Genomic DNA, 144,179 nt, shown 5'->3' with positions numbered 1-144,179 from the left:
CATTTGCAGTCCCACTCAGCCCCCAGAGGATACTGCAGAGTGTATAACAATAGCGAAATTTGTGATGTATAATCAAAATCTACAGCTTTCAAGGAAAAGCATCCTTTAAAATTTGCCATGCTGCCTGCTGCACTGAGCCACACACTTTATACAATGGAGACCAGCATGTATATTTGAGAACAGCTACAAGTAAATATAGAACCACATCCTACCTGTAGATATTTGCTCTATGATTTTTCCTCTTTTGCAGGCCCCTTTGTCCACAAATTACAGGCTAAGATGTGGTCCAAAGCCAGGAGAGTACTTCAGAGCTTTGTTACTCTCTTTACTTTCTTTTACTTTATTTTCTCTTGAAGCACAGCAGTCTAACTGTGAGCTCAACAAGATGTTCAAATTTCAATCCTGTGAAGCTGACAGACCAAGAAAGAGGAGGACAAACCACGCAAGAATGAAAATTTCAGCATGTGCCAATGTATAAATGAAAAGGTGTCGTGATCCCTTCTCTAGACCGTGATCTCTGTAACCCCCTGACTTTGCCAGCCTGAGCTCAGGCTCCAGCATTCCATCTTTCCCAGCAGCATCTTTGCATGACACCCAGTGATCCTGCTGGAGGATTTTCATTAAATTCAGATGTTTTCATCTGCTGCTTTTTCATCTGTGGCACCAGGTTGCCAGGTGCATCAGAGTGGCTTTTATCAGCTCACAGCCTTGTTTGTCACGAGAGGAGACGCGGCTCAGATGCACTGAGGAAAAATCTGCGCAGAAATGTTTGTCAGGAAATGTCTGTGCTTGGAACAAAAGTGTCTGAGCCAAGATGGAGGGCCTAGGGCTCTTTCTGATTATGGATTTTGTGAAATTTTTAAGGTTAAATTTACATTATATGTCTATCCCAAATCAGCAGTTGTTGTTTTAGTTCCTGGTGCATCCATGCACATTTAATTGTTCATTTCAAGGAACTTTTTGCAGAATTTAACCTATAATTTCCATACTTGCACCTTGTGATAGTACTATATGTTCCAGATCACCTATAGATTTCAACATTTCAACACCCAGCTGTGAGATGGGGTGCTGCAAATTAGGATATTTATGATCCAAGTGGATGCTTTGCACAGCTGCTGCTCCACAGACTGAATTTACCAGAATAGCAACATCCTTCCCAGCAAAGTTTGCTATTACCCTCAGCAATCAAGGCACTTCAATCAAATCCTTGAAGCTATTAATGTCATCATGTTAATTAAAATACATTAATGTTTATGCACTGAACCTAGAAGCAGATAAAGAAGAATTGCATATATTAAATTCACTTAGAAAATGAAAATTTCTTTCAAAATGAGTTTGAAAGGAGAGAACAGAGCTACTCACCAATTTGGTTTGACACAGAAAAATGTTTTCAATTAAACAAAGAAAAAAGATGTTTCTGAAAATTTTTCAATCTTTAGTTCTAGTGTTTTTCTTTAAAATGGAATGCATTTCACTTTGTTCTTCTCATGTTTCATTTTGTCATTTCTAGCTGATACTCCTTCATTTTCTATTTCAAGATTACTTTTTTTTTTTTCTGTAAAATTTAATGATTTGTTTTGATTAAACAGCCTGAAGATAAAAATACACTGCTTTGGGCAAACTGGTTATTTCAGATGAAGCCAAAATCACTTTCTTTCTGGCTTTTTCTTCCCAGAAAACAAAACAACAATAAAAACTAAACAGTGTTTTCTACCTCAGCCACCCTGTCCTTCAGCCTGGCTGGCACTTCCCAAGGGTCCAGGTGAGATGAGCACAAGCAGGGAACTGAGACCTGGAACCCATGAACTTGGATCTTGCAGGACATTTATGAAATATGACGCAACAGTTCTACCCGTGAAACCTTCCAGTTCAGATTGGTGACATTAAAATTGCAGCAGGCCCAGCTCAGACCAATATTTCTTTTTATTGCATCTCCAGCTGCCTCTTTACTTCAGCTTTAAAGGGCAAGAATGTCTGACCTGCAGGTGAGACACTTCACTTCAGAAACCTCTCCCCATTATTCTTCCTCTGCTATTCCCTGGTACCTGTCCCTGACAATCCCTGAATTTCCTGATTTTCAGCCCATGGCCCCTTAGGCACAGCCAGCTGTTTCCTGCCAATGCCAGAGCAGGTATGACAGGCAGAACATGATATTAAACACATTTTATCCATGGGCTCTTCTGGGCTATGTCTCCTGTGCCTGGGCTCCTTGCCAAACCTGCTGGCACATCCCTGCCTTTTGCAGCATCCAGGATGAATTGATGCCTGAGAGAACTTATATGATGGAGTAAAGTGCCCTTACTGGAAGTGACAACTGTGTTCAGGTCTAAAAACTGGTGAGTTAGTTAAAAATCAATTTTCCCTATTAGCCAATCAATAACCTAAAGGCACCTTAGAGGTCACTGGAGCAAAAATGTGTCCCCTGAGTCGTGAGCTGGGATCACAAACAGCCCAGAAACCAAAGCTCTGCACCCTCACAGTGCTGAAAACACCCTTTTTGTCTATAAAAATGCAGCAGACATGGCAACAGTGCCCTGGGATTCCAAGTGAACAATCCTGAAAAGAATTCCACTTGAAATATTTTTATCCCTTTTTTTGCTCTCCTGAATTGCTTTCCATTTTGCTTAAAATGATCTTTACCTGGTGCCTTCTTTCCATGATAATCCTGGTTTTAGCCATGTCAGGTATAACTGATGATAACATGATAGAAAAAAAGAAAAAATCAGGGGAGGGATAAACCCAGGGACATCCTGAGCAGAGCAGTGGGTGGGGTCCATGTAAAACACAGAAATCTCTGCACAAAGTTGAATTGGAGGATTTTTAAACCAAGTGTAGGCTTTAAAACCCTTGCAGCCATGAGAAAGGTGCTGAATAAGTGCACAGAAAAGCCACAAAGACACAATTTCTACTGACATGCTGTGTTACTGCACATAGAAAATTTTCAACATACACCACAGTGCAATTCATTTGCTTTTTTAAACATATTTTTACAATATACAGACTAAATATCAAAGTATTTAATGAATGGGAAGCAAGCCTAAGCTTCTGACCCACATGGGGGCTTCTAGAGATTTTCTTGGTTGGATTTTGTCTGTTCCTTGAGTATCTCACAATCTCAGAATCCCAGAATTTACAGCTTCAGAATAGCTGTAAAATCATGAAAGATCCACTTAACCTCATTTAGAGGAGCAAATCTTTGTAAGGCACAGGAATAAAAAGTGATAACCCTTGAAAAAAGGCACTCCTGTCACAGCTCCCTTCACTGGTTATGGAATATTTTTTTCCTCTTTTGTTTTGGATACCCACAGAATAACTGAGGGGAAAATGGTCCCAAGGGAATTGGTCTTGAACATTGCTAAAAAATTATCCCAACTGCACAGCCAGCACTCGAGCTGCATGAGGATGAATGGAGGGGCAAAAATCTCTAATATTCCCTGAAAGTTTTCTGAGGTTTTTATGGAGAAATTCAAGCCCATGTGTCTGCTAAAAAATCCATTGTTGTGAGCAGTTTACCTGACAGAGAAGTTCAAATGCTCTTTTTATTTTGTGACAGGGCAGAAGTATTCACACCCATCAGGTTTACACACAGACAAAATCAATTTCTGCTTTTCTGACAAAACTCCATCACTGTAAAAATGCTCCATTAAATGCCTGGTAATAACATTCTATAGATGTTTTATTGAAAAAACAAGTTTCTCTAAGCCAAACTGCACACAGCATACTGGTAAAAATGGGAAATAAAATGTTCATGCAATGGAAATATGTCCAAACCAGAAAACGCTGGTGTAGAAAACACAGAGAAGAGCTCAGTAAATAAGTTTGCTCCAGACTATAAAATTCTAGTGGTAATAAAAAAAAAAAAAAACAACAAACTGGTTCAGGTGGTTGGCTGGAATGATATCAGGGAGATTGGCACCAGGAAAATGACCTCTGCTGCTCTTTCTCCTTGAAAGCTGTGCTCCCTTCTCATATTTTCTCTGCCAGTAGCTCAGCTCCCAGAGGATCTGTGTCAATATTTTTTGATAAATGTTTGTTAAGAAAAGTCATAAAAAAAATGTTATCTCAAACCTGCCAGATTTCTTCCACTGAAAGCACACTAGAAATATTTTGTCTCCTTTTAATTGCAAAAATATTTTGGTTTTGGAGAAAAAGCTCCATGGTTTGCACAGGGGAAAACAAACCTATTTTTGAGAGAGCTGTCCCCCATCAGCTGTCTCTCACCCTCCTGGGAACTGAGCTATAGGAGCACATCAAAGCAGACAGACCCTTCTCTCCAGTTGTAGGAATTGGTTTGGGTATTTTCTCTTACTCTGCTGACAATTTTCAAGCTTCTATTTTAGTTTCTTTCTTTATCAGTCTTCAGTTTTTAGTATAAATTGTCCTTGGTCTCCTGGTTTGTATTTCATTCACTTTTCCCCATGGTAGTTATATTGTTGTCTCCTGTGCTGGTCACTGAACCTTGGCTCCTGCATTATTTCTGACCTTCCTGCTGTAGTAAATTCCCACACAACCTTTGGATCCTTGAGACAGAAAACCACAGTGTCTTTGAGGAGACTGTCCAGGCTGTCACATTTTGGATTTAGGAATGTGGCTGTCTGGTGATTAAATCCCTGCTCTTGTCCAAGGTCTTCATCTTTGCCACACTTACCTCTGGGACCCAATTTTAACATTAAGTTACAAAACTCTGAATTATCTCACCACCTAGGGGTTATCATTATCCCACTCCAAATCATCTATATATTTTTTCTTTTCTGGAAAGCCTTTCCTATTCAATTTATCCCAGGAAAACAGGGCAATTCCTTATAATCAGGCTGGATGCACTGAGTAGCACTGAGAACCTAAAGATTGAGTTCCAGGGGACTGAGCTGGTACTGGTGGCTCTTGAAATCCTGGACTTGGAGCAACAACTCAGACTCATTCCAAGGTTGTGGAGATTATTCCTCTGGATATTTCACAATGCAGCAGACTGTGCTCCAAGGTCCTGTTTATTCAGAGTATAAAATTTACCTCTGGGGGCCCCAGCTGAAGAACAGACAAAACAATCTTCCCCATAAAGTTTTACAGCTGCTCCAAGGGTCCTCCACTAAAAGCCTCCACACTTATGAAAAGGAGAAGAAAAGGAAAATACATATCAGTTCCCAGTTTTGAAATGGGAGTAATCACATTTATTTTCTTTCCTTTTATTAAAGACTAATGCTATTTAGAATAGAGACCACGGTGCCAGGGAAGTCCCTCATGATGTGCACAAGGGATTGCTATGAAAATTTGGACTAGAGGTGTGTTTAGGATGAGAGAACCAACCCTTGAGTGCAACCACCACTGTGCACACCTTGGAATTTGCTCTGGCTGTGGAGGAATTGGCTCTGCCATGCTCAGGAGAATGGGATGGCCCAAGAATTGGGCTGTGGAGCTCTGCCTGGTCCTCATCAGCCTGAAAGATGATGGTATTAACCCCTGTGGGTTAATATAACTGATAATGATGATGATATTAAAGGTGATGATATTAACCCACAGGGGTTAATATAACTGATAATGATGATGATATTAAAGATGATGATATTAACCCACAGGGGTTAATATAACTGATAAGAATGATGATATTAACCCCTGTGGGTTAATATAATTGATAATGATGATGATGATGATATTAACGATGATGATATTAACCCCTGTGGGTTAATATAATTGATAATGATGATGATGATGATATTAACAATGATGATATTAACCCCTGTGGGTTAATATAACTGATAATGATGATTATATTAACAATGATGATTTTAACCCCTGTGGGTTAATATAACTGATAATGATGATGATATTAACCCCTGTGGGTTAATATAACTGGCATGGCCACTCCCCTGCTGTGCCCAACATTCAGCATCACTTTACTGCTCCTAAACACTCATTCAGCTCAGGGTGCTTGCAGGGGTTTTATTCAAGTGGCTGCTCCAGGAAATAAAAGCAAATCTGCAAAATCACAGTGTATAATATATTAGAAATGGAATACAATTCTCAGGGGGATCCTCACTGAGACCAGTGGGATGATTCAGGGGAATATAATGAATGGGTACTGCCTTTTCCTTCTTCCAAATAAACATTTTTGTCCCTCTCCACTGGAGCTGGGCAGCAGATGCAAAATTACAGCACAGAAAAAGAGCATAATTTGGCCATAAAAACGTTGCAATAAGTTGTTATATAACTGAAATGCCACCACCTTTAGTGCATCCACCCACTCATTTTACAACCAGTTAATATTTTTCTGAACTTACATGTTGTATTCTATCCTGCCGCCTCTGCAATCTTTTTTGCCTATTTTTCTGCCAAATCCACAAGAATAAAGCTGTCAACATTGCAACTAAGCCATCTTTCTTGTCTGGCAAATTGTCTAGTGGAGACTATAACCTCCTGGCTGCTCCACTGCATAATGTAAGTACCCTGTCTTAACAAAACAGAATTTAAATATTCTTTAGATACAGGATATCTGCAGGCTTCTGTGCAGAATCAAGTTAAATATATTTCCCTGACATTTTTTACTTTTCTCCAGTGGGAATGGCACAGGCATTCATATTAAGCTGAACACGTATTGACATGCTTAGAGAGATGTTATATGGCTTTTCAACTGAAATATCTCCAGGTATTTGAACTGCAATAATAAATATGGCCACTCCTGGGGGAAGGAAGAAGCAGCAAGAAAATTCCCCAGAAGAGTGTGATTAAGAACTGGAGCGAGCCTCTGGCATACAGTAGTTATGCTTTGAATGTGATTGGGATTTATGATTTCAATTAATGCTGAAGCACAATTTTAGAAAGTTATTAGCAAGCTCCTGGCTGAAGAGAACACAGTTCATTTGTGCATTCCTCCAGATGAGCTTTATCATTGTGTTGTTTACAAACACCAGGCTGGATCCTCTGAGATGTGTTTTGGGGAGGCACAGATGCCAGCTGCAGAGGAGCCACATGGACCAAAAATGTGGCCTCATCTGTGGGGTGGTTTTTAGTGGACTGGAGGAGCTGTAATTTTACATTTGAGAGAGCAAAAGAGAGAAACTCATAAGAAAAGAAAGACCAATCTCCTTTTCTCTGCTTTTCCATGCTGTGTCCCAAGAAAGGCTCTGGGCTGTGTGTCCATCTGATGTGAATTTGCTGGATGTACATCACCAAGGAGCTGGGCACTGCTGAGGTTCACTTACAATTTACAAACCAACCAAGGCCTGATGTGACTGTCTGTGTGGGCCTGTGCTGCATGTGTCTATATACATTTGCATCTTGGTATTTATATATTGATAAATATTAACATCTCTCAGCTTGCCTTTTTTTTTTTTTTTTTTTTTTTTTAATAGACTTTCTTTTTCTCCCTGTCTGCCTCCCAATTTCAGAATTTCAATGTCATCTCTATTTGTTGGGGCCCTGTCACCTCAGGCAGGGTCTGCTCGTGGGGATCTCTGTGCACCCACAGAGAGCCCAGGAGCTGCAGTCTGGGTCCTGAACTTGTCTTGGCTCACTGAGCTGAATAAAGCTATTCATAAGGGCAAAGAAAATCAGGTGCAAGCAGCTGAAGGCTTGGAGATTAATGAAGCATTTGGGAGGGAAACAGCAGAGTTTTCTCAAGGCAGTCCTGCCCCAGACAGCTGGGGAAGGGCACAAATGCCCCCAGCAAACACAGAACCTTGTCCTGCTCTACCCTGGTCACTCACTGTCCCCTGTTTCAGTCACACCTCTTCTACAAAAAGTAGTAAAAGTGCCCTGTTCACTTCTGTCAGGTACTAACAAATATTTATTCATGCCTCATTATGTAGCTAGGTCAGTGTAAATACTTTGGTTTCTGAGGATGGCAACAATCATTCTTTCTCAGAAGAAATACCCAAATCTCCATTTAGACTGGGTGTTACGTAAATCCTCTCTGTCAGGGTTGAAGAAGGAGTGCAAGGGACAGCAGAATTACACGTCCTCGCTTTCCTGTTGCCAGCACTGCAGTATTTCAGACAGAGCAGTTTTCTGTGAGAAGCATTTTCCCTTTCATTTCAAAGAGCAGCATTTCAAAGCCTGGTGCCAGCTTGAACCAACCCTGTGGCTGCCAGCACATCTCACAGCCACTCTGGCAAAGCAATATCTGCCAGTGAGGAGAAAATCTCACTGATGCTCAGGCCCAACTCTGTCACAGCAATGGAGTAATTACCTTTGGAAACCAACCTTCCAATCCACGCTTAACAAGAGCAGGAGAAACCTTGCACCTGCATTTTCTGCTGTGTCCCTGAACCAAGACATGCAAGTGGTTTAAACTTTGGTAATTAAGATTAAACTACAGAACACACAGCTGATCTGTGTAAAAGAGATTCTGCTTCACAGTAAACTGTTACTGGTGATTCCTGTCAAGGCTGTGGGAGGTAAAATCTCTGAAAAACAATCACTTCCTTAGAAAGGTTGGCATTGTGAGAAGCATAGCAGAGAATCCACCTTTTGAAGTTCTGCTCTCAGTGGGCTTCACGTGTGTCTTGCAGTTCAGCAAGGCTCCTGGACACAGCCTTCACAATTCTGGGATCTCCACTGAGGCTGTGAGCGTGGAGCAAGAGGGAAAAGGCCAAAGGCAGCTCTGTTTTCTTCGGATTCAGGAGTCTGTGCCCCCTGCCTTCCACCCAGAGCAATGAGAGACCTGAGACAAAGGTATTGGAGTAAGTTGGGAAATTTTCTGAAGCATTTCAGGGGTGTCTTTGGTTTTACCCAACAGAATCACTGGAAATAGAAAGGAAAATGAAAACCACAGCTTGTGGGTGCTCTAAAAGCTGATGTTAATCCTCCATAGCTCCCGCACGTTCTTGCTATTACTCTATATTATGTTTTACAGTTTCAGAAAATTGTGAGTAAAATGTTTTTTGGCTTGTTTGTTTTTCCATACATCAAAGGCAAAGCTTTCCCCTTTGCTTCCATTGAATCTAAAACTGACAAGGCTGCTCTTCTTTAACAAATCATAAAGCACCTTATTCTGCCAAGACATCTTTGTTTGTGCACCAGCCACATCAAATGCAGTTAGTGCAGGGCTGGGAATACTGTTTATTAGTTAACCACAGCTGCAGAACTGGCAGATGGAGCAGAGCACATTTTTGTTGAAGATCACAAAAGTAATGACTACTGTTCTTTTCTTTTTCATTTTTAATCTGTCATTGCTTCACAATGGAGTTGCAGATTTCGTTAGAGACTTCACAGACTGGTACAGAAGCCACAGTATCCATTACATTTAATTATTCCCCCATTTGTTTAAGCAGTGAGTGATTTTATTAAATTGAATTATTTTCCTCTGCAGCTTACATGAGAAAGGGACCATTGTAATTACAATCAGGTTGGCATTTTAAAGTTATAACATTTGTAAGCTACAGAAAAATCTTCCAAAGCCCTGTAGAAATTACATGCATGTTTAAATGCCAACAAAATTTGCTCACATACCACCTTTAAAATTCTTTCTCAGTTCTGTGAGCTGAAACTGAGATCCCAGCTGAGGGGTGACAAATCAAAATGACCAAGTGGGCTGCAAAACCTGCATCCTCTGAGAGCCCCAGAGCAGAGACAGGGATGCAGTGCCAAGGAGGCAGCAGCAGCACTGGGGCTGCTCACTGTAACTCACAACAATTCCCGCTGGCTTAACTAAAAGCAGCAAATAAAACAATAAACAAATAAGAATTTTTAGTTTTTTTATTTCTAGCAGCCTGTCCAATGAAGCAAGTGTGCCACCATTGGTCTCACTTACCAGGATTTCAGGTCATACCACTTCTCTTATCCTGATGAAAATAAAAACTGCAGAACTGCTCTGACAATGGCATGCACTGGGGATTTATGGCGTGTGCCATGATTTCATGACCAAGTCTGTCGGGTCTTCAAAGAACAAATCATTTTAGTGTTTTAAGTCCTCAACCAGATGAAGACGTTGAGAAATAAATGCCAAATGACATCAGCCATTGTAGCTACAGCCAGGGCTGAGTGTCTGTCTGGAGCTGAGGCTTTATAAAACTTGAAGGAAATCAGCCATGGCAAGCAGAGCCACTACAATGACAATAAAATTCTTCATTGCAAGTTTCTCACTCAGCCACTGGACAAGAACCACCAAGATCAGAGGTGGGAGCCATCTCTGTGAGCATCTCTTTTATTACACTGAGATCTATTGCCCTGGGCAGGGGAGGTGAAGATGCCCTAAGCCTCTCTCCCCCACAATTACCCCAAAATGTCCCTTTCAGCTCCCAGCAAGCCTGCAAAGTGTTTCTGCACCAGCTAAATGTCTCTCCATGACAAGAGAAACCTTTGCTGTCCATGCTTTAACCAGCACCAAATAAAGGCCTTTCTCCTCAATAAGGACAGAATGTAAAGTGCAGGTTCCTTCCATGAGCAGCATTTTTCAACCTGAGTGTATTTCTCTGCTTGAAGGTAGTGGTATCTTGAAGAAAAATGGGAGAGGATTCCCAGACTCAGAATTCCTAGGAGCTGCTGGGTTTGAGGCTGTGAAAGCAAGGCTCTGAATGCACAGAATCAGACCCTGCCAGCAAACTGCTGCTCTGTGCTGTCCTAGGGATGCTCCAACCCAGCCCAGACAGTCACTTAACCAGAGCCAGGATTGCTTTGCTGTGAAAAACAACCTGCCTGCACCTCTGGCCTGCAGTGCATGGCTCATATCCAATATTAATGTGTTATTGATGTGGAGATTCACACCAATGATAGTCATAAAAAAGGTGGATCTTTTATCACCTGATGGGTCTGAAGGAAGAATGAATCCTCCCATCTCTCTGTGCCAGGCTTTCCCCCTCACCATGCTCTGACATTGCAGCTGAGCCAAGTGAGGCACGGAGCACCACAGCTGCCAAAACAATTCATTTTAATTAATTCCACAAACCAAATAAGGCAGCTCCACTTTAGGAGTGGGGGAAATGCTAAGGATGAAACCGTGCAACAGCATTCCAAATACAGGCTTAGAGGTTTAGCCAGGTAGTTTTTGCATGAAATAAGCTTTCCTGAGTAGCAGCTGGATCATCTCTTTGCTCTGTAGAACCTGGGGATGAAAAACTCAGTAGAAGGTTGAATCCATTCATCTCTCCAAGATTATTTCTTAGAAAGAAAGATGAAGCTCTCTTAAGCATCAAAAAAGAAGAAAACAGCATTGAGGTCAAAACATTCTTTGAAGAATCCTGGAATTCAGACACAGTGAATTCCTTCTGTTTCTCCTCCTCATGACAACATTTGTCACAGACACACTCAGCCTACATCTCTCTGGATAATAATCTCTGTGGTGTGAATTTGGTTTGCATTCCAGCAACATGTCCTCAGCAGATACGTCCAATCTTGACTAAACCAAAGGAATCCAAAAAAAATCAGTGGATCTACATCCAACAGATAAAAAATTCTACATTTTTCTTCCCACAGACTGCTTGCAATTGCCACCCACTTTCTAACCTTTCCTGTCTTGAATCAAAAAGAGAACACAGTAGTCAGAGAATCGAATTACAAAATAGTGAAATAAGTCAGAAAGCTGCAAAGCATCAGTCAGAACAGAACATAGTCTGTGACACAGGAGATTTTTGATGCCTCATTTTCATGACAAAAAAAGTGCAATTCTAGTGGCACCCAATGTTTTCACAATGCACTGGTGACTGCAATGATGAGTGCTGGGCACTTCACCTGTCCTCGGACTGGACTTCGCACCAGTAACACAAAAAGAGCCTCAGCAATTCTGCCAGAAGGAAATTCTTCTCTCTGAAATGAGCAGAGAAGGACGAGTCCCTTGCATGTAGAAACCTGTAAACAATGAACCCAAATCAGTCAGTTTAAAAATATTTGTGTTTTACTTCTGTGTCTAATAGGATCCCGAGTGTTTGTACAAGCTGGGCTTATCACTTTAAAGCATCTTTAACTCAGAAATTCTAGAAATCAATCAAAAACTAACTCAGTCTCTAGGGCAGATAAATCTTAGAGGACATTTATGGAACTCTGTGCTCTTGAAATAAAATTATCTTATATATCCACATGCCAAAATGGGCCACCATGCATCCACATTTAATGAGGTCTTGGTAGACAAGCTGGCATAGGAATATTTCCCAATTAAGATATTTAGGTGTGTCTTTATCTGATATAGATAAACAGACATCAGATATTTATATCAGGTGTAGTTGCAGAGAAACACACACTAGAATTTATTAAATGATGCCACTAAAAGTTTATAACTGCACAGTGTTATGTACATGCCATGCACAGCCTGAACATAAGACATCATCAACACATTCTCTAAAAGTGTCATTTTAAATTTGAAAATAATTACTGGCACTACACTTCATATGATTTTAAATAATTTAGGACATCAGCTAAAACTTCAGTGCTCTCTTAAAAGTTATAGCTCCAGTAATTTCCAATTCATAAAAAAAAACCAAAAAACAAAAACAGCTGAAGTCTTTATTATGCTTTGGGCTCCCAAATACTACGAATTTCTCCTTGCAGAAGGACCTAAAGGGTCTGGGGTGAATAAGAGATATGTCTGATTCATTGACTTACAGAAGTATTTGCAAAATAGAGTTGCCTGCACTGATTGCAGATATGTCAGATTACTATTGCCAGAGGCATCCCCAGGCCTCCAGGTTAAGAGGGGCAAACATATTTCTAAATTTCCAGATGTATTTCTCAGCACTTATGCATGCTTTTGGCTACTTGGAATTGCTGTCAGGGAAGGGAATCCTTGAAGGAGCAATGTAGAATTCCACAGAGCCCAAATCAATGGCTCTGGGAAGGGAACCTCTCACAGGATCAGCGCAGGTCCTTGGCTGATTTGCTCCTGAAAATCTCCCACAACAGTTTCTCATCTCCTCTTAGCTGGTTTATTGCGTTAGCTGAGAATGTCCCAACAAAGGCAGGAATGATGCATCTGACTCCATGTTCTCTGAAGGATAATTTATTACTTTATAGTACCATATTATATTAAAGAATACTATACTAAACTAAAGAATACAGAAAGGATACTTACTGAATGCTAAAAAGATAATAATGAAAACTGGTGACTCTTTCCAGAGTCCTGACACAGCTTGGCCCCAATTGGCCAAAGAGTGAAAACAACTCACAGCAGAATCCAATGGAACAATGTTGTGGGTAAACAATCTCCAAACACATTCCACATGAGCACAACACAGGAGAAGCAAATGAGATAATATTGTTTTCTTTTTTTTTCCTGAGACTTCTCAGCTTCCCAGGAGAAAAATCCTGGGCGAAGGGATTTTTTTCAGAGAATGTGAATGCCACACTGGTTCTACCTTGTTTTGTTGTACCCACATTCCTGGTTTGCAGGGGATTCAGCACAAGGATGTGCAGCACTGGGGAACAGCTCCCACAGCCCTTGAGTGATGCTGCCTCCTCCTCTCTGCTGTGCCTGCCCAGGTCACTCTGAGCACAGCCTGGGAGAGGGGCATGGAGAACAGCACCCAAAACCTTCCATAAAAGACTCAATTTTAAACCTTCTCTCACAAAAGGCATTTCCAAAACTCTTGGCAGTGACTCAAGCTGGGACCCCCAAAACTCAGCCCCTCAGAATGACACATAGCCCTGGAGAGCGCCAGCCTGGGAGTGCATCATACGTGCTCAGGGAAGTCAATGCTCATTGAGGCAATTAAATATCATGCTTTATATTGCTGTCACTTGTAATTTAGTTATGCTGGAAATGAAGAATGGGTTGTCTATGCAATTGCTATCATAAACATCACCGGGTCTGTGTGGAAGGATTCACAATAAAACACTAAGTTGCCATTATCTCAGTGGCAGGTCTGTCCTCTCACAGAGCAGTAAGTAATAACTCTTTCACATTTGCAAAAGAAAGCAATATTTGCACGGCAAGGATGTGTCCTGTTAGTTTGAAAATAATGTCAATAAGGTGCTCTCCTTAGAAACATCTCCAGCATCCAATTGTTTCCCAATCACAATTCATTTACTCAAGGACTGCACTCTGCTAGAGAGGAGGAGTGATCCTGCTCTCATAATTACTGCTCCTATGTGCAAACACTGACAGCACAGAGGCAATTCTGCCTGATTTAGCCAAGTGAAAGGTTAATGCTCGGGAGCTGCAGCCAGAGTATTTCTTCCAGCAGGAAGACATTCAGTGTGCAATAAAACTTTCTCCCCAGCTCCTGGTGAGCCCTTGTGCCAGGGCTTTGCTAAACATGGTTCAGAGGGACAGCAAGAGCTGGCACACAGGGACAGGAGCCTCCCTGGACCATCCACACCTGACACTGCACAGCAAAAAGCCCCATGAACCTGCAAAAATCTTTAACAGCCCTGATTCTCCTTTTTGTGCTGAAATGTGCCTTCCTGGCACTGCACCAAGAGGGATTTAAGATAAAAATAATTACATTTTATCCACTCCAAGAGGAATTTCAGCCAGAGAGAAGAGATTTTATCAATTATTGGTTTGGTTTTTTTTTTAAATCTGTGGCCTCAAATACAGCACTCTTACAGTAACAAGGCAGTTACTGAACACTGGTTTACACTTTTCAAAATGCTCCATCGAAGGAAAAGTACTCAAGGGAGTCAAGTTACAAATTTCTTGGTGGACAGCTATTGATCTTGCTCAACTTTTAAGGTCATCATTGGAAGGTACAGGGTATTTATCATGTCTGAAACATACTAGAAAAAAAGACTAAATTGAGTGATTAAAAAAAATATAAAAAAACCAGATTCTTGTGCTGTCCCAGACTAGAAATAAATTGAAACAACAGCTATGGAGACAGTCAGGTTATATATCACACACACATATCATATCTCCCATATCACCTGGTGCAGGTACAGCGTTATTCACATTCACCCTGGAGCTGCACTCACACAAGACCCACACTGAATTTCAGATCCTGCCTTCTTAGGAGCTGAAGGATGCTTTGGGATTTCATTCTAACCAACATTTCTCCAAGCAAAAGGAGATCTGTGGTGCCCCACATGTTATGGTTTGGATGGGACTGATCTTTAGAGAGCATTATCCACTCCTCTAAAACCCCTTTGTGTCATGTCTCACACTGAGAAGCCAAAAACGGATAGAGCTCAACCCTCCTCATTCCCAGGCTGCATCTTGAAAGACAGAGGCCAAATCCCATCCTCCCTTGGAAAGCTAATTCAGGCTGTTGTAAACCAAAATAAACAAAAGGGTAGAGGTCTAATATTTTGCTATGTTTATTGAAATTCTCATAATCTTTCCAAGGAGGTGATGCTCTCCTTTGATAAAAGGCAGCAGTAATTGCAATAGGTGTGAGGTGGCTGTCTGGTGTATCAATTGCTCCATCCTTCTCCAGTGAGATAAAGTGAAGGGAATTGAAGCTGCTAATGATCATGCACATGAATACATTAGGAAACAACCAAGTCAGTCCTCATGTGCATGTGCTGCAGCACAGCTGTGAGCAAAATGAGCTTTTTGTTTTTGTTTTTTTTTAACAGTAACCCTATTTACTCTGCCATCAGGCCAGCATTTTTTTTATCATTCTTCCATAGCCACTGATAATTACCTAATATATTTTGTAAACTGCAGCTCTGTTTTCAGAGCAGCAAAGGCACTTAGGCACAGATTGACTCCAATTGGCTTCGCTGGCTGCTCCACAGAGGAGCAGCCATCATATGACTTTTAATCTCCTATGAAACAAAATGATTAAAGTGTCAATATCAGCATGAGCCACCATGACGGCCACCCTGATGGAATGGTGCCTCCACACTGCTCCTAATAATATGTATGCAAGGAATAGATTTTTCTTTATAATGCATGTAATTAGAGTACAGGACAAAATGTTCTGTTCAAATTCATGACATGCACAACTAATAGAGAAGGAGAGAATGAGGCCCTTGGCTATTTATTTGCATGAAAAGGCTCTAATATAGGATATACTTTGGAGAAATTAGTTTTTAATCTAGGTGACTAGATGAGATTTTAACCCTGAACTGGTTTTGAGCTGACCTGGGAGAATTTATGCAGTCATAAATGTGATGCTCCGGAAGCCAGACGGGTGTCACTTTTTCATTAATTTTTGAATATCTTGTGCAGTCAAGGGGAGCAGAAAATCAGTATTTTTAGAAGCTCACCTTATGTGAATTTTCTCTGGTGAGACTGAATAAAAAAAAAGCAGATAGAAATTTTAGAAGGAATGTATTCTTTGTAAATTTGGGCGTTGGAGGAGTTAGGTACATTGATTCAGCAGTGATTCCCCCTGCTTGACCTGAATAAAAGCAAAACCCACAGCTGTAGCTTTCCATGAATACATTAAGGAGGGCAAGTTCCTCTCCCAGCACAAGTCTATTACAGACACTATTGCTCTGCAATTTTAACATAACTGATCCAACAAGGCCTTGAAGGAGCATTTCGGACACAACTGCTGCTTAAACAGCACTGCTCATTTAATTGGTGATACAGGAAATTTGTAGTTTTTACTGTAGATTTTGTATCAGGTCAGGGCACACACCTCTCATCCCCTGGGAAAAAGAAAGTTTGAGCACATCTCAAAGGGACCTGCAGCTCCATCACCTCAAACCTTGATGGATCAGTGCTAACAGCATGAAGTACGGACAGCAATAATTTCCACTGTGCCAGACCATTAAACAATTGCTCATTCAGCATCTTATTAGCAGCTCTCAGCTTGAGTCAGATCCTGCAAGCTATTTTTATACAAAAGCAACCTTTTAAATAATCAGCAGGGACTTGGGAGGCACCCCAGTTGTTGCTGGTGGTGTTTGAGGTGTTGGGTGACCCTGGGCATGCATCAGGGCTGGGATTTTCCTTCCCCGTTCCTTTCCTTCCAGCAGAAACTCAGACTCCACCAGTTCTGGAAATTCAGCATTTCACCCTTGGGAGTGCTCAGCACAGTTCTGGCCACCTCTGGAAGCAGCAGCCAAACCTTTCAGACGGGGAAGGAGCAAACCTAACGAGCACAGGAGCCTCACAGTGGTGAAGGACATGGAGACACAAATTATTTCTGTAAAAGTCACCACATTAATTAGGGAGAATGCATAATTTCCTTCTGGTTTTAGGCTTTGAGGAGGGCAGAGAAGAAAGATCCTTTGATGAGTGGGGAAAGGCAAGGGCAAAGCGTTTTCTGGTGGCTTTTTGAATGAGCAGGTCACAGCAGCAGGGCAGTCGGGGTTTCTGAGAGCACTGCAAGGGGGGAGCAGGACAGAGCCATTGTGGACTTTGCCTCAGGCTTGGGCAGTTTCAAAGCCAATCTATCCACAAATTTCTGTGCTAACTGCTAAATCTACTCTTCTGGGGGAAGCCCAGTTTCCAGTGTGCCATTACTAAAAGGTAATAAAGTTTTTTCCAATATTTGTCTCTTACTGAAAACTCTGCCAAGTCAAGTTCTGCTGGAGGCTCATGTAAATGAATGTTTTCACAAATGATTGTCCAGAAAACTGTGTCAATTCTCATTCCTTTTCCCAACTCTATCTTCCAGCACTGCCAAGAGCTTTTGTAAACATACATATTTTTAATCCTGGAAAATAAAAGCTAATAAAGATAATAAGTAATTAGACAAGATAATGCAATGATTGATTCCACATAACATCAGACAAGGAAGGTGAGTCCTGAAAGCATTTTATCTTTCTTGAGGAATTGAGTCAAGTCTTAAATAAGAAAATAAACCCATATAAAGGACCTCAAAAATTACCATGAAAGAAAGAGAAAAACTCTTCCCTGATATTTTATCTGAGCATGTGTGAAGAGAAGGAATAATATTTCAATATTCAAGAATATAAAAGGAGTAATATTTCAATATTTGATAAATACTGAAACTAGATGAGTTCAGAGGGAAAAAATAATGGGAAAATAAAAAGAGAAAAGGAAAATACATGTATTATATGTTCTTCAGGCACTGTGAGACATATGACTGCCCAGAGCAAGGCTGACTTATGTCAGTCAGCCCAGAGAGCCCCTTGAAGCAGCATCCAGCTCTTCACACTGCTTTCCTGGAGTTCTGTTTTATAACAGGCAACCCTTGAAAACTCGGTACAGCTGAGTTTCACACCTGGGAACCCAGAGCTGACATCAGAAAAAGGGGCCTCGTTACCAGGTCCTTTACATCTTTATATCTGGTGCCTGTGTGTTCCCAGCTCAGTGCTCACCCTCTGCTGCTCTGGAGAAGAAACATAAAAAAAACCCGAAAAAGTAATTTGTGAGCAAATCCACCTTGTGCAGAAACTGGTGGGCATTCGCCTCTGATCCTGGATGGAGGAAAAATCCCTCCTGATTGCTGTGAAACCCAGAGGCAGCAGCTCAGTGAGCAGCTCCAGGGCTCTCCTGGGTGCTGAGCACATCTGCACAGCACCTGGCACATCTGTAATTTCCTGCAGTGATCATGCCTGGGCCGCTTGACACTGCTGGATTTTTGTTTTGTGTTTCTGTTCTGTAATTCTATGATCTTGGCTGTTGAAAATGGGAAATGCAGACAGAAATGCTTTTAGGGGATGGTAATGAGGGGCCATAAATACAAGTTCATACTTTTCTTGCATCCCCAGCTTCCTTCATGGGCTAATTACTATTCAGGCTCATGTTTTGCTTTCTGAGCAGTTGGGAAACTTGTTGGAAGGTGTGTGCTGAAGCTACACTGTCTCATTATGCTACTTGCTTCCTCAGCTGGAAAAATCATCTCTGACAAGCCACTTTCCTGGGTGCAGAGCTCAAAAGATGCCAAGAGGCTTGGGGCTTGATGAAAGGTATTTGATGTCAATTGCATTTGACATATGCAGGTTTGATATGTTCCTGGCTTCTAAGTGATGCCAAAAATGCAGTTTATGAGAATAATATGAAGGCAGAGGACAGAGATCTAACCTCCTCCAGATAATTGCTCTGAGTTGTTGCAAGGTGACCTTCATCCCCACACAGACAGCTTGTTGGTGAGAGTGCAAAAACATTTATCTCTCCCAATCTTCCATGGGCACATCAAAACCAGCCTGTGCTGCTAAAAAAGCCTCTCTGACCCTGTGTCTGCTGGGCAGCTGGGGAGGTGGTGGCCTCTATCCAGGCACAAAGGGAGCTGTCCTCTGGCTTCCCAAGCAGTTACTGCCTGGGTGGCTTCCTAGTCCCCTTGGTAAGACCAAAAATTTTGTTTGTAAGGAGAGAAACCTGCAGCATGAAACATTCCAGAGGTGTAAATCCAGCTCTCCTGGCAGCCTTCTCCTTCTGTCAGCAGCTGTCTGGGGTCTGGGCACTGACAAACAGGGGCTGATGGCCAGCACAGGTCCCTTTTCCTCAAAAAGGCAGGGAAGGAGGCTGTGAGAGGTGAATCCTGCAGAGCCCCACTCCTGGGGCTCCCCACCCCTTTCAGAGGGCTGATTGCCCCAGCTGAGCCCTGAGTTGCACCATGATGTGGCTGTCACAGACATCTTTCATGGAAAATCCTTTCCTTAGGATTTTTCCTCCTGAGGAGCTGAGAGGCCTCAGGAACAAAATGCAAACAATGGTTATCTGCTGCTGTGGAATGCAACAGGTGCATCTGGGATTGGTCTCATGTTGGTTGTTTCTAATTAATGGCCAATCACAGCCCAGCTGGCTCAGACTCTCTGTCCAAGCTTTTGTTATCATTCTTCTTTCTTTTTCTATTCTTAGCTAGCCTTCTGATGAAATCCTTTCTTCTATTCTTTTAGTATAGTTTTAATATAATATATATAACAATATAATAAATCAAGCCTTCTGAAACATGGAGTCAGATCCTCATCTCTTCCCTCATCCTGGGACCCCTGTGAACACCACCACAGACACCTGTAAAGGTTGGGGCAGCACACAGAATCTTCCTGCCTGAACATCTGGATATTTCCACAGAATTTTGCTCCAAGGTAAAAAAGAGCTTTTCACACCATGCTCCCTAATGTAGAAATCAACAGGAAAAAACCAACAGGAAAAAATCAACAGGCAAAACAAGCTTCTCTTTTACTGATCCATTTCCCTTGGTGCCAAAGCAGCACGGAGCCCCAAGTCAGGAATATCAGTGATGTCCTGGCTGGGCTGGGCAGCACTGACAGCCCCAGAGCCCCCCATCAGCACCAGAGGGCAGAGAGAGGGAGTCTGAGCCTGCCTCTGCTCCCTGAGCATTTCCATGGGTGTTTTCCTGCTTCCAGCACTCCAGGAGTGACCTCACCTCTCCACAGATCTCATCAGCTGCAGTTTGTTCTCAGCAAATTGCTTTGCTGCTTAATGAGGGCAATTTCCATGCTTGCTTAGATTTTGCATCTCTTACTGTTGGGGGCCAAAATGAAATCTGCCTTTCCTTTGGGAAGAATAGCTCCCGTACCTCCTCTGGGAAGAACATTTTCTGTCCTCCAGCTGTCCCTGCTCTCACAGAGCTGCCTGCTGGAAGCCCATCTTGCCCTAGTGAGATGCCCAGAAAACACACAGACAGTTCAGGGATGTCTTTGAAGCCTAATTCACTTCAGAACTTTGGAAAACTGCTGCCCTAAATCCCACAGCTGGAGTCTGGATGTGGCTGGGATGCACCCACAGCTGCTTTTTAAAGCAAAGTGTAAATACCAGGGCACACTTCAGAACCAAGCCCTGTCCATGCCAGAAGTGGTACTGCATTCCAGGGATATTTTGCTATAATCTCCAGAGCAGGAAATTGCTATTTTCTACAATAAAATTGAAAATTCCAGCCTGTTTTTGCAAGCTGCAGTTCCCAGCTATTCCAATTCATTTATTTTACCCATCATTGCAGTATTTTACTGAGAGTGTGTGCACTTGTAAATGCTGCACATCATCCAACTGCTCAGGTTTGGTTTGGGCTAGAAATTACATGTGCACATAATAAGCCATAATCCTGGTTTGAGAGCTGCAGACAGATCAATGGTAGGGTACAAAACTCCAAAGTGGAACTGCTGCAGACATTTTATTTATTTCACACAGATCCTCCAGGAGCTCCCCAGCTGGAAATGCAAACATCAAACCTCAGGATGACTTTTGAAAACACAGGCCAAAGAGAATGAGCAATTTGCCAAAGACACAGAGGGAATTTGCAGAGCACCAAGAACGGCAGCAAGATATCTGAAGTGAAATTTAAAATGCTTGTCCCAAAACTCTCCCTGGTACAACACTACACTGCTGATTCTCTGCTTTTTTCTTAGGTATCTCACTCCAGCTTCTTCAATATCTTTTAATAACATTTAAAAAAAGCAGGTGCTTCTATTTATGAGTAAGAAACTTTCTTAGAAGTTCACAAGAAGAAAAAAAGCAATGTGTGTTCCCAGGCACAGTAAGATTTCTGAGCAAGCCTTTTTTATTATTCAGTTTAAGCCCAAGTAAAATATATAGCTGTTTGAGATTTGGTTCCTCTCTGAAACCTGCCTTGTAGAACAATGTTTCCCTCCCCCTGTAATTCTGACTCCACAACACCAGTTTTATTTGCCAGGCCTGGCAAACAATGATCTATCCATCCATGTCATGCATATTATGTCAAATTTATTACGACAGCTTTCCAGCATATTTCCAGTCAAGGTTTCATTCTTCTTACAGATTCTGCAAATGAGCAACAGTTTTAGTTACAAATGCCTCCCCATGAGGCAGCACTCCTGACAATGGAACAGAACTTACTGTATTTCTTGCAGAATTGTGACACCCATACAACCAATCATTGTGGCACACTGCTGAGGAACACGCTTTTGCTCAGTGGTTGATATATTCCCAACTCAAAATGAACAGGAGGGATCCTGGGAGTCATTCAAGCCTTGATTAGCACTTGGCTGGGTCACTCATACATCTTCATGCCCAGACAGAAGACAATCCAAAGAATCAGCCAAGGCCCTGAACCTTGGGAGAGGTTTGACCACGGGACAAAGGATGGTTGTGGAAACATGAATATCAAACATGCATGGAGCAAACCATGGGGCAGAGAGAGCTGCAAGGTGCTCTTGACAAACGGTGGCAGTACTAATGAGTGTCTGGATTAAAGATTCTGTTCCCTTTTTGTTGGAAAGCACTCAGAGCTTTACTAGCTCTGACCCAGCAAAGATTTAGCACCTGCTTAGAGTGAGGCTCACTGACTCATGTGCAGGTAGATAAATGAACTGGGGCTCATTTGGGCAGGAAAATGCCCTATGTGGTTTTTCCCAGCTGGGGAAGCACCCAGCACCAGTGGAACACTATTTTCAAGGAGGAAATTAAATTCAGTCCCCACTTTACAATTCTCAGCTATGAAACACTGCAGAGACCAGCTCTGAGCTGCACCAGGAATAAAAGAACTGTCACAGCAGCCTCCCAACAACACTTACAGTCTTCTCCCCCCTGCTCACAGCACTTTGCCCTTCCTGTGCCCAGGAAACCCATCCATGCTCTCAGCTCTCCTTTGGGTTTGCCTGCAGAGGAGCCTGGAGCAGCCCTGGCCTCTCCTCTCTGCTCTGTCCAGGCACCAGGCAAGGGGAGAAACGTTTGGGAAAAGCTGGTTTTCCTTCTGCTGAAGACTTCCCAATCCTTTCAACACTGCAAACCTCCATGCAAATTGTAACAACCCTGGAATTTCTGTTGGCAGAGGTGGAACAGGGGGCTGGATGCTTGGGAGCATTATTGCCCACCCCAGTCTGTGCTGCTCTGCCAATCTGTGTCTCATGACGAGCACAGAAATGCTGCATGATCAGCATCAGAGCCAGAGAAAAGGATTCATGTGATTAGTCATAAATGGAGCGAGAAAAACTCATTCTGGAGTTTAGAGGAGTTCTGCTGGAGAACTTGCAAGTGCAAGGATATTGAGCATCCAATAGCTATTTAGCCTAGTGTGCCAACATTATTCTGCTTTGGAAGTTTATACCAGCAACTGAAAAAAGCTAGATTTAAAGAGCTGTCAGAGAAAATGAAAAGGCTTCACAGCTCGAAAGGTCTGAAGAAAATAAATGCAACCACTAAGGGTATTTTTAAATCATGGGAAAATGACATTGAATAAGCTAACAATGGTGAATTTCATACAGCAGTAAATGGGACTATCACTCTTCAGCCATGGGATTTACAAAAGAAACCAATGTCATTTGGCAGATAGCAAAGTGAGGTAAAAAGAAACAAAAAGTTTTGTCCTGGTACCCCAGGAGGCCAGCTGGGAGCCAGGAACAAAGGGCAGGTGTGGACAGCACCCCAGTGGCCTTCCCATGGGCAGCAGTGCTCATCCACACAGCTTTGTGGCTGCTGCTGGTGCTCAGGAGCACTGCAGAGCTCGGGGATGAAGGGACTGAAGGGGCTGAGGGGTCTGAGCCCCTCCCCTGCCCTGGCATGGGCTGAGCCCTGAGCTCTGGTGCCCCTCTAGGGGAGCCCTTGTGTGATGGTGCTCACAGGGGCCTTATGCTGAGGGAAGAGAGGAGGATCTGACTCCATGTTTCAGAAGGCTGATTGATTATTTTATGATATATATTACATTAAAACCAAACTAAAAGAATAGAAGAAACGTTTCATCTCAGAAGGCTAGCTAAGCTAAGAATAGAAAGGAATGAATAACAAAGGTTTGTGGCTCGGACAGAGAGCCTGAACCAGCTGACTGTGATTGGCCATTAATTAGAAACAACCACATGAGACCAATCACAGATGCACCTGTTGCATTCCACAGCAGCAGATAACCATTGTTTACATTTTGTTCCTGAGGCCTTTCAGCTTCTCAGGAGGAAAAATCCTAAGGAAAGGATTTTCATAAAAAGATGTCTGTGACACCCTCCCTGCTCAGAGCCATCTGCAGGAGCAGCCACGCAGGGGCTGGCAGTGCCTAACCCAGCCACAGGGCAGCACTGAATTTATCTCCCAAATCCCAGCCCTGCCAGGGCCTGGAGCAGATGCTCGGCTCCCTGGGGTGGTCACTGAGCCCTGTGGATGTGCTTTGAGGGGTGCCAGAGCACACGGGGTGGGCACATGTCGCAGACATCTTTTATGGAAAATCCTGTGGTTGTTTCTAATTAATGGCCAATCACAGTCAGCTGGCTCAGACACAGACTCTGAGCCACAAACCTTTGTTATCATTCTTTGCTATTCTATTCTTCGCTAGCCTTCTGATGAAATCCTTTTCTTCTATTCTTTTAGTGCAGTTTTAATGTAATATATATCATAAAATAATAAATCAAGCCTTCTGAAACAGAGTCAGATTCTCATCCCTTCCCCAATCCAAAAACCCCTGTGAGCACGGTCACGGGCACAGCCTAAACTCTGAATGGGAATCCCGCAGGTGGGATCAGGGGTGCAGCTTATCAGAACCAGCTCTCCAGCAAAAACAGCACCAGGGTGTAATCCTAAAGCAGCAGTGCTGGGTGACAGCTCTGAGGAGCAGGTCCAGGGGGACAAGGTGCCCTCCCAGGCTGGTGTGAGCCACAGACTCCTCTGCAGGTCCCCATTACGATACAGCTGGAAGTAGGGGAAAGTCAAATAAACCCCTCAGAGATAAAACTGAGCTACAAAACGCCACCAGCACCTATCCATGGCTGCTCAGGGAGCACAGCTGCTCCCTTCCATCCCTGCCCACAGCACAGCACACGCTGAAGGGCTGTCCTGCTGTGGGATGTGTTCGCAGAGCTGGGCCTGCATTGATCACATCCGTGGGTAAACAACCTTGTTTTTCACCAAGCACAGGATGCACGGATGCAGAGATGCAGCCTGGGAGCTAGAGGGGTTTTCAGCCAGCAAATTCAAGGAATAACTCAGTATAAAATTAAAAACAAACAAACAAAAAAAAGTAAATAAGGAAAGAAAAATGTTGACTCCACCTCTCTCTGAAATCCCTTGGAACACAACAGCTTCTTGTCCAATCAAGGACACAGAGCAGCTTCCAAAATGCAACATCACATGTTGAGTACAATTCGTGCATCCAAAGTCTTTTTTTCAAAACAAAAAAACAGCAGCAAAAAATTCCAGGAAAAAAACCACCAGGCATTGGCTCTACCACAGGAAAATTCAGGTTTTGTCACATGAATCAACCAAACCAGGACAATACTCCTTTGGTTTCAGTATAAACTGCTATTTCCTAACTTTCAGTGAATAACTTCCATTCCAAATGGTCATTTATCTTCAAGAGTAAAAATAAGTCTTCAACCACAGTATTTCAAGTGCAGATTATTTTCCTCAGAGGGGAAAAAAAAAAAGTCCCTTTTCCAGTCACCTATGAGTAAAACAGTTTTCTTCCTAATTCCAGAAAGGACTCTACTGAGCAGAAAGCTACCTGTGCTGCCAGATCATGGATTTCAGGTGGTTTAAGGCTGGGTTTTTTGGTTTGGGTTGGTTGGTATTTTTTGTTTGGTTGCTTTTTTGGGTTTTTTTTGTGTTATGTTTAATTTTGTGGTCTTTAAATGTGGTGGTGTAAAAGATCAACATATCTAATTAAAACCCCATTAATGGAAAATTAAATAATTCCAGGGTCAGAAATTACTATTAATTTTCTGAATATAACTGGGATAATTTAAAATATTCTCAGTTTCTGAAACAATGGAGAATTCTTGGCCCTTCACAATATTTGCCTCTAATGTTTTTTTGTTGTTTTTTGTTTTTAATTTCTCCAGATTTTCACATTTTTGGATATTTCCAAGACTGACAAACGTTTTCCCAGAGTATGAGAGCTACAGGAAATCAAGGCCAAGGAAAATCCAATAAATCCATGTTTTCATATAGACTTTTTTTTCCTTCAGCTTCAGTGAAAGCAGCAGATTGACCTCCCACTTTAGCAACCACTGAGTATTTAAGAGACCATCAGGAATTTAACAAGCCAAGTGCTTTATTTATCCCATAATTAAAAGCTGCCCTTCTCAGAGGGCACTCCCTTGAACACATAATTTTTTTCAAAATACATGTCAAGATGTTATTTTCTCTTAAATCCCCTTTAAACTGTCCCTGGGTGCAATTCTCTCTCACCCTGGGGAAAGGATGCAGCTGTGTTTTGGTTATCCCTTGTTACACCAAAATTGCAATGTATTTAAACAGCAAAACACTGTGATTTTCTGTTTCACATGGAAATTGGAACCTGTGCTATTGGAAGTTGGAACCACAGCATTATGGACAGGAACTTGCCTGACTTGTTCTTCCTGGTGGTTCTACCTCCCCTTTTCTCTTGTGGAGGTGGGGAAAATACAGAGAGAAGGAAAAAAAAAGCCAAAAAAAGTAAAAAGAGAGGAAAAAAATTTCTCAGGTTTCTTGAAATAGATTCTGCCTTGCTTTGGGCTGGTTTTGATTGGCTTCTGTATAATTAGCTGTTGCTCACAGTTTCTGTGATAATTGCACTCTCTATTAATTGAGCATATATTGTACTCCATGCAGTCAGCAAGTGATGAAGCTGTCAGTATTTTGTTAGCTATTACACTGCCTGATTCTTATGGGCTGTTTGATATTAGTAACAAATTAGCCAATTTATACGTCATAAATAAGATTCAAAAGCCCTGCTTTATCAGCTGGAGAGAAAAATACTGTTATCTTGGTTGACAAAATGCTTGCACTAAGATTCCAAGTGCCTTTTGGCAGGAATTCATCAGAGCAGATGTATTCCTTCTATCAGGCACCATTTGGTTCAATTATTCTTAATGTTTAATGGCAGAATAATTGAACCAAATGGTAATATATACCCCCATAAAATACTTTCATCAAATGCTTTAATTGCTGGATCTCTGTAACTGAGTGCTTTATTCTGCTTATTGACACCTGACAGACCATGATGTAAATACATTGCTTTAATAAATCTCTTGATGAGCTTTACCAGAGGTGAGCACTAAACCATGCAAACAGGTTCTGCACTGGTAAATGGGCTGGGGAACTGGAACAAACAGGGGGGAAAAGCAAAGTGTCTCAAAGCTGTTTCCTCACCATCCCAGGCACCCTGGGCAGCCAGGAGGAAGGATGAGGGTGGCCATGCCTGGTCTGTGCTTTCAAACCCTGCTCCAGACATCTTCCCCCTTGCTAGGGAGCATCCTGGTCTAAATGGCAAAGCAGTTTCTTGTTTTCCACTTACCAGGCATTTAAATGCTTGTGCTCAAGCAGTTCTTCCTTGGGCTGAATCTCTGACCCACACTCCATGGAACTGGCAGAGGATGGGGATGATGGCTCCACACACTCTGGAATGCCTGGACAAAAGCAGCAGGACAGGAGGATGGGGTGATGCAGAGCAGGGGAGAAGCTGCAGGGAGGGGAGGATGGCTGTTTGCTCTCCCTGCTGGATGCAGGCAATAAACACCTGGAACTGAGGGATGATCATAACAGCAAGGAGTGGTTTGCAGGGCAGGGGGGAGACTTACAAAGCAGAGGGGGATCTCTGGCCCCCCAAGGCACTGCCTGGCTCTAGTGTTGCATTTTTGGCTACTGCTGGGTACAATGGTGGTCACTGATCAGGGCTCCTCAGGCAAAGGATGCAACAATCCAGGTACTGTGCACCCAGAAATGGCCAGGAGACGGTGAGGAGATGAAGCCACCTTCTCCCTGCTCCTGGGAAATTCCCAGAATCAATATCAGCAGGCTATCAATAGCAACAGAATTCAATATTAAGCTGAGGTAAGGGAAAAGCACAGAAACACCTGCCAGTGTTGCAGATCCATGTCCTGCTCTCCACACAATCAAGATCACTGCATGTTCTGGACACGCTTGTGCAGGCAGGTGCCATCCCAGTGTGTGCCAGAACAGAGGGCCCAGGAGGACAGAGCAGCAGAGAAAAACAAGAGAAGTGAGTCCTCTCTGCCCAAAGAGCCCCACTCTGCTGAGGCACCTGCTTTAACTGCACACACTGAGCAGACACAAACACTGCAAAATCCCCTGTGCAGAATTCTGCTGGGATTCTGAGAGGATTAAACAGAGCAGAAGGAATGGGGAAGAGACGCATTTTGAAAGCTTCTCAATTAATTTCTAATTGCTGGCACCCAGCCAGGCTGGAGATGCAGGGAAGGGAGGGGAACCAAGGGGCCACAGCAATTGCTCCCAGCCCAGAATTCCCCCAGTGCCAGCACATCAGAACCACCAAGGACAGCTTTCACCCTGCTCTCCTATTTGTGCTTTAGGCCTGAGAAATCAAACATTACACTGGTATGGACCTATCCACTATTCTGTTTTTATCAATCTGTTTTTGGTTTTTTTTTTTTTTTTTTAATTCTTTCTGGTTAAAGACAGAATTGAATGAAGATTGAAGGGGGGGAAGTCTGTGGAAAAATCCTACCCACTGAAGTTTCATCGTGCTATGGCATTTATGTACACTACAATAAAAAGCCCCTTCCAGTGCCTGAAGGAGGCTACAGGAAAGATAAATGGGACAATTTGTCAGGAAGTGTAGGTTTTAAACAGAAAGATGGTAAATTCAGATCAGATATTGGGAAGAAGCTGTTCCCTGTGAGGGTGGTGAGGCCCTGGCACAGGGTGTCCAGAGAGGCTGTGGCTGCCCCATCCCTGGAAGTGTCCAAGGCCAGGCTGGATGGGGCTTGGAGCACCCTGGGACAGTGGAAGGTGGTTGGCAGGGAAGGTTTGGCTGGATGATCTTTGAAAGCCCTTTCCAAGCCAAATCATTTTGTGATTCCATGAATGGGAATTATTGCAAACCATTAAAGCAGCACCTGCTCTTGAATTGCCAAATAAATGTTTAATTGTGAGTCACATATCCTGAATTAGGGATGGGGATCCTGGGACATCACAGAGACACTGCCCAGCTCTGTCCTGAAGGCTGGGAGTGATACAGGCACTTTCTGAACCTCCTGCTTTAAATACCCATCTTTACACAGGGTGTGTAGGGTTCTGGAACACAGAACAGACAGCAGAACAAAAGGAACCCCACACACACATCCTGCAAACATGGGCTCTCCTGCTGTTGCTGCATTTTCAGATCTTTGAAAGATCTGGAAACAACCAGGGAAGAACTTAAGCTGTGATGTGGAAAAAGCTCAAGCTGGATGGTGAAACCTGGAAATCAATGATTAGAAGGAGGCAGTGCTCTGGCAGCGCCCACTGTGTCCTTTCAAAGGGAGCCCTTTTCAAGGAACAGCCTCATGACATGGAGATGGGAATTTCCCAACCTGAAAATCCAATGCAGCTGCCATGCAGAACAAGCCAGATTCAGCAGATGGAGCATGACAGTGAGAACCCTTCAGGTCTGAGGGCAGAAATTTCTGCAATGAATATAATCCAGATGATAGTGGGGGGAAAAAACATCATCAAGATGGCTTCTGTTAAGGAAATCAATAGGATTGAAGCTCCAGGGCTGAGTTGGGAACATGGAGAGCTGACAGTCACTGCTCTGCTGTCGCCCTCCACAGTTTTGTCCTGATGGGGAAGCACTCAGCATTGTGAACATCGGAGTGAGAGCAGCAGTGTCCTGCTCTCACCGTGGAAAACACAGAAAAAAGATTCATTCCTTTGCAAGTGACATTCTGCACAGCTGAGAACATTTCCTTTCTGCTCTGAGTGCTCTCTGAAGCGATGTAAGGACTGACTGACAGATGTTCAGTGGACAAGCTGTGGAGGTGTGTTATGTCAAGCATTCCACCAGGGGTACAAGACAATAGGGATGGAAAATTAAATGCAAAATAATGTACTGCTTCATTTTCCCCATGTTTTGCACACACTTGTTTAGAGCACATCTCAAAAGGGATTAACATCTTTGGATGACATTCCTCCTGCTGCACAATATGGGAAAATCACTTGGGAAAGCAGCAGAAAAAGCCTCTGGCACTGAGGGCTTTCCAGCACTTCAGGAGTACAAGATTTAGGCTGAGCAGTGCTAATCAGTGAAGATGAACTTCAGTGAATGGACAGCATTAAGAAATACCAAGAGAAATAATGGAAGTTTGTCTGACTTTGTATTAATACTGGATTCTTTGGGCAAGCCCTAATAATTTCTGTTGACATCAGAAAGGAGTGCTGCAACCAGAATTCCCAATAGGCCCCCTTTCCCATGTCTGCCTCAAAAATGGAAAAAACAAAGGGGCAGAGAGAAAATCACTCCACTAACTTTTCCATTCACTGTAAGGAAAAAAAGGGACAAAATCCCAAACATCTCCAGGAGCTCCTTGCACAGAGCTGCCAACCCCAAATCACTTCCCTGGCACCCATTCAGGGGCAAGCCAGGACATCCCAAGGACCTGTGCAGGGTCAGAGGAGTTCAGGCCTGGCAAAGAAAACATTTCCACCTTCCCAGCAAAGTCTGAGCTTGTCTGTGCATGGCTCAGAGGGGCAGACAGGGCTGCTCTGCATTCACCAGGCAAAGCCCAGGCTGGCAGAGGGAGGATGAGCCCTTTGATGCTCCCACTGAAGGGCAGCAGTGTCCCCACAGCTGCAGGGGGTTCTGAGCTCAGCCCTGGCTCCCCCCCAGCCCAGGATATTGCAGCAGTGGGGTGCAGCCCCCAGTGCTGCCCAAACCCTTTGAATGAGCCCCCTGGTCCCACCCTGCTCAGCCACAAGGTCAGTTTGGCCGAGCAGGCAGGTGGGGCAGGGCAAAAATGCCATTTGTGCTCCCTCCAGGGGCAGGGCTTTAATGGAAGCTCAGGGAGGGAGAGTTATTACAGGGATTGAGCTTTGAGTGCTGCCCATGTTCAGCCTCAGAGCCAAGCAGAGCAGTGCCCTGAACCAAGTGGCTTTTCCTGACCCCCTTTACTGACCTGAAACAAAGGAGCAGCATCCCTCCTAAGGACTTGCTGCAATGCCCTTTCTTGCCTGTTGATTTCTGTGTCTGTTTTGGAGCAGCAGTTGGCACCCAGCTCTAAAGAGGCTGCCACATGCAATTACAGAGAGGAGGTCTTGAAGGACACAGTGCTGAAGCAGAGAGACATTTGAAATAAACTTAAAGGGAACAGCTTTGTTTAGCTCTGTGCCCTGTGGCTGCCCTGTAATTCTTTATGTCGATTATAATAGAAAGATCAAATTTCTCATTTTCTCACCTCTGTATCTAGAGAAATGCAAAATTTCTTTCACTTGATCTCTCTGAGCCCTCCTTTCCCAGATTTGCTTACCAATACTTTGTCACTGTCACCTCCTTGATGATGACCTGCTTGTATTCATCCATGCATTCACAAGAGTTACTCTGGTAAATAAAAAGGTCCCAGTTTCCAAATCCGCACATCCCAACAGCACTTAATTCAGGGAGCAACCTATTTCTGTCAGTTGTTTCCTTCTGTCCAGGCTTGGCTATCTCTGTTGGATTTCATTAAAAATTAGCATGGATTTAATTGTGAATTGAGGGCCAGGATATTCCCTGGCCCATTCAAAGATATTCCATATTTCAAAGATATTCCCATCTTTGAAAACACAAGGAGGTCCACAATGAGGCATCTTCTGTATGAGGAAATATTATCCTCACGGCATTGCTGTGACTTTCTCCTTCTTGATGATGTGTGAGGAGTCCAAGGAGGGCAGATGTGGGAAACCATCCCAATTCCAGTGAGGATTTTCCTTGCAGGCAGAGTGAAGTACAGCAGACAGGAGAAGCAGAGCCCTTCCCAAGGCCAGAGAGGATCCTCCTGCCATCCCCATCCCACCCTGGTTGCTCCCTGCCTTTCTGCCCGCTGCCTGCCCATCGAGGCCACCTTGTGCTTATGAAAGGAAATGTGGCAGGAGACACTCAGGGGCAGCAGCCACAATGTCCAGAATGGACACAGGTCCTGTCTCCTGCCTCACACTCACCCAACTCACACAGAAACCCTTTTCCCTCTTCAGTGCCTCAGTCCTGCAGCACAGGAATGGCTCAGGACATGGGGAGCAGCACAGGCTGTGCCCAGCACCCACCAACACGGCCAGAACAGAACTGCAAAAGGCCAAATCCACATCATGCACTAGAGATTCTTCTGCAATCCGCTACCAGGTCTTGGATAAGTCAAATCTTACCTCACAGCAGTTATCTCTGAGGAGTAACATGCAATAATCCATGTATACTTTTATTTTTAATCTTTAGCTGGTACTTTGTGAGACTGAACAGAGACGTGTTGAGGATTCTACCAAGGGTGCATCTGTCTCCAGATGAAAGGATCCTGACATCAAACTGACTGCAGCTGGGCTGGGAAAAGTTTTAAATCACTGTGATCAACACAAGTTTTGCACCAAAGTACAAATACACATGGCATGATTTCCTCTGGGTGACAGGCAAATCCTGTTATTCTACTTATGAATGGGCCTCATTAAGTAGGAAAAAAAATTGTTGGTGCAACCTGTTCCTTTTTAAATTGAACATATTAAAGTTGATAGATACCCCTAATTCTCTGCTCAGCCTTTTATGTGTTGCAATAACACTGCTCCCATTGTTAGGGAAAGTCTTGAGTTTGCATAATTTGCTTTTCATTTCCCTGGCAGCTGCAGATCATTCTTGGTGACTAAATTAAAAACAGTTTCTTTCAAGAATCCACCAGATTTGTCCTTCTTTTTCCTCCCTGTACCTACAAGTTAGGGAGGAAAAAAAAGTAAACAAAGCCTTCCCAACAAGCATTAAATCCTATCAAATCAGGCTGGAAGGTCACCTCATCCATCCCTCTGCCCTGAGGCAAAAATCAACTCTCTTTAAGCCATCCCTGACAGATGCTCACCTAACTCTAAAAAACATCCATTGATGATTTCATAGCCCATTCCTTGGCTTACCTCATGCCTACAGGTCTGACCTCAATGTCTCTACAACAGCCAAAGCTCCTCAGTGTCCCCACTGAACTTGGGGAGATTATTTCTCCTTGCAGAAGGGTACTTCTCACTTTGGAACAGACCTTAGGGTGGGTGCCAAGCTTTCCCAGGCTTTTCACTCCTCTCATTTATTCCAAATATCTCTGTCTACTGTGATAGTGTTCACAGGGCTCCGAGGATGAGGGAAGAGATGAGGATCTGACTCCATGCTTCAGAAGGCTTGATTTATTATTTTATGATATATATTATATTAAAATTATACTAAAAGAATAGAAGAAAGGATTTCATCAGAAGGCTGGCTAAGAACAGAAAAAGAAAGAAGAATGAGAACAAAAGCAACTGTGATTGGCCATTAATTAGAAACAACCACATGAGACCAAAGATCCACCTGTTGCATTCCAGAGCAGCAGACAACCATTGTTTACTTTTTGTTCCTGAGGCCTCTCAGCTTCTGGAGGAAAAATCACAAGGAAAGGATTTTTCAGAAAATATCATGGCTATAGCCTACAGCCTCAAAAGCTCAGCCCTGTTCCAGAGCCAGCACTCCAGAGCAGACAAGTAAAACACTCCTGAGCCCATTCCTGCTCCTGCTGTAATTCCTGTCCCACAGAAGTGAGTGGGCAGGCACTGAGAGCATCCCAGCCTGGCTTTCACCTGCCCCTGGTGCCAGCCAGGCTGGGCAGAGCATGCCCAGCTCCCAGTGGGCAGCTGGATGCTCACACAGCCCCAGGACACCCAGCCCAGCCACACCAACCCAGCAAAACCCAGGGCTGGGCTCAGCCAGCAATGAGGACAGCACAGAGCAGTGAGGAAACACAGCAATGTGGGGAGAAGTGGGTGAAAATCCCAGGAAGTTTAGAAAAGGAAGGGAAAGAAGCTGGGTGATAAACTGAAATATGCAATGACCTTCTGTCCCCCACTTTGGCCGTGCTAGAGCTGACCTTGACTGCAAAAGACACTCCAACTTCCTGAAAGGCAAAAGAAAAAAAAGGAATGAAAAAAAATGAATGGAAAGGCAAAAAGAAAAACAAGGAGTAAAACCTCACCATCAGCTGAGGCTTGCAGCAGCACTGAGAACTGGCATTCCACATGTCATGTAACAAAGCCCTAAGGCTTGGGGGTTTCTGTAAGGTGACAGTTCTTGCTCTAGGACACAGTTTGGCCACTGCCTGGCTCTGTGCCCAGATTTCCTGGCTCTTCCAGCCCAGCAAGGCTGCTCAGCCCTGGGTTTTGGGCCACCTTTAGTGCACCCAGCCAGCCCTGGGCTCAGCTCCCTGAGCCACAAGAACCAGAGTGTTGTAAGCATATTGTTATTGTCATATTTTTAGAGTCCCATACTGTTATTATATTCTTAAAGTCCATACCTTCTATCTGGTTTCCTACCATGCAGTTCTTCTCTGTAGCACAGTTCCTTATGGCTTCACAGGGGCTCTTCCAGGGCTCTCAGCCCACCCCTTTTATCCCAGCTATCTTTACGAGCCACAGCTGCTGCCCAACTAAGGACTTGGCAGCTGTGGCTCATTTAGAACAGCTAGGACCCACTTATCCAATACATAGGACTCTCACTACATTTCCCCCTTTTTCTATTACTAACAAATGTATTCAAATACAATATAGATATTCAAGTACAATATATTCATTTCCTTACAATACATGTTTTATCCCGAGACTCAAAGGCCTTGTACAACACACAAGTACAATACACACATTCCCCCATGACTCAAAGGTCATGTACAACACACACAGATTCTTGCTCAAAGGCCATAATCCAACACAGCTCCTTGAGATTCAATAGCCACGTTTCTCTACAGCTCTTGGCTGTCCCACAGCTCTCAGGCTGCATGTTCCTCCTCAGCTCTCAGGCTGCATAACTCCATCACGTCGGGGTCACCAATGGTTGTAAGCATATTGTTGTATTTCATATTTCTAGAGTCCCATACTGTTGTTATTATATCCTTAAAGTCCATACCTTCTTAGCTGGTTTTCTACCATGCCTCTGTTCTCTGTAGCGCAGTTCCTCATGGCTTCACAGGGGCTCCTCCAGGGCTCTCAGCCCAGCCCCTTTATCCCAGCTATCTTTACGAGCCACAGCTGCTGCCCAACTAAGGCCTTCGCAGCTGTGGCTCATTTAGAACAGCTAGGACCCACTTATCCAATACACAGGACTCTCACTACACCAGAGGATCTTCCTGCAGGTACCTGCGACCCCAGGCAGGCTCAGCTGAGAGGGCAGGGCAGGGCAGGAGCCCTGTCTGGCACCTCCTCTCCTCTGTGAGTGATTTGCAGTGCCACGCTGTTCCAATCACAGCTGCTCTGCCCCATGGGCAGGCACAGCCCTGACAAACAGGACACTAAGTGCTCCTTAAGGACATTCCTGCAGCACTCCCAGCTGTTACACTTTTGCTGGGAGAATTTAAAGGTATCTTGTTAAAGACGTAGCACAGTGTCAGCATTAACAGTTTCCTCCTGTTTTGCCTTGCAAAGTGTCCCATCCTGCAGAGTTTTATTAATACAGGTTGAAAATTCCAGATTTAAAAGCTAATTAAATCCCACTTAAAGCTTTCACAGAGGGGATTAGCTGGGACTTACCCACTGCTTATGCTGCTGTTTGGTTTGTGTGGGGAAAATACAACGAAAAACACCTTTCCCAGGGAGACCAAACCCAACTTTGCACGTTTGCACACAGAGAGAAATAATCCATACAAATAAAACAAACCAGTCCACACCACCACAGTGAGCCTCTGGTTACAGCCAGTGCACAGTGCTTGTGAAATACCAAACCTTCAAAGATACCAATCCAGAGCTTAGGGAAATTTCCATTTTAAATCTGAAAATTTAAATTATACTGTTCCATTCTGTATATGGCTTAAGAGGAATAAAACTTGTATGTACTGTCATTGGCCTACATATAAGAAAAGATATAAAGAAAAAATTATCTACATTTTTAGATAAAAAGCAAATATGTTGGAGTATAGCATATCACCCAATTGAAACTAAATTCCAATGCATCTGATTTCACTCACCTGTCAAAAAATGCTGGATGGAAGAGCACAGGCAAATTAAACATTTTTCTATTTTACAGAAAAGGACAAATTCCAAAAACATGTTCATTTTTACATTTATTTGACAAAATAGTGTACACAGTATTAATCTTTGCAAAATAGTAATTGTGTATGCACAGTGGATGGTTTTGAGACCAGAGTTAGGGACAGTGTGTGACAACATTGCACAAACAGTTCTTCCACAGAATCTTAACTTTCCAGTATTAAAATATATAAAATAGAGTGTGACTCTTATTTGTTGTGGTGAGGTAAACATTTCTTCCTTCAGAGCAGTGTGGCTTTGATGCACCTCCAGGAAAGCTGCTAAGGATACCCTTCTCCTTCATTCTGCCAATAACTACAGACCTACAGGCAAATTTATTGCTCTTCTAATGGTCACACATTTTTTCCTTGAGCAATATGTAGAGAAAGGAATGGAGAAGGAAAAACCTGCAGGAATTGATGATAGCAACCCATCTGCACTATTTGTGTCAGGAGCCACAGATTAGTGCAGATAATTCATTTTGAATGTAACAGTTTTAATGGAAATGTCAAGAAAAATTTATTTACATTTTTCTAAGCAGAACACGGTATTGATTAGAGCTGCTCAAAAAAATCCCAATTAGGAATTTATTTCACAAATTTTTATATCTCTGCCCATTTACAAGACCAGATCATAATATCCCCTCATTTGTTCACTGTTCAAATTTATTGATGATTTTCAGCACATAATTCCTGGGCAGAGTGAGATTTGCACAAAGTTCTTTAGTTACACAAGATCTTTAGTATTGCCTTCTGCTCCCGGAATGAATGATTTGTGTAACTAACAGCTTGAATTTTGACTGCTACAAAAGAGAATATAATCAAAATGAATCTTGGTCAATATCTGAGTACTGTAACTTAGGGGTTTTTTTTCTTATACATACTGTTACTGATGCCTGAGAAGTCAAAAACTTAAAAAATTGAAAAGTTCATTTGTGTTTTATTCCCAATATATTTGAAATGGTTGTTGGAAGGCAAATCAGATGAAGAATTCTCCGTGCTCCTGAAACAAAACTGCTTCATCTCATCTTTAAAACCTCACAGCAGTGACATTGTCACAAAAGAGGTTATTTTAAAAAGTTAGCAGCCATTTCCTTAGTGGCAGAAACATCCTGCTGGAGTTCCCTGGATGGCACTGCTACACCTGGAAATACAGCAGGGCATTTCCAAAAACCAGAAAATAAATGAATCACATTTCAGTGGTTTATAGGCACAGTAAGAGTGGGAGATCCTTTCACTATCAACTTCTCAGTCCCTTTTCCTATTGTGAGGTATGCATTGGCATCAACAAAAGAGAATCACCTTAAGGCAAAACCAGTGATTTCCAAGTAAAGAAAATAAACATCATTCATTTGAATAAAAATAGATTGTAAGCATAGCTTTTTACATTATTGTCAAAGTCCATAAAAAATATAAAGCCACAGTTAGTTTTCTGACTCTTTACAACATAAAAAGGCAAATGAAAATATTGTGAAATAGGTGACCTAAAAGTGTTTGATTAAGGAACAATTCTGTTGACAGAAGTCAATTATTACTTATTTTGTCTTATCATGAGTTTATCAGTGGCAATTTGGGAAGGAGAGACAAAAAAGAACTTTAGGGAGTGAAGTATTACTTATTACAGTTGTGACTAACAAAATTACCAAAATTAGACAAAGACAGACAAACTTTTGAAGATTGTAGCTGCAAAATTTCTGAAGGCCAACTTGCAAGCTGTGGCCTAGGTTGGCCAGGTATCTCCAGTTAAATCCTGATCCCTGCTTGGGAGAACTCCATGAATCCTCTGGGACAACAGCAGGAATGATACCTTGTGAAACACAAGTTTTCCATGAGAAGAACCTTCAAGGTGTTATTTTTTGGCCACACTTGCCACTGCCTTCTTTGCTGCATCCTCCAGGTCATTGGCAGATGTGATGGGGAGTCCACTTTCACTCAGAATCCTCTGGGCTTCCTGGACATTTGTTCCTAAAAAAGAACAATTATTGACTATAATTAGTAATTAATATTAATGAATAAATTAACACCTCCTAGCATACCTCTGAAAAATCAGGTAATGCCTCAAACTACAGATCATTTCAGTTTAGCAGCAGATCAAATGAGTGCCTTAGACTGAGCTGAGAAGGAGCTCCTAATTCATAATTGTGACAGACAATGCAACCTGAAAATGGCATTTGTGTGCACAACAGGGGCTTGGTGGAGATGAGAGGGGCAGTGCAGCATCCCTCAGAGCCAGCAGGGACATCCAGCAAGAGCTCTGGGGAATGGACCACGTGCCAGGCTCTTTTAAAGGCATTTATTAGCCACAACCAGCTACAGCTAATCAGTGAGTCAACAGTAACTAAAATTCACCTGTGATAACTGAAAGCTGCCAAATGAGCTGTTGAAAGGCAAAGATTTGGGTAATCCTGAATATTTAACCAGGTGTAAGGTGCTCCTGATTATGCTGTTGCATTTTTACTAAAAACAGGGAATACAAAGGTCCCTGAAGTAATTCAGCATGACACCAATCCCTCCTCTGCTGCTGCCACTAAATTTTTATAATCACAGAAACATCTAGGTTGGAAAAGACCCTTAAGATCTTTAAATATGACTAGAAACCCAGCACTGCCAAGTCCTTCAATAAACCATGTCCCTGAGTGCCATGTCCATCTCACCTCAAGGAGAAAATATGATTATACAGAACAAGGGCTGCAGTTTGTATGGAAAAAATTCAACTTCAGTCAACAGACTAATGCAAAGAAAAGGAAAAAATCCAAAGCTGAAAAATATATTTCAGGAAAATACATTTTCCCCACTTCCCTTGTCTAAAAGACAAGAGCATCACCTTCCCATTTGCTCTATCTCATTCTTTCTGGAAAACTGAGACTAACAGAAAATCTGAATTCTCCAGAGTTTCTGCAGCAAAGCCAAGTGACACTTTTGATCACTGCTATGCTCTGCACCACAGAAGAACCTGGAGTCAGACATCCTACTGAGGAAGCAGAATCCACCCTTTGGGGCCACACATTAGTCACAAGCACCCTGAGCTGGGCCTCTTTAGAATCATTTCTGTCCTCCCCCATGTCATGCTCCTTCCTCATCTGCCATGCCAAAATGCTTAATTACTTTGTAATTCCTCGACCTCGCAAAATGAATTTTAATTCTATTTGTAGCTATACACTAATAATACCCTTAATTATTAACCAAGCAAGAAGCATACTCTTTACTGTGCAACTTCCAGAATGCTCATTTTAAAGGATGATTTTTCAATTTTTTTTTTTTTTTTTGCAGACTTCATAAAACATCTGAAATGGTACCACAGAAGCAGAGCCATTTCAAAAGCCTGTTTCATCAGCATGCTCAAGAAATCAGGATTGCCACTCCTGGAGTTGAAAGGGAGCAAAGGCATCCCTGTCACAGCACTTGGTGATGGGAGAGGCAGGATCAGGAAGAGGAATGTGGGACCCCTCTGCTCCCTCTGCAAAGGCTCTGGCAGAGCTGCAGGGTTTGTGTAGGAAGGTCAAAGGCATCTGAAATCTTTGACAGAAGGGGGATTTGGTTGCTTAGTAACACCCAGAACTGTACAGAACTTTTTAGATAGAAAAAAAATAGTATTATGGGCAAAAAAAGAGCATAATCTTTGATTTTTGTTCAAGTATCCTATATAATATAATGTGGAGGCTGCTACTTGTCAGCCCAGCACTGCACAGGGAAGGCAGGAGCCATTCCCAAGGTTCTGTTCTCTTTGGAGTCTCTCACACTTTTACAGTGATTTCCAAAAGGTTTTGCCTTTTATTTAGACACAAGTGTGATAAACATTTAAAACAGTCAAGAATGTACTGATCTCTCAAGCAGGATTCTACAAGACAAAGTGTTATGAGGAGAAAAAATGGAAAGAGGGAAATTTTCCCACGCAGAAAAAAAATATTGTGGTTTTTGTGATAACCATATATTTAAAACTAACTTTTGTTCTGCACTAAGTGGCCAATATTAATTTACTAACGGGTCAGAGAGGGAACAATGCATTGGATCTGTTCTGCACTGCATTGATTGCTCTCCACAGCCCTTGTCTAACATGCATTACAAAATCAATACAAAACACGGGCCCTTGAGAAGGGAGGGGGAGTTTATGCAGGGAAATGAAATGATGAAAGCTGAAAAAAAAAATCTCACTGCAGACAAAAGTGTATGAGTACATTTTGTATTTCTTAAATACAACACTTTTATAGGCAGGCCATACAACTAACCACACTTTTCAGCAAGCACTCCCTTTGCTATAATTCTCTTTTATTTGTGATAGCCTTTTATCTCATTGTGATTAAGTATTTTAGCTATGTGGAGAATATGGAAATTATAATGAGCCTGCTAAAAGCAGAGGTAAAAGATTTAAAATTAAACATTCCAAAAACACTGGAAACATTTAGGAATCTACAAAGAACACCACCTTGTTGCAACAGATGTTAAAATAAACAAATAAAGAATCCCACTCTTCCAGCATTAACCTCCTGCCACTGGATGGTGTCAGAGAACTGTGAACAGAATCCCATATCCAGGGATATCAGAATAATCTGCCCTTCTTTTACCCTGCAGCCAACTGAGAAAATTCACAGGGCGGGAGGCTGAGGGGCTTTTGCTGTTGCTGGGTTTTATTGTTTGGGGATTTTGTGTGTGTGTGTGTGTTTGTTTTGTTTTTTTGTTTTTTTGTTTTTTTTTTAACTGGATTCTATGAAGAGGATGGCTTTCTAATTAGAAGTTTTTGTCTTCTGACATATATTACTGTCAACAACACTCCCCAGAAAACCTGGAAAGATGTAATTTTATCAGCATGCACCTTCAGGCTTTGTAATCTAAACATCCTCCTGCTGGAAACCTGGCTTCTGGAACAATCTCTGAGTCTGTGTCAATGCAATCTCACATTTACACTTCTGTGGACCTGAAATCTCTGCTACCAGTAGCAAAGCAAATGTACTCAACTCATTACCAAAAAAATCCTAATAATAAATTTCTGTCTAAGCATGTCTCTATCTGTGGTAACACTCACTGGGAGATGCTGGATGAAAATCAAACCAATAAAACACAACCACATACAGGATTTGGGCTATGTTCCCTTACTCACTTGGCCTGCCATAAACCCATCAGGAACTGGCTAAATGGTCACTGCTAAATGCTGATGCTTACAGAGGATGTAGGATTCTGCAGTGCCATTCCTGGCTTTTCAGGTAAAAAAGGGATAAGACACAGTTATATACAATTGTTATGTGCTAACAAATAGATGAATAATATAAAAAATACTCTGATTGACCCAAAACATTCTGCTATGACAAAAAAGTCACAATATGCAGAATGTCAATGATTATTAGTGACATGAGCACAATTATATACATTTGCTATGTGCTAACAAATAGATGAATAATGTAAAAAATCCTCTGATTGACCTAAAACATTCTGCTATGACAAAAAAGTCACAATATGCAGAATGTCAATGATTATTAGTGACATGAGCACAATTATATACATTTGCTATGTGCTAACAAATAGATGAATAATATAAAAAATCCTCTGATCAACCCAAAACATTCTGCGATGACAAAAAACGTCACAATATGCAGGATGTCAATGATTATTAGTGACATGAGCAGGTTGTGCCCATGGTACAGGATCCCTAGCAGGGGTCCAGCTTGGCCATGCTGCACTGCTGAGTGCACTGCAGGGACCCAGGCAATGAATGCACTCCTGTCTTCCCCCAGCCTGGAAAATTGGGGCCTCTCAGATCCCAAAGACAGATTTGCAGAATCAGGTTTGAGATTCATCACCAGTTAACCTTCTTCAACAACATTTGATTTGAGGTTTGGCTGGTGCCAAGCTCTAATTAGTGACCTTTAGGTAGGGAACATACAAAGTTTTGGTGGCTCACACATCTCACACCTGTTGGCTCTGCAGTCAAGAATAAACCAACTTCCACTGCCTATCTGTAAAAGACAGTTAAACTCTATTTTATCCACTCCATTTGCCCTTTCCTGCCTTAAACTTTCCCCAAAGAATATTTAACCTCTCCCTCTGCCTCATGTTCACATCCCAACAGGGAAGGGCACATTTAAATTTGTGCTGAATGTTTAAACCAAGATGTCTGCATAGGCTGGTCTGAATGAAGCTATAAGTGTGACTTTGCAAGATCCCATTCTTCTCTCTTGACAGGCAATTTGGGATACTAAAAATCCAAAAATCAGGCACACATACTAAACTGTATCTACAAACAAGATACACAAGCTGGTGCAAAATTTCACTTGTGTGTAAAAGATTTCTGAAGATACTAGAATATATCAGATTCTGAAGAACATACAAGGTCACTGATCACGTGAATGAAAAATATAAAAAAAATCTGCATTCAGACGTGAATAAAAAGCAACTTGTTTCTATCTGAATTTCAACAAATTAAGTATGATGATTCCTCCCAGTCCTTCCTGTCCTATGACCAAAGAAGGAGAGAATTCATTTTCTGAAAGAGAGAGGATGTAAAATTTCCAGCATAGGAAGTAGATATCTAATTCACAATTCTTTTTTATTCTTCCCTCTTTTCATTTAACTCTGAGCTACATAAATGAGAAGCAAGGCTTGGCTTCCCTTCAGCACTCCTAGGCAGTTTTCACAAAACTTAAGTGAAGAGTATTACATTTTATAGGGAAAAAAAATCCTGCACAAACCCAGCAGCAGTTACTTTTCTATCTGTAGAAGATGAAATCTGGAATATTTGGATTCTCCGTTTGTCCATGAGCTTTTTAAACAATAATCCTGTGTCTCAGCTGGTGAGTTCTTTACTGATAAGGCAAGCAAACATATGTAATTATAAAGTTACCATTTTCAAAGAGGAGAGTAATCCTTTCTTTATCCACTGGTAAAACGGCTTGTAATTATTATACAGCTGAGAACAAAGATTTGTCCACAGAATCCTACTAAATCAAGACAGATTTGACTGATTAAAACTCTACTCATCAGGACACTTGTAGTACAGTGCATGTGGGCAAAGAGACTTTAGAGTGCAGGTCACAAATCTGTTAGATTTATGGGAATAATCACAAACCTTCTGCTGGGAAAATGTTCAAAATGGAAACCCAAAAGAGTGCTTGTTCCTTTTTCTCCTTTTGAACTGTAAAATGTAATCAGTGATGTTTTAAAAAGTCTTGGGTAGTCTTATTACTTCTACAGTGCTCATTATTAATTCAAAATCCTTATAAGTTGAAATAACCTGGTGTGAGTTCAAAGAACAATGAAGATGGTAAGGGATCCAGAGGGATTGATTTCTGAGGGAAGATTAAAAGGACCAAACACACATGTATTGCTTGGTTAAGTGATTAAGGAGGCAGAGAAAACAGCAGTGACTTGTTAACAGCTCCAAAATACAACATCTGAAGGTTATAAACATCACAGCTCTTTGTTTAGGATGAACATGAGGAATATGAGGAGGAATGTAAAAAAAAGTGAGATAAAGATTATGCAAAAGTGGGGGATTGCTGTATTATTCTGGGAGAGAGCTTCCTAAAGAAAATGTGGTACTGCCATTTCCAGAGTCAGCAACCAGCCTGGGAGAAACATTATCACAGCTCTAGTGAAGAGTGAGCAGTCCTGGGAAGATGGCAACCCAAAGATGTTTGCATTTAAGTCTGTATTTGACACTCTGGAGATTCAGCTTTGATCTCTGTGCGTGGAGCAGCAAATGACTGAAAGGTCACAGGCACCTCTGCAGGGCTTTCACTCCTCTGTACAATCACGGAATTACCAAAATTACAGGAGAAAGGCCAAGCAAACACAGTGGCAGACCCAGCAGCCTGCAGTTTAAAATGACCAAGTTGCTCTTCATGTTTCTTTTGTAACAGTTTCAAATATCACAACAGAAACATCTTGTTCACAGGAAAAACTAATGGCTTTTGCAATATCTTCACTTAAAAAGCAGCATTTACAACAGCTGAGAAGTCTCACAGATCTGACAGATAAACTTTCCCAGCTGTGAAAGACAGGAAAAGCTTTTTTTTGCTATGACAAAAAGTGAAACAGCATTGCCTAGAGCTGATAAACAATGAGATTTTATATAATGAAACTTTTCTGCTTCCAAGCAACATCCATCCGTCTCCTTCATCCATATTAAACTTTTTACTCAGTCTCTAAAGGTGTTGACTGGTGCTACACCATCCAAAGAAATTTTTCACAATTTGTTTTTAAAATCCATTTTAGGGTATTTAAAGTTCCAGCAGAAGCCATGCCAGCACGTGCAGTGCAGCATGAGAATGAGGGAGGGGAAGGCTCTGCTTGCTCCTGAAACACAAAAGGAGCATCCCCCTAAGCCAAGGGCTCCTTGGGCAATCTGCATCCTCAGGAATCCTGGGGAGGGCAATTTTTGGAAAGTAAAAAGCCTGATGTACTCAGAACATGTTTTCCTCTCCCCATCACAGTGTGAAAACCACCTAAGTATTGCATCTCATGTCCATAAAGGGATGCATTTCCTCCTCTCATCACCATTGCAGGGTGACAGGACATTTTATGCTCTTTACACACACACAAACATGAATATGGATGGTTTTGAGTAAGAGGCCTGAAAACCCATCCAGAAATTCCTCTGTTTTCCAAACCTACTTGGCCAGAATGAACTATTTTCAGATTGCCAGGGCTGTGTGCTGATTGCAATCAAGGCACTCTTCACTCAGTGGCAGAAGCCTCTCCCTCCTTCAGGGCACTTCTCAGAAATTACAGGCAGAACCCCACACCCACTGCCATTAAAGTCTGGAACTGCCAAAGAGTGCTTGTCCTCACCTTCTATGGCTCTTTTGTTTCTTGTGAAACAATGCTGGATGCACTAAAGAAAAAATATTCCTTACCATTACCAAATCTTCTGGTTTTTATTGGATTTTAGCTGGATTGGGGTTTGGGCAGAGGAACGCATTACAGTAATTCCTCCCTCAAAAATACTGTTTCTAACATCTTTCTTTTAATTGACACTGGTGTAAATTAAAAAAAAACTGTATTTTGCTGCAGGTTTAGCAATAATGGAATTGCATTCAGTAAAAAAAAAAAAAAGAAATACCTCCCAGTAAACATAAACTTGCATCAAAATAATTCCTATTTGCATTGCAAATCTTACAGGCAAACTCATAACGCTTCCATTGCAAAATTTCATTGCTTCCAGTACCATCAGGGTCCATACATGCAGAAATATGAGTTTATTGACTTCAGGTTGTGCTATGGCTGAAGAATTGGACATATTGTGTGGGAGTAATATGTAAAATAATTTCTTCTTTAGAAGAAGAAATTCTGAGTGAATTACCGAGACCCTGAGGGATGATTTGGTCTGAATCCAGCAGCACTCACCTTCCAGCCTGACCACCAGAGGCACTTTCAGCTCGAGCTCTTGGCAGGCTTTGGTGATACCATTGGCTATGATGGCACAGTTCACAATCCCACCAAATATGTTCACAAGGATTGCTTCAACCTGTAGGAAACAAACCAAGGAGGAATTGAGTGGAGGCACGTTTAAGTTTTGACTTTGTTTTTTAAATAAACACAGGTAAAAGATCCAAACCAGGATACCAATCCCTCTCTGTCAGGCAGGGCCTGATTTATGGAAGGTACAAGCTTCACCTCTGCACTCAGAGAACTTGAGTCTGAGTCTATTATTGCTCCTGTGTACAGCAGTGATTAATTGTCTTGGTATAAACTGGCATGGTAATTAATGTCACAATTAAAGTATTTGCAAAAAAAAGGACTTTCTACCCATAAATATAAATTAAAAGACCTTATACAAACTGTAGTTTGATTATTTTTAAAATGTATTGAACAATCATCAGAGGTTGGAGCTCAGATAACACAGGGCATGAATGTGATGTACATGCAATGAAATATTCATGTGGACACTTCACTAAACAATCTGGATCTCCACTTTATCACAAGCACGACAGAGGAAAAGGTAATAAACTTGCCCTGACTTGATAAAGAGGAGTAAAAATCCCTTCTAATTAACAAGGAGAGGCATGTAATGAAGAGCATTCATTACAACAGGTTAACTGATAACCTCAAAAAAACTGCTATTCATCAGTTTCTGGAAACTGCAATTTCTCCACCCGATTCACAATTAAATTGCCCTTCACAACACACAAGACATTAATACACAAAAGATATAAATATTATTTATTTCCACTTGGTTAGGCAGCAGAACACGAACCCAAGCCCATACTCCAGGCTCCCAAGAATGTCTTATCACCTTGAGGACACCCCAGGGATGCAGCCCTGCTGCTCCTCACCCACCCTGGGGCTACCCCACAACATTTGGGGTGCTCCACAAGAAGCTTCTCTGGGTGTCACAAGCAAGATTTTCCAGAACTGTGTTGACTCAAAACCTGAGAGGACAAAGGAGGGATTAGGTGTGAAGGAATGAAATATCACTGCACTGCACTGGTGCAGGGTGTCAGCTGCAATTATCTCAGCTCACTGCACCACAGGAAGGGATTCACCCTGCCCAGCCCCAGCCAGGCTCATGCCAGCACCAGGAAAACTCCCTGAGGCCACCCACAGTTTATAGCTCTGCACAATCAGGTTTTACATCTCTCCACAGACAAAATGTGACAATTCACTCCTGTGATGTGCACTCACACACAGCTCAGCACTGGTGGCAATACTGCCATCCACAGTGCAACAGGAAAACACAACATCCCAACAAATGCTTTACTTCCCATAGGACAGGGACACCTTTCACTAGACCAGGTTGATCAAAAGATGATCCAGTGCATTTTGAGTTCATGGAGCCTGTGTATGGCTCATGGCATGGCTTTCTTATCCCAGGTAGAGTACAGGCACCAGAAGGAAATTTATAACCCAGTCAAACAAGAACATACAATTTAATTGATTTTATAACTTTTCCTTATACTCACATTAAATGCATGCATTTACCAGTTAAGGGTTTTGTGGATTTTCAGTTGGTGATGCCATTGCAGTCATTCATTTCACCTTTGTGTTACAAAACCCTTTACTCTGCAGAAGCTACAAAGAGTAAAACCCTAAAAGACCCCTTCTCTGCCTGGTTCCCACTGCTTGTGCACACACAAACATTCCTGGTGTCAGCAAGTAAAACCTAAGAGGAAAAACAAAGCCCTTCCAGCTCTTATCCCATTAACCCTTAAGGCAGAGATGTCTCTATGCAAAACAATTTGGTGTTAAAGCACCCTGGTGATGGATTCTAAGAGAGGGACACACCACAGACAGCACTCCACCCTTCCTAATACATCCTCCTAATTCAGGGACATTGCAGCAGACATGTGACAGATCAACTCAACCAAGTGTGTTTACATTAGTGGAGATAAGGAGGAGGATTTTATGCCCACTACAGATATTTTAATTCCTAGCGCAGACTTTTTCATTTAGGGATCTGCTTTTCAGCTTTCAAGCTGAATTCTAATCATGTCTTCTAATCCATTGGCAGCAAGAGGGAAAAAAAAAATGAAGGAAATTAGATGCAGCTTGGATAATTGATGTTTGTGTGCTTGGCTTTAATAAAAATACACTGTTAAATTAGAGAGGAGTCTAAAAGGATTCAATCAATAAGAAACTGAATCAGGTAGGAAATTCGATCTTGGGTTTTATCCTAATCTCCCAAATAAGCCAGAAGATCAGTTCCAATGATGCTGAGATTCACTTTAACTCTGCTGAAATCTGTGAACATTGTTTATATACGCTTCTGTAGCCTGACTAGATCCTGCATTTCCAGCTGAAAGAACTTTAGCATTCAGACACAGTGGATGGATGAAGGGGTTTTCAGTGTTTCATGTGCACTGTCTCTGAATTACTTAAGGCTGTGAGAAAAATAAACCTCCCGTAGCATATCAGAACCATTATATACCCACATACTCAGCATCTAATACCTGTGGACTATCAGACATACCAAGGAGAGGGCAAACTGCCTGCATGCAAGACAGATTACTAAACTGCATCATTATTCTAATAACCATTTTTACCTACCAGAATGCCTTATAAATGTTTTTTCTATTCCAGCAACATTGCTAAGGAAACAAACTCACTGCCAGGCATTTGTTTCTTCCCTTGCTCCTCCAACAGAACAAACACCAGTGGAAGGATGATATCAGATCCCTCAAACATGTCCCAGACTGGGGGATGCTCACACTGCTGGGTGCTGGGACACAAGCAGTGAAGATCCAGATGTATCCCCAGGCCAGGGAGGGACAGTAAAGGTGCTGTCACCTACAGCTGGACACAGACACCCAGTACTGCAAACATCCAGAAGCCTGACAATTACTGTCATGTAAAACCTTCATATTCCCATTCTGATTTTCAGAGATGTTTTACACCTCAAATCCCATGAAACCCCAATTAAAAGAAGGGCATTGACTTTTAAGAGGTAAATAGCAACATTAGGAAAAATCCCCAAACCACTGGGTAATATGGGATACATAGTTCTTCACTTTGAGCCTAATGTAGTGCATTTAATCCTTCCTACTAGTCCATGGTGTTTAATATTCATTCATTCATACTTTACCAAACTTGTTTCAATGTGAAAGAAGCAGATTATATTCAATTCTCAATACAAAGTAATAAAACGCCCAGAGTTGTGTCTTCACTTTTTATCCTTCTGCTCCAACAGATAAGTCAGATGCAAACATTTTTATGTATCTCTGTATTATTACAGCTTGGACCACAGGTCAAATGTAACTTTTTCTTATTTGGTTTTCAAATATTACTCTAATCCTCTATCTTTTTATATCAGAGAACATTTATGGTTCTTTTGAAAATAAAGATTAAGCTTTCTGTATCTGAGCAGTATGAAAGATTTACAAACACAAAAACATTTGCTTAAAACACCCACTAGAGGACAGTACAATTCAATGTGGAAAAGGGATATAAAATCTCTTTGGAGAGGAGAGCAGGGTTATTTTTTCTACTTAAAGCCAAACAATATGATTTAACTTTATAAAAATTATGAAGAATATCATTCTGTCTCTTTGGGATGGAACTTTGAAAGTCTGAAAGTGAGAAGTTTAAAAAGGTTGAATCAACAAACAGCAAAGCTGGAAAGCTTGCAGTCAGGTTAAGAAATACTGACACAACGCAATTTTGAATGTCTTGCACTATTCTAAAACAGGTCAAGGTTTATAATTCACTGGCAATGCACCCTGTGGCCCTGAAAGGAAAGGAACTCTGATGAAACTCTAAAACACAATTCAGATTTTTCTGTCTGGGGCACCCCAACTGCTAGGTAGAAAAAGCAGATGAAGGATTTTGGCCAAAGCTAATTTTTGGTCTGTACTCAAGAGGCTCCTGAGCAATGCAAATCTCCCTGAGAGCAAACACCTGGTTCTGCCACATCCACTGTTGTTTGTGGAGCCCCATTTCTGGATGGCAGGTGAGAGGGCAGTGCCTGGCTGGCACTGGGGGAAGCCTTTTTAAAATGCATCTCCTTTAGTGCCATGCTCAGAGTCCCAAATTCCACATTTTTGCAAAGTCAAAGCTTTGTAGGTTCAGTTTCTGGTGTGCTGAAACAGCCACCTACAGTTTTCAGTCCTTCCTGCTTACAGCAAATCCAGGATCTAGAACAGGACAGGAATTTATTGGCTTTTTCTGGTTTGAAAACAATTCAGCAACAATCCTCTGCCACCTGAGCAGACTCCAGGGGCATGAAAACCAGGCAGGCCAGGAGGGTTTGGAGCAGGGAGAGCTCTGGTGCTCTGCAATGCCAACGATACCCCCAGAATGGACCACCAGGAACATCCCTGCTGTGGGATTTTGTCTTAATTCTCTGTAGTACTGACACAAAAATATAAATTAAGGGATCAGAGCTCATTAATGGAATGAGATGAAACGATGAGTGGCAAATTACACATCAGAGTACCACAGTGGAAACAGTCCCCAGAGACTCTCCTTCATTGCTTTGCCCAGCTCCAAGTACTGCATGTTTTGGGAACAGAAATATTCCAATTCCATGCACATAGTCTCCTTCAAATTCCAAAATATCATGGCAGGAACCTCCATTTCAATGAATTTCAGGGAGGAGTCTCACATCAAGCCTGCTTTGGGAAGGTTTCCTCAGCAGCAGGACACACACTCTGCCCACCCTGAGCCCTGGCACAATCACATCCATCACAATAATCCATCATCCCTAGGTCTGGGACCAACTTGAGATGAATTTAGGAAGCTGCAAACCATCCCCTGCCTCCTGTGCCTGTGCTCCCACCTGGCCAGGCCTCAGTCAGGTCCTGCTCAGAAGCCACATCCCACAGGTTAATGCAGAGCAGAGCTAATTAATGTTCTTCCACTGATAGGAAGCACAACAAACCCCTAATATAATCCTTATTTATGATAATAAGGGAAAAGAATAAAGAGAAGGAAAATAAAAGGTTGAGACCACAAAGTACCATTCTGAAGTATACTTGAGAATAAAGACAATAGTCTTTAGTATTGTTTTGAGGACATAATGCAGCAGGAAGTTGATAGAAAAATTGTATTTTTGGTGCAAATATGGCAGAATAACTTTTCTACCAGATCATGGGTATTTGGAATAAATTTGTTCTGACTCTCATTTAAATATCTGACTTTAATGTGATGAACCCCAGGAAGAGCAGAGCAGACTTCAGAACAACCCAGGGAAGACAACTACCTACACAACCACATTGCAAGACTGAAATAAGCACACATCACCAGCTCTTGTGTGTCAGATGAGAGCACAGCATTTCACATTGCCTTCAAATTCCCCTTTGTGCACCCAGAACTAAGGGCAGCTGCATGTTTGGGGCTGATCTGGGGGATATTAATCCAGCAGAACGAAGATGCACCCACACCACCCCTCTTTAGGCACAAGCAGTGCACACTGGTCATTAAATACTCAGGGAACTCCTTTTGACTGCTCCATATTAGCATGGTAAGTTATAGACACCCTCCAAAGCCACTCATCCAAAACACTTTATACAGCAGCATGACTGCAAGTAGTTCCTCCACAACAGCAAAGTCTATAAAAATTGATCCAATATTTGCTGAATTTTGCCTCTGCACTTCAGATTAATTTCTCAGAGGCACATCATACACTTTCTCTAATGTTTTCACTGTCTGAAGTTTCAATTAGATTTTTGCTAAGCAATAATCAACTTTCTGAAAAATAATGCAGCATTGTTGAGAGATGCACCATGTAACAGAGGAGGTAGCAAGGTGTCCCTGTTATTCCAACAACATGTTCTGCCCTGGGGTGCCTCTGCACAGTTTCATCATCCTTTATTGGGTGTTAAAAGGCAAAAAGGTCAGACAAGTTTAAATTATTTGAGCTAACTGCAATATTCCTCAAAAGAGGGAGCACCTGGAGAGTGGATATATGGATATATATGATGGATATATGAATATCATGGATATATGATGAAATGGAGCTGGTGCAGGACACAATCCACAGAATGGGCTGCTGCCAGACGAGTTTTTCAAAGAGTAAGTCACACTGGATGGTGTGCTGTGGTGTGTGGCACAAACCTGGCAAATTACCAAAGCCAATGCTGTTAAATGGCACAATCACAAATATCCCCAACGAGGCCTGACTGAACAGAACTGCTGATTTAATCACTTTCTGTACAAGACTTTCTGTTTAATTCAACAGCCAGTTAAAAATCAATGTATTACCAGATTGGAGACATGTCAAAATGTTTCTTCTCTCTTCCTTCTGGTTTGGCTTTCTTCTAAATCCAGCTAGAATGTGCCTTGCTCCAAACAGAGAGTTGCTTCATAATTCAGGCAAGAAAAACACCAAAACCAAACCACTAAAAACCAAAGTCCCACTAAGATCTGCAATCTTGATGTGAATAATATTTGAGGTCCACTGGTGAAATTTATTTCCTGAAACAGAAAGTCACCAGAACCTCTCTTTATTTCCCCTTTAGAAATAGCCTTAGAAATAAAAATACTGTGTTTATTTGGAGTATGAAAGTACTAACTAAAAGTGCCCATCACATGGCAGAAGAGAGATGAAGAACAGTTATCCTTGAGCTCTAGAAAGACTTGGGATCTTCCTTTCTGTCACCTGAGAAACATCCTTGACTTCTACTCCCCATGCAGAAGAGAATGAAATGCTACAGAAGCTACTATCTAGGTCAGGCTGCATTTCTTAGTGAGACAATGGAAACTTTCAGAAAGGAATTCTGTACTTCAAGAAGCTTAATTAAAGTACAAAAATGCATTGTCATGGGTACTGAAGTGCACACACAGAACTGAAATCTCCAAATAATTAAACCACGTTCTTTTACAGTAACATTGTAGTCATCAAAAACGTGAATTGCTGTCCTCATTAGGTTCCAAATTACTACCACATAAAAATCAGCTCACTTTTAACATGCAGTAAACCAAAGCAGAACTAATAAAACTCAGAAAGGTACTTAGAAGAGTGATAAAGACACTGGACAAGCTTTGTATTCAGAATATGCTAAATAATCTTAGCAAAGGAAACAGAAGGAGGATTCAGAGCCAAGCCTGCAACTAGCAAGGGAAAAAGGGAACCAGGTGCAATCATTTTGTACCTGCCTCCAGGTAGTTTTATTTCTTAGTCCTTAATTGTTGAAATGAGACAGTGAAGATACAAAAGGGGTCCTTTTACTGTTATTTTCAGGTACAGCACACAGCCATAGTTAGAGATGCTGCCACAGGATATTGGTTATTTTAAATGCTTACATGAGTTGAGAATATACAGCAACAAATTCCTGGAAAGAAAACAACCAAAGACTTGTAAATACAAGAGTATCAAAGATCACTAGGAAGCCTCCTCAGACACTTGTCCTCTTCCTGAGTTCCTCTTCACCTGCCTCTGGCTGCTGCTGGAGAACACAGATCAGATCAAGACAGGTCCAAATCCCACTCAATGCAGTTGCATTTTTCCAGTAAAGCACAGCTTAAATTTCTTTAATGTATCTATGCAACCCTTTTCTAAATTAAATCACAAAAATGTTGGTGTTAGAGTCATATGTCTCTTTATCAATTTAATTGATTACAAAACTATCTGATCTCAGCAGTTACCACACAGCATCAGAAACATGGCACTGGACAAGTGATTTGTGATTTTGATTACTTCTCCTTTTAATACAATTAATTCCTGGCTGTTTCCTATCCTTTAGAGGATCAGATCCCAATCAGAAGATTCAGATTCAGAAATTAATGCTATGATCTTGTCCACATGTGGAACAAGCTTAAGAAGAGCTCATGTGTCCTCTTCCTCTTGCTCCACCCAACCTCTGGTGCTCAACCAGAAAGGGAAGAGCTTGTTCCTGCGACATTCCAAGCTCCAGATGAACACAGCCCAAGCAGAATTAGGAAATTCTCCTCCCACCTTGCTAAACTCATCCTGGAACATCATTCCCTGCCCACCCAGCAGCTCAGGATTTCCTAGTGATCACCACCAGGACTTGCTGCCACCTCAACACCAGTGAGAATTTTTGTTCCAGAAATGCCTCTTCCAAAGGCTGGAATCATATATTAGACATTCAGCTCTGGAGAGGACTGCTGAAAGACAGAGAATGATCTTTATCTTCTGCAAGGTTTATATAAAGGAATTTAAACTAAAAAAAAAAAATAAAAATTGCCCGTTTAAAAATTAATGACCACTAATAACATCCCCACAAATAGGATGCTAAGCTAAGAACTGGATTATTGCAAAATGGGATGACTGAGGAGTTGACAAAGGGGTTCAACATACATTTTTGGACTGTCTTGCTATTTGCAAAATCATAAAATGTAACTTAACATTTTTTTCATTATAGCAAAGGGGAAAAGATTGGCCTGAATCATTGACAAGTAAAAATCAGTGATGTCACTTCAGTCTTCCTAATAATTTAATCTACTGTCTTCATCTTTACTAAACTTTTTCCACCTATTTTCTGTATTAAGAAGGGAATCACCTTCAGAGAAATAATTATTCGATAATAATCTCCCATCCACTTTTCACAAGTTTATCAACATATCTTGTAATAAAACCAGAACTGAATGTTTTAGCCACAAACCCAAAGTGATATAATCAGCAAATCTGAACTGTAAAAAAAGTTATAGAGCTACATTAAGAAACAGATGGAGTGAGCCTAAAACAATCACAGATAAGCCAGCATAAAGGAACTTAACTTTAGATTAATCAAGGTTGAGATGCTCAAGGCAACCATGGGGAGTCAGGCACATAAAATTACCAGGAGACACATGTAAATCACAGACTGCTTCTTATATCTCACCCCAGCTCTGTACAGAACAACACATGGAATTGTAGGTGTCCTTGTTAACCATATTCCCTTCCTTTACAAGTGATTTTGCACTATGGTCAAGGAAAATATCTATCTCAAAAAATGGCTCTCCTAGAATTGTTAACTTCAATGAGAATTGGAAAAAGCTTATGAGGATTTAAAATTCCCACATTAAATTGCAAAAAAATGTCAGAACAAGCCTCAAATGTATGCTCTCATAACACTTGAAACTAAGCATGATAAAACAAACAAATAACCAGCACATAGTCAGTTATACAACCAACCACATTTCACACAGCCAAAAGCTGTCACTTTGCTTCAGTAGCACCTTTTCTAAATTCAGATTTTCTGCTGGGTATTGGCAACTTAAACACAGTTCCTTGGTGTAGGATTCCAAAGATACAAAGAGGCAAGTCATAAAAAAAAATTAATTCAGAACCTTAATACGGTGCAAAATTCAATGGCAATATTTAATGCTAAGCACACAAGTCCAGCAGTGTCTCATACCTTTTAATCTCAAAATCAGATAAGCAAGTACATCCAAAGCAGATTACTTATTCAACTATTTGAAAGCATAAAAGTAAAGTTGCACATTTATATCTTCACATGGTGACTTTTTTTTTTAATTTCCTCCTGGATGATTCACAAAAAGGAAAAATTCCCATTATTAGAATATATTTCCTCACCTGAGAAACATGCCTTGTTTGCCAATACACACAGTACCAAGGCAAACTTGTGATCTGGGCTAAGCTGTAGAAGGGAACTGAAAATCCGTATTTCAAAAGAAAACAATGGAAATGGTTATAACCAAGGAAATTTTTGCAGAATACAGTTTAATGCATGCATTGCATGTAGTTTTTGTTAATTACTTTTTAAGCACTTACGCAGTAGTGGCTAAAGAGGAATTACATAAAAGGGAGATTACATAAAACCATTTCCAAGTGGGTATTTCCTGCTGAGCCACAGTCTGTAATAGCAGTGCTGATTAACCAGGACAGCCTTGGCTTCATTTCCAAGGCCTTCAATGGCCCAGCAGAATCTCACTCGTAGAATGGCTTGGGTTGGAAGGGAACCTGAAGGGGATCTCATTGCAGCCCCCTGCCATGGGCAGGGACACCTGCCACTGTCCCAGGCTGCTCCCAGCCCTGTTCAACCTGGCCTTGGGCACTGCCAGGGATCCAGGGGCAGCCACCTCACTGGGAATAGGTTATTTCTTCTCACCACCCTCACTGAGAACAGGTTATTTCTTCTATCTGATCTCAAAGCACCATCTCTCAGTTAAAGCCATTCCCTGCATCCTGTCCCTCCATCCCTCATCCCAAGTCCCTCTCCAGCTCCCTTGGAGCCCCTTTGGGTACTGGAAAGTGCTCTGAGATCTCCCTGGAGTCTCCTCCTCTCCCGATTGAACAACTCCAGCTCTCTCAGTCTGTCTTCACAGCAAGGATGCTCCAGCACTCAGATCCTCTTTGTGCCCCTCCTCTGGTCTTTCCCACCTTTTCTTTTGTCAAGCACCAACAGCACAGAATCACAGAATCACAGAATTTTCAAGACTGGAAGAGACCTATAAGATCATCTAGTCCAGCCGATGTTCTAACTGTTCAGCTAGATCATGGCAGCAAGTGCCACATCCAGTCTTTTTTAAATTCTTCAAGGGATGATGCCTCTACCACCTCACTGGGTAAATGATTCCAGTTTCTGACCACACAGATTCCTGCCTAGATTCTGTCTGGCCAGGAGATGACTGAACTGCTTTGCTATGAGTCCCTGTTCCAGATGTTGTTTTTTGCATGGAAAATGCATTTGTGTGAGACGTCAGTCCAAAGAGTTCTACCACACTTTGACAAACCAACACATATTCAAGGAACTTGAACTGAAAAAGAGTTTCCTGAATTTGTTATTTGAATTGATAAAGCCATCTCCCAATGAAGTGTGGACACACTACAAACCTCAAGCTGAGCACTCTTCAAAGCCAAGATACCCTGCAGCACTCTCGACAGCTCTCACCTCAGTGACACCTTCGAGTGTTTACACAGAGCAAACAAAAGGACTCTGCTTTACTTCTGCCTAATTAAAATGTTTTAAAAGAATTTAATTATAAAATGCCAAACTGCACAAATGCAAAGATCTTTCCTACAGAGAATTAGTGATGAATTGAATGATTTTTTTTTTTAATCAAACTGTTGGCAAGCGGTGTGGGTTTCCTGTTTGTAAACAACCATATGAATGCTAAACATATTTATTCACAACTTGACATGAAATACAGCTCTGTAATTAATCATTTCCCTATCTAAGTCAGAAAAAATAAACCCCCAAACTTGTACCCCCTCTTATTATGAAATAGTCAGCTACACATAAATGAATAATTATCTGAATTATCAACTATCTACAGATGTGCAGGTCTTTTCAGCCCAGACAATGGCATTCCCCTGATGCAAACTGCTAATCCCACACACATTCTCTTATTCTTTGTTTAGAGTGAGAAAATCTCCTTACTTATTAAATACACTCAATCATGGGCTATTAAAGCTATTGTTTCAGGTTATCTATTAATTGCAGGCTCCCCTGTCTATATTCACTGCTAAGATGCCACCCCTCTTATAAATTGAAAAATGCCTGCTTGAGTAGGTAAAATGTTAAAGGCCATGGGTTAAGACTAATTCTGAAAAATGAGGTAACTCTTAAGCTGTGAAAAGTTGTCACTGGAATTAACTGCTTGAAATCCTGTCTTATTTTGACAGGCCGAGTTTCAGATATAAAAAATACTCAGTAGAACTTATTTAATTCAGTCTTAAATAATTTGCAAGAATATTTGTTTTCTATAGCAACAAGATATTTAGATCTGAAAGGCTGTATGATTGCACTCCCTGTAAGACCTGACTTTAATCTTCTCAAATGCCAACAATTAGCAGTCAATATGAAGAACCATATTGCTCATGGGAAAAGACTAAATTCTTTGTGGGAATATTATATTAATCCAAAATAGATCAGAAATGTAATCTGCTGCCTGAATAGGGTTCTGAATATAATGGTAGCATTTGTATGCTTTTTTCTCCACTTCATAGAAAAAATAAATGTACAAGACCATTACAAGCTCAGTACATTCAAATAGAATAAAAGTAATATGCAGTCATAGTGACCAAATGTCATCTTTGACAGACAAAAAACTGCAGGTAAAATAAAAACCAGAAAGCTACAACACACACACAATGCAGGGCATGGAAGATGTGCTAAGACCTAGACTAGAACAGCATGATGCCACCTACTTCTAAAAGATCTTTTTCATCATAGTGAACCTGGAACTAACAAAACACCACATTTCTTACAGGCTTAATGTGAGATTGCTCCAGAAATTTAAGACAGTAACTTAAGAAACAATGATTTTGTTTAGATACCTGTAACTCATGTACAGCATTGCCTTGGTGTGATGGGAAGTGGGAAGGGTGAAGAAACATTTTAGCTTTCTAATCCATGAAGGCAACAAGAATGATTCTTGAATAACAACAGATAATACAACATTCATTATCAAAGTTTCACTTTGTTGTTTGTCTTCAGTGTCTGCAGCTGACAGATACATTCATTTATAATCCTCTGCCAGTTGCAAACTGGCAAACGCTTTTGAATTAGTCCCTTGACTTGAGCCTACAAATTTAATTGTTTCCACAAACAACTGGGCAATGTTTCAAGACTTTGCTTCAAGACACCCAAAAAGTCCCATATCACACCTAACAGAAAAACCAGCAGCCTGTTCCTTGGCATTTCCTGGAATGCTGGTTTTGTTCAGAAATAAAAACAACCTGGATGGAAAATGTAAGAAGTATCAAAAGTAATGTATCAAGAAAACCTCTCTGACTAGTTCTAATTTTGATTCAAATTAGAAGCATCTCTGAACATCCGAGGACTTTCAGTCATTAAGTATTAAATAAAATTTGTGCGTGTTTAAATCTGCTCTATTGTATGTAATTCACCAGAAATGCTTTAAACAGAGTGAAAGCTGCTGTTCATATCAATGAAGAAAAATGCTCTCCTCAGTTTTGTTACAGAACTAAAAGTGAAACACTACTGAAACTGCATAAAGAAAAACAAGAAAAATTTATACTTAAAAATAAAAAAAATTAACAAATTAAAGCCAAGGTAAATGGTACAGCGATTACTGCATTGCTCCTTTCATTTGGGACTATTCTGATCATATAAAAATAGATTGTTCACAAAATCTTCTGTGAGCACATGATCAAAGCTATCTCAGAAACACAATGATTACCAGTCACAACTCCAGGCAACACATGTCTGCAGACAAAATTGATGTAAATCAGAAATGAGAAGCACGGGAAAAATGTGATGGGTCCTTGTTGCAACAGTCAGTACATCTCTCATAATACATACATAAATACTCAAATAATTTATAGCCAATATTTCTTTTTTTTTTCAACCAGATTACAAACCCCAAATATTTGATTAACAATGTATCAAGAGGCCTTGGAATTCAGAATTAAAGAATGAACTGTCAGCAAATTATGGCCCTTCATGCATTATGACTGAAATGCACAAGCATTTGTACAGGTCCCTTTGGAAGAGGGTGACAAAGGACTAACTCAATGTGCAAGAAGGAGCTGTGCCAGAGATTAAGAGCAAGACAGGCTTGATTTGGAAAGCAAAGTGCAAAATGGAAAGGGTCAGTTTTCACTTTGGCAGATATGTACCAGTGAATGTCTAAATTGCCAAGGCAAGCCCAAGGACAATGACAGTTAATGTCAATGACAGTTGACTGTCATAGGATGTTTGGATTCTTGGTCTAAATACTTACACCTCACACTGGCCATTGTTTTTTGCACTAACTCACAAAGAGCCCTTATTCAATGTCATGACCTCAGTTATTTTCTGGCCTGTACTTCAAGTTTCTATAAAATCTCCCTTCCTGCAAAACAACTATGGTTCAGTTAATCACCATTATAGCCAGACTCTATTATTACCTGCTAGGCTTTGATTACCAGGACTTCAGCAAATCCAATATCCCTGATTTTCTCTTATGGCTGCAGCTGTGAAAATGACTTCTGGAGAACACTGGAACTGGCAGAAAATGCCAAAGTGGTTCTACACTGAGAACTTGCTGCTCTCCCTCTGGTATAACACTCACACACAAGTTACAAAGCTTGAAATAATTGTCTGCTCTCCAGGCCTTGAAATCAAAACCCAGCAAGTCCTTCTTGTGTCTGCCCAAAGCCTTCCACTCCACCCAACACTGAGGAATTACAACCCTACTTCATGCCCCACATTTTTTATTTGACAAATGAACTTCACAAACCTATGTAATGGCAGAGCTGTGAATGCTCACAGTTAATAATGCTTCATGTGAGGAACCAACTGGAATTCTTTCAAGCATTTTATAACCAAACAAATGCAAACAAGATTTACTTATTGTTAAATCCTCAGTCAGCATCTACATTTAGCTACAGCCATTGGTAGGCAGGACAAACAGTTTTAAAGCACAGAGTAATGCAATAGTTTAACCTGTATATTGCTGAATGTGGATGTCACCAGGATGTTTGGGTTTTTACTTCATTCACTGAAGTGAGTTATTTTCAAGCCTTCCCATCTATGGCAAGCATTTGTAAGCATTCTTCTAAAAGCATGTTGGTCCATTCAAAAAAAAAGTCAAAAAAAATGCACAGACACTGTTCAACATTGCACACAGCTGCAAATGGTAAAGACTTAAATGTGTACAAACCCTCAAAGAAACAAAAGCCATTGTATTGATTTCTGGATAGCTATTTTGGTTTCCCAATTATGAAAAAGCTACAGGTAGCAGTTTTCAGTATAATGCGATGCTGCAGTTGTCGCCTGCTTCTCATTAATTTTTCATTCCTACAAGAAAAAGTCTTTCCTGGGAGCACTAAGTGTCAATGCAAGTCTGTTTCATTCACTTTTCAACACCAGACACGTATTTATTCCTAAGTTTTCAATTCCATTGCATAGATTGCTATGCAACTTGCACACATCAACCCCAGCAGCAGACAGCTTTTCACCAAAAACTTGTAACTTGACATATACCTTGTCTTGCCTTAGGTTTAAATTGATTAATTCATCTTTCACTTGAGGAAAAGTCCCCCATTTAAAATGTTTTAGTAAGAAAAGGCAGATTTTACAAACTGAACCAGAAAAAGGACTTTTAGCATCTTTGTCACACTTTAAATTTGATGGTATGCACAGCTGTTAAGGAAGTCTTTACCTTAATTTTGCTGTTGCTATCTGCAAGAAGTTTCTGCTTTCCAGATACTCCTTCCTGTGCAAAATATGAGGGCTACAAAGCAATGGTTGTCTCACTCTTTTCTCCTGTTAGAATTCAATTTAAGTCTCACATCCTCAGATTTTTGGAAAGAAAATGGAGTCAGAGGAGCTACTCAGAATATCAAAAACTCACTTAAGAAACTCATTCTAATACACCACTGAATGGAACACCACAGAATAATTTGTGACAGGAGACAGCTAATACTTCAGAAGGTAAAAACATACTACAATAGGTTAACTATTGCATTTATAAATTGAAAAATGCCTGGAAAAGCTACTAGGAATATATGTGGTATCTGCCTTAACTAATGATGAAGACTGAGAATTTCTTCTAAAAAAGACATATGCTAATTCAAACACAGAACTCTGACCTCAAGGCAAGGATTTTTTGGCAAATGTTTGTGGGAAGTCAGACTAGATGATCTTAAAGGTCTTTTCTAATTTTCCAATCTGTCTCAAGGAGCACATAACAGATTTGGGGTTGTATAACCTCCACGTACAACATTTTTGACATATTAATGACATGAATTTGTTTTAACTTTAGAATAACAGGGCAGCTGATCATCAAAATATCCATCAGCTGCTCCCTTGACAGCTCATTTTGATGGCAGGACACAAGATAAGAGCAGGGAAATGAAATTAATAATACATGGAAAGCTGTGCTGAATGAGCAAAGAGAGGAAGAACCCCTTGCCCCAACTATTTTGTTCATGAATTTGCTCAGTTAACCCTAACAAAGACAAAGATGAGCTGATTTTCATCTAACATTTCCCCTTGAACAGCACAAACACTCCTCATGTGTAGAATTTGGGACAAAGAGCGCCTAAATCAGTGCATTTGGAGGTTGATGGAAAGAATCACTTCCAGGTTAGACTGCAAAAGTGCATCCACTTTTCCAGGTGTCACTGTTTTCTGTCCTGCAGCTGAAGGCAAGGAATTGTGAAAGCAGCAGGACTGCCAGCTTGATTTTCACTTGTATTTGAGGCACACAGGCCACTCTGAGCCCTTTTCATCCACACAGCAAAGCTGACTTGCAGCAAATGAGATGCTACATCAAGTTATTCTGTGAAGAACTGCTGAGAATAACACTGCTGAGCACTTAAATCAAGGAAAGGTACATCCTTTGGCAGGGAAACAAAGACACAGGCATGTACCTACCATGTGCCTGAACAGGGGAAGGGGCTGCAGAACAAAGGGTTTCAATGGAAGCCACAACATCTCCTTTAAACATGAAAACAATGTTGGAAGCTCCATTACATGGCCAGTTCTCAGACCACCCAGCTGTACACACCCTACAGTCACAGGTCTACAACTGTATTTATTCTGATGTTATGAATTTTATAGCTGAATTAGTGAGTAAAATAAAAGCAACCTCAGCAGTGAAAATTCAAAACAATTATTAATCCTGTAGATTAATAATATTAGTGACTGTCCACCTACAACGGCGTATGATAGAAGGAGAGCTACTAAACCATTCAAACCATATATTTTAGAAGTCTGTGTAATCCTTCCTCTCTCCCACTCCTCAAATATTTATTTTCCATACAATAATGACCTCAGTATTCCAGGCAGCCTTTGAAGATTAATGACCAGTGGAGGTTAATGGTCCTCAGCTATTCTTCAAACCATCAACTCCTCCCAGCCAGTCATTAATCCACACGAAATGCCTTAATGCTTCACTTATTACTGCTTAAGCATCAAGCCTGCAAATTTTCAGGGCATTAAATCTCCAAAAGTAACCTTTTTCTCTTCACAGACCTCTATTTCAACAAAGCAGACAGATGAGATGAAAGTGACTTTGTTTTACAGGGATTCTCCTCAACTCTACCAAAGAATAGCATTTTTTTGTGTTTATTTGCATCTATTTGTTTTGAGCACTAAAAAATAACATCTCCTTTCCTGTCAAAATATGGACACCAAACCTCCTTCAGCCAGCATGTCTCTGACACCTCCTTAAACAGCTGTTCTCCCTCAGCTCAGCCCAGCAGGGACCACAGTGGAGGATGTGGCATTGCACAACTCAGGTCACACAGCCTGGTTTCTAACACAAAAAACCTCACTTTTCTCTGCCATTTATTAGTCTTTTAAAATGTCATGACAAATTAGTTGCTTTATTGTTTCTGAATGTCAACAGAATAAGCCATCAAAAATGGCAAAGAAAATCAAGTCTTTCTTTAAATAGTGATACCATCAATCACACCATCAATCACACAATCTATATCCATTCAGAATCAATTATACAAAAGTATCTAATTTAGACACATTTGATCTAGGCAGCCCATCAATCATCTAAAGGGTAGCCTTTCTTCACCCTTCTCTTTACCTTTCTCTCATTCTTTTAAATGGACATCAAATTTTACATTCTTTCCTTATTGTAATGCTCTAGTTAATAAGATGTGTTTTACAGAGTGCTTACAACTCTGATGTTCAACAGAAAATGAAAAATTCTTTGTAGGATTCAGTGTCATGTGACAAACACAGCAAGATTTCATTATTCCTCAATCATTTTCTTTGAGGAAAACACCACACCACAACAGAGTCAGAAAAATGTTGACACTAAATTTAGAAAAAGACCAGACATAATATCAGACTATTATCATGCTCATTTATATTGGCACTCAACGAGCATTAGTTGTGAAGGCAGCAGGGCTGGCTGTCAAATGTGAGCAAATTGACAAGCTATTAGAGTGCCAACTGGAGGGATTCAATTAGAATATTTACTCCAGCACCAGCAAAGCCTTGCTTTTAAGATAAGGCAGAAATGTGGTGTGTGTTGACCAGGAAATAAAGATAGAAAATTAACAGGCATAGACAGAAATGTATCACTTCCTTTCTGCTGTAAAAGCTACAAACAAGGAGATTAACTTGAAAATATTAACTCTAAAAAATGTAATATCCAACACAAATCAAAGGAAAACAGTGTGGACAAGTCTGTGTCATGGTTCTGTCCCAGAGAATGACAGCTCTGATCTCCAAGCTACTTTGGGATCCCAATCTTGGGATCTGCCTTGGACACGGATGCTTTGACACTGACCTTTTCCCCAAGTATTGAATAAATTTCAGGAAGAGCTGGGGAGTTTTTAACAATCCTTTAAGACAAAAGAACACAAAAAACCACAACCCAAACCTCACAAAACCCAAAAAACCACAACCCAAATCTCACAACACACACCTCACTACCCAAACCTGACGAAACCTCACTCAGACACATCTTCCCAGAATATTCTGAGTTGTAAGGGACGCACATGGATCATCAATACTGACAATAAATGACACCATTCCCATTTCCTTACTCATCTTCTCAGAGTCTCTGCTTCCTCCACCAGCCAGGGGTTGAACAGAGATGTACCTGGTTGCCACTTCCCACCAGGGAGGTGGATTTGGCTCTGTGTTCAGAAGGGCCACTGCAAACCAGGGCACAGGGGCTGGACAATCCATAAATGAGGAATGGAAAGATGTCAGGGATGAAAATTCCCACATGGGAAAGGATGAAGACTCAGAAGAAGAGGGAGGAACTGTACAAGTAACTCCTGGAGGAGTTTGAGCATACTGAGAGAACACATTTGAAGTCAGATCCTGTTTCCAGATGCACATCTGGAATTACACCACAGCCTATGGAAACGGCATTTACCACCTCTCATCTTATATGCATGCAACCAGATCACTAATCCAACCCCAAAAATACCTGCAAGGAGTTCCAGTTACTCACTTGACAGACCATGAAATATCTTTCCTTTTTCAGCCTACTTACTTTTAAAGCTTTCCAGAGAGATGGTTTGTACTTTATTTCAAATAAGAAGTGATTTTTGGCAGAACTCTGCAAACAGAAATGCAGATTGAGTCAGGGAAAAACCTACTCAGCAGACTCCTTGCCTCATCAGGAAGGGCACACACCGAGCTAATTTCAGGATCAAAGTCTCACCCTATTGCTCCTGCTGATAGGATTTGGGTTTTTGGTTTTTTTTTTTTGGATGATCTTCACTTCTCTTTGTTTTTAAAAATGATTAATTCTAGTTCTACTAAGATTAAATAATTATCTCTCTCCTTCATGTTTACACCTTTTATACACTTCAAAATGCTCAGCACATTCTTCCTCCCAGGGAGTATAATTTTTTACCACTTTCCCTATACCCCTTTCACCTCCTCCCTCCATTATTTTTGATGTTTTCTTTGATTTATTCAGACACAGAAGTTTGACAGGGGAACAAAACTAAGGCATTTATGCCAGTTCCAATTTATCAAAATCTACACAAGAATGGTTTCAAAAGATAGAAAATAAAAGTTTTCCCTTTTCATATATTTACAAAATGCAATCAAAATTTAAGAAATCCTTTAAAAATATTAAAAAGGAAAATAAGAGAGAACAGTTTTATTGTAGCTCAGGATAGGAAAGGTACACTAGAGCTTTAAAAACTCTGGACTGGAGAATATCAGCAAGATAAGGGAAGTTTGCTTGAAACTGTTATGATAAAAATGTATATGAAGCATGCATGGAAAACTGGTATGTGTGATAGGAAAAAAAAAAGGGAATAAAAATTATAGATGGTTTGGGAGCCTCTAAAGGTTTCACTGCTCTGAGCTTGAAGTGACAACATCTCTAACAGGTGCCAGAGATAGGAATGTCCTACATGGATTTTCCCCCCATGAGTGACAATAATCATAAAGATAGAGCATCTGCACCATCACATTCTATTTCCTGCCATTTATTTGATTTTGGCTTTTTGATGCTGGTCTTTGGAGGAAATCAGTTTCTGTGGAAACAATTTTGTCACTGATGCAGCAGGTGAAAAGTGTCAGTGCAAAGTTAATTTTTGCACCATTTTGAATTCTGAAGGGTGGTTGGGTAAAAAAACAACCTCAGCTGTACTGAAATGTGTGTTCTGTCTGTGCACCAACTGCCCAGGGGACAATCAGTGCTCAAGCACTGCACTGCATCCAACAATGGAAGCAGAAATCTGTTCTCTTCACTCTGCAGGCAGCCAGCAGCTGAGGAACAACAGTAACTCAAAATTTTCCAACTCCAGCAGAATTTGGACCTTTCAGACTGTCTGAAATCCTTCCCAAGGGAAGGATTCTGTCCTAGCATCCCACATTATGCAAGAGAGGAATCCTGCCTTCAGCAAGTTCTTTGCCTTGATCCTAATTCTCAAAACACAGATCATCCCTGTCTCACCTATTCCTGATGGTTTTTCTAAGCTGAATGAAACTACTCCAGTTTTTCCTGAAAGCTGAGACAGCTCCTCCTGTCTTCCTAGAAGGATTTTCCCAGGAGTGCTGCTACAGAGCTGTTGTGACCATAGGAACTGTGTTGTGTTAGAATGAATCACAGGATGGGCTGGAAGGAACCTTAAACTCATCTCATTCCCCCTCCTGCCATGGGCAGAGGCACCTTCCACTATCCCAGGTGGCTCCAAAACCCTTCCAGCCTGGCCTTGGACACTTGGCTTCAGTGTGCACACAGGAAACCCTTCTTCAGGCTCTGTGCATGTGCATAACTGCACAGGTGAATTATCCAGGGAAAAAAACCCAGTTCAATTCACACTAGAAAAGAACTAAATAGGTATTAAGGATCTAATATGATTTAAGAAGATTAATGCAAACCAGGACTAACACTCCAGCACCAGGAGATTTATAAATAATAGAAATATCTCACTGAGGAGAGAATCAGACCTTGACTGCTGGTGGAAATAAAACTTTTTCTCTCTCTACGACAGTCTTGAAATTTCATCTCCAACTTTGAAAATAGGAATTTCAAAATTATTCTCAGTTAAATCCACAGAAAGCACTGACCTTCAATATCTGTAATGTTGAAAGGAAAAGACACTTGCACTTCTGATTGACAGATCCGTTGCAAACACAGTCTCAGCAGCTCCAGTGTGAGTGCTGAGAAATGCAACCTGAGCATCCACAGCTCTCTCATTCTAACTTACTGAAGCAGCTTTTCCTTGTCAGGGGAATTGCACAATTCAAGATTCAGCCCTACAGATAACAGCAATCAGGAAACCACTCTCATGTATGAAGTGATCTTAAGCATTGGAGTGACAAAATAAAGCAAATCTTCCTATAAAACTCCATCTCAACAGGAAAGTGCCAGCTTTCAATTAAAATCTTGAATTATCCTTTGTATTTACTACCTGGAGAATCCATGAGCAACTTAGGTAAAATACTTATACTGAAAAAGCCCCTTGCACTTCAAAATAAACTTCAAGCTGAAAATTGGGCAAACCTCAACTCAATGGCTATGCAAGTGTTGTTGCAAAAGACAAATTCACTTTGTTCATTCTGGAGAACAGCTTTCTAGCACACAAACTCTTCCTGGGACAGACCTTCCTTGGATGTTTCCAGCCTGAGATTCCACAGCTGATTCCTGGAAGCTTTGACATGCCAGCCCTGCACAGACCCTGCAGCACTAACACAAGTGAGAACCAAAGCACACAAATGTCACAGCCCCTGTCCTGTGCTCCTCAGAGCAATCTCCAAACTAAACCAAATGAGAAAAAAATTCAAGTTTCCTTAAGAGCTAAGGATTAAGAAAAAAACATTGGTATTTCCTGCCTCCATTTATTTTAAGTGGGAAGTACTCAAAAATACTCAGAGAATTGCCTTAAAACCTCTCTAGAAGTGGAAAATTCTGCTACAGCTTTAAGTGCTTTTGCCTCCAACCCTTCCAGACCCTCTGCTATCTAAAATGTTAGATAATGCCTCAGTGGGTTACCAAGTTAAACCCCCTGGTTCAGGGCTAAAAAGCTCTTGAATACATGAGCAAGATCAAAGCAGGTGAGCTCAATAAACTGTGCAGTCCCTGTTTAGGGACTAGAGGAGCATCACTTCCCCAGCATGTTGGAAGTAATTTTCTCTGGTGACATGCTATGTTTTGTCTTACTGAACATTTAACCTCCAGATCTGGACAGCATACATTTGGCACCAGCACATTTCTTTAGGGAACACCAGAGTGGTTACTTCAAGTGACAGTTTTCTAATTATTCTGTCAAGCATCAATCTGTGAAGTTCCCAGTTCCTCAGCACCCTGATTGACAGGGCAATCAGCACTTTACTTAAAGCCTCCAGAGCTGTTCTGGCCTGACAAATGCTTAAAAAAAAATAACCAACCCAACCAACTCCTCCTCCCCAGTAAAAAAATGGAGTGGAATATTTGACTTCCAAAACAAATCCCCACTTTCTGCAAATACAATTCCCCAAAGTAACCAAAAAATTGCATTAGCATATAAAATGCACCTCCAGAGAAGGAAGAGCTGACCAAAACAGTACTTTCTTTTATATTACAAGAATTCATTTGTAGCATTTCATTGTGGAGCAAATCAGCTGATGAAAGTACATCAAAAACAGAGAAGGAACTGAGACAGCACAATCATTTTCACTGAAGTTTTCCTTCTCTACTCTTAAGAGAGGGAAAAGAGCCTCACCTTTGAAGCACTTTTAGCTTGATTCAAGCTCCCCTGATTTCTGATAAACATCATCATCCTCTGCTGAGGGTGGCATTGTGACTCTGGGCCCTTACAGCACTTTTGACTGTAAGAAGTGAAAAACTGAGGGACTTGGTGAGTGATAAACAATTTCCCCTGCTACAAGTAAAAGCTATTTAGTAGTCATGACCACATTTTCCTAAATAACATGAAAGTGCTTCATGCTCTTAATCCACCGTGTAATTAAGTTCAACATTAGGGCTGAGATTTTGACCAAGAAATTGGCACTACAATTACACAGGTTTTGATTTATATGCCAGGATGCTGCACCTGAGAATTCAGTAGTGGAGTTGCTCTTGGCTTGGTGGGACAATCTTGTGTTGGTGTTGTTCAAATTCACACAAAGATAAGCTCTCTCACTGCACAGAACTGCAGCAAAATGCCAATAATAGTTTCTACTGAAATCAAACTTGTGCCAGATTTTCTCCTTTGGTTTGAAATGGTAAATTATGAATAATGGAAATTTGGTGGCCAGCTTTTTATGGTGAGCACTCTGGAGTGCTGTGTGGTAAAATACACTGAACTCAAAAAGACAGAAATATAAATGAAATACCAAATCAGGCGTCAAACAAAGGGTGGAAGAGGGCAGGACATTTTATCCCTAAAAAGACTGAGCTGCAGAAACTCTCTCTCTAGATTTTTTTTTTTAGGATATTAAATACGAAAATATATTCACACTTTTTTTTTTTTAATTTATTTTCTTGGATTTAAAAAACATGCCAAAAGTTCTTGATAGAAGGGAATGACAGAGCTGACCAAGTGGCAGAGGAAGTTTTTTGATGAAAAGCCTCACACTGCAGTGGTCAGTAAGGTCAGGGGCAAGGCTGAACCCATCTGCTTTTCTAATGGAAGTTCAACAGATGTTCAGCATTGCTAAGAGAGTTAAAGGAATGTTGCTGATATGTAGACACCATCCTTGCTCTAATTGTTTTTATCTTTTCAGTTCAATTACTCCCACAGTTTCTATGACTAAGTGAAAACAAAAATGTATTTGAGATTCCCTCAAAGTAAAACACACAAAAATCCCAGAACAACTGTGCAGAGCCCCATGGAAGTTTTGATTAAAGGCAAATCCTTCACAATTCAGAGAGCACATACTCAATCAATGGTTGAAGAGGAAAACCTCCAGGGAGCAGCAGGAACTAAACAATTCTGATAAGGTTTCTGTGACTTTTCAGCAAATAGTAATTTGCTCCTTTATATTTCTTCAATGAGAAATCGAGCATTGCAGTCCCAAACCTTTAAATCAAATGATTTGTTGGGCATCAAGCATTCAACTTGCAACACCCCCAATAAAATATTGACTCTTCACATTCATTCATTTCTACCCAATAACTGATTCTTCTTTTTTTGCCTCTTACAGGCCCATAACAGTATTCTGGGAGGTTGATTTAATCAAGATTTAGTTAAGAAAAAAGAAATCCTCAGCGTTTTCAAGATTTAATCTTGTCTAGATGAAAACTTGCACCACATAAGCATGTATATAATCTATTTTCTTAATGAGATGTTTTTCCTCTTTTCCCAGGTTATCACTATTAATTTCAAATCCACCATTCAGAAATGCCATCCAAAGTTTATACAAAGGCTCCTGCTTTAATCACAGGCTTGGCATCACTGTCACAGGACAGAGTTTTATGCACACTTTTGCTGAACAACATTCTCAGCAGGGCCTTGTCTGAAGGTGCAGATTTCATTCCCTTTTCTGGTGAAGTGAATGCTGACTTTCCTGGTCAGCTCACCTGTCAGCCACCCAGAAATCCAATTTTCTGGCACTGATAGCGGGATTGCTGTGTTTCCTGCACTGAGGCACTGCAGAGTTATTTGGGGGAGGATGGCAGAGGATGGTGGGAGCCACAACAGCTCCAGCTCCTCTGCCCTGAGCAGGTTTTTTGCAGCAAGGGAGGCTCCTTCTCCCCCACGTTCCCAGGGAATGAACATCTGGTGCTCTGCAGCTCTTTGGTTACTCAGGCTTACCCTTAAATAATTAGAAATGGTTTCTAAAGTACAGCAGCAGCCAGCACTGCATACAAACCAGGCTGTGGAAATGTTGTGTCAGAGCAGCAGTGGGGTAGAGATCTGCAGATTTACTCACCTTCACCATAGCAAGCTGCATGTAAAAATTCAAAAGGAAGTTCTCTTTTCCCTCTACTTATTTGATGAGTAAAATATGTATGCAAATGAAAAAGAACACAACAGGCATAGCAGAAGATTCAAGGTGAAAATGGTTTTGTAAAAGCAGTCAAATGTCTTCTAAATTCATTTGGAATAGCTGCAGTAGTACAATACCTGCTCCATCCCAGCCAGAAAGAAGGAATTATATGGCTATTTGAAACAAGTAAGGCTACCTTAGTCCTAATCAGCTCCTCTAATTGCTTGGGAAAAAAAGAATCTTTAAAATGTTTGGTATTTTTCTGCTGGAAAATAAATCCCTGCTTTATGCTTTAACTCTATCTAGCCTCTGTTCCAAGTCAGCCTTCACCAGGCATCACCTACACACACCCCAGACTAAAACCAGGAAAATTTGGCCACTGGCAGATGGAAATGGAAGAACTTCAGCTTCAGACTGCTATCAGAGGTAGGAGCACCAAAATAAATAAACTGTTCACTTTTCACACCACTCTAAAGAGAACACCTGACTTTAGAGACTGCTGATTGTGAAAGGTACAAAAACTGCAACATCTTTTGAGAAACAGGACTAAGTTTATCTTCCTGTGAGAGGGTAGCTTTTTATTAGAAGATAAAACTAAACCTGGAGCAAAAAGACCAAGAGCTACTCATTTGTGGTAGACATGGACTTGATTTGCCAACTACTTAAGCACATGATAAGCTTTAAATGGACTCATTTATTTCAGCTTTAAAAACACATTCAGAATAATAGATAATAAAATATTAAAATTTGAAACAGGTTTGAATGCTTGTTGAATTTGAGCATGAATATGAAGCTGTGAAATAATTCAATCCTACCTGAAGCAAAACAGAGATTCAAGAGAAATAGCTTTAGTCCTCTTTAATTAAGCTGTATTTCAAACAATTTTTGTCTTTTAGAAAATTTTCCCATCACCCTATGATTCCCTTCAAAAAAAAAGTATCTTTACTCTAAAAATTTCAGCAATATCAGGCCCTTCCGTCATTAAAAGATAATTTTATGATGAGCAAACACTTGTTAATTTTGTCATGGTTTACCATTTTTTCCCCACATTGAGTCTTATCAGTAAGAAAAATATGAAGTCCTATCTACCCGTGCTCCATCCATCCAGAGTGCTTCTGCAATGATAAATAAAACCAGTTGTCATTTATTTCACTATCACAAGAGTGTGCCTAACCCAGCACAAATGGCTGAAAGCTCCTACCTGAGATACACATTTCATCATCTGGGCCAGTTTGTCAGGAACAGATGGAGGCAAGGTGATTAAATTTCTTCATTTTGATTGAAAGAACAAACACATTCCTAGACTGCCATAACACCCACTTAAAAATAATGAGAATTAAAATGTGATTTTCTCTACAGGACAGTTTAAGTAAGGACACCTACAACTTTTCTTTTAATGTACTATTTCCTACCTGTATTATCAGATTATTTGTCTTTCATTCTCCTGTGTGCTAGATGGAGGATCTAAAATAGATCCTTAAAAAATTACTCATCTCACCAAGATGAATTACCAAACTGACTTTCCCAAAATATCTTCTCTTTTTATCTTCACTAATTGTGAAATGAGTCATATAAATTTCCAAAATTTCATCAATTTGGGAATCCCAGGGAAGGATTAAACACTTTTCTGATGTATTTTTGTGGGCAAAAATACTATTTTAACCAAATTCTATTGCACACCCTGGACATGCCATCAGGCCCTTGGCAGCGAGAGGTGCTGGGAGGGTGCTCAGGATGGAGATTTAGTGCCAGGATCCAGCACCTTCCAGCTGAGGCCCTGCTTTGGAGTGAGATGGTGACACCAGGCTGTGACATTAAAAGAAACAGGTCCCATAACCATTCCCATGTCCTTCCCAAACACTTCCCCTCCCAGCTCACCAGTGGAGACCTCAGAAACATCCACATTCTCCAACCTTGAGCACTGAAACCAAAGCCAATAACAAAATCCTCTCTCACTTGGATCACTAACCCAGCACAACTCCAAACAAGCAGGGAAATGCAGCAAGCCTTGCCCACAGAGCAGCTCTCTCAGGAGGGTGATGCCATTTCTGCTCCAAGGAAATGGAAATGCCTGCTCTTCTTTCCCTGCTTTATAAGAGACAATGTAGCCACGATATTTTCTGAAAAATCCCTTAATATTTTTTTCTCCTGAGAAGCTGTGAGGCCTCAGGAACAAATGTAAACAATGGTTATCTGCTGCTGTGGAATGCAACAGGTGCATCTGGGATTGGTCCATGTTGATGTTTCTAATTAATGGCCAATCACAGTCAGCTGGCTCAGACTCTCTCTCTGAGCCACAAGCCTTTGTTATCATTCTTCTTCTTTTTCTATTCTTAGCTAGCCTTCTGATGAAATCCTTTCTTCTATTCTTTTAGTATAGTTTTAATATAATATATATGATAAAATAATAAATCAGCCTTCTGAAACATGGGGTCAGATCCTCCTCTCTTCCCTCATCCTGGGACCCCTGTGAACACAGTCACAATACAACATTGCAGAGGGGGTAATTAGCACACAAACACTTCAAGTTCCATCCAAACCCACCAGCTCAGTTTGTGTCATGGTTCTTCCACAAATTTACCAGCATTTACCATCTATGAAAACATTCCTGCCACAAAGGAAGCAATTACAAAATCACTGCAAGTTTTCCTCTTGCTTAGGAATTTTATTTTCATATCCAGTTTTTAGGATTCATTATAGCCTACTATAAAATGCCAAAAGGCATTCAACTTGTCAGTGCCCATAAATAATGACAGATTCATGTTCAAGTATATTTACATATCAATTACTTAGGACTCAATACTACACATGCTCTTGAAAAATATTTTACTTTTGGTTATAAATCAAGACAATTCAATTATGCATTTTAAATGCATAATTGTCCTCTCATTTTCATAAATATTGTCAATATGCTATCAGTCTGTAAAAGTGCCTCAGTGAAATGAAAGAATGACTTTTCAATATTTTAAGTGTTTTAAAAGATGAATAGTCATTTCATATTAATTCTGCAATACTGAAAAGGCACATTAGAAAAGAATCCTTGCTATAGTTCTATCAGTCTGTATTTTCTCACCAATGCAGAGCTAATAAAAATGTGGGGAAATTCCTAAATTTCTCTTATAAACTCAAAACCTACAAGATCTTTAAAAGAACCATAACCTGCTCCATTGTCTAAAGGCAAAATACTTGTACAAATTTCTGAGACAAAAACCACAATATGCTTTTGTGAACTTTACCCACCTTTTCAAGACATTTCCATGCCCTAATAGGTATTTTGTACCCCCACAAACTGTCATTTTATGAGAATAATCTTAAACTTCAAGAGTCAAGACATCATTGCTCTTACAGAATTACCACTTACAGTTTTACACAGCTTTATGTTTATGTTTCCTCTCTGAAACACAGAAAGAAAGCTCCAGACCATTCACTGGCTCCAAGGCAGGATCAACTCTCCCTGAAATTTCCTAGATAATTGCTTATTTTGCTAGCCTTTAAAACCTTGTGGTGCTGGATAGTGTCTAAATTCCCCACATAAACTGCTGTAGGACTCCAATACCTTTTTTGGCTGCAGTATTTTGAGAACAGCTACCCTGTACAGCCACATTTCTTTGCTGCTCTTTAACCCTTATTTCCTGCCCGAGGCAGTCACTGACCTGCACCACCAGGCAGATTGCTCAGGTTAACTGAAGGCTCCTTCACCTTTCTGCGTCTTTCAACCCTTGAATCATTTGTATATTTGAAATCAGAGAAAAGGTGGCTCTCTACCTACCTGTTTACTCCCCCTCAGGACTAAAAGGCTCCTCTATTGTGCTAATAGGAGATAATACTAAGATAATGTAGCAAGATCCAGCTTCCAAAAACTATGTGGAATTTTTCAATGATTGATTAGACAACATCCTACAGAAATGTCAAAATTTCTAGCAAAAAATTACAACAGGTTAATTTATTATGATTTTCTTTTTAAAATTTTAATATTGCACTTTAACAAAACCAGCGCTGAGCACTAAACTGCCAGGAGGAGGGGGCTCTGTAAAAACCAGTGAGGATCAGTGATAACTGTTATGATTTTCATAGCCAAACTATTTAATTTTTGATCAATCTTTGTAGATGGCAGATGAGGGGGCTAACACCCGGGGAACAGTGCAGAGCAGGGCAGTACATTGTGCACTGGAGCAGCTCCTCAGCCGCAGAGTTTGGAGTTCCCAAACCACAGTATGATGCTTCACCCTTCTTCTTTACACAAGGTGTAAAGAATTTCCATGCTGTGCAAAGAAGAGCTGGCTAATGAAGTGGGTAAAGGGTTCATGGTATGTGAATGAGAAAGCAAAGAGATTCCTAATGAGGCTGTAAGAACAGGGTTCTGAAATGACACAAAATCTGACAATTTAAACAAATTCAGTGCTAACACTCTATTTTATGTCTGCAACTGAATCTTATTTACATTTCCCTTTTTTCTCCAAAATTATATGCCCATGACATAGACTGCATGTGTGATAGGGAAGGTTATCTGTTCCTACTGATTTATGGGTTTGCATTATTGTAACACTGAGAAATCAGTGAAATGCAGCAAACTGCCCACAGCCAGCCTATGCTCTAAGCATGAGGAAGTTCCCTATCACAGAAATGTGGCATTTGGAATTCTTGCATTTTTAAAGCTTTCCCCTTGAGCAGGTCATTGTTCAAAGCTGCAGAGTGAGAGCAAACAGTCCAGAACCACACAAATAGAGTTACTACACCCCAATCTGCCTGAATGATTTCAGATGTTTTGAATGGTCTGAACTGAGCTAGCACACTCAATTTTAAATTAATTACCCAAAATAAAGACCAAATTCATTATACATGGCAATTTTATTTTTATTTCTGAAATCTAAGAAAAGAATATCCCAAATTTTTCCTCTTAGTATAATGTTATCCCTTCTGTTGCCACATAACAGACTGCAAATGTTAAGAAAGCTAATGCTAAAAATCCCTGAAGCCAAAAGGATAAGCTGGTGATAAAAATGTCTTGTATAATAAGGATGTATAAACTGTATTATTTTCACACCAAACACAGCTGGGAAAGAAGTGAATTGCAAAGTTATGGTTTAATGATATCCTCTTTCAGAATTCTGGTCACTCTCTCAGATGCCTGGAAAACAAAACCTCTGCCTGACACACAACAGTGAAACACATCAGTGCCAATTATGTGTGGGCACAGAGATACATCTGAACATGAACAGGCAAAGCAAGGTAACAGGAATGATTGTCTAGTCCATATAATTAAGACAATAATCTGAATTTGGACTAGATAATTGCTTAAGGAAAAAAAAGTGAAGTCTTGTGTGGGTTTGATATTAATTATTCCCTGGATATGAGCTAACAGATGTCAATATGGAATAGTTCCTCCTGAGAAACGTTTGTCTTTCTGTCAATAGCACTTTGCCTAAATAACAAGTCAACAGTTGTTAACATCAATTGCTTTGGTGAGTCTTTAGTCATATCATCAATGACAGGCTTCAAAAAAGCAACTTTAGTGGGAAAAGGAGAAAAAGAACAACAAACCATTTTGGCCTTTAGTTGCCTGTGTTTCAGTGACACTTCCTAATAGGACTCCACTGCTAAGATCAGGGCTAGAGTGTGCTGATGGTAAAAAAAAAACTTGCTTACAGTTGAGTTGGCTTTTGTGTGAGTTTGTGAGGCCAGGTTCTGGTAGCAGGGTGGCTTCTGTGAGCAGCTGCCAGGAGCTTCCCATGTCTGATGGAGCCATCAGCTCTGCAATGGAGCCTGAGCCCATCAGGGACAGTAGCATCACCTCTGGGATAACAGAGTTAAGAAGGGCAAGGAAAACTGCAAAACAGCAGCTGGAGAGAGGACTGAGAATAAGAGAGGAACAGCCCTGCAGTGAAGGAGGAAGGGCAGGAACTGCCCCAGGTGCCAGGGCCAAGATTCCTCTGCAGCCCATGGAGATCCAGGAAAGAGCAGATACTTCTTTCAGCTTTAGCCTTTCCAAAAAACCTTGCTGAATCCTACAAAGAGTCATCATATGGTAACCATGTCTTCAGCATGAACAAAAACAGGTGCTTGTTTTTGGAGCTTGACAAGGATGTGAGAGTGCTCACAGATGAGGACTCTGTGGGGATGCCTGGAGCAGGAATTCACACATTCAAGGAAGAGCCAGGCACCACCCAGAACCTCAGAAACACCAAAGGCAACAACCACTTCCACTTCACTGTGGGACAAAGGGGGATAAATGAAGCTCCTGCAGTGTCTCCCAGCAACCTGAACTGCCAGAATTGAGCGATCTTTCCCTTTCCTGCTAGTATCTAAAAACAGGGAAGACTACATTTTCTACCAGAGCAGATGCACAGCGCCAACTTATAGAAATAAGACAGGCAGGAAGAAGGAAAAGAATAAAGAAAGAAAAAAAGCAATTGGAATTTAGACAGTGAATAGAAAGGAATTCAGAACCATTGCAACGACCTGTCTAACCTAGGAAGTATTGGATATGGCAGACAGCAAACAAGACCAGCAGAGTGTAAAAAGGGTCACTGGCTCCAGGGACAGCATTTCCATCCAAAAGCCAGTGGATCACCTTTTGCAACAAAACCCCTTACACTATTTTCTTTTTCCCCAAGAATTATAGAAACTGACAGCTGACAGATTAAACCAGCAGCAAACCAACCCAGATCTTCACTTTTCCCAAAAAACAATATCCTCTGTTTCGCTAAATCAAATCATGGCTTACCTTGATTTGTTTATTTTCTTTGTCTGAGAGAGAGGAAGGGTTGTGTGGTTTTTTGGTTTTTGGGTTTGTTCGTTTGGGTTTTTTTGTCATTTTAAAGACAACTAAAGAGGGAGAAAAAGATCTTTTTCAGAGTGCAGTTGAACCTTTCCTTCTGGAAGGTTTCATCTTCTCCAATGTCCTTAACTCTGCCAGCACAACTAAAAACCAGCAATTCTCCATATTACAGCCCTGTGAACTTTTTTTTTTTGTTTCTTTAGTCTCCAGACATTTGGATATTTACAAAAAATTAACTGAATCTCAAGTTCCCAAGAACAAATTTTTATCTGATCAAACAAAGTGGGAATCAAGTTAAAGGCCACAGGGAAATGACTGACCAGATACAACCTGTGAATGCTGCATTAGCCACAGAGACTCTTGGGACTGAAACCCTACCAATAGTTAAGAAAAGAGAGGATTCATCCAATTTTCTGATTATATATTAGTGAGCTAATGGACACGGTGTATCAGGAGAAGAAATAACAGACATTTGCTGTATTTTCTGAACAGAATGAAATAAACCATGAAATGTTTTGCCTTCTGCATCTTCAGCCAGTCAATCCCAGGAATGGCACAGCCCCAGCATAAATGCCTAATTCAGGTCCTTTCCATGCTCCTTTTTGCTTTCTCTCAGTAGCAGAGCTCCCCTAGTCCTGGTGCATGCAGTTGGAAATAGTTAAGCACTAACATATAATCAGAATGGGTAATAGAAGGATATAACAGAAGTCAAATGTTGGGCACGCAGATGTTCTATAGCTGAGAGCTGCTAGAATGCCTTTTTGTTTTAAAATTGTTTAAACTCAGTCAGCTTCATCACCAATGTTTATCTGAGACCTTGCTGCACCTGCTTCTCTACCACTAACACAAGTTTCAGAACTAAATTACATCTCAGGCAAACCCAGATCATCACACCAAGCAAACACTGCAGAACAACTCAAACAACTCAAACAACAAACACTTGAGACATCAAGGTACCAGGTACTTATAAAATATGCAGGGAGAGTTGCAACTGCAAAGAGCTTACAGTATAAAGTCGACCTGTGCTTATCTTGTACTGTAAATTTCCTTCCTAATTTTGCCTTGAAATGTTGCTGCAAACAATACCCACCTCTATTTGAAAAGCCACAGTATTTTGTCACTTTCTGCTGCACAGAGCATACAATTAGAGCAATGTAATTGTCACAGGAAGGTGGCATTTAGAAGCCAATATCACATCACAATGAACATGAGGAAAATGACTGGAATCACAGCAAACATGAGATAAAGGGGATGAAGCCAGAGCCACAAAAAGAAGCAATATGTTGAAATAGGGGCTTCAGCTGTGATGTTTAGGTGCAGGAGATGGGAAAGATGATCAAAGCCCTCCAACAGATTCCCATTAGTAAAAATATCAGCAGCAAGGAAGCTCTGGCTGCACACAAAAGCAGAGCTGCACGTTGGCAGGATGGGCAGCTGGCACTGCTCCAGAGCCCACGCCTGATCAATATTCTCTCAGCAGATACTCCAGTTCTGCCTGCAGAGGGGACCAGTGACCTCAACACACATCTCTAGAAATAACTTCTACTCAGTACACACACACTAATGTCTTCTCCTCTTGCTCAAAACAGAAAAGAGCAACTGCAGCTCCATCTGCAAAAGGAAGTGTCAGAACGTTCCAGCCTGGGAACGTTAATTAAATACAGATTATCCTGCAGTGCAGAGTCAGATATTTTAGAAACCTTGAGTTTAAAAGAGTACAAATCAGCCCTTGGAATTAGCTATTTGCTTAATTTTCCCATTTTTCTCCTCAGTCTATTGTGGTACAACACTATTAAGAATGCTATTTTAAACATCTAAATCTCACAAACTCCATTTCAGGAGTGAGGTGCTCTGAGTTCAGCACTGCAATGCCCAGCATTAGCACACCTGCACTCCTGTGCTGAACTGCCTTGAGAAAGTTCACACTCACAACTCACCAGCCAGCCTGAGTACGGATCAGGAGCTGAAAAGTCTCTCCAGTGGTTCCTATTGAATTAATTTTCCTCCCAGATCAGCCCTTTAGGAACTCACTCTCAGTGTTCTCATCATGATCTGGGTTTTTCTGTGAACTATTCATGGTCCTACTCAGCCCTGCTGCTGCACAGGGAAGCTCCCAGTCCAAACCCAACATTTTTACCTTGGGATCAGCAGTCAGCAGTTTGAATGCTTGATAGACTTGTGCTTCCTTCACACCTCCTCCCAGATCCAAGAAGTTGGCTGGCTTTCCACCATTCAGGGATATTATATCACATGTTGCCATTGCCAGTCCAGCTCCATTGACTGTAATTGCAAACATCAAAGTGCTTATAATTCACACAGATGAGATTTGTGAAAAGGCTTCAAATGTATTAGCACAACCCCAGAACATGGCTCAAAATGTTACACAGTCATTTCTAATTACTAGTAGCTATCCAAGGACATCCAATGCAACAAATAATTCAAAATCTGGTGCAAACACACCAACATTTAGGTTTTTTTAGTGCTTAGACGTTCATCTTCCTTTAAGCATGTATGAGCACTGGAATAATAATTGTGGCAATGCAGAACCTTCTGATTTTATTAAAAATAAAGAGACATAAAAACTTCTTGAAATAGTGAAGGACAAATTGACTCTTTAAGCTCCCCTCCCATCACTCTGATAGTAGTGGATGTTTTGTATTACTGCATCACAGATAACTAATTTTGGGGACAGACCTCAGATGTTCCTGAAACATCTTATTTCAGATTTGCACCGGTCTAGAAACATTTCCATGGATAGGAAGATCTAAACTGGGAAAAGTGATGAGAATTATGTGTCCCCTTTATGTTGTTCCTATTGGACAAATGCTCCTGTGTCAACCAGAATACAGACCACTAAAAAAATAGCATAATGTTGGCAATTATTATTTGGGTTTTGGGACATTTTGGTTGTTTTTTTTAATTGAGATTGAAGTCTCACTGCCATTTACTGAATCAGCTGCAACACATTATCAGAATCTTGTAGATTTGCCAATATATCTCAGCCAATATAAATGCTGGGCATTTTCTCACCAAGTCAAAAAAAATTACCTAATTCAATTAGATTAATAACAAAATGTTGAATTGGCTAAAAGAATTTGTACAAAATGAAAATTATTTAGAGCACAGCTGATTCTTCTACTTATCTCTTCTAAACAGCAGAGTAATTTCTGTTCTACAGAAACTTCAGGAAAATAAAAAACTGGATTTCCAAGCAGATGCTTTAGCAGCTTTCCTTAAAGGGAAATGGAGTTTAATATTCAATTGTAACTGGGAATGTCACCTTTATAAAAACATACTTTTCAAGTGCCTTTTGAGTAACAAACTCTTATTTTTTAAAATTAATGATTAGGTTTTGATTACTTATTTTGTTTTAATTACTGGAAAGACCAATTACATCAGGTTACAAAGTCAGAAATTGAGTTTTTAAAGCTTAGCGTGCCTTCTCTCTGACACCACTGCTTGTGTGCTGTGGCCATCAGCACAGTTTGCACACAATTTTAGTTTCATTCCTGTAGGAACTTGTGGAAGGACAGACAAAACTGCAGAAACACTCAGTAAAACAAACTGAAATTCTGTAAAGGGTGACCTGAATGTCAGATGTAAACAAAGTCTATACACTGAACAAGCATAAATTTGTTTTCAAATGTCTTTTGGATGTATTTGTTCTTACCAAAGCAAGCAATGTTTCCATCCAGTCCTATATATTTTAAGTCATATTTGGCAGCTTCATTCTCTATGGGCTCATTTTCAGACTTGTCATCCATGGCAAATATTTCTCTTTGCCTAAATTCTGCGTTGTCATCAAAGTTTATCTTGGCATCGAAGCAAACAACTGGAGGAGAGAATAAAACAACACCCAGGAATTTAGAGTTTACAGTCAGCCAGAGCTCCTGAAATATTGCAGCTCCTCCAGCAGAGAGGGGAGGCTGCTTTGGGAATTTGGGAATGATGCTGCCTCCAGCACAGGAGCAGCTGAAGGTCCAGCACTGAGTCCAGCAGGAAAGGACAGGTTCTACATAAATCCTCTGCTAGAAAAGGCACAGCAAGATCTCCACAGCACACAGGAAGATTTTCTGTGTTTGCTGCAAACAAAGATCCTGTATGTTAGGAGGGCAGTTTTTGTGATTTGGACAGGTGGGCTGCAGCAATGACACAGGAGAGTTTACCTTCCATATGTTGAAAGAATAACAGATATAACAGGCAACACCAACCCAAAGCCATGCAGTCATTCAGAGTTGAGCAACACAAAATGCTTTCCTTAGCCATATTTTGACATTCCTGATGTTGTTAACTATACATGCATTATTTCATTAAAGAGCTTAAAAAACCCGAAACAAATATGTTAAAAATGACCAAAACATTACTTTTAAATAAAGAAAATTAGGAAAGTAAATACAAACCTTCTCATCGATATCAACATCCACTATGGTTATAAAAACAAATTAAGAGGTTGCTAAATCTGACTACATGAAATAAAAGATACAAAGGACTGGCCAGCAGGCCCAGTATTCCCATAAACACAGCAGCAACAGAAATGCCTGTAGAGTGCTATTTGCCTATTTTCTGACTCATTATTTCTATGGGTTTGCATAGGCAAATGCCTCATTAGATTAAAATGTTCTAAGCAAATGTAAGACTCTATACTTATCATATTACTATGCAAGTAATTTCCCTTGTACTATGTTCAGATTATAATTACTGACTTAAGCATAATTGATTTCTCAAGACAAACCAATCAAATCTAAGTGCCTTTAAATGCTGTGTCCACAAAAATCTAATAGTTTTTCTATCTGCTGGTGGTTTTTATTCACATTGCCACTGGGACATGTCCATGGTACTGTGCACGTGTTCTTGAGCATTGCACACATCTGGAGGTCAATGACAATTAAGAGGACAATTTTAGTCTGGTGGAAATGTAACTCTGTTCAATATACAGTTTCTTAACTTAGGAAAAAATAGCTAAGGAAACAGCAAATAAAACATTTACACAAGTAGGAGAGTCTCAGCTGTATATCTTGATTTGCATTGGGGTTTGGTTTTTTGATGTTGATTTAAAAAAAGAATTAATATTTGACTTGTAACTGATAACAGATTAAATTAAAGCTATCAAATTTCACTTCGGTGACTGCAGTTTCAGAAAATTATTCATGAGTGTGCATAATAAATCTCTTGGAAGAATCCAGATCTTACCTGGTCAATCATCATGTGAGAATGTGCCAAAAAGTAGAAATATCTGCAGTTCCTAATATGCTTCTAATGCACTAGAGCTGCTCTAATTAATTTTTTAGCAATGAAATAATATAATTTTTCTTCTTCAAGCTTTCAGGTGCTTAAATTTGCTAAGCCCACTCAAAGCTAGAGTACAACTGCAGTTTCAGAGTTGTTTACCTTACACACAAACATCCTCCATGTCACATTAATAGAAACTCTTTTCTACAGAACATTCATCTTTAACAAAGGCCATGCTGTACAAAGTAGAAGCAAAAACATGTATTAATATTTATCAAACCATTTTCACTATCTAAAGCACATTGTTATATGTATGATAGACTATACAAATAGATTTTTCTTCCAAACAAATATCAAAGAATGCTCCAACACTTGTATTCATGAAGTACTGTTGTTTTTGTTAGCAGTGTAGGATTTTTGTCATCTGCCAATTCAACAGTTTACACTGAGAGCAAACAAAACAAAAACAAATAACAAAAAAGGGGAAGTTTCAGGCTTCTGACCCATTAGTGTTACCAAGTAATTTGCTAGGATATTAAACAAGGAAATACATACAACCTGATGGAAATCCACACAAGTGATAAACACAAGACACAGCAAGAAGTAAATCCATCTGAACCATTACTTTGACAAGAATCATGGGATTCATACAGAGACTTCTATTTTGTCATTAGGAAGAGCTGCATTAAGCTACTCAAATGTTCTTCCATTTGTTTTATCTTTATTCTTCTTTAAAGACATTTCAGATGGAGAAACTGCTAGCAAAAAAGGAATAAGCACAGGCAGATTCCTGTGCATTTCTCTGAGCAAGAAGCCTTTCACAGCTTGAAACCCACTCTGTTTCTGCTCCTCAGCTTCCTGGATGCAAACCACATGGGGAAAAACCTCAGAGAAAACAACACAAAAACTCCTACCATGCCTCAGATTAAGCCCTGCTCACTAAATATGCACAGCCATTCCAGGAGAGCTAACTTGGTAACTCATCCAAATCTGTATTTCCACAGAGCCACCTCCAGCAAGGATGCAAGGTGAGTGCCACCATGGCTCTTTTCAATCTTTAAGGACCACATTTTATTTCTTCTCATACTTTCTGTCCTCTCCCTCACTTGTCTCTTCTTGCACACCAATTTCTCCTCTTGGTACACACTAAATAAGCTTCAGCACCTCAGTGAAATGGAAGAGTGAGGAGGTAACTGTGATCCCCCTGGATCAGCCCTACCCTATTTTATTATCCCACAGGCACCTTTAGTTCCTCTGCTCCTCACCTTTGTCCAAGCTACTTGAAGGAAAGGTTTTGGCTGGAATACCAACTGTTACAATGAGGTGAGAGCTAATTCAGCTCCTCAGTTTTACCCTACACCTCCTCAACCCTGTAGTCATGGTGCAGGAAGATCAATGACCCTTCTTCTTCCCAAAGGATGTGGCCAAGTGTCTGTCTCAGCTGAAATTTGTCCTGTGCTCCAGTAGACTGCAAAGTTATGCACTTTAAAGTTTTAATTATCCCTATGAATGCAGACATAAAAGAACAACTTTCTTTCCAAACAATCTCAGTAATTCTATGTGGTGGTTTGACCAGGAAGAAGTGGGAATCAACATACACACAAAAAAACTCAAAAAAAACCTCCACAAAACAAAACCAAGAAAACCCCAACTTTGAACTTGAGCAGAAGAGCAGAAAATGTTCCTGTCTCTCACCAAGCAGAACATGTAGAAGCCAATACTTCCAGTATTGGATGGAACAATAAAAGGTATTGAAATATAAAATCTGCCAAGGGAATATTTATGAATATTGTTTAAATTACATTACAAAATGAAATTAATGCAAAGCTGCTGCTACATCCTTCTATGCAATTTAATTTATAGTTTGCATAAATAAAGAATTATAATGCATTCATTTGTTTCCTTCAGTTTCTTACCTTGCCCTTCTGGAGTTTCACCAAAGGGGTTGACTTCAACCTGAGTGGCATCAATTTCCAAGAAAAGATTATACAGCTTCTTAATTTGATCTGCTGCCTAAATGTGATCAAATGATTTACAATTACCACACAGAAAAATAAAAGTTCATGTTTGCAAGGCAAAGGTAGACCATTATTGATTATTTTTAAAGTATTACATTGCACAGTAATTCTAGATAATTACTGCTTTTATTTCTGTTTTCTTAACCATATTCATATAGTCACTTGTGCTGTTACAGTGCAGCATTATGATACTGTGTAAGATTTAGTAAATGTGCATTTAAAGACTATACAAACTGGAGATTTTGTACAAAATAGACAGTGCAATTACTATGAAAAGTTTAATTCGGGAAGTGACTGAAGGCACCAGCATAATGAAATGTTCTCTGGTACACCAAGATCTGAATTGCATTCACATTAATCAGTCTAAAGTCACAAACCACAAAGTAGTTTGTGCTCTCTGGTGACTTAAAAAAAAAAAATCTATTTCTCCTTCCTATATCAGTCTGAAATTCTTTTCTTGAAGAATTCACATCTGAAGCCTGCTTGTTTACTCATGACAAGATACTCTTGCTCATTCCCTACTACTCCTCACCATCTATCCCCATGCCCAATTCCATGGCTGAAAATATCACCACTGACTACTAATTTCCAAGTCTTTTGTTCTTTTAATATTTCTCCACTAATAGAACTACTTAAAAACAGCAACATGAATGTGTATTAAAAAATCCCTCTGGTTCATTACACACTGTGAACCTATTAGCTGAAATAAGTTTGCAGATGAAGTGCACTAATAAAGAACCACTCCATTTTTTTCCTCTCATTACTGATCAACTAACTGAAGTACACAACCCAAAAAATACTTAGGACCTCTCCTGATAAGTGAAATGAATTAGAATAAAGAAAGCATAAGTCAGCTTTCCCCTATGAGGTCAGTCATGAAAAAGAAAACATCACAAGTGGAAAGACTCAACCCCAATCCCAGCTCTGCCCAGAGAGGATGTGGAGTCCCCATTCCTGGAAATGTTCCAGGCTGGGCTGGATGGGGTTTGAGTGGCCTGATCTAGGGGAAGGTGCCCCTGCCCAGGGCAGGGTGGTTGAAACTGGATGTTCTTTAAGGTCCCTTCCAACGTACATTAATCTGTGATTCTGTGATAAGATTCTTTAGAGAGTCCCAGTTGGGAAGCAGCACAAATTCCTTTGGACGCCTGCCCTCCTCAAGAGTTATCAAAGCATTCTCAGTGGGTTTGACCCTAAAAAACCCATCAGTTGTAAATGTGCAGCAGCTTCCTTGGCACAAACCCTCAGGCTGACAAAGCACCCCAAGAGCATGGGGGGAGCTCTCAGCAGTGACACTGGGGAGGCAGCACCACCATGACCCCACACTGGCTCTGGGCCACCTGGAAAGCTGCTGCTGCCACAGTGCTCTCTGCAATGGCACCAGAACACCAGAATCACTTCACTTTTATTAAAGGCTGCTCCATCTTTCAGCACCTCTCTGAATCAGGCAGCTTAATGTCAACGCTTCCCTTTCTCAGGGTCTATAAGAACTGAGCCTCTTCAAGCAGAAAATCCCAGCCTAGAACTAGAGAATGTATAAGTAAATACCAGGATTTGTCTGGATAAAAAGGATGTCCCTGTGCTTCAGTAAATTCCTTTTAGTTGACTACACGAGGGAAGAAATGCATTCCAGCAGCATTATTTAAATGTGTTGTTTAAAAGTCCATACATATTTGCTGTTAATTATTAAGTACCAGAACTCTTCAAGGGTTGAAAGGTTCTACATAATCATTCCTCCTCATTATATATACAGCTAAATCTTCAAATGTGTGTTAATCAACTTAATCATTATGCATTTGTTAATTGCATGTTAGGATAGAAAAGAATTAAAACTGCTGAATTAAAAATAAAGTAGTTCTACAAAAATGAGTTTCATACTGCAGAAAAAAAACAGGCCAGCTTAAATGAGCTCTTTTCTGTCCAAAATGATGCACATAGGCAAATATATATATTCAAAATATATATGTACAGAAAAGAGATACTGAAAACACAACATGCTGTCAGCCTTTTGTTTTTGAGTTGAAAAATAAAAAAAATTTAAAAGGTTCCAATCACAAAGCCAGACACACTTTTATTTCTCCTCATTTTAAGGGCTAATTTTCAAAATCAGCTCTACCCATGCCATTTACAGAGCGCCAGTGGAATTCCAGTGAAAACAAAGGAATCCCACATGGGGAAACAGCATGTTGCCATCAACTGCTAAAAAGAGAAGGGACTCACACTTTAAAACCAGAAGGAGCTTATTCAAAATGCTAAAGCCTAATGACAATTACATAGAGTAATTTAGTATTTAGAATGTCAAAATGATCCTGATTTAATGGACACTTGGCCTTTCCAAGTGGCCTTTCCTATTGGAAAACATTTAACATAGAGCTGGGCTAAAAAGCCCTCAGCCTAAAGCCAGAGGGGGGAGTCGAGTTACCTGCTGCTGCAAAGGTCCTTGGAATCCCAAATTTTTTGCCATCTGCAATGCCTGATGATCCTTTATGCCTTCAAAAATATCTATTTCCTCCTGCAACAGTAACATGCATGAATATAACTAAATATTCAATCAGAATGGAGGGTTATAGCTTCAAAAGGAAAACACTTGGTGTACATGTGCAAATTAGTAATTAAAGCCTGGCTGTTTGCCAAGGCTCCCTGAGACTGAGGCTACAGCAGCTGCCTATAGGGGATGTTATAATTACCACACTGACTATGAAACAGTCCTTCCAAAAAATATATAATTCTTCAGGGTGGCATGCTGACAAGAGAATGTGACACCAGTTTTCACTTTTAATTACTGTACAGATGGCATTGACGAATATTTAGTCTGTTAATTTTTATGACATATTCTGGAATATTTTCAAGGCAATGAGTGTCACTGGCCAGTAACACCGTGAAGTTTATATGATTTTTTTAAGTGCACATTAAATATTTTTACAATTTTTTGAATAATTATACTTGATAGTATCAATTATTTTCTCAGCTGAATAGCTTGTCTACTCATTATCATGCCACAGTAACTTAAAAAATACTTCAGTGTAGTCACCATTAAGAAAGCAATTACAAAAGTTGTATTTCAGATGCAAAAGTCTTGCAGGTACAAAAAAATAATTAACAACTCTGTCAATTAGAGAAAAACAGCCACAGAAACAATAAGTGTATTGGCACCAACCCACCTGTGAAAAAACAGTGTACCTTACTGAAAGTAAAATTCACTCATAAAACATTTCAGATATTAAGTTTAACATATCACATAACAGGCAGGTTTAAGATCTTTTTCTAATTGAAAAATTCTAGTAAAATCAGATGTTAAATATGCTTCATTTACTAGATGATGGGTATGATCCTGTATTTGATGAAACACTATTTTTATGGTTCTTCTTGTCTCCTTTTTACAGAGAAGAAGGAAAAATGGGAGGAGAAAGGGGGGAAAATATTCTTTTGGATAACTGACAGAGAAAAATGTTATTGCAGAACATTACTCCAATACCTTAAAGATAAGTTCTGGGCTAGTTACTGCAACTTCTTCTATGTCCATACCACCTTGTGGACTGCCAACCATGACAGGTCCATTGCAGGCTCTGTCCATCAGAATGGCAAAGTATGTTTCCCTGGAAATATCCAGTGCTTCTGCAACCATCACCTAAAATGCAGAGAGGGAAGAAAAGAAAACATTAGTGCTTCTGACTCATCCTTCTGCTTTGCCTTAAAATGCAGCAGTTTGATACTTGCTACCCTGAAGAGAAACACTGGTTTCACTGCTTTTACTGCACTACTACAACCCTGTGACCTTTCTCCCTTTTTCAATCTGAAAGTGAAGTAGCCACCTCTGCAATTTAATTAGAATTACATTCTTCCTTAAGAGAACTACTAATTCCCATCTTTCAATGGAAGTGGTAGAAATCAGGAAAATCACTTCCCAAGTATTAATATAATTAAGAAGGATTAAATGGCAACATCTTTCTAGCAAGGTCTGTTTCTGAAGTGACAGTTTTGAACAATGACTGCAGACAATGATCATCACTGAATAAACCACAAGGAGAAATTCATTCTCTCAGTCAGCAGATCCAAGAGGCATTTTTGTACCTGCAGCCCTAAAACTCTGCCTACCTGGCACAAGGTGCTCCATCAAATGAGTATTTCTGGGTTTTCATAGTTCAAGGGCTATAAACAAGAAAGATGCACTATACTTTCACCCAAGTCACATTTCTGACAGTCTGTTCCAGAGTACATAAGAAAGAATGTAGGGACTTTCTGCCAGGTAGTAGGTATTAGAGGAGAAAAAAATTGTAAGAAACAAGAAATCAAATAAAGCCATCAGTGCTCAGAATTGAAGGAAAGATGAAATTTCTTTATGGTGTTTTTGACTTGGAAGAAATTTGCTTTATAGTAATTTTGTTTCTTTCTACTTTTACCTCACTTTATTCACACAACACAAGGGGATGTAAAGGAATAGTTCAAATAAACAACTGTTCAAAAGGAAACTAAAGAAAGAGGGTGAAAGAGAGAACCAAGAATGCAGAAAACTACTGTACTACTTAAAAGCATCTGCCTATTTTAGTCTACTACAGAGGGATGCTAAAAGACAACTTCAGAGACATAGCTTGGCTACCTGCCAAGCTTTGTCAAATTAACAAGCAAGGGTAGGGAAAGCATCCTTGATTTGCTACTATTTTTACCTGCATCCATGCTTTCCCCTTCTTACATATCCTGCATCAATGTATCTGAAAAATGTGAGTCAGTTGCTTTAGACATAAGTCAGATAAAACCAACTGGTCCTACTGGATCTTGTCAGAGCTGTTCAGTTTCCACAGAGTTCAGGGTCAGGGCCAGACTTGGGATGGGAATACACTCCACAAGTTTTGAGGAATACATTTGCAGGCACAGCAGGTGGAACTAACATTATTAAATCAGGTATTTTCAACTGAGACTTCCAGCCTGAGTGATTGTCCTCATGTTGCTAATTAACAATGTCAACATCATCGGATACTTCTCTGTCTTAATTCACAAAACTACTGAGAGTCTACTTTGCAGTAGAAAACCTTAGCACAAAAAATTGTTAGATTGTGAAATATCTCTAATTCCTCCCAACAAAATAACTTTCCTTCACGATCCTCCCTGTTTGATGCAGAGCAAAGCCAAGGAAATTGGTGTTCCAGGTCTTTAAATATCATTTAAGTCTACCTATCACTCACACAATAGAATTAATGCAAACACATTGATGAACAGTTAAGAACAGGGAAATTGAATCTACAGACTGTTGACTCTTCTCACATTTTGTCTGTTTTGCTTTTGATAAAGAATATGACACACCATTATCTGTTTACCATATCATATTTATATTTAAAATGTCCTGGGGAAAAATCAGTTTTCATTAAAACTTCCTGATAACTTCAAGCTTTGCTTCTCTTTAACAAATCTTTACCTAAAAGTTTAAGTCACACATCTAATGTCATGAGGGTAACTGTAACAGCTCTTCTCAAACAGAATCAAATATGCAAAATGTTCATTCTGTTATTGCTTGGAGAGAAAAACACAGGTAGTGAATTCTCAGGTTGTCATGATAAGAGAAGACTGTCATCACAGATAGCCAGGCTCTCCAAATTCCAAATGCCATAAGAGGATTTTATGTAAACTCACGAAACAGGTTCCAAGTTATGAGGGAATTGAAGAGATTGCTATTAATTTGAGAAACATCAATCTGAACAGGCACAAACACACTTTAAATTCTGCAACAGGTGCACAAGCTGAAAAAGAAAGCTGAAACCGTCATTTTCTGTTACATAATTATTCTAATTGTAGAAAATTTCTACCTTTTATACCTTGCTTACAAACAGATGTAAAAGGTACATGACTTCCACTCCCTGACTTGACACTAGCTCATTTGTCTCGCAGAAAGTGACATAATAAATATTTTCCTTCTGAAAAATGCTTATTACCTAATTTTTTTTAAACATAGGAGTATTTTAAACCACTCAAATGTCCAGAACACTGAAAAGTTTAAATAGCCCAAATCCTTTTCTTCCTGAAATGCAATTTTCCTTAAGTACATGTAGAACATAATCTCTTCCATACATGCAGAGAGAAAGTCCATGCCTTGAAATAGAAAAATGCCAGTGATTTGTTCTCACCTTCCCCACTGCCCTTAGCAAGCCCAAAGAGCCTGCCTGGCATTTTCAGTGCATTACATTCCCACTGCATTAAATGATATCTCAGACTTAGCTAAATTTATATGTTTAATAATATTATTGTAGTTTGCCCCTTGATTAAAATGTCAGTGTTTGATTTTGTAGTCCTGACACCACAAACCTGAGTGCCTCAGCTCCTCTAACTACCTTTAATATCCCAACGTGAGCTAGCTTTGTAAATGAGAAATTCTTTTAAAACAGACATAATTCTGCTGGGAAACAGTTTTTTGATGAAGTAGTGCATAATTTTAAACACGCTTTCTTCACTATCTAATAAGCATAACATTGGACAAATTGAATTAATTTAAAGCAGGGTGTATGCTCTTAGCATTAATTACCAAGAATCAAGAACTTAATACCAAAAAATATAAAACATAGTAGTTAAAAGCCAACATACTTTTAAAAGCCAACTCTGTAATCAGGATGAAAGTCTATGAGCAAATCATCAGCTTTTTCCAGTGAAAAGCATCACATTGGTTTATCATGGATCAGCATTAAAATACCAGTTTCCTAGGAACTCTATAGCAAAGCAAAAATACACAGTCTCTCAAGGCTGTGCACAGTCCTGTACCACCAAAGTAAATATCTGAAGCTCAGTAGTGAAAATTTCACCTCAAACTTCACCTCTGCCCCAGCTGCTTGGTCCTGCCCACTGTTCATTCACACAAACGTGGAGGGGAGAAAGGAACCACAGGTTAAATGTTCTATAGCTACATGGCACAAAAGTCATCTTAATACAAATCCTTTGAATAATCCACGTCAAAACTGCCCCCAATACCCATTTCCTTCTTCCATTTCTATCAATTCCAAAGAAAATCAGATGTTTCTGTTTCAGAACTGAATCTGTCAATGATGAACAGGCTTGCACTCTGACAAAAAAGTAGAATTTCTGTATAGATGTATTCAAGGCAGGCCAACTAGGGCAAAAGAATAAAAATAAATAACTTATAAAGGAAAGCTGCTTTTACAGTACTAATTTTCCCAAGCAGAGTGCCTTAATATGGAAAAGGTACATCCTGTCTTATATCCTTAGTATTATCAGGATCTCTGACGGACATGCCTTAATGGTAATACTGAGTCTCCTATTTTAATATATAGTATTTCTTTTTAAGAACATCTCTGAGGAGTGGATGGAAATCTGCTCTCCTTGGTCCCCAAGAGAACTGCCTGAACACCTTCCTCCACCCTCATTAGACAGGATCTTTCCAGACAGGTGTTTCTTCCCCTTCTATGCTAATACACCAAGCTGTTCACAGGATATTAAATGTGAACTGCAGCTCCTTCAGCTCAAGCCAAATGATTTCCTGGCATCAGACAGAGTGTGGCTCTTGACTACTTACCTGTATGAGGATTCTTGCTCAGTCAAACAAAGCAAGAGGTAAAAACAGATACAGCAGCTAGGCAATTGCCAGGATTCCCTGACTCAAAGAATTTTACTAATTTGAAGGAGACTCTTGCTGAATCTTTGTTTCTCTTATTTAGGCCAATACAGAGCAAATAATTTATGCTGAAGTGAATCCTGGTGCCTTGCAGAAAGCACCATCATTGGAAAATGAATTCCCATGGTTATCTGGTACCTCAACCACTACCATGAATATATTTTAGTCTGTATCTACCACAAGAAGAGATAATCTACTGTTCAGAAACATTTTTCAATTGAGAAAAAAATCTCATGCAAACCTTTCAATACTTAAGAGGGCATACAATAAAGATAAGGACAAACTTTTTAATAGGGCCTGTTGCAATGAGCCAAGGTGGTTCTAAGCTAAAGAAGACAGATTTTGACCACACATAAGAGAGAATTTTTTTACAAGGAGGGTGGTGAGGCGCTGGCACAGGTTGCCCAGAGCAGGGTGGATGCCCCATCCCTGGAAACATTCAAGGCCAGGTTGGATGGGGCTATGAACAGCCTGATCTGGCTGAAGATGCAGCTGCTCATTGCAGGGGGTTGGACTGAAGGAATTTTAAGGATTCCTTTCAACTCAAACCATTCTGTGATTCATCTGTCACTCTGTTAAGACTTGCACAAACCTGAGGGTGACTGAAGTACAGATAATATTATTATTAAAGGGAACCATATATCTACTGTTTCTGTAAGCAGAATGTCAATAAGTGTGTACTGCTAATGCTATAGTGCAGCTGTATCACCATTTAGAAATTATTTGTTGGGAGATAAGCCTATGACAAAGGATCCCTTTCAATATTCACAGAGAAAACAATTTATTTTTCCATCGGTGGGTATGGCAAAATTAATGTACAAAATATATACACAAACTGAAGAAGTAACATTATATTTTTTTTAATCAATTAGATGTAATCAATGAGGAATTGGAGAAGGATGGAAAAAAAATCTATGTTGTACATCCCAGCTTATTAATGCAAAATTGCAGCTGAACATAGTTTTCAACTTTCAAGAGGCCAAAATCTTACCTTTTTAACTGTCACACCATCCTTTGGAGTTTGCTTGGTTGACAGATTGTACCCAATCATCTGTTTAGCAAGCTGTTCAACAGTCTTAGGGCTACAAACAAAGCAAAAATGTTAGTTTACTGAAAAATATTAAAAGAAACAGTCCATAGCTATTGTAAACAGCCTAAATATTATACAAGAAGCAATTTATTTATGTAGTTTTCCCAACTGAAAGTACTTACTCTTTAGTTAGATGAACTCCTCCTTTCAATCCACTATTGAAAATACCTTTCCCTCTCCCTCCAGCCAGAATCTGTGCCTTCAGAACAATTTCCTTTGCCTCTACAAAGAAAAACATTGCAATTCTGTGGTTTGTCAATTATTGAGCTTGTTAGTACGAGATCAAAAAGCATTTCCAGATTGGACTCTTAAACCAACAAGAAATTGTTTATAACTAGTGAGCAACAAAAGAAGAGTAAATTCATCACTTCTATAAAGTAACCTTGCAAAAAAAGAATTGCTCCAGGAATTTAAGGGATACACAGATTATCAGAGGGATAAATAAGTCATTGTGGAGATCAGAACCAAGCTGTTAATGCTCCATGGCCTGCACAACAAACCACACACAACCAGCTCAGCTTCATGGCTCACACACTGGCACAGTTTTTAAACATAAATCAGACCATATTTTGTCTTGAATGCACAACAAAACAATGCTCATCAAGGGAAATAAATTGCATTCCTTGCTCTGAACACATGGAAGGAAATGCATGGATGTGGTTCTTAAAGGAGAAATCCCCATGTCCAAAGGACAGGTGAGTGCAGAGCAGGGGCAGGAGCTGTGAAACGAAAACATTTCATCTGTCTGTGAGGCATCACCTGGACCTCTGGCAATTTCAGTGTAACAGGCTCAGTAACACAAAAGAGCAGCAAGACAGTGACAAAAGCAATTGCACCACGTCCTACATTCCAAACAAAAGCAATCCTGACATCCTCACAGAGTCAAACAGGGGGGGAAAAGGGAAAAGAAAACAACCCAACCAAATCACCACTCATCATCTCTGCAGCTCCAGATCACGGCAAATTCCTGAACCATGAACACCTCCCAGGTGCCTTTAGGATGTTTATTAACAACAACCACTGCCACTTTGCACATTCATCACAACAGTGCTGGCTGCTTTGCAAAATCCTAATATGACCAGATCACCAAGTGTGCCTGGAAAAGGGTCATTGTTACCCTCTCCTGCAGTCTGTGGAAATCTCTGATTTCAGTGGTGTTTGGATTAGGTCACACCTCAGACAATAATATTTTATCTAAGTATCAAGGAGGATTTGTTGTTAAATTGACAAATTTACTGTTTAATTGGCACAGAGGATACAGATACTTTCAATCAAACACATACGGACTTTCTAGGCTGTAGAAACATTTTAAAGATTATTAAATGTAAGTTTTGAGTTGCAGCAATTTCTGGTGCAGGCAAGCTCTGACACAGCATCATTCCAAAGTGCCTGTATAATAAATTTCAGCAGCTACAAAAAGAAAAATTGAACCTTAGAATAGGAGAAATATTATGAAACAAATATTCTATTTAACACAGGTATTATATTTTAACATAGTAGTACTTACTATTACTATTATTATTAATAATTACTTTTAACACAGATACTGTAAGAAATGCTTAATTTCTAAGCTTCTAAAATTTCTCCACATGCTTATCCATTCAGTAACATTTGACATATATCACTCTGAACTTTAAAAGCATTCTCCTTGAAAATATTTCATGCATTCCAATATATTCATGTTCTGGGCTCCCTATTACTCATGCCACTGCAGGGCAGATAAGAAGGAAATTTAAATGCAACAAAAAGTTTTATCTAAAATGTTTCGTAAGCACACAAATTAAGATGAATTAAAACTATAAATCACTTTTCAACCTGCACAAGCGAACTCTAAAAATCACAGTAGCTGCTGTGATAAAGAATCTAATATGGTATTGTTAAGAGATGCTGTAAGCGTTTAATTAAATCAATTTTAGCTTCCAGCCATCCTGAAAATGTGAGCTTTGATTGTCAGTGATGGGTGGTATCAGTTCTGGGAGTGATCATCAGCCTCATTCCCAACCTTCCATGAGCACCAATTATCTCCACTGGGCTCCAACAAATGAAGCTAGAGAAAGGAATTAATGTGTGCATTTTAATAATCCACCAGAGGACTATCAAGGCAATAGAGTAACTTCAGAAAAACAGCTATCAAACCCATAAACAAACAGACAGAAAGTGAGCACAGCCACGTAAAGATTAGACCTGAAGAACTAATCAATGCAGCAGCTCAGCAGAGCACAGTACAGCAGGTTCTTCATGCCCTGCAGGAAACCAACAGGAAGCAGTTTAATTCCATAATTATTTGCCCAAACTCTCTAAAATTAAATAAACCATCCAGATCTCATTTTACAGTAACTAGGGTTGATCATTCAGTACTTACCAAGTTGATTCACTCCTTAATGTCACCATCTTATCTAAAGAGTTGATTTCTAGAAATGCTCACACAAAGTTTTTGTTTGTTCCTGCCTGAATTCCCTAATTATGTTATGAAAGACTATGCCAAAACAAAAATGTGGGGTTAGCTAGAATATTTGAAGTAATTCACCTTCACCTCCAGGTTTAAGGAGAAAAATATAAAAAACATACCTTAAGTCAGTATTGAACTCATTAAAACCAGAAAGGTGTAACTAATTTCTATTAATACCCTTCCAAACTGTTCTAGTAACACTGGAAAAAATGTTTAAGGAGAATTCTGCAGTTACACATAAAGGATTTGAAGAAAACCTATCACAAACAACATGCCTGTACACCACCTTAAAGCACAAAGTACAACATTTTCAACAGCATTAAGGCTTCAACCAACTTCTGTATATGGCCATTGACTGACCAGCCTGGTGCAAATTAAAACACAAAAACAAACACAAAAACTCCAAAGAAAACCAAATAACAAACCAGCCTGCTTCTTAAGTGTGCATATGTGGATTTTTAGTCACAGATTTATATTTTTTTTATCATTAGAAACAATACAAAAACCCGACAGCTTTGAAGTGTCACTAATTTAGCAACAAATAGCTGCAAACTGCTCCATGCAAATTAATGACACATTGCTGGTAACAGCATGTGTTCTTCACTAATTATAACCTGAATACATTAATATCTCAGACTGAGCAGCTCTCTTATTTGCCTTTTTTACGTTAATCTATGGAAAAAGAGAGAGGTGCAGATGTGGTGTTAGAGATGGGTTTAAGGGCTGGACTGTGCAGTATTGGGTTAAACGGGCTGATTTGGTCATCTTAGCATCATTTCCAAGCAAAGTGATTCCATGATTTCCAAAGAATCCTTTAAAGAAATGGAATTAAAATACAGCTGGTCCCTAAGTCATATGTCAATAAATAAGCAAGACCTTGACTCCTCAGAAGAATACACAGAATTCAAAATTTGAGAACTGGCTCTGGCTCTATGTATCTAAAAAAATTTAACCACAGGAAAAAAGCCTTGAGTATTGTTTTTCTATAATAAATTCAGTTATTTCAGCAGGGCAGAATAGAACACTGAGGGACAAACAGCCTCTACATGGCATCCAACAAAACCTCTCCCTCCCTCAGCCAGCACTGTGAATACAAACAGCAGTGATACTCCTTGCAATTGGAATAAGCTCAGTGCTGTAATGAAAGCCTATTTAAAATCAATAAAATCAGTCCTGCTTTTGGGAGCTATGATTACTCTGGTCCACTGGTACTGCTTGCAGCAAAAATGAACAGCTTGTTCTCAGCCCACTGCTGTGTATATTTAACTACTGAATTCTTGATCGTGAAACAATATAGTGAGAAGCAGAGTTCTGCTGGTTTTATGCTATGCTAATTTATTACCTGTGAACAACTTTCCATTATTATTGATACGACTGTGTGGCTGCAAATTAGGCATGTTAACAATTACATTAAAATGTGCTGTAGCTTATCAAAAATAAACTGCTGTAAAGAACTCAAGATGTATGGGAACAGCTCCCCTGCTCATGAACAAAAGGCATTCTACCAGAGGGAACTCAGGACTACTTTGACAAGACCTCCCACACTACAAAATCAGAGCTTGGGACAAAGGGAGGAGGTCTCACATGAATTCCTAATCAAATTTCTGTCTCACCATGAGATTTTCAGGGGTCTGGCTTCTCTATCTGCAGGGACTCTGTATAAATTAATTACTGTGTGTGCCTCCTTTAAAAATGCAGAACGCATTCCACCACGACATCAGTGTGTTTTTAGCCCAGTGTAAGGCAGCTGGGCTCGGAAGGGTTCACTGCCAACCCCTGACTGCAATGTAAGCACTGCAGCAGCAGCAGAGAGTCCCTGGAATGTGCCCTGATCTCTCTCAGAATGAGCTCAGCACACACTGCAAAGCAGAGAGCAACCCACAGTCACAGGAGCTGCACAATGCAAAGTCAGGACAGTCTTGAGTTCCACAGATTCTACTAACAAGCTACAAAATGGCTAACTATCTTCCTGCACAAGGTCTTTTAAGGCTAAACGATCCAATTAAGCAATGACACCTAAATTATTTCCACTTTTAACCCAGTAACTAAGCTTAGTTTCCACACTGAACACTGAATCTTAAATTTATTATAATAACTTTTCACATTTGGGTCTCTTTACACCAGCTTGGTCTGAAATCCAAGACAGCTTTTCCTAAGTATTGCTGCCACTTCCACTGCTGCCCATCTTCTGAGAGCTGCAGGGATGCAGCAGCCAAGGCAGCTCCCAGGCTCTGCCAAGTGAGCAGACTGAGATGAAAAAGAAGCTGTCCACAAGGTACCTCCCACACCTACAAAACTGTTGTGCTTAAAGGCCTTTTGAATGAAGATAAACAATGATTTTCCCCCTCCTTTAATTTTAATTTAAACTCTCTTCCTCTGTTATTTTCATCCTTCTGCTCCATAACACCAAAAAGAATTATGTTCTTACAAGCCCACTCTCTACAACCTTTGGTTTGCAGACTAGTTTAGAATTAAAGTTAAATAAATCATCCATTTTATAATTCCATACTTTTGAATATATTGTATATTTATTGCTAGATTATAGGCCTCATTAAAATCTATAATGATAAATTAGTCAGTCTCTTGATTCTGTCACTACTGTTATTAATTGCTTTCATAGCCATTACTACACACTTCACCGGTGATAAAAATTTTAAGGCTAGATAAAATCAGCTAAGCTAAAGCTCACTCTCAATATTGCAGCCTTAAACCCTCTCAGAGTAAAAGTAATCAAGTATTCACACATCCTACATGTAAGTTAAACCTGATAAATTGCTTATACAGCAAAGGGAGCCTCATGAGATCCACCAGCACCACTATAATGCAAGGAAAAATATGCACACTAAGGCAGGGATCCAAAAGAAACAGTTCTCATATTGAAACTGCTCATTGTATGTGCTTGATTCAAACTCCATGGGATATCTCACTCCTGATATTTTTCAGCCTTTAACAGCTTCTTTTTTCAACCTAACTTCTCATTATTTTTTACATAAATTTCCTCTGTAATAGACAAAGGGCTGAGAAAAATGGCTATTTTCACATTTGCTTACAAACTTGAGAGCAGATGTGGTTTGAAACTCAATCAGGAAGGGAACAAATTTGGTCTTTTGTGGAAGAGCACTAAAGTTCACTGACAAGAGAGAAAAAAAGCTTTCTGCCAGCTCTAAAGCAACATCCATTCTATGGGCAAAACAGAGAAAGGCAGTTTCTGAAACCTGCAGTCATCCTGGCATCCTGCAGCATATAAATACTAAATACTGAACAAAAATAAAAAAATCCATGCAAAGGGAACCAGGGTTCTTTCTTCATTATACCCAGTAGGTCCATTCTTGCTACTTTTAGACTTCAAAATATCCTTTATGTTATGCCCAAGCCAATATTATTATTCTCCTCTTCAGATTATTTCATTTTAAGAGGCTGCAAAAGCAAGCAAAGAAGACTTTTCCTTCTGTATTAGTCACAATCCCTATGATCTGACAATACCACCATGGAAGCTTCTCAGGATACTCTGTTAAGCACTGAGAAACCTGGGCATGTAAAATCATGTGCTTTCCTTGTAAGTACTAAATACATTAATAAATCACAAGACTTGATTTCTAAAACTTTCATTCAAGAATTTGTCAGTTTGAACAGATTCTTATCAAGACATTTCTCTCTATTCTTCCTATTTCCTTAAATTACAAAAAAAATTTTAAAAAATTAAAATTACCTTTTAAAGCTTACAAGGATTTGAAGTTTTCCTTGCCAAAATAACATGCAAACCTTTTTTTGCCCACCCCCCCTCCAGCAAAATATATTTTAAAGTTGGCAGACTCAGGCAGATCAACTGTGACTTAAATTCTTGACTGAATAGCATAACACAATTTGTTTTAATACAGTTCAGGGAACAGGCTCTATGCAATCTGTAGTGTTCAAGTCAAGCAGCCATTAGGAACAAACACTGTTCTCTCCCCATGCTGCAACAATACACACACCTGCTTTCCTGGAACGTGTTCAAAATTTCATTCTTTCTGATTATATGTAAGGCAAAAAAAGACACAAAGCCTTCTCTGACTGATTCTAATTCTTTTATCCATTATTGAACTGCAGAGATGATTTTGAAAAAAATTGTATGTAGTGTAGAATACATAAACCAAGGCACACATATTAGTTTTTCTCACTTCACTTTCAATCATAAAGGAGCTGTTGTAGTTGGAGATAGTCTCAAAAATGGAGCACGAAATAAAAAAGGTAAGCAAGACAGCTGGGAGTTCACATGGTAAAAAAGCAAGTTAATATGAATTTTTAATATGAATTGTAGAATCACAAATGTTTTGGCTTGAAAAGGACCTTAAAGCCCATCTTGTTCCAAGCCCTGCCATGGCAGGGACACTTTCCACCATCCCAGGCTGCTCCAAGCCCTGTCCAACCTGGCCTTGGACACTTGCAGGGATGGGACACAACTTGCTTCAGTGCATCACCTCCCTGTTGGTAAGGAATTCTTTCCTGATACAAAATCTAAACTTTCTCTCTTTCATATCTGAAAATGTGCAGAGAATAAAGACAACTGCAATGTTACAACCACTACTTCAGAAGTGCTAACACATCCATAATGTGACATGTGAACCCTGTTCAAGCAGAGACTTGATAATCAGCCCTTTGCCAAGCACAGTCTTTCCACAAAGGCCTGCTATGCCCAGCAGGATCCTTCAAAATAAGCTTTAAAATGGAAGCCAAAGCTTAAAGAAATGTGGAGGACATCACACAGTGAAGGCTGGAAAACCAACACCCTTGGCAAGCGCGAGGAACAGGCCACAGGCTCAGAGGGAGAAATCAACTTTAGACCCAGTGCATCAACTTTAGACCCAGTTCCTGCAAGGCTGCCAATACTAGGCCAGGGCTAAACTCCTTCAAAGGGTTTCATCTCCTCTTGCTGCCTTGTAAAAGCTGGGACAAAGTGACCTGACAGGTGCCCATGTGCATGCACAGCACCACTTCAAGGCACCTCACCTCTTTACTCACCACCACAGTGGTCATTTCTCTTCTTTACAACAATTTATAGATTCTTTCATCTAACAGGTGCTTAATTCTAAGCACACACTGATGCCAGCTTGGCATTTGGGCGCCTGCATAAATATTTCCCTCAGTGGGGCTTTGACCCATTTCATGAAGAACTTCTTAATGAAGCTCCAAACCTAAATCTCTTCTACAGTTTGCATTTTTACCCAAAGCAATGAAAATACTGAACAGCTCTCCACTGAAAATTTACATTTTTAGCAAAAGTAACGTTTCTCTCCCAGAGACAGTTCTGGTTATACAATTCTGCTCTAGCTCTTAGCCTTGTATCCCTTAGCTTTTGTTTCGTTGTGAAGGGTTGCATTAGGTACCACACATTTTGCTGTTTAGACCACAAATAAATCAATCCACATCAAAAACTAGAAATGTACAAAAGAATAGCAAATCTGGCAGTATTTTGATCTGAGCCAAGCCCAGTAGGATTGAAATGTCCTCCAGTAGCCTGATTCATTATCCAACTTATTCAATGGAATTAAGTACAAAGTTTTCAATGTATTACTGAAATAATTCATTGGGCCTCTGAAGAGAATCATGCTAGACTGGTCATTATCTGGGAAACATCTGGATGGGAAAATTATCACATTGAAAAATTTACGTCTGCCTCAGTAGTGCTAAAGACAGAAAGTTGAAAAGTATTACTTTGGAGCTGTTATTCTACATATGCCCTCGACTCCTTGCCCTGATTCTGAAGCAAGACACTGATTTGCCACCCCCTGCCAAAACTAACCCCAAATACCTGACTTTCACCTCCCACAACCTCCTCTTGTTTTTGTTTACTCATCACATATGTGAAATAGAAGCAATTGCCAAAAAAATCTAATACTGGAAAAAGGTTAAGAGCAGACCTATTAGAAGAACCTTTAATATCTAATTCAATATTTCAGACTTAATTACTCCATAAAAAGGCCATCTCAGTGATCAATGATACACTGGTTAATTTAGATTCGATGCTGAAAAAAAATTGTTTAAAACATAGTTTCAAATCTGTATTACCTGAACAAAGTTCTTTTTACAGCTTTATAAAATTACCCAGCCTCTACAATTCCTTCTCACACATACAGCCAAGACATTCAACATACACCCATCCAGAACACATCCCTAACACTGCATCCCTGCCAATATTAATTAGTCTTCTAAGAAAAAAAATTATTTTGGCTATTTTTTCTAGATTTCTTTTTTGTTGTGCTTTTTTTTAGTATCACATCATCTGCATACACTTTTCAAAAATGCTGAGGTTGTGATGTATTCTTTTTTCACACCATTGTATTAAGAGCTTTCAATTTTGAATGTTTGGTGGAAGAAAGATAATGCAAATTTTATGGTTTCAGCTCTCTGTTAGGACAGGTTAAAAGAGAAAAAAAATGGGTTTAAAGTATCCCCATTACTTATTGAACGTTAAGTCACAAAAAAAAGCACAGAACTTTGAACAACTAAGTTGGGTGGACCAAACAAGTTTCTACTTGAAAGATGAAAACCAAAAATGAGACAAGATATTTTGATCCTGAGATAAGCCTTTAATTCATAAACCACCTAGAAGAAAATATAATTATTTCAAACACATGGTAAAGCAACTGTGAAAATAGATGTTGTATCCTTGATTTTCATCAGTAGCTTGTTGCTGAGCCATTCATGACCATGCCCAGTACCAACACATGCAGCTTTTTGTCTTGGCCTCTCTCTGCCACTTCATTTTCTCAGTGGTTTTATAAGGATTTGCTTTTTATTACATGCAGCAACAACATGATCTGTATGAGGACACTGGACAAGCTGTTAGCTCCATTAAGTTAATAATAGATTTTTGAGTGTGATTTCCTATTAATTTCATTTTCCTCATTCCACAAGAAGCCAAAATTTCAGACAGCCATATGGTGCTTCATAAACAACAATTAAAAGTTATTTTCTAATTTTTAGGCACTAAAAAAAAGCCCATAAAAATACATATGTTTGGAATGATATAAAGGAAATTATGCTTTGGAATGTCTGCACATGTCTAGGATGCTCCAAGCACTTCCTCAGCCTTTTTCCCATTCACACACTTCTGGTCCATGCCAGCACTGGAGGTTACAATCAATCACAGTGCATGCCTCAAAGATCACAATTAAGATTTTTCTTCTAGAAAACAAACCTACATGAATCTAAACCATTCCTATTTTTTTCTTGTGCACTTCTTTAACACAATCTATTTTTTCTTTATCTGTACAAATTCCTTTGTTTCACAAGGAAAGACTTTTTCAAATTAATCACAAAAGTAGCTTTTGTGATATTAATAGATTTTTCTTCAAAGTAAATTGGATGCAAAGCCTCTGGACTACAGTTTTAAAGCCAAGTATTCTGGATATATGAGAAATGAAATCTGATAATGCACATAATAATTTTCTTTTGCTTTATTACCACTGATCTGAAATTGAACATCAAAATTACGTCTTTTCTTTCAATTCACTAACACCAAAGTGATTTTCTGACATCACCTTGGCTGGTTTCTGCAGAACCAAGTCTGCATTTGTAAAGGGAATTTTGGAACATCAGCAACTAGATTGAGAGTAGGTCCTACTCACCTGCAGCCTGTGGAAAGGTTGAAATATCAACAATTTCCTGAGTTTTCAGCATAGGAAACATTAGGAGGCATAAGAGATTGAAACAAAACCCTAGTATGTTACAGAACAATGGCCTGAGTAAAAGGAAATTCTCCACCCTCCAGGGCAGTCTGTGTGGAACCCCATGGCCAAGCTAGATGACAAAAGAAGGCATGAAGGCCCCCCACCCTGAGGGCAAAGCACTGTCACTGTGCTTGTAACCCAAAAACAAAGCTGCAGGGGGACAAGGGGCCTGGCAGCAGAGAGGAGCACCAGGATGTTGGTGTGAAATCAAGTAATTTCCCCCAGGACTGGGCTGTTCCACAGCTCTGTCCAGGACAGCCCTGGAGGGAAGCCCCAGCCAGCAGTGCAGGGGAGGTGTTGATAGAGAGAACAAGACATCCAAGGCTCTGACCTTGGCCACCCTGGTCAGCCACATGTGCTCCATGCAATAAGCTTTCCATAAAGCTCTCAGCTGCCCCAAACCAGTGAAAGAAGAAGCAGGACAACAAATAAAAATGAAAATGAAGAGTGCATTACTTTCAGCAGAGAGCTGAAACCAAGCTCTGCTCTCCTGTCTAAGCAGTGAAGTGATAAAGCACCACGATGGCACTTCCATGGCACTGCAGACTGAGCAGGTGGAGCTGCCAGTTTTCTGTTGACACCTCCCAGGAACTCTCCTGTTACACAATTAATTAATGAATAGACAAAGAAAGAAAAATCTTGCAAATGAGCACAGTTACAAAATCAGGCACATTTCATTATAAGATATATTATCATCCTAATTTTCCTACATGGCTTCTTACCACTCACCTAATTCAGAGCAGTTTGTTATCACAAATCAAGATTTAACTGCACAATAAACAAGCTGCAAGCAGTTTGAAGTGCTTCAAAATCTACAAAGGTCAAACATACTGACCTATTTTTATTGATTATGTAATATTGACATGAGCCTTACAAAGCTATTACACAGGCACACAAATTTAAGGCCTTAAATCAATGGATTTGCTTTCAAAACTTTCCTTGGACACGCCTGATGAGAATAGGGAGGTCTTGGAGCTAATCAGTCCTTGAGGAACAAAGTTATAGGCCTAAACTTTATAAATCACTGGTCATTTGTGCCAATCATTTGTCTAAAGGTTCTGCTTTTCAAATGCCACAGTGCAGAGTGCCCTTCCCTGCAAACACTCCCAAAAGTCCCAGGGCTGCCAGCTACAGTTGCTGCTTTTGAAACTTGGGACCATCTGCGTTTGAAAAGAGCATTCTGTACACAGTTATTTGCATCTCTACTATGCCAAGACATGCCAAACACAGAGTCCCAAAAGTAAATGCATTCAGCCTGCATGGGTAAAGACCCAACACACTGATGCACAACATGCAGGCAAAAATATTTTCCTGCAAAGGGTGTGCCTTGAGTTGGATGCAGCCTACTTTGTACTTGTAATATCCACTGAATTCAGTATGGTTACAAAATTGATGTCTACACAATAATTCTCACAAAGAAGTGAAAATACATTAAAATCAAATACTTTTATAACTATTTTCAACTTCTTACATTTATGCAAAAGATAATTAATACACTTCATAAAAGCTATTCAAGCTATTTTTCAGTTTGTGTGTTTTAAAGTTTTCACACTCCTTTCTGTTTTTCCTGCTGACACTTTAATCTCCTCCTCTTGTAAATATGAGCTTATAACAATAAATTATGTTTTATTTATTAAAGATATAAACAGGAATCAATACAAAGCAGGAAAGCCAATCTCCATAAAGTTTCCCTCCACACTGACTGAAATTAGTTTTCATGTGAAGATTCAAATATGAATCTGGTTGGCATTTAAGCAAGAATGAAGATATTTTCTCTCTTGCATTACATAACATGCTAAAAAAAAAAAAATAGAACAAAGTACTGGCTTTGGCCAGTTCCAGTAAAGTAAAATCAATGACAATTCTTCAAAACATAAGTATTGTGCAATGAAGAACCTGACACATCTGAGAACTGTTGCCTAAATTAGCACCAAAGAGCTCCACAAAGTGTAATATAAAGTGGGGTTCTTTACTTTTATATTCAGGTCACTTTTAGTCACAGCATCATTGATTTGGAGATACAGAAGAATTAAGGGTGGGGTTTTTTTGTAAATATATTCTGCTTGGGAAAATGCCTGTATGAAGCACACCAGGGAACAGGAGTGCAAGCAGCCCACATCACCTTGCCCTTTGTTTGGATTGTCAGTTTTTCCTTTTGATCTTTCTTTGCAGTTGAGGAACTAAAAATTGATTTTCCCAGCTGAACGAAGGTAGAAAAAGGACAATGTTTTATTTAAGATCATTCTTGCCTGCACATAAGCCTATTTCTTTCTTTATATACAAAAGAAACTGTCTTTTTGTTCTTGTAAAAAAATATTTCCAAGTGGGGAACGGTCTCAGCATACTGACTTTGGGTTCATAACAAAAAAGGGGGGAAGGTGTTTAAAAACCCAAATACTGGCCTCCTGCAGAGAAGCCCACACATCCCAGGATCCTTCCAGAGGCACAGAAGCTTCAGGGAAGCAGGTCACACTTGTTAGGTGTCTGCAGAAACCTAAGCCATGAGCAATGTTACACTCAAAACCTTGTTTACAGGCAAAGAGAAAGCACAATTTACATATTTAGACACATAGAAAGCCAGGAATATATTGTAAATATACCCATGATCTCAACAATGTAGTTGCTTTTTTTAAAATTCCGGATTTACTTGTTACAGAACAGCAATAAATGCTTATATGCTGGGGAAACAGTCTATAATAGAGCAGTTTAAATTGTTACACAACTATTTTCTAATTGCTACCTCTTTTCCTGGGGTTATGCTCACCCTTCCACTGAACTTCTGGGTCTGTGGAGAGTTTCATTCTGGTCTAGGGCTGTTCTTCGCTGGAGTTCTTTATTGGGAGGAATAGGATATTTTTGATGGCTCCTTCTTCCTCACTCTTTTAAAATAAGCTCTTTCTTCCCACTGAGTTTACTGTATACAGTGAGTAGTAGAGACATTAGATAGCAGAGACACATTTTAACCCACTGTGAGACCAAAATTATTGAATTTACTAATTAATATCTTTGATTGCTGTCACAACTTGTATTACAGAATAATGTGTTGATATTGGCAGAAACCAACATTCCCTAACGCCAGGTGTTATTGGTACTCCTGGACCACAAATTTCCTGAGTTATTTGCACAAATTCTTCTAAAGTCCTTGAAGAAATCTGAGCTTACAAACTGCTGACCTGCTCTTGAACCTCCCAGGAAAGCTGAGGACACACAACTTCCCACACACAGAGAAGCACAAGAAGCTCCTGCCAATTCCAGGTTTCCCAGTGCTTCCCTTGACTCCTCCAGTCTTTTTAATCTCTTTTTTCCCGTGCACTTGGGAGGGCTCACACAGCTTTGTCCAAGTGTTTCATTTGAATAAATTCAGCACCTGACTTGTCACAGAGAGCAGTTCAGAGCAGTTTTCTGGACAGCACAGCAAATTCTGTGTAATTATCACCCAATGGGCTGCACTGAGGCCAACCACTGCTAAGCTGAAACCCAAGGAATGAAATCTCTGATTCTCCTTCAGATGTATGATCAGCTTTTAGAGCTTGGAAAGAACAGGGAGGGTACATAAGACAACCAAATTCTAGTATTCAACAGGGCACTCTGCAGTTAGTTAAAGACATAGAGCAGTGCATACATTCAATTACTGATAGCACTGTCCTGATTAATTAGAAGCCTCCATGCCTTTGTCACAACCCAGCCCTTTCCCAGTCCTTTGAGGGAATACAAACATGCTACCCCTCCAGTTCTGACAGCTTGGCATTTGTCTCTCAAGCTCCAATCACCACCTCAGCAGCAAAGATATAGCTATATACATTAAACTTCATGTTTTACATGTTTCATAACATTAAATTAGCCTAGAAAAATGAATATAAAAGCAAGAGAGCTTTTGGTTTGGCAATCAGCATTTGCAGGAAAGGGTGTATCTCAACGTGATGTGGAAACCAGCAAAGCTGTTTCATTTAGGCTTCCTGCAAGTTGAGCTCTGTGGGGATTTTGAAGGCAGATATTATGCTTGGAAATTGAACTCTAGATATTTTAATGAAATTGCACAGTCTAAACACCACAATGAGTGAGCAATCATATCAAAGAGTGGAATTGGGAGCTTTCCCAATTACTCACATATAAACGGAACTTTTCTGGGTAAAAAATGTAGAATTGGAATTAAACACCAGGTTTGTTTCCAAAGAAAGAGAATGTGCAGCTGATTTAAGTGCCTTGAACCCGTGTTGAACCTACAAAGGGGCTGACACAGCAGGTGAGTGAGTACATCTCAAATGGTCACACTCTCCATGCACGGTGCTCTTCAGCACCTTCTCAGCCCCAGACAAGCAGGACCATGGATCAAATGTGTGTCAAACCTGTCAGCAGCAGATGTGACCACATCTGTACAGCAGCTCTATAACCCTGGGCAGCTGAGTGTGTGGGATCAGCCAGTCTGCCATTTAAATGACAGGGATGTGACCTAAGCACCATCCCAAAGGCCCCTCCTACGAATCCTCAAAAACAGATGCTCTGTGTCATCCTGACAACTGGTTAATATTTCATTAACTCAAGGTCAGCAAGCTGCTTTGGCACATCACAAAGCCCACTTCTCAGCTTCTGCAGAGTCATGGAATCGTGTCTGCCTGGTTTACAAATCACATGAGGTAACAGCTGAAAATAAACCTACAGGAGATTACTCCTCCTCTCTGTGCTGCTGAAAAAGAGCTCCAGATTTTACTGAAGCATCAGATATACAATAGGGCAATCTTTATTTAAAGGCAACATCTTTGCATGATGTTTTGTTCATGCTTCTGTCATTTCTTACCTTCCAACCTTCTCACTCCAAAATTAAGCCCAGAATTGGTATCTAAGGCAGTATAAATCACATTTGTATAAACTGTGGTCACAGCTTACTCTCAGAAAGCCTCTTGAAGTATAGCTTAATAGTATGCAAAAGAAGAAGGTTCTAAATAGCTAAAACAATTCATAGAGACAAAAGAAAATATAGTTATCATGCCCTACCTGCTGTTAACTGCACTAACTGCATCCTTTCTGCACAACTGAAAATTCTGACATTGAGCCATCATCAGTGATATGCAACTCGTGTTCAACTACCCCTGAACCCTGGCCCTTAAAAGTTTCTCTTTAGTATTTCACTTGACTGGTTTATTTTGCTTCCTCAGCAGCAGAGAGATTTCTGAAGGAATGCTTACTCCAGTCTGTGGATGTCCAGACCTCTCACTATTTACAGGACTCTGAACATCAGAAACTCAACGTAAAACTCAGCCATAAATCAGAACCCATAAATCAAAATTGTGAAAATGGTCACAAAGCTTCATAAGCCCAACAACTCAGGAGTCTCATCTTGTAAACCAACAATATGAAAATACATGAAATTTTTTCATTTTAAAATTATCAAATAACTTTTCCATAGAAACATCTTTAAGCACCTAACTTAGCTTCTCATGGATAAAAAAACCCCAACTAAATAAATACTGTCTGTATGTGCACTTCATATGGAATGTGACTCAGAAGATAAAATAAGCAAGTTATTTATAGTATAAATTAATCATCATATTTAAATGGCAAATTATTTCATGGCATGAGACATAAGCCTGTATTTAATTGGGGGGGGAAGATTGCATAAGAATAGCTTTTCCTAAGATAGTCAAATTTGCAGCAATCAGTCTCAAGTCTCTCTTGTTCCACTCTTCTTCCAAAATACCCAAGCAAAACCTGTATTATACTGAAGGGAAGATGTGGAAAAGTAAAGAAAATCTAGCACACTGCCCATCTAATGAGCTAAACCCAAAAGTAAGGTACAGGATTTATCTGTGGGAACAAGAACAAGAGGGGGTGCTGGGCATGCAGACATGGCATCAGCACTTTCATGAATGATCTGCAGTGGGGACAAAGCTCAACACACCAAGATCAGAAAAGCTACTGCTAAACTGTGCAGGTGAATAACTGGAGGAATAGAGGGGTCAAAGACTTGGCAGGAGGAGAGGGAAGTGCAGTGCAGCAGAGGTGAACCTTCCCAGTGACTTTGTATTGTTAACTGTTTATACAGCAAACTCTTCTTGGTTGCCTTTCTCTTCTCTTTCTCCAAAACCCCCAGGGCTGTTCTTAAGTATTTAGAACAATAGATAAATTTAAGATTTATAGCCTGAAGTTTAGCCATATTTATCTTACTCAGGGTGAGCAGTCCAACTAAGCCCAGGGGAGGTGCAAGAAAAATGTTCCTCTTCATAATGATGCACAGAACAAAAGCTGACTTTAACTGTAGGACCAGGGAGAGTGTGCCACACAGAGGTAAAATTGTCAACTTCAGATTTTTCTTAATAAAACAAAAATCACTTAAAATAAGAGCTTAGCTAACTTCCGGAACTACCCTGAACATGATTCTGACTAAATATTTTTTTGTGGTGACATTCTCAAGGGTTAGAGCATCATTTAAAATATACTGTGATGCAGAGAGTCAGATAATATCTCCCAGCTGAATCCAGCAGGGTTACAAAGACACATTTTGTATTCATAAATGTGTTGAAATATTTTACTTTTCTTGAACCGCAAATATTTGAAGAAATGTAGATAAACATATTTTAAATTCACAGCACTTTCTCAAATACGAAGTAGCAGATTAACAAAATGTCAGAACATCCTTAGCTTCAAAAACTGCTCTACCATTTTAGGTAGAGATTATCTACCAAAAAAAAAAAATTAATCACACCCTCTTATGATCATACTTCTCAACTGCTGATATATTCAACTTGTAAATTACTCCCATCTTTAAAGATAAAACAAGCTCTTGCAAGGCATCCTAACCTTTGCAAAATACCAGTTAATATTACCTCATTGACTGGAAGAGGCTGAGGAGGAAACAGGGGATGGGAATCATGGTATGGGGGCTGGATGCTGGGTGTTCTCTGAGCTTCACAAGAGTTGAAACATCAGTTGTGAGAGATTCCTGGCTTGGTTCCAAGCCATGTGCTTTTATAGCAAATGTACAAGCTAATATCCTTACTTGTCAATCCAGCTCATCCTAAACCACCACCTGCTGCATAAAGACAAAATGTGTGATAAATTTAACAGAAACAATTGACAAAATAAAAAAAAATTAAAAAGCAACTTTCCCAAATAAATTACATATAAAAAGTAGATAACCAACAACAGTATCTTCCTGCTGTACCCTGTGTCACCTGGGGCACACTACAGGAGATGAGGAAAATCATAACAAATCAATCATAAACTATCCTGTTTTAGGGCTGCCATCATTCCTTCTTAGATTTTATTCAACATGATTGTGCTACTTGTCCTTCTACTGAGAAGTTTAAATGAAAAACAGGCATGAGCATCAATTTTGTATTTGAGAGCCCTATACATGGGATTATCCACTGGGACTGATCACATAGAAGATGCAGCAGCACACCACAGAGTAACAAACAAGGAAAAAAAGAAAGAAAACAAGAGAAGAATGAAACTTGTTTTCAGTAATCAGGCCCTGAACATTTAGAAGTTGATGGGCACCTAGAGAGTCTAGAAGAAGTGATTTCTCTCCTTTACACAGCTGCTAGTACTACAGAGAAAACATTTTTTTTAGTATTTTGTACCTTATACATAAAGTGTGTCTAATGGTTCTGATTTTATGCATAAAAAAATGAAAATTTCATGCAGCTGCTTCTCAATTACGCATCTGGTTATTGTTCTGCAGCTGCAAAACTACCTTGAAGAACCATAAAATATGGTGTGACAAGAGTGGAATAAATACCAGCAGTCATCTTGTACCCTCCTTGTAAAACTTCGCATTTTTCACCACATGGTAAAATTCCCGAATCAAGAACTATAACTTCTGTTCCCTCCTTCTTTTATGAACAAAAATCCAGTAGTGTACTTAACACAACTGAAATTTCCCAAAGCCCACACTCTGTGGCACACAGCAAGTTTTGAATTCAGTACTCCAATTCTAGAATATTTTTGACTTTGTGTTTTACTTTCAAGCAGCTATTTTGGTAATTTGATCAGAAATCCAACATAGAGAACAATAAGTCAGCTCAACATTAGTGTCAAACATCTGAAATGAGATTTTGATTTGTTAGCCCCCAAGCCATTACTCATATTACTATAAATCTATTGAATATGAAGACATTTGGTGACAAAGAATGGTTATAAAATATCCACCTAATGTAAGCAGTCTCAAGCTTGCATTTACTGACTCACACTCAGCATGTAATTCTCTAACAAAGAGAATAGATAAGAAAAACAAAACAATTTGTTTTTCATAACAAAATAACATTTCAAAATAAGTATTTCCGTAGTTCCTCTGGAGGCAGAGGGTCTTGCAAAGTATGCTCATTTCTAAAATATTAAAAAAGCCACAATTTGTAAGTTAACTTGAAACAAAAAGGTTCAGCTTGAAACAAAACAATACCCAGTGGTGAGCTTTGATAAAATCTGTTATTAACTTTCTTTGGAAAAGAATAAAACTCAAGTTAGAGAAGCTGGAAGTTTCTTTACCTGTTTTTTCTGGCACACAGGATGCAACACATGTGGCCATTACCAACAAATGCATGTGTGGTTCCACAGCTGCCTGGATTCCACAGAAAACACAGAGATGCCAAGGCTTTATGTGGAAAAGATTGGTGGAATGAGAGAAGCAGGAAGGCAAAGGCAGAGAGCCCTCCCAGGGTGTGCCAAGGATGCTGCACTGCTTAAACACTGCTGCACATAAAAGTTTTCCAATTCTCTGCCACCTCTGTGAAGCAGTGTCTCAGCATGAGACACAAAGGGAGGAGGGAAGCACAGGCAGGATTACAAGATTCAAACCCAACCAACCCATACAAATACAGAGGAGAAAACAGCAGAACTTTAGGGCTCCTGTCCAGGGGAAAGGTCCTGCAGCAGCAACATTCACTGAGTGTGAAACCCTCAAAGGAAATCTTCATTCCACCTTGACTGTGCCTTGTGCAGTTCAGCTTCCAAGACAGATTAAGCTAAAGCCCCAAAAAGCAATGTGTGAGGAAATGAAGAATGTCCATAAAAATAACTACAATGCAGATGTGCTTTATTCCTGCTTTGTTCTGCAGCTGTCCACAGCAAATTCCCCAGGACCTTCTAACAAACTCCCTAGCACAGCACATTTGGTGAACAAAACCCTGTAACACCTTTCCTGGCTCCTCTGATTTTCCAGGACTGATCTTTTTCATCCAGTAGATGAGGTAAATAAATTGGGTCACTGACATATTGATTACCAAGCCTCCTACAAAGGATTACTTTAACTGCAGCAAACAACATGTTGCCTTCATAATTTTTCCTCTACTTAATTATTTTCATCATTTTCAGACACAAATGAGAATATTAAAGCTGTTTGCACAACTCTGACACTTGTGATTTTTCCAAAAATCAAACCATTGCAACATAGACAAATGTAGGAAACAAACTATCATTTGCAATATTATTTGATATTATTTAAATATCATATAAACCATGCTTAGCAATCAATATTCGTCTTCTGATCATACACAGAAAAATTACCTTCTGTGATTGCCAAGCAAATGTGGGTCTGAGCAATGCACTTCAACAAGCAAAAAACCAGTATACACACAAATGGCTTTTAGTAGCACACAACTGCTAAATATGTGCTCTAACGATGCTAAATAAGGTAACAAGTGACTGTTTAGCACAAAAAAAGGAAAAAAAAAGGAAGAGGATTTTCCCAATCAGAACTCATAAGGTGGGAGAAGGGCTGAGAAGAAAAGAGCAAATGATCACAGGGAGGAGAAGGCTCTGAGAAACAACAGGGAACTGAACAAGGGACAGAAAGAGAGTAAAACCACAGACACTGACAAATTTTGTGAATTTTTGAATTAATGCATTCAAGGGATGCCTATGAATGCTGCAAATAATGGAGCATTAACAGGTATTTTCTATCATTGAGAAGTGGCTTGGAAAGTGCAGATTCACTGCAATTTTAGATTTCATTCCTCTGACAAGGCAAAATCCATTAAGTGGAACAAAGAAATATTCACGTTCAGTAACACTGAACATGGTCCAAGGCAGCTCATCCACCACCAGTTTTCTATTAAATTTAAAAGATTGTTTTCTAAATACTTACCCATGTGAGAATAGGATCATATTAGTCAATAACTTACAGCGTTATTTTGCCTGAAAAGAACAGTTTCAGAAAGCTATAATTTAAGTCTAAGGAACTTTAATAAAAGCTGTCAGAGAAAATAAGAGGACTTGTGGGAGAGCTGTTCCTCACCAGCAAGCAAAGTTCTGTGTACAGTTCCCTGGAATGCTATTGCAGCAACACATGACTTTTTCAACATATGCAGAAAAGGATTACCTGAGTGGCTTCAAAAAATAACTAGTTATAACATGAGGGTTTTTGAGAAATAACTCATTATGCCCAGGTGAAAAATTGTTACTTCACAGTGAAGCATAGAATGGAAATAAATACGAAAATCATAGAAATGCTGAAAGAAGCAATTCTGCTACCTATCCTGATGGACAGAAACAGAGAGGAAATTAAATCACATAAGCAACTCCATGATGACAGTAAAAAAAGATCAGCTAAGTAGCCAAGTTTCTCAAATAAAATTTTATATAGGGGCCACTCTGTCCAGGATACTCATAGAAAAGCTCTTCCTGGTATAACAAAAAAGGACTTGAAATCACATTTCAAATATCCTCAGAAACATCAGGTTCAAGGATGTTTTTAATTTTCCCAGCATAAAAGCTTAAATTAAATGCAGACAGCATTATCACCAACAAATTGTTCATGATCTACACAAAAAGGACAACACCAGCCTAAAGGTCAATTTTTGATCCCTTCTAAACGTAAATTGCTTTCAAGTGGTTTTCACAACTAGTACTGGAGAGGTGAATTTTCAGATAAGAGATCTAAAACAGCATCTAAAAAATGCAGCCTTCCCTTTAAATTAAAAAACCACTGAGAGAAAAAACTTCAGCAGCTGACATAGGAAGGAGACTGGTGCTCACATGACCAAGAACTCTTTCAATATTCTAAAAAATGGTGACTAATAGGTGACAGGTAAATGACCTCATGAAAAGATGCTTCAATAAACCTTTTCTGTTCTTTATAAAATACATGTTTACCTCTCCAGCCTGATAGAAAAAGCACACCTTCAGTCCAAAGCTGAATTTTATGAGTTCCCTCATGCATAAGCAATAGAAACAGGACATGCAGAGGCTATATTTTGTTTTATTATTTTTTAAGAAGAGTGAATAAAAACCTTGCTCTCAATTGAACTGCATTTCTCTGTGATAGAGTGTGAACACTGCACCTGATTGATTCCTAAATGTAATGAAACTCTCTAAGTGGCAACAGGCAGCATTCTATTGCTTTTGTTAAAATTCAGAAAAAGAAACACGTGCCAAGTTCCTGGCATCGATTTAGGACTGTCAGCAGTGCCAGCCACCTCTGTGCTCTCCACTGACTCAAAGAGCCAAATGACAGCGCACAGCAGCCCCCTCCAGCAGAATTACAGCCCCTCTCAGCTCTGCCCACCTCCTGGCTGCAAATGATGGCTCCCTTAATAACTTCTCCATCAGGCAGAGCACAAAGAGCAGAACACGAGACTCAAGGGTTTGTGCTGGAGGAGCCCAGAGCAAACGATGCCCTGAAATGATGCACAGGGCACAGATTTTCCTTTCACAAATGATGCACAGCACAGGCAGTGGCAATGCACACACAGCCTATATAAGGATTATTTCCTTAGGTATTGGTGCTACAGTACAAGGAAAAGAAAGAGCAAGTAAGGAAATGCCTTCTCTGGTAAACAAGCCCTAAATTAAGTCAAAATTAGATCAGAAGACTTGTGGGTTAACATAAAAACAGCCACATGAGCTTATACTTCAGACAAAAACTTGGCTCCCAAGTATTTTTTTTTTTCTATTAAATAGTTGCACTGGAATTGTAAGTACTTGTTTACAAATTAAGTTTCTTCAGAGAGCAGATCAAGCAACACCATACTGTGCAGCCAACAGGACAACATCTTTCCTTCCACTCCTGAAAAACAAGGAATTTTAACTCAAACCAGAAAGCTATTGTGACTGAATTTCTTGGCACTCTGTAGATATTGCCTTCTCTACAAAAGTTACACTGGGAAGTTCTATAGTTCTAAGCAACTGGAAAGTTGCTTAGCATATAGAAGGCAATAAATTCCTTGGGGCTTAATTCTGTATTGTGTACAACTTCTTTTGAAGTCAATATTAGTGATGTCATGTTAATTTTTCTTACATCTGCCATTCTTATCTTGGAAAGGGAAAAAAAATCCTTTAGTTCCATTAAAAATTCCTTGCAAACTGTCTTTTGTGCAGTTGGTAAGTTTTGAAAGTATCTGTGGAAAAATTAACATTCAGCGTATATATTAATAAAAATAGAGAGAAACAGAGGAAATGAGCAGAGTGTAACAAAACTGCTGATACTGGATAAAGGCAAACCCTTTCAAGAAGGCATGCATTAACACATTCCTGACAAGTGAAGACAGCAGCAAAAAATCATCTCATCTCTTTCCATTGCATCAACAGGAAATCCAACAATAGCAAAGCTGGTGAGCACAGGCCCTGCAGCAGTAAAGACAGCTCTGTCAAGCACAAAACAGTTGGTGAAATTGTGAAATTAAATTGTGAATTCCAGACTTGATGCAGATTTCCATGCCAGAAATTCCTATCCCCTTACCTGTACCCCTTTATCACACACACAGACCCATATGAGTGATGTAATGCTGTAAGATTTAAAAGGAAAATTCTTGTTTTCTGTATTTTTTGCATTCCTGAGGGCTATAGAAAGAATTTCCTTTCACAAGAAAAATACTGAACCTTTGACTTTCAAGTTTTGAGAACTTTGTGCTATCTTTAAAATATGCTGACAAGCACCTTTTCTTGTTTGAAGAAGCCAAAGTGAAGGATAGCTGCAACGTGGCACACAGCACCTGAAACACGAGATTTTTGAGCAGGACTTGGCAGGGGAAGTTGGCCTCTCCCCATATTTTACTGTAGAATGCCAGTATCTATCAACAACATCCCTAAACTACCAAACTACCTTCACTGGTTATTTTATTTCATAATATTTCATGCCTCCTGTAGGCTGAATTTTCCTGTTTTCCCATATCTTTTTACTTTGTGTGGTTGCATATTCAGTTGCAAATTGTGCAGAAAACCCTGAGTGACAGAGCCAATATTAATCTGAGGGATCACAAAGAACATAAACCTGGCAAAATCTTGGAACAACAATGACCACAGCAGCAAAACTGATGTTCTTGATTCTTAGTTTTCAAAGTGCATGTTAGAAGTACAAGGACAGCACAGCACCAGAATGATAAGGAGGATGTTGTTAATTATTAAGTGGATCAATGGAGTGTCAGTCATTCCAACATGAAATAGATTCCACACCATAAACCACAATTCTTTCATGCTCAGTAGTGCACCATGGCTGAATGCAACTACATCAAATGAAGAAAGGCATCACTTTCTGAAGTGCTAGCAAGCCCACACAATTAAAATAAAATTTACCTGATAAAGTTGCATGAGCAAACGTTTTTTAGTTCTGGATTTTATTTTTGTTATTTAAACACTGTTTATTTGTTTTTAACAGACAGATATTTCTGTGATTTGCAAAGCAAGCAAGCTACAGAGGTTATTTAAAATAAACCCAGCATCATAAAACAGAGGAGGTTCACTGCCTTTAATGGAGTAATTTATATCTCCAAATAGTCACAGAGATCAAGAACAGCAATAGTTATTGGACAGGCCAATCCATTTATGAGTTCAATCACGAAGAGGAGAGTTTAAGTGCTGCAGGACTGGTGATAAACCTGCCACAGCTTCAGTTAGCATTCCTTGATTTTCTCAGATATCCAGACATGAGGAAACACTCCAATTTCATGTGCTTTGCTTTATGTCCCACTTTGCCATTTTGTACTGCTAAATGCCCATAACACTTGCATTTCATTTTTTGTTCCGGATATATTTTCAAATATACTGATTGTCATAAGAAGGTTTTGATCACTGAAAAATGTATCACCTTAATGAAGTTCTAGAGATTGAACAAGCCATTATGCTAATGCTACTCAGCTACTTGAGCTCTGATGAGATCTTGGATATGAGTAAGTTGTGTTAATTTACCTTCCAGTGTGCAAAATTGAAATGCATTTAACTAAGTGGCCTGTGCATTATGTAAAGCATAAACCAAAAAACCTTCCTGTTACTACACAATTAGACTGCAATAATGTCTGGCCTCTGGCATTTTGATATTTGATATATTAACAAAAGCTGAATGAAAAGAGGAAAACTGTGCAACTTTTAAAAATAGAAAAATTATTTCACTTAGAACAGATTGACAAAGTACTTTAACACTTTATTTTGAGAGAGAAAAGCTATTACAGAAATTCATTTCTGACCCGCATTATGATCTTTTGTTCATCACACCATAATGAAGGTGTTGTCAGAGAAACAAAACAAAGCTCCAGAAGCAGGGTCTTGTCTTCAAGCCACTGTCACGTCCTTTTGTGATGGTAACTCTACTCACCTTTTCTATTTCTTCATTTGGACACACACATTTACAAATATCTAAGTATCTTGTAAAATGGAGAGGCCACAACCTTTTCCTTCCTTTGCTTTTTAATAAAGCAAATTTTTGTTTGAAAACAGCTTGTTACACAAGTTCATTTATTTCAGATCCTTAAGTTATATCAAGTATTTCCTCCCACAACTCTTCATGACATTCTGAATTATAACAATGTTAATTAAAGAATTCACTTTACATGCTGCATGCAAAAAATTTGAGAAATAAAGTTCTAAGTACTGCCACTAAAAACTTGTTCATATATAAAATTGAGCATATACTTATGGTCTGGATGAAATATCAAAGCTTTCCAGTAAGCATGAATTTAAAGACTGCTTAAGCTTATTAGAAAACAATTTATTTTCCAGATTGCTACCCAGTGAAGCAGAGTTCTCCCATTATCAGTCAACTTACTCAGTCTCTGAGCAGCCTCCAGGGCATCATTTGCAGAATCAGCTACCAAGAATCTCTGAACTGTAACCCCATGGTCTGCCATTATTTTTTTGCTTTGGTACTCCTGCAGGTTGAGCCATCGTCTGGGGGTTAATTGAACAGCCTAGAAACAACAAGAGGGGAAAATAACATAATGCTCATTAAAAAGAGTTCATGAGACAGCCCACTGAGCTCCTCCACCTTATGGTTATCTCAAACCAGCAGTTAAACAACACCCAGAGAAAAGGTAAAATACTTATTGATTTACCTAAGTGCCTTTTCTCAACATTTGTGCATCCCAAGTGCTCTGAAACCTATAGATATTTTTCAAAAGCTACACAAGGCTCACTCGGCCAGACAAAATGTCTTGCATTTAATATCAAGGCAAATTTGTCTTGAACTCCAAAGTCTATTTATGTTTCAATGTTTTCCTCTGCTATAAAAGTAGTAACAGACTCTTACATTAAAACAAATACAGTTTCATGTTAAATATCCTTATTATACAACATTTCACCTAATCCTTCCCTATAAAATGATTTCCACTGATTCTGTGGAAACATATCTGAGAAGAAAAGCAAGTGACACGGTATTAGCATTATTCTGTAAGAAACTTTACACTAATGCATGTATTTTCAGTGGTCTGCTACCTCTGGTTTGTTCACTGAGCTTCTAAGCAGCAGGACACCAGCACAGCCACATCAGCCATGCCAGGCCAACAACAGCTGGTTATAATAATTAGAATAATGAGAATAATTAGAATAATTCCCTCCTCGTTCCCAACATGCCAGTTTAGACGCCCCTGTGGGAATATAAACACATCTACACCCCATGGGTACAAAGAACTTACACACACACAGACATCACACTTGCTTGTCCTGGCAGGAAACCTTGAGACACTACAGAAGTCAGAGGATCTTTACTGAATGGTTTTGAGAAAGGACACATTCTCCACACAGGATGAATTGATTCACACAAAAGCAATAATTAAGGAGCTGGAGCTGACTCCTGGCAATGTTATAACGGCAAAGGTGGAGCTGGCTCCTGGCAATGGTATAATTGCATTTTGTGCCAGCCAAAGATGCTTTTCCCACATGGAGAGACAAGTGTTGTCCCCCTGGCAGCCAGCCACAACCAGTTCTTGGTTTCTCCTGAAGTAAGGAACACAGCATGCAAGCCAGGGCTACGTATTTAGAAATGCTGGACAAAGAGGATTATTTACTATACTTTCATCTCTAACAGCATGATAAAAAATTTATCAACCTAATGCAACTTTATACTGAAAAGAAAACCTCTCTGTGCTAAAGTCTTTCAGTAACACACCCTCTCACAACACTCAAGGTTTACAGGCTGAGTTGTCTCAAAAGCCAACTCCCATCTGTTCTATTCTCTTTGAAACACAGCACAAAAGAGTGATACATAAAGAAAACACAAACCCATCTTTTACAGTATATAACTGCATGTTTTCTGTAAAAGTGACTCCCACTGAACTTAAACAGTTACAAATAGCTCAGGATGACATTTTAAATCCTTTTATGCATAACCTGATTAACATATTTTAGAGGAACAAAATGGCATTGTCAGTTTGCTCTATGGCTATCTCTAATTCTACACATCATACAGACACCTCACATGATTTATATTCCTCCATGCTATTCATGGATGATATGTTATTGCAGTTATGCAATACTTCAAAGGTAGGGTCAAAATTTAAAGTCCCTTTCATAATTGTTGACATTTAATTTGTTTCCCTCTTATAAATTCTCTTCTAGGTTCTAACAATTATCACTTCAGGATCATTCCCACAAAGGGATTAACACTAGGGGCCAGGAGGGACCCTTTTAATTTATCTAAAAAATTCTACAGGTCAGTAATACTGCTGATAAAATTTTGGTCACTGGTTTTATAATTTAGACCAAGTCTTCAAAACAGCTTTTATTCATAACTTAGAAAAATAAACCAGTTTCACATATAAGTATTACTAAGCTGATCTAAATCAAATAAATAAGAAGGAAAATATAAAAAAATTCCTTCTGGGAAAGATTTTTGTGGCTGTTGCTTGATGGCAACTGTAGTGACCTCTGCTCCCAAACACCCTCTCAGCGTCTCATAGGTGCTTTTGGGATCCAACAGCTTTAAAACTCAAAATATAACTCAAAATGTCCCACAGAGATATTCCACTGATGAGATGCTAAAAATCTTACTACACATGCATGAAGTGCAGACATACATAAGCACAGGTACACATCATCTCTTACAAAAATTGGACAATTAAGATATTACGAAATATTTCTTTCCTAAATTATGAACCAGACCACAGTAAGGACAGAGAAAGGAAATAAAAGAATAATTCCTCTGAAAAGGGTCAAAGCAGTCCTAAGGGTGATGAGACAAAGGTCTGCTCAACAACTGCTGGCACAGAAAAACAAAGCCTACAAACTCCAGCTTAGTGAGCACACTCCCTGCTATACTACATAATTCTAAGAGGGACCATCTTACTGAGTGCCAACTGAGGACTTTCAATCAAGTCTCTGCACAAAAGACACACTCCTGGTTGTGAATGAACTGCTTGATGAAATTAATAAGTATCTAAAGTCTGTACCAGAAGCTCTGAAGAGCAAGGAACATGAAAAACTTTCTTTGAAGCACTTGCAGGATACCCACCACATGTCATGGGGACAGCAGGAAAACTAAAGCAGTTACAAGAGATGAAATAAAGCACAAGCTTTGAATCTGTAAAGGTGACTGCTCTTTCAAGACTATCTTGAAAAATCAAAACAGCTGTGGACATGCATTTTAGGGTGAAGACAAAAAAAAAGTGACCATGAAATCTCAGAAACATGAGATGCTGCTTTGAACTAATTTCCAGCCCAAGATGCTTTGGTTGCAATAAATCTGTACCTAAATTTATATAAGAACCTTGAACTCCTACCCTCCAAATACATTTATACCAAACATTCTCAAAAATCTCAGATGGGCTTCAAATGGCCTAAATTCTTGGGCATCATAAACTTTTATGCATTCTACAGATAAATCCACATGTGAGACTGACAGTAAGATGCTAATGCACAAAGGTACAGCCCCAAAACTCTAGAGAAAAACCTACAGAGGTTTGAGAGAAAGCTATGGCCCACAGACAGTCTCCTACAGGCAGCCTTAATCCAACCCTTCCCCTGAAAGTTGTTACAAAGAGACTTTAATCCAGCACACAATACAACTCTGCCATCACATCTTTGTTTTACTCGTTTTCCTGTTTTACAGCTGTTCCATTGCTTGCAGCAGCAGCAAACAGCACTCTTAGATTCACCAGTTCAGTCCCAGCTCTCAGCAAAGACACACTAAAGAATTAGATGGTAAATCAGCATCAGAAAAATAATCTCAATGTGAAAAAGCGAATGGGGAGAGCAGCTGAAAGAGAACCTACAGCACAGGAAATCAGAGTCTAGCTTTAGTCATTTCTGTTAATTAGTGATTCTCATTATCTTCTACTCCCATCTTATCCCTCCTCGAATATTTTTATCTCCTCACACATTGGTCAGAAAACATATCAGAAAACACCAGAGATGTCTCAGATCTCCAGGAAGCTCTGTCCCAGCTGACACCCAGTGTTTTCCACAAGTTCAAGCTGTATCTGTGTTTCATCTCTCTCTTTATTGCAAGATTGGGCTGCAGTACAAGGAGAAATCCTGTCCCACCAGCCTGGGAAGAAGAGACTGGAAATTGTGTGTGGATTTTAGTAAACCCTGACTCCTGTGTGACATCTCATCTTTCATCTTCATAAGATGACAGACAAAAAAACCAGAAAATTTTCCACTGGTGGCATTTCTCTGTTATCCTTTCATATGGGAACTCTGTGTTGTGTATTGATGTACATTGAAGATGCAGAGTGGATCTTATTGGAGATTCAGATCTGCCTGGTAAATCAAAAGGTGTTGTCTATTTTCAAACCACAAATAAAGTTTAAGGATAAATCAGTCTGTGAAACTAAGAAAACATTACTAGCAGCACACAGAAAATAAAATGTTGTTATTTAAAATAATAAAGCTTTCAAGAGGATTTACATTCATCCTAATAAGATACTTCTTAAGATTAAATTTCTAATGAAAATGCTTATCAAAGAGATTAGTACATTTAAATAGAGCTCTTTTACAACTGATAACATTTCCTGAGAGCCTGACAATATCAAAAATCCCAAAACTCAAGTAAGTGGAACAAAAGGCCTCAACTGAGCAGTAACATGAAGTGAGATAAAGGCAGAATTATTTATTCAAGTACAACTTTCAAACCAGATTCTCCCCTGCTGGCTAGAATTATTTGGCATTTTCCAAAAGCACAAAATATTGCTTGGGTTTCATCTCTAACCTCCCTTTCCTTCTCAATCTCCAATATTTTTGTTACCAGTCAGAATCACACTAATGTAGACCAAAAGTATACAGAGTGAGGAGGACTTAGAAAATTACTATTACTGGGAATTGAGTATTTTGTTCTGAACAAGCTTTCTGTCCAAAGTTCCTTCTTTATATAAGCAGAGACCATATTTAGATCCACAGCACGATAAATGAGTGGCACACACATCAAAAAATCAAATATTTCTTTTTTGATCATCTTAACAAGGTCAGGTGTTGCAGAATTGTATCTGTGGTTTATTGACTACTGGTAGAAAAAAATTTGATTCTTCACATAACCTGCATAACCTCTTATTTACCACCTTTTTGTTTGGTGGGGGGGGTTTATAAAATGCTACAGGATCTGCACAAAAAATGTATTTGATTTGCATTATTTTTCCACTGTTCCATTTGCCAATTCTTTAACTGTCACATGACAAGAAAAAAATTGCATTATTTAAATAACAAGGGCTAAAAAACTAGCAGCTTAGTTAAAGCAAAGTGGAACTAAAAGTACATCTTCTAGCAGAAATTTGCTTCAATATAAGCAAAAAAAACAAAAAAAACCCCAAATGAAACAAAACACAAAACCAAAAAGAAAACACCAAACTCCCCCTCAAAAACCCCCAAACAGATTTAGAAAACACTGCAACAGAGACATCTTGGTTATATATGCAGCATTAACTGCTGTGATGTAAAACATCTTTCAGATGACCCAGGAGGTATCTTTCGAGTGCTTGCTTTTGGAAAAAGAAAACACACACACATAAAACCAGAAGAAACTGTCTTAACACATTCACCAAGAAGTTTGCAAGTTGCATGTTAACTACTTCAGCAAAACTCTGCTTGAAAAGAAATGTTAACAAATGTTCCATGTAAGCACCAAACAGAAGCAGCATCAGTAAATCCAAACTTCATCAGATTATGGCACTGATTATTTCTTACCTGAACCTCTATGCTCAGGATAAGGTTTTCTCATTCTTTGGCTTCCCTGGTAAAATATCCAAGGCTGACTTTTTAAAATGGAATAAACAGAATTGAAAGAATCACTTAAGTCTGTTCTTTAACAAGAATAACAAGAAGAAGCTGTCAAAAGGAATAACTGAAAGGTCAAGTCTGACAAACAACTGAAGATTCAAATTATACCCTGTATTACAACTGAGGCCTCTTGGTCTTTAAAAAATCAAAATTTAAGAAATTTAGTGCCCTTTCATGCCTAATTCCATGTAAAAACTACCTTGGCTAATCATCCACAACCAAATATTTCACTTTATCAAGTCCAGAGTTCATGTGTAGATCATTTCCCTAGAAAGAGCCCTAAATATAAATACTTATTTTCTCTTGGTAAGACTCTACTTTTATAAAATGCCAAATGATTCTAGCTTGGGGAAGAGAATCCAGTGTTAATCAACACTATTAAAGAAAACAAAACCACCACTAAGCAAATTTCTAGGATAATTGAACATCCCTTGACACACCTATATAATTTGAGCAGCTCTACTGTTTTCATTAGCATAGCTTAATGCATTTTATTGCATCACTGCTAAAAGGAAGACACACTCTAACATCCAACATTCCTTTTTCATTTACAGTATTAATGGAAGCCAGTATTAGCATCACAAAGCAAAGATGGACTTTTAAAAGCACCTGGCAGGAAAGTTGGGCAAATAAATGCCCACTTCTTCTCCCTCTGTTGCTCCACAGAAGCCAAGTAGCTGTAACTGTGCTCATTGATCCTGTGCCAGCTCTAGCAACACAAATTAGCTCTGCATGAATGCAAATTATATGTCAAATATATAAAGTATCAGGTTTTGTAAACTTGGACTTTTTTGTAATGGTTATATTGGAAATAAGTCAATTGGGAAGAAAAATAGTGGCAGTTTTGAGGAGGTGAGATGTATTCTGTATCTGAAATTAAAAGGAGATGTATTTAGTGTACGTGATCAAAAATAAATGTCTGTCACCAAAATAATCTATTTGCTTAGCCAACACATTCTACAGCATTCCAGTTTATTCAATTTGTGCTCTCTGCCCTATAATGCAATTCCAAGCACATATGAAGGAAAGCAGATACACAAAGATGACAGTAATGAAAGAGCAGACCATTCATCAATGTGAGGCATAAACCTTTATTATATTTATTGACATACAGTCTCTGTAATTGACAAAGATGTAGAAGTTTCTCTCAAAAAGAAACCATCAGAAATAAACTAAACTGAATACCCTCATATAAACCACTGCAGATACAGACACATTTTATTAGGTCATGTATTTAAAATATACCACATAGGCCACTGAAAACAAACTAAAGCACTTATTTCAGTTTGCTGGCAGTGCCCACAAAATGAGTAAATTAACCCAAGAAGAAACAAAAATGTAGCAAAATGGCACCACATTAAACAGAAGTTTACGACAAATATAGTCATAGAATGCAAAAATATGCTCTGTAGGGAAAGCTTTGAAGAATATAAGCTGGAAAGAGGTAAGGCTGATGGGCTTTAAGGGGTCCCACGAGGCACAGCACACACTCCCTTCAGAGATGGCCAACACTGCAAACCTGGGGGCACTCTAGGGACAGCAGGACAGAAAATGTCCTTCCCAACTAATGTCCTGCTGGCTGCCACAAACCAGCAATTTTCATCTTCCAAAGCAGGAGCTAGCATCCAGGTCACGCTGTTTAAAAGCCACAGAGGAAAGAGTGTTCCATGCCCATCCCAAACTGCCTGCTTTGGCTGGGATGCCACATGGCAGCGAGGTCCCTTTGGTGCCAGCAGCTCCAGCAGCCTCATCCAACACTGAGATTATAACCAAAGCCTCACTCCAGACCTCTGTGATATATTTATGAGGGATAAAATTGGTTCTGTGAGCTAGTTTAGGAAGAAGTCTTGGATATTTCTCTGACAAAAACAGTTTCCATACTTTTGTTCACAGCAGGCAGGAATTGCTTATTTTTTAGTCTGTATTAAAGCACCATAAGCAGACCAGGCCTTAAACAAGAGCATTTGGGTTTAAATCTACAGGTACAGCTGAAGATCTTTTAACTTTCCATTACTTATTCCTAAAAATGGGAATTCATTTGAACTGATTAAAACCCACACACAAACTCTAGTTAACAGCTATAGGCCTTTGAGTTCCATATTTTTTCCTGAAAATATAGCACACAAAATACCCTGAGCAGTAAAATACACAGAAAAAAAAAAAAGAACCTATCACATTTCCCAGTTTTCTAAAGGCTAAGGCATTTTGATCAATAAACTGCAGGGTAATTTACTGTTTTAACCATATACTCACTTTTCAGAACAAGTGAGATCTGTCCATGCAACAAAGGTTTATGAAACCTAACTTCAAATAAAATAAAAAACACACACGAAGTATGGCCCTACATTTTGTTTAGTAAATCTGGATTGCCTAGTGGATAATTGCTACTATTCCTAACATCTATGACTCTTTGAAACAAGATGTGTTAAATAACTAAATGGTTCTCTCCATATACTGACAAAATATAGAAAAAAGAAATGGGGGCTGTTCATAAAAGGAGCTCACAGTTACCGTAATTATTAGGATTGCTATTGGTAAATTGTTTAAAAAATTGGACTCAAACAGTTGAGAGGGTGGTCAAGAGCTTGGAAAGCATAAATTTTAAGAATTCCAAGTTGAACAACTTCAGAGGAGTGAAACAAGCCACCACCTCTGCTCAGAAGCTCTCGTTCCTGAAAATGAGACTGCACAGTGCAAACCAAGGGGAAGACAGTACCAAACTCCCTGCTCAAGAGCATTTCTCCTTCCAAAGCAATTACATTCACTGCAATTCACTGTCCAGAACAGCAACACTCCAGAAGAATTTCAGAAATCTAGTTTGAAACAATCACAGGATTGTTTTTATTACTGCATTAGGTGTTTGTGTCACCATTTAGTTCTACACAACACAATCAAAACAAGTGCTTAGTTAAATCTTGCCCTCAATACTTTCCCACAGTTCAAGGACAAGCCAATTTCTCTTGTCACACATTGCAAGATTCTTTTTAAGAGGAGCTGCTGCAAACCAGAGAGAGGAATCAGAGTGCATCATAGCAGAAAAATGGCGACAAACATGAAAGAAAGAAAGAGAAGAGCTTTGTTAAACTAATAAAATGTCAATTTTAGGGAAGGAATCTATTTTAACTGAAAAGCTAAACAAGGTATATTTAGGGATCTCATCCTTTTTAGTTAAGAGAAACCACTTTTCTCCCATCACCCAGCAGCACTGATTATTTTAATAAAACCTAATAAAGCAAGGATTACCAACCACAGATTACCTACCTGTAGGTAACAAAGCACACTAAACCAATTGATGCCAGTTGACATCACTCATCTGTTGAAAAACAGGCAGTCACCAATTACTAACAGAACAATAATTTGTTTGTTTAATGAATATGCTAATTTACTGAGCTCTCATTAGACAGATACACAGGCAATATTGATGAGTTCCATAAGGCATTATAAAGTATGGCTGAATTATTTCAAAACAAATTAAAGCAGAAAATATTGTACACTGTTTAATGGAATAATAAAAGCCTGATGGCAAGTGAATCCTCTGGGTGAGCCCTCTGAAAAAGGCCCAAGTTAAAACCATGACTCATCATCTGTGTTTGGTGTGGTCCATGGAGAGGCTTCAACTGCCTGAAATGTACCTGAAGGCCCTTCAATAAATACAGCAGTTTTTTATTCTCTCAATTTTGTCTGGTTTTAGGTAGTACCAACAAGGCATCAGTAGCATTAGGTGTTTAAGTCCCTCAGCAGGGACACTGGAGAACTTTGCATTTCCACAAACCCACCTGCAGCACCTCTGTTACCAATAAATCCTAAGTAAAAGCTGGTTCATCTGCATTTAGCGCAATGCTACACAGCCCTGGAAACAAAAGCAGTGATTAAATTTTCAATTCATAGTTCATTTTGCTTGTGTTGCGGCTGCATCTATTTTCTCTTTTTCTCTCTTAATAATTTTAAGTTCCTAAATTAAGAAGGAAATAGAAATTGGTTTTTCACTCAAGAAAGGAATCACTACAAGCCACATCTGTCAATTTGTAATCATTTATTCATACACAATTTAAATGAGAAACAATATTAAGTTCTCCTTCAAATTTCAGTTTTACCAAAGGAGTTTTATTTCAATAATACCAGAGAAATGAATAGAAATTTCTATCAAATAAACACCTATAAAATATCCTCTACATAAGATGGCCATATAAGCCACATTTCTGCTTTTTAAAAAGAAAATATAAAGTTAGACACAAGGGACTGCAGCAGGGAACACTTTTAGGCAGAGTAGGAAGGTCTGACATTTTTGTGTAATACAAGACAGTTCAAAGTAGCAAGATCCTGCAGAAACCAATTATAAAAAGAACAGTTTCAGCCTCAACCTGAACAGCCTACCCAGAATGTTAAAATTAACCTGGGAAAGGAATGATTTAACTAAAGAAATAAGCCTACTGGATTTGACCCCAAAGTCAAGTCATGAATCAAACTCCCTCACTCTCCCCCGATTTGCTCACTGAAGTGGGAGAACCTTCCCAAACCTCGCTCACTAGTGAACTGCCAACTTTCTAAGGTAATTGAATCTAAAAATATGTGGCTCTAGTAAAGGTTTTTCACATTAAAATTAAAATGCCACCATTACTTGGGGGGGTTTATACATTTCATTCACTACCTACTGCCTCAAAATTAATTCATTAATAAATATATGAAATATTCATGAGGATTTACCTCTTCCATCTTTAAAACAATATTCCCTTCCACTAAAAGATATATTAAACTGCAATGACATATTAATCAATATTTATTAGGAAACATATATTGATACCTCATCACCCCTCTTTATTTTTGACTCAGTGCTTTCTTTCCTCTCCCAATGGTAGAATCCCTCATCTGGGAAAGAGGAACATCAGGAGTGTCTCCATCAGTTCTGAAGTGGCTGGATGCTGGGGAGGCTTTCTTTATCTCTTTCATTAAAGCACACCTAAATTTTTCCACAGTAAATGCAAACAGCACAATTTTGCTGTGCTTTACCAAATATCACAGAAACAGAAGAGGATTTCAGAGGACAGCACCCATCTCGTTCACAATTCTGAAATTTAGATTACCAAACCATATAGACTGGATTAAGAAATTAGATGTGTCTATTCATGAACCTTTCCCTTTAAACAAAACCACAGCAATATGTACATGAAAGTCACCATGTTTTAGAAACATCTCAGTTATGTCTTGTGTGTTTCACAGTATTGCAGATGAAATTGTAAGGACAGTAAATGTACTCAGCGTGGAAGTGGGACTGAAAATCCTGACTGCATTCTTAACACAATGTAATGACTCCCTTACCAGTTCTCCTCAATGTTCCTGCTTGCTGTCTACTACAAGAAACCCTTTTTTACTTCAAGGGTTTCTGAATGCCTGCCCTACTATGCTCTTTTGACTTGATCTTGTGCCCCTCCTTGTCCTTCCAGAATCAGTCTGATTGCAAAGTGATCATCCCAGGCTTTACCTCTGCCCTCTCCTGGACATGATGAGTGTGGTGTGATGTTCTTCCACTGCAGAGTTCAGTCATTAGCTCCAGAAAACACAAATGAAATTATACAATCCTCTTCCAATGTGCTTTTAAATCTTCCAGTGGGCCTTTATATGTACAAACTCAGCTTTCTGATTTATCCTTCTGTTTACTTCTCATGCAAGGAAGCAGACACAAGAATGAACTTGAAGCAAGTCCTTCACTCATTGCAGATTTAAAGTCTCCAGTAACGATTACACTTTATAGACTTATTTACAGCTTGCTTACACTCAGGGATTTTGACAGCTATTCTGTAAATACACTCTCCTACCCACTAAGCTCCATTGTAAACTACCAGGAACATGCACGGGGTCACACTTGAGCTCCTTCTGTCATTCTTAGTCTCCTTATCTCACCAAACCAGAATCTGAGCCCACATCCTCGTGCTCTACAAGGCAGATCCTAGCAGCCACCACCTGGATGATCCTTCTGGGTGTCTGCATGAATGGGTTTGTAAGGACCATGGTCCTCAAAATTAAAAGAGGAGAGGGTTGGAAGAGTGTTCTTTTGAACAGCAAGACCCTGATCTCTCTTCTCCATTTCCCACACTTTGTTCAGCAGTTGTTTCAGTCAGACTGACCTCCAAATAAAGCAGGACATCATCAAACCCCTGACAACTGCATCCTGCTGCCCACCCAGGGGATTATTCAGGACTCTATCTATATGCAATCAGCAAAATAAAATTTCTGCAAATTAATTGACAGCACCCTTGTGATCCTGAGAAGTTTTGGGATGCATTTTGCTTAGTGTGGACAGGCTGCCTGAGCAGGGCTGAGCACACCCCAAGCCATGAACCTTCACCTGAACACTGAACCATTCACACCTTCCAAAAACCCTGACCCAGGGCAGGTTCCTCATTCTGTGGGATTACACGAAAACTGTCTGGTTCAAACAACATGCAGAAGATCACATCACAAAAAGGATGTCACAAAACAAAGCTGCCAGCCCAAACACCAAGCTGCCAATCCACCCCAAGAGCCAAACAATACCCTCTGTCCTTCCTGCAGAAATTGTTGGCAAAGTATTTTTTCCTTGCATTTTTAAACCAAATTTCAGCCTAATAAAACAGAATTACATGTGCCCAAAGATCAAGCATGTCTACAGAAGCTTTACACCTCTGGAACTGATTTGCAGAGCCTTTGCTTGGGCAAAGGAAAAATATGAACTCCCAGATTCAATTTCTGCTTTTGTCAACGTTCTCACCATCAGAAGTTCTGCTTTGCATTAGTAATTAATTTTAGTCAAATTATGTTCATTTTGCTTATTTTGTACTTCAAAGCTTTAAGAGAAGCATACTTTCCTGACCTAAAAAGTAAGGCTTTGAAGTATCTGATGAAAATAAACTCACTACCATACACAACTGCATAATCAGTTGCAGAAAATACTGTAACACATTCCTTGCCTTGGCAAATGAAAGAAGATTGTTGGTGATATGCACAACACATTCAAAAAGTGAAATAAGTCATCTTCTCTACATATTTTAAGTATCTTGAGGGGAAATTTTATATTTTTGTTCTGATCATAAAAATGTTTAATTTCCTAATTTTTTACAAGATTAAAATGATATTTTGATGCAGCTATGAAGAAATGCTCTAAACAGTAAACATAACCAGAAAAAAAGCTAAAACTATTGTACGACCAAACATGAGACTAAGTAGCCACTACCAATATTTTCTTTCTTGCATGCAAATTCAGCTTTCAAAATTGTTACAAAACCCAAAGCATATTCAATAAGATTAAAAGAAATATTTCTGCATTCATATCTCAAGCAATCATATCTATCAAAGAAGTGTTTCACGCCTACCATACCCTGGAAGAATGCTTTTTCAAGTGTTAGAAGTCACTGATATTTTAAGAAAAACACTGATAAAATGCCAATTTATACAGTTTGAGCTCCATTTTTCATCACAGAGAAGGAAATATGAAACACAATCACAGCTTTTTTGTTCCAGTTCTTTAATATTGAAGCTAAATCATGATAATTTCCACGCTACCTGACTATGTCATCACAGAATAGGACTTTGAGCACTAAGCAACATAACACTTCAAAGCAACAAAAATGCAAATGCCCATGGTAGTAAAATAAAGAAATACAGAAAAGTATCTACAGAAGCAGTTTCACTGCATGCCTAAGTCATATCTGGTTTATTAAACCAGTCCAGAATGGTCTATACCAATTTCTTTCCTGGAAGCACTAAGAAAAGACTGGTACCCATTTTTTGCTTCCATCTGAATTGACACCCTTTATAGTTACTAAGTCTTGGTTTTAATTAGACCATTTGACTTAGACTAACATGAAGCCAAACATTAAGAATATTTTTTCCTTCCTTTGCAGGTAATTTCTTTATTAATATTTTTCCATTGTTTATACCTAATTATATAAATTCACTCTGCTGCCATTCTCAAATCTCAAAGAAAGCTTAGGACACTACAAGAAGCATCACTTCATCATCCTCAAAGACTTTCACCTAAAGCAGATTTCTACATCCCTGACTGTATGGAGGGAGAGAAAGGCAAACTTTAATCCAATTAAACTGCACTTCCAAGCCCAAAGGATGATGGCACTGGATGTTGGCAATGGGTGATGCCAACTCCAATGGTTAAGGAAATTGGGTTGTGCCCAGCCTTGTGTCTTATTGCAGCCCATGCTATATCCAGAAATAAACAACATTAGAATAAACAACAGCCACTGCTCTTCCCTCAGCTTCTCCCCAGAGGGAGCTGAGGGCCCTGACCAGTTCCTGTTCCCACATGTGAGGCTCAGCAGGGTCTCCTGTTGCCAGCTCCCCACACATCTGCATGTGGAAGTTATCAGGGGTCTCCAGAAACCTCCTGGAACTCCTGATATGTTCCCAGCTGTGCTGTCCCTCCAGGAGGACCTGGGGGGAATGAAGTCCTCCAAGAGGACAGGGCCTGCTGAGGCTCCCTCAGGCTCTGCAGCTTCATCTGGTCCTTGCTGATGCAGGTGCCTGCAGCAGAAATGCACAACAGCCCTGTCAGAGATGCTGGTGTGCCCCCAAATCCTGACCTGTGGGCTCCAGCTGGGTCACCAGCCCTCCCTAGATGGAGCTCCAGCACTCCAGCTGCTCTGGACTCACGTTCACTCATGTCACATCATGGTTAGAGCAAGCTCTAAATAGCTGTTCCTCTACTTCCAAAATTTATGGTGTTACTTTAGACTATTTTAATCTGAGCCATTTAACTGAAAAACAAATCTAGACTGAAACTCTGCATGAAAGAATTCAATTAAATAGATTCTCTGTTTCCAATGTGTTTGGAGTGACAGAATTGAAGACAGTAGAAAATTTAAGGGAAAACACATTTTTATGCCATCTTCAAACCTTAGCAAGTACTGTCTTGACAATAAAAAGGATATGGTTTCTTTTAATAGGCCTTTCATCTTTAATTATCATGAATAGCTCTATATTTTACCTATACCCATCAGTGTTATGTACAACTGGCACATAGAACTCCTCCAATAATTGGAATTTCCCTGACATTTTCATACCGATATTCTGTATGAACAACTATTTTTTTTATACAAGGCAGTAACTGCTTTCTTAGCTGACATGAAATTAGCAGATGTCAAATTAAACTGTCCTTTTGTCCACAGATCCTTCAGAGAAAGATATCAAAAGATAATGAAGTGTTCCATTAGTAATCTGTGGCTGGTTTTTAATTTGCGGTTTCATATTTTTCAGTCAAAAGTCTTAGACAAGCAGGCAAACAGGATCAAAACTCTTGTTTAATTTTTCACTCCTCCTGACAATTCTCACAAAACTTTTGCATCTCATGAAGAATTTAAGTGGACAAGAGTTAAGACATCAAAGGTACACCACAGTACAAGTGATTTTCTATCCTCCTGACACAAACTGAGGCTGATTCTCACAGTTTACATTGCTCAGACTCCAACCCAACCCAGACTGTGATTCTACAACACACAAATTAAAGACAAACAGGGTAGACAGAAATTGATCTGTCTCCAAGTACTACCCATGTGCAAGGCAAGTAAACACAAATGAATAATAATGTATCACAAAACATGCTTAAAAGTCTTTTCTTAAATGAAACAGTCTTTGAGTTAAACATCCTAATACACATTCAAGGTTGTGAGTGCCTAAAGCTTTATGATTTTGGACTCAAAGCTTCCAAACACGCAGATCATCACAGAATCAAAATTTCATTCAACTTTGGGATACAGACTCTTATAGTTTAGGGAAACCCATGAGCAATTATGGAAGAGAGAGGACAGGAAGAAAAAAGCCCATGGGTAAATCAAAGCAGCACCTTTTAAGCAAAACTAAACTTGCATTTATTGAATATATTTGTGCTATCAGTATAAGTTGTTTACTGAAGAATTAAAAAAGATGTTCCAACAAATAAGTGGAAAAACAGCAAGTCTTTAAATTCCTTCACAGTTAACATTTAGCCACTAATTATACAAAAACATCACCATCAGCATAACAGCACAAACAAACTACAACACCAATCTAGGGGTTTGATTTTCATTACCACATTAAAGGATGGCTTCAGCTTGCAGTTCAAATTGTTTTAAGTCTCACTAGTACAACAAAGAATTCAGCAGCACAGCAAAACTCCACTATTAAGGAATTTTTCACAATAGTCAATCTTAACTCCTATTTGTTTCATATCCATTCCTGCTGTTATCTAGTTAAAATAAAATCACCAGCTACTAATCATGGATCAGTGTTTAATAATCAGTTCCAAAGCTATTGTCATATGCACTTGGACAGGTAATATGACTCCTCTGTCCTGTGTTTTATTAAAGTGCTGTGGAAGAAATAAGCTGAGTCACAGATGGTTAGAAACTGCTTTTAGAGTATTAGAGGATGAAATTTTCAGGAGAAAACCCTCAGAGTATGTGCTCAAAGCTACACATGACAGTCACAGTCACAAATATGCACAGAAAAATTGGACTGGCCAAGGCAATAATGAGCTGAGCTACTCACTACAGGTGTGGCCAACAATAAAAATTATCAGTTGAGGTTAAATCACTTTGGAACAAGTGAGTCCCAAAAACAGGGAGGGAGATGACCTCATCTCTATACATTAAATGAGGACATTGCCCATTTTCGTGAAAATGAACCTTCCAAACAAGAGAAAGGATAAAATAGTAGAGAAATGAACTACTTCCAAGAAACAACTATACCCCAACTGTGCCTAAACCTTCATCTCACTTCTATGTATTCTCAAAAGAACCTCAGCAGCTTCACATATTTCAGATAAAATCCCTGCTGGTACTCATCAGCCAGATAGACCAAATGAAAGGTGACTTTAAAAAATTAAACAAAACAAAAAACAAAAAAAAAAAAAAAAAAAAAAAAAAAAAGGAAAACTACCACATAGAAATTTCCAGAGAAAAACAGGAGGAAACAATCACTCAGATAACTGTAAAGAAAACACAGTTTGCCTATTGACACTTTATCTAGTTCCTCAGGAGGCAGATCAATGAAAAAAACCCACTTGCTTTTATATAAAAAAAACTTCACCCAATCCTAAACATACCCAAGGAATGCAAGGAGTCTCTGGGTAAACTGCTTGGGAGTTCAGATGGAGGGTCAGGAAGGATTTATTCAGAGCCATGTTTAAGACCACAGGTGTGGCTAATTCTCCATCTAATGTCATATTCATGAAGGCTCTCTCTTCTTACCTAATTAGCCCCATCCCCTGATTATACCTCCATGAAGTAAAAAAAGAAGGTAAATCAATGCAGCAAAGTGCAGCTTTTCTGCTTTAAGACAGAGCTGTGATATCTGTGTCAGAGCCAGATTGCTCCCAGGGTAGAAGTTCCACTAGCAGAAAACTAACTGGGGGAGAAAAAAAAATAAAAAAAAAATTACAGTCTGAGGTTATATTTATGTTTTCATTTCCTTTTTCATCTCAAAATAGGATTCAATAACCATGTGTTTAATGGAACTGCTGGGGAGGAGTGGGCCAAACATCTGCTCCACTTTGGCATTTCAGTTTTGTCTAGAGTTTGAAGAGGGCTTTCCTGTCATTTGGATGAGGTGCCTGTAGGAAAAGCTGTTTGTGAAAGTCTGTAGGCTCATGTATTTCCTGCCTCTAAATGTAAAACCTTGAAAATATAGCAAAACTGCCAACCAGGAAAAGCCAAATAGGGAAGCAGTCCAAAGAAATTTTCAAGAACACCAAAGAAGAATTCAAGAAAAAGAAGAATTCAACATTGAAGTAGCTTCTAAAGCCATGAATTGAAAAGTTTTTTTGGGTAATGTTTTGTGTCACATGGAGGATCAGCTATCACAGCTGATAGCTTCTTGGAAAAGGCAGAATTTTCTCTGCTCAACATTAATGAGGTTTTACAGATATACAAGTGTAGGAACTGAAGGCATCTGCAGTGAGCAACCTTGCAGCTCCCTATTTGTAACTTCTATAGATTCCAGCAGATTTTAGAACAGAAATCTTGTTTAATTTCATCTTCCTCTCTTTGCTTTTTTTTTTTTTTTTAATATTTTCAATGCTTGTGGAATCTGGATGCGTTCTGGCAGGACTGAGGCCCATTTTGAAGGCTGGGCTAGGGCTCATAATGCACCAACCAACCTGCTCACCCTATTAGAATACTGGAGAGATACCTTAAGCACTTTTTTTTTTTTTTTTTTAATGATTCTGATTTAATTGTCCCTCATTTATATTCATCGCTGAATTTCACTGCATCTGAAGCTATTTTGAATAGACAGCATTCTCCCAAAGGGCCCAATCCAACTCCCATTCAAATAAACAGCCTTCAATGGAGCCTATTTGTTGCCAGCCAACAAGATTGAATTCTGCTGCCGAGTGGTCCCTGGAGCGTTTGTCACAGCTCTTCACAAACACTGCTCCAGCAAGAGCAGCCCTGAATGCTCCTGTCCACGTGCACTGCAGACAACTCAAACCCTATCTTTTATCTTCTCGAGATATTTGGTCAGATTTAAAACTCCAGCAGCACAAAGAATCGAATCTACCAAGAATATAAACAGCAAAAGGAGTAAAAGAATGTTTAACAGTTATAAAAAAAGCAAAAGGATGATAAAATAATTTCATATTGTAGAATCAACTACCATTTACTCCACCCCTAAAATGAAGCTACACAGGAAAATGTGTGCAGATTACAATGACAGCATACAACCAAATTTCACAGCTACAGTTTTGAAATAATAAGAAATTTTGCAACAAAGTGTAGAAACATCACTCCAACAGTAAGGGCTATGAGGAAAGATTCTAAATCTCACACAGGGTTACCAAAACCACAAAGTTGGAGACTGGTATTTCTTGATCACATTCACACCATATGGAAGACCCTAATCTGTGAAAGAAACACTGTGATGGGCTTTGAGGACAGGTTCATGCTAAATAAAGTAAGAGTGTAACTTCTCATCTGAGCAACAGAATGAATGATAGAAATGAGAAACACCTTCAATGGACGGGCTCTTACTCTCAAATCCTTTATCCTATTTTATAGCACAGAAATCCATACTCTGGCTGATCAACTCATTTGTAGCCTAAAGTCTGAGACAGTGGAAGATTAGGGGACTGTTTAGATGGGAATTCTATTATGCAACATTGCCAAATTGAAGACCTTTATAAAGGAAAGTTGTTTGCTTTGAAGTTAGGAACTTGATTTGTCATTATACAGTACTGATGTGGTTCTTGAAAATAGCCTACTTGGAAAACACAGATCTTGGGAGATGCTCTCAGTATCTGGCAGAGTGCAGAAACAGAATATCAAAATGTGATTAATAATACAAGCTCAACAGCTCTAGTTCAAAAATAATGCACAAAAAAAGGTGTTTTTTTGTTTTTAAAGATGGCCACCTTGATATCCTAAGAATACTCTTGAGTATCTGAGCTGATACCCAGTTATTTCGGTGGGGTAATTTACAGATTGCCTTCATGCTTTGAGAGATGACAAAATAGACCATGAGCTCCTAATTTCCACCTATTTCTCACTGCAGCACCAGACAGAGACAGGGCTTGAAACCAACCAAAGCACCTCAACCAAAACACCTCCTAAGTTCACACCAAATGACTCTTTTCAGACAATGCTCCATACTCCAGCCTTTCCAAACCCTACAAGAACAGGGATGTTACCTCCAAATTCCTTATTGCAGCATCAGACTCACCAAAGCCTTGATGGGAGGAACACATTTTCAACCATACAGTACGTATTCCTCAAACATTGTTGTGACTGACAGCATTGCCCATCCACAAAATCTGTATATATACAGATAAATGTATGTTTATAGATAACATTGTGTGTGTGTGTTAAACAGTCTTCCTGAAAGAAAGGACGAGAAATTGACGAAAAATTGACGTGAAACGGACAAATGCTAAATCAACAAATCAATTGCACTTAATTCTGTACCCAGCTTTCAAATAGGAAAGTCGGGCATAAAAGATCTCAGATTTACAACCTCCTTCAGGTTAAAAGATAAACCACACAGCCGCAGTTGTGCAACACAAGTTAAGCACCACAGCACCCTTTACCCCCGAGCCCTGCACCAGCAGCCAGGAGCGTTCCCAGCAGCAGCACCTGCGGACAGAACTGGACACAAACACGTTTTGTTTGCTCCAGGGGATTTTGCTTCGTGGAAAACATTTATGCTCAGAAGTGTGGACCAAAGTAAGATTCCCATGCAGCTGCTCATGATGAAAAAGTAAAATAACAGAGTTGGTCGCCAAAGGCACGAGGGCTGTCCAGAATGTGCGTATCTCGTTTTACCTCGGCAAGGCTGCTGTCAAGGTGAATAATGAACTCCTGCCACACCTCAGAGAGCCCCTGAGCCCTTCCAGAACGCTCATCTACTCTTTCCCACCGCTCTGCTGAGGCTCAGGACCACCGGGGAGCCTGAGCTAGGATGGATTTCCCAGGAGAGCACAGCCAGGCATGTTCACCCCGGCGTGACCTCAGCCAGCCGCACTGAGCCAACCCAACGCGATGCCGCCACCGAAACGCGCTCAGACAGACGCTATCGCTCCGTGCACAGCGTCACCCAGCTCTGCTATTGAAACAATTCAGGGTTCGGGCAGGTGTGGGGGCAGCGAGGCGCTCCCGGCCGGTTTTGGTCTGCCCAACCCTGAGCCAGCGCCGACGCCACAGCCTCGCTCCGACCCCGCAGGCGCCGGGTCGGGCGCATCCTCCGGCCCGAGCATCGCAGCCAGCGGGAGCACCAAGGTCCCTCCCTGCCAGACACGGCCGCGAGCGGAGCCGCGCCGGCCGCGGGGCTCAGGCGGGCACGGCGAGGGGGGATGGCGGGGCGCGGGGCCGGGCTCGCTCACTCACCGGGAATCGGGCCCGCAGGCGGCCGGATCGCAGCACCAGGTCCCGCAGCACGGCCCCCGCCTGCCCGGCCAAGGGCGCCGCCATCTTCGCCGCTGTCCCCGCCCTGCCCCGCGCCCCGGGCGGAAGCCCCGGCGGAGGCGGAGAGGGGCCGGGCGGGGCCCCGGCAGAGCCATGAGGGGCTGCGGGAGGCCGGCACGGTGGGGTCGGCACCTTGTGGAAGGGTATGGGCCCCTGTGAGGGAGGGTGCGTTATCTCTCTGACTAAGAAACACCGAGGGAGTTGTGGCTGTTTAGCTTCGAGAAGAGGCCACCGAGAGGGGACTGCGATAATGTGTGTAACTATCTAAAGGTTTCTGGAAGATGGACACCGCTCTGCTCGGTGGTGCGCAGCGATAGAACAAACAGGCGGTGGACAGGACTGATGCCGAGGAGGTTCTGCCTGAACATGAAGAAATTCCTCGCTGTGCACTGGAACAGATTGCTTAGAGAGGGTGTGGAGCCTGCCTCGCTGGGGATGCTCCAGCGCTGCCTGGACACGATGCTGTGCCCTGTGCTCTGGGATGAGCAGGGAGGCTGGACCAGAGGAGCCGCTGCGGTTCCTTCCAGCCCTGCCCATGAAATTGTGTTTGAGATGCGTGTGCCCAGCACGGCCCGGTTTGGGACTGGGGCCCAGTGCGGTGACCAGAGCAGGAAGGGCCCTGTGGGGAAGGCAGTGCCTGGGAACGGGCAGGCAGCCATGAGGGGAGCGCCTGAGGAGTGTGAGGTGCCGGCCTTGCACTGCTGGAGGCTGTTCCGACTTCTTTTTTCATGACTAAAAGGTCTTTTGGTCTTTGTTAGGAAATATCAAATTAACCCAATCTAATAAACCCTAATAAGGCTTCATAGGATCCAGCTGACTCATCATAGGAACTTTAATCTGAACTCCATAAAACTCTCTTCTTAATCTACAGGTAAAATATGTCAGTGTCAGGCTAAACATTAGGAGGAATTTTTTCACAGAAAGAGTTGTTTGGTGTTACAATCAGCTGCCCAGGGTAGTGGTGGAGTCGCCATCCATGGAGGTTTTTAACAAAGGACTGATTTGGCACATGGTGCTGTGCTCTATTTGTCAAGGTGATGATTGGTCACAGGTTAGACCTGAATATCTAGAGTGGTTTATTCCAACCTAAACAATTCTGTGAAACCTGTGAGTTAATGCCAAACCTGAGACACCAAACTCAGGTCCTCTTGGGGGATGGAGCAGAAGAGCAAAGCCCATAAAGCTTTATGTCCATCACATGGACTTAAAATCGGACATGAGTTCACAGTCTGAGCAGAGGTTTCATGAAAGTGAGTCCCAGCAGCCACATTTTGAAGATTGTTCCATCCATCAGGAATGACTTGGGGGCTGGTGTAGACAGAGGTGTACCATGTCTACAGTCTGAAGCAAACTCAACAGTCAGATGGCCTAGGATTTGCAGATACAGTTGCTATGTGACTCACTTGAGCATTTTCCTTGTCTGTTTCTGTTTAGTGCACATTTGAGATAATCCACCTATGAGTAATAGAGAGTTAACCAAATAGCTCACACAAATTGTCCATTTACAATCATGGTCTGAAGAAAAAATGCTAAAATTGAGCAGTGGCTGAGATACCCTTGCAATTTTACAACAGTTCATTTTAAATTCACCTATATTGAAGCATGCAGAGTTAGCATTATATGGAGGCATTATTTATGCTAAGCATTATTTATTCAGTGGTTTATGATGAAATAGTTGGATAAACACTTAAATCCTCATCTTCCAGTCCAGGATGTGAGTGGGAACAAAGAAAATGCTCCTGTCAGGGCTTAAAACTTACACTCCCAAACATGTTTTTTAAAAAATCAGGACTGAACAAGTCCTTTATTGGAATTTAATCAGCAAATAAATTATATGTCTAATAGAGAAAAAATCTGCAATTTCATAAAAACTGAGGTGTTAGAAAAGTCTGAAATTGAACACTTTTGTCTTTGTCATGACAATTTAAGTAATGTAATATGTTTCAATAAAGAATCTGGAGATGCTATTTTTGATAGCATTGAGCAATAATGTATGGTACCAGTATTAACCCAGGTATTACTGTGTGCTTGTTCTTTCATAATATTATGTACTGGCTTAGGTATGATGATGGAGGAACTATAATTTCATTTTTAGTTTCATGGCTGTGGTTCAGTAAGCACAGAGTTCCCTATTCATACAGTCTATTATGGCTGTCTGCATTAGGTTTATATATATATAGCAGGTATATAAGCTTTCAGATAATGTCTGTGAATTGCATGCAAGGCTATCATTTAATGCTGTGAGGAGCATTTTGACTGCTTAATATAAATAATGCAGAACCTGCTTTACTATTTTTTTATTGTTTAGATTTAGTGGAAAACCACTGCACAGTGTGGAGTAGTCACCAAGACATATTTCTTTTTGTATCTCTGCTGCAGAACATACCTGACCTTTAAAGCATGAGGAGAAAAGATAGATTCATTGTCTTCACATCCAGTTTCCTTCTATGTGTGTTTGAGCCAAAGCAAATTTAGATTAAACAGGTCTCTGAAGCAACTAGAGCAAGTAAGAGCTGGAATTTTTGGATCATGGAGTACAAGATGTGTTGGTGTGTGAGAGGAGGGACAAACTATGAATTGTTGTTGGGGAAAACACTTCAAATGCAGGAATTTGGGAGCAGCTGAGGAGTAGTCTCAACACATCATCCTCACAAATAAGGAGAGGAGGGAAGTGCAAAATAAAAAGGGATAGAGGGAGAGGCTGGTTTCAAAGGTGATTCCTTCTAGACTTGCAGACATTCCTCCCTGTATCTCTCCTGGATGTGCAGCATTTGAGTGTGCTGCTCTGTCTTCCCCACAATACACAAAAGGCTGGATTGTAGCTAAGTTTTTAGCAGTGGTCTATTTAATGCAAAACAACCAGTAATGGTTTTGCAATTAAGTTTAAAAAAGAACATTGTGTAAGGTTTATACGTCTTTAGAAGTTATCCTTAAGGCTAAATGGTTGGTAGTGTTCAAGTGAAAACATTTAAAGACAAAAGAAATCACCTTATCACAGGTAAAGCACAATTCTAAGTGTTTTTGCAATGACATTGTATATTCATTTTCTTATCTATGCAGATTACCTCCCAAACCACTGGGGTTTTTTATTTTATAATGTGTTGCTCTAGCTGGGTTTTGGTGGGTTGTAGTTTCATTTCAGGGTACTGGAACCAGTGGGCTGAAAGACATTTCCTCAGCTGCACATTGCCTTGCAATTGTCTTTATGTTAACTACAGAATTTGAGCTTCACATTCACATGGATTTCATAGGGAATAAGTTTACAATAAATAAGTTTATTTGCCAGATACCCCACACACAGCATCCTCAAGAATAACAAGTGAGGGTAATAAAGCTGCAGCAAACTCACTAAATCCCACTGTAGGTGGCTGAGGAACAGGAAACAAGATCATAGGGTGAGTATGACAGTGCCACTGCAGAGCATGTGTCCTGATGCTCAAGCACCTCTCAGATTATGATGCTCTCCCAATCATTCATTATTTCTCATTCCCTTTCTCTGTTCAACTATTAAACCAACAAGAAAAAATATGTGGTAAGTGGTAAATATACCAATGGGTGGAGGAAGGTAACAAAATATTAAAATAACGATGTTTGGGTCTGAAAAGAAGGAATGAAAAATAGTGTATTAGAGTTGTAAATTACCTCCTAGGTCACTGAGTTCAGTGATTGCACACAGCCCCAAATTCCCCATTCATTAGAACATTATTGAAATGTACTGGAAGGTATCCTGGAAGGAAGCAGGATGAGGTGGTTTTGGCTTGGTAGGATCAAACATCCTGGTTTCTCTTTCTGTAGTGACATGGGAGCTCTGTGTGCTGCTGCATCCCCAGGCTGTGTTAGTAAATATCAGCCTGCCCTTTTCATTTTCAGATTGCACCTCTGCTGTAGCCAGTGGAACCTGTGTGTGGCTCAGAATGAAGGAACCAAGTGAAACCTTGGAACAGCATCTTCTGCTCAATGCTGTGGGAAGCCAGGGTGCTGCATTTTAATACTGTGTGATAACTGTGACTTGAAAAGTGAAAGTAAGTGTCTAAAACAGGGAAAACTTTAAATGACATGGAATTAAGAGAAAAAGTAGTGGAATAACCAACTTTAAAAAGATTTATAGCAGGAGAGGCAACACCAGGCATAGCAATAGTAACAATTATGCTCCACCTTTTTTGATGTCTAACTACCTGGCTATGTAAAAACAGAAATTTCAGGATTTATGACATAAATAATAGGCTGAAAACAATAGAAGTGATGCATCAGTTTACAGGAGAGCTACTGCTACCTCTTGCCAGTGGCCTGCTGTATAATGAGGCAGACAGGGGAGTTCAGGTTTCTCACCAGAGACAGACTGTAGCTCTATAACACTCAGTTCCAACAATGCTGAGGACCCTGATATTGAGGGTAGAAAGACAATTTTATTGAACTTCTGTCAGAGACCATGCAGGACTGTGAATACAATAATTGTAAAGATCTGAGCTGTGGGATACAGTGAAAACAACCTCTCAGAGTCTGGACTTCCTTGATAAGATGTCACTGTATCCTTACAAAAACATTGAATTTTCTAAAAAATACCATGAATCTAAATTCAGGAAAGAAATGTCCAACAGTCTTAAAAAAAAGAAAGCTAAATTTTCTTGGGGGAAGGAATAGAGGTTAGAGTAGCAGCGAAACAGTGATGCAATGAGAAGACAGCCTCTGTTGTATCTGCTGAGCAACTCAGTTTATTATGTAGAAAAACATTCCAAAAAAGAATTAGATTTATTAAATATGAAACAAGATCTTGACTAGATCAATAATCTTCTGTACATTATATTTAAAAACATATTTAGTAGCAAGGCATTCTATTTAGAAACATTCCTACCAGCAAGCTCTCTGGAGTGCACAGGAAAGTTCCCAGATGAAGAGTTCGCTGAGGCAATCAAATGTGGAACCTCCACATCCACCATGGTGGCTGGCAGGAATCTGTGAATTCCACATGAGCCATGCAGTAAAGCTCTTTCACTCTTTCCCAGCCGGGCTGCAATGCCCATATGGAAGAATAAAGGCAAGATGGCACTGCCATAAGAGAAATTACTTGGATGCTGATAGAAAAAGCTTTGCTTTATGGTGTTCTGTGTGTCCTGCACAGTTATCTGCAAACAGGTGAGAATTCTCCAGGAATGAAACCTGGTTACAGCTTGAGACTGTTGAAGGCTGTAGCTGAACAAGCATTGTTTGCCCCTACCACAGGGAGGCTGGGCAAATCAGGAAAGCCATAGGTGTTCCCATCACAGCTAATCCATGTTTTAATTCACAGGTTGCAAAATACCTTGTTGCACCAACCTGTTACAGGGTTTGAAATTGTCTATTGTAATTAATTTCCAAACCAGTAAGGTGAAAGGGCTGCTAATATGTGAGGGGTAATTTTTTCCTGATGAATTTTATGGATTGCAGAGGCAGGGAAATTGATTTTTCTGCCAAATGAAGTATTGATCTAAAAGAAGCTTACTATGCTACCTAGTTTGGGGTCATAGGGTACTATTTCTGTGGATTTTGTAGATTGCTTGCTGTGTTTTCCTATTTCAATAAAACCTTTTGTTGTGGAGGCAGGTTTCACTTTCATTACAATTGGTTGGACACCTGCAAGTGGTTCAGTGATCATGGAAGTTTATAAAAACCATAACCTTTCTGAGGAGCCTAACAAAGAACTGCAGCACTGTGTGAAAAAGCTTGTAACAAAACCCGAATGCACCAGAGGAAACTGAACTGCCTAAACATAAAGCAGGGTGACAACAGTTACTATGGCATTTGGTGCATATGCTCACTGCTTTGTTGTCTAGACAGCATATTTGGACATTTACAAGTGTGTAAAATAAAGGAGAATTTTTTTTACCTTACCTGGTGGCAAGAGCAGTTACAGCTGATGGAGCCAGGCTGTCCCCAGTCAAAACTGCCGGCAGACTTCATCTCCACGGCTTTGAAAAGATCTCAGTGCTTCTATATAAAAGTGCCAAAGTTTGTAAATTTTTTCTGGTTTTCCTATGTTGAATGGTGCCATCTCTCAAACCAGCTATGAGAAGAAGGAGAATAGCTAGAAATGCAATCACACAGATGAGACTGTGCTGATTTGTTTTGTAATCTGTTAGGTTACAAAATCTAACAAATATTGTATAGAATAAATCTACCCTTTAGAATAAAACTACCAGCAGATAGCAATCTTCCTGCACAAGGGACTGGCAAGAGGT

General features: G+C 39.8%; 1 protein-coding gene across 2 annotated transcripts; it reads right to left on the bottom strand.

Moving 5' to 3' along the window:
- Nucleotides 1-32,794: 32,794 nt before the first annotated feature.
- Nucleotides 32,795-137,972, bottom strand: SUCLG2 (succinate-CoA ligase GDP-forming subunit beta). 2 transcript variants are annotated; one of them, XR_009419231.1, is made up of 13 exons: nucleotides 137,887-137,972; nucleotides 117,609-117,750; nucleotides 92,599-92,698; nucleotides 92,378-92,468; nucleotides 87,250-87,402; nucleotides 86,197-86,286; nucleotides 83,676-83,772; nucleotides 80,201-80,362; nucleotides 78,668-78,810; nucleotides 44,956-45,076; nucleotides 37,427-37,584; nucleotides 33,443-33,504; nucleotides 32,795-32,987 (listed from the first exon to the last, which is right to left on the bottom strand). XR_009419231.1 is itself a non-coding variant. In XM_059480034.1 (11 exons), exons 1-11 carry the CDS (start codon nucleotides 137,968-137,970, stop codon nucleotides 37,469-37,471), a joined length of 1,299 nt encoding a protein of 432 aa, XP_059336017.1. In that variant the 5' UTR covers nucleotides 137,971-137,972; the 3' UTR covers nucleotides 35,643-37,468. The 2 variants fall into 2 exon arrangements, 1 of the variants encoding a protein (XP_059336017.1); XM_059480034.1 differs by lacking the exons at nucleotides 32,795-32,987; nucleotides 33,443-33,504 and having other exon boundaries at nucleotides 35,643-37,584.
- Between the last annotated feature and the right edge of the window lie 6,207 nt (nucleotides 137,973-144,179).

Source organism: Ammospiza nelsoni, chromosome 11 (assembly GCF_027579445.1).
Source record: "Ammospiza nelsoni isolate bAmmNel1 chromosome 11, bAmmNel1.pri, whole genome shotgun sequence".
In the NCBI taxonomy this organism is placed as follows: Eukaryota; Metazoa; Chordata; class Aves; order Passeriformes; family Passerellidae; genus Ammospiza; species Ammospiza nelsoni.
Note: the sequence above shows the minus strand (reverse complement) of the source record. Positions and strands in the feature narration are given on the sequence as shown.

Bases quoted from the DNA above. Each gene is read 5' to 3' on its own strand.
- SUCLG2 (XM_059480034.1), bottom strand. From the start codon at position 137,970: ATGGCGGCGCCCTTGGCCGGGCAGGCGGGGGCCGTGCTGCGGGACCTG. The intron at 86,287-87,249 runs GTATTGGAGTAA...TTACTGTTGCAG, and splicing joins GCCCAGAACTTATCTTTAAG to GAGGAAATAGATATTTTTGA. The intron at 37,585-44,955 runs GTGAGTGCTGCT...GTTCTTTTTTAG, and splicing joins TCTGGTGGTCAGGCTGGAAG to GAACAAATGTCCAGGAAGCC.